The 141,637-nt window shown below is 51.9% G+C and overlaps 3 protein-coding genes across 13 annotated transcripts; 2 read left to right on the top strand and 1 right to left on the bottom strand.

The window, feature by feature from the left end:
• The first annotated feature begins 29,533 nt into the window (after positions 1–29,533).
• On the top strand, positions 29,534–56,831 carry IDH2 (isocitrate dehydrogenase (NADP(+)) 2). 9 transcript variants are annotated; one of them, XR_013959655.1, is made up of 14 exons: positions 29,534–29,755; positions 41,118–41,209; positions 42,833–42,998; positions 45,232–45,392; positions 45,476–45,619; positions 46,078–46,214; positions 46,384–46,535; positions 48,490–48,602; positions 48,738–48,835; positions 48,928–49,020; positions 49,676–49,819; positions 55,283–55,378; positions 55,859–55,908; positions 56,671–56,831. XR_013959655.1 is itself a non-coding variant. In XM_080651413.1 (11 exons), the coding sequence occupies exons 1-11, from the start codon at positions 29,641–29,643 to the stop codon at positions 49,761–49,763; spliced, it is 1,359 nt and encodes a 452-aa protein (XP_080507539.1). In that variant the 5' UTR covers positions 29,534–29,640; the 3' UTR covers positions 49,764–50,027. The 9 variants fall into 9 exon arrangements, 1 of the variants encoding a protein (XP_080507539.1); XR_013959656.1 differs by having other exon boundaries at positions 56,401–56,831; XR_013959653.1 differs by lacking the exon at positions 55,283–55,378.
• Positions 54,661–125,058, bottom strand: ZNF710 (zinc finger protein 710). Of its 3 annotated transcripts, XM_080651412.1 has the most exons (6): positions 124,920–125,058; positions 123,425–123,507; positions 60,327–61,813; positions 57,715–57,906; positions 57,069–57,243; positions 54,661–54,962 (listed from the first exon to the last, which is right to left on the bottom strand). In XM_080651412.1, the coding sequence occupies exons 3-6, from the start codon at positions 61,785–61,787 to the stop codon at positions 54,793–54,795; spliced, it is 1,998 nt and encodes a 665-aa protein (XP_080507538.1). In that variant the 5' UTR covers positions 61,788–61,813; positions 123,425–123,507; positions 124,920–125,058; the 3' UTR covers positions 54,661–54,792. The 3 variants fall into 3 exon arrangements, with proteins under 3 accessions (XP_080507538.1, XP_080507536.1, XP_080507537.1); XM_080651410.1 differs by lacking the exon at positions 54,661–54,962 and having other exon boundaries at positions 56,826–57,243; XM_080651411.1 differs by lacking the exons at positions 54,661–54,962; positions 123,425–123,507 and having other exon boundaries at positions 56,826–57,243.
• A 4,983-nt stretch (positions 125,059–130,041) lies between these two features.
• On the top strand, positions 130,042–132,820 carry LOC308239035 (large ribosomal subunit protein eL39-like; the record flags this gene model as incomplete). Its single annotated transcript, XM_080651585.1, has 2 exons — positions 130,042–130,088; positions 132,624–132,820. The coding sequence occupies exons 1-2, from the start codon at positions 130,049–130,051 to the stop codon at positions 132,818–132,820; spliced, it is 237 nt and encodes a 78-aa protein (XP_080507711.1). The 5' UTR covers positions 130,042–130,048.
• Between the last annotated feature and the right edge of the window lie 8,817 nt (positions 132,821–141,637).

Genomic DNA, 141,637 nt, shown 5'->3' with positions numbered 1-141,637 from the left:
GCGGGAACCAAGGTGACAGCCGCCGGCCCGGACACTGAGAGGTGGAGGAATCAGGAGGGCTGCGTCCTGTCGGTGGCTAATTTCATCCTAGTTCCCAACCCCAGGCTCCCTTTCCTGCTTCTTCCATAGATAGGAAGAGCTGCCCTAGCCATTTGGCTCAGTGGGTAGAGCATCAGCTTTCGGACTGAAGGGTCCTGGGATTGATTCTGGTCAAGGGCACGTACTTCGGTCGCAGGCTCCTTCCCAGCCCTGGACCCTAGTTGGGGCATGTGCAGGAGGCAACCAATCAATGTGTTTCAATCGATAGTCTCTCTGTCTTTCCCTCTCTCTTCCACTCTCTCTAAAAATCCATGGAAAAATATCCTCAGGTGAGGATTAAAAAAAAAAAAGAATTAGAGCTAAAAACTCACATTCCATCCGGCCAGTGTGACTCAGCGATTGAGTGTTGACCCATGAACCAGGAGGTCAGGGTTTGATTCCCGGTCAGGGCACATGCCCGGGTTATGGGCTCCATCCCCAGTAGGAGGTGAGCAGGAGGCAGCTGATGAATGATTCTCTTATCATTGATGTTTCTCCCTTTCTGTCTCTGAAATCAATAAAAATATATTTAAACAAACAAACAAAAAACACCTCACGTTCCTAATCTGCCTTACATCTTGGGGCGGCCACATGACACTGGGTTGCTCGGTCAGATGAAAGTGGAAGGGTGCTAGGGAATTTCTGGGAAACCTCTGGTTAGGAAAAGGACTGGGGTCACTGGCATAGCCCCTTTCCTCCTGCCTCACACTGGATGGAATGGCTGCCTTCTTGACACCATAAACGAAAGACAGAGAGAACCAAAGACATGTTGATCCTAATACCATTCCAGCCACCAAACCAAGGCCAGGAACTGCCTCCCTCCAGACTTGTGCACTGAGCTCATTAAATATCTTCACTCTTCAACCACCACTTGTGCCCTGGCTGGTTTGGCTCAGTGGATACAGGGTCGGCCTGGGGACTGAAGAGTCCCGGGTTTGATTCCGGTCGGGGGGCACATGCCTGGGTTGCGGGCTCGGTGCAGCCGATCAATGATTCTCTCTCATCATTGATGTTTCTATCTCTCTCTCCCTCTCCCTTCCTTTCTCTCTAAAAAATCAATAAAGGGAAAAAAATACATGAACAGACTACACCAGGGGTGGGCAAACTTTTTGACTCGAGGGCCACAATGGGTTCTTAAACTGGACCAGAGGGCCGGAACAAAAGCATGGATGGAGTGTTTGTGTGAACTAATATAAATTCAAAGTAAAGGAGCAGAGGGGAGAGCAAGAGAACCCTCTGCTCTTTTGGCTCCGCGGGCCGGATAGAACAGCCGAACGAGCCGGATCCGGCCCGCGGGCCGTAGTTTGCCCTCGGCTGGACTACACTCTCTTATACACTCCACAAAGGCAGGGGTATCCCTGATCCCCAGCAATTGATGAAAAACGTTGGCCAGGACAGAGCCCTTCAACGTCAACCGGAGGCCTGCCTGCACCTTGGCATGAATCCCCTGAGTTGGGGGCTGCCCTTGGACCTACTTGCACTGGTACCTGCTCTATATTTCCCCGTTGCGACCACAAGAAACCCGTGTCACCCTAACTGGTTTGGCTCAGCGTATAGAGCATTGGCCTGCAGAATGAAGGGTCCTGGGTTCGATTCCAGCCAAGGGCACATACCTGGGTTTTGGGCTTGATCCCCAGTAGGGGGCGTGCAGGAGGCAACTGATCAATGATTCTCTCTCATCATTGATGTTTCTCTCTCTCCCTCTCCTTTCTTCTCTGAAATCAATAAAAACATTTTTTTAAAAAATTAAAAAGACACCAGTGTTGCGAAGATCACGAGGTGGGCCCGGAGCTGGGCTGCTGAGCCCATTTGGGTTCCCAGGCATCATCCCTTCCTTTTCTGGGGCCGCCCACGTCACCCCTCTCCTCTGGCTCAGCCCTCTGGCCCAGCATCCGGAAGTCTCTCTGCTTTCTTCTCTTTCCAGAGCAGGAATGGCCTTTTCACCCTCTTCAACCTTCCCTCTCATTTTCCATTTGTAATTTTGCAAAGGCCGCTGGCAATGATTCAGCATCCTCCTCAGCAGCCAGGATATAATTAGTCCAGGCCAAGGGGCCTTACTTCACAGAGCCAGGAGCTCACTGGCAAACGCTCCAACCCACCCAGGACTCGGTAAGTGCTAGCTCCTTCCTGCTGATGCTCACTCGCCAGCCAGTCTCCTCCGCCAGGTCTGAACGGCAAAGCCCCATTGCCTTCGGGTTCCCATCTTCTGTGGCCTCCGCCCGTGTCCCCCCTCTCGGCTCCTAGCAACAGGCCTGCTCTGTCTTTCATCATCTCTCTCTGAACCGAACAAAGAGCTCCTTTCAGTGGTCCTCCATGGCAGTGTTCTATAACAGTTAGGTCTGCTTCCCCCATTATAACAAGTAATATACGCTCATTAAAGAAAATGTGGAAAAACCCAGTTAGGTAGGAAGATGGAATAAGGGAAAATAACTCCCTGCCCCATGACCTAAACCCAGCTTAGTTAACATCGCAGTGCCTTCTGGGAGGTGTTATGACTTGTTCATCTTTGAGTGCTTTCTTCTACTAGGTGTACCAGTTAATAATGCGGCTTTTTTTTCAATTGTTCGAGTTACACATATGTTGATATATATGCGATTTGATATGTATGCTATTTTGTTGTATTGACAGCAAGCTTCAAAACTTCATTTGTCAAATTTGCTGAAGGTGTTAACATCATAGATATTTTTACGCTTAAAAATGTCGAATTTCGGAGAAACCAAGATGGCGGCATAGGTAAGCACCTAAACTGCTGCCTCACACAACAATTTCAAAACTACAACTAAAAGACAGAACGGACACCATCCAGAACCACAGGAAAGCTGGCTGAATGAAAATTCTGCAACTAGAAGGAAAGAGAAAAGCTCACAGAGAATTGGAGGTACGGCAAAGGGTCTTTGTGCGCGCAGAGAGGAAGGGCGGCTGAGAGCCTGGCTGACTTTCTCTGGCGGAATGGGGAAGGAAGCCCCCAACCGCACTGAACCCCAGTCCTGACTGCACTGAACCCCAGTCCCGGGCGAAACTCCGTGGACCCAGGCTCATACAGGGGGAGTCTGGACTGTCAGGTAGAGAGAAAGGCACCCGGAGACTCAGAGACCCGGGGGAGACCCGGGGGAGTCCTGGCAGGCAGGGTTCTGGAGGGCGCGCGCCAGTGTGCACAAAGGCTGTGGAGGTTGCCACAGGCTTTCCCTAGCAGAAGGGAGTCCGAAGCTCCTGACTGCACTGAACCCCAATTCTGACTGCACTGAACCCCAGTTCCAGGCGAGCCCCTGGGGACCCACGCTCTTGTGGGGGGAATCTGGACTCTCTGGCGGAGACTCGGGAGCCGGGGAAGGTCTGCACGCACGCGCGCAAGGGCAAGGCTGACTGGAAGCCAAGACTGTCTGCTCCGCCCTGAGACTCCACCCCATCCAAGCTGAGCACAGAGGCTATTGCAATTTGGCAAGTCTAATCCTATAAGGCTGTCTCCAGCACCGAACTTCTCCCAGCGTAGACACAGCTGATCCTTACAGCCAACTGGCCTGGAGGTCAATTCCTCCCAGTGATACCAACAACAATCAAGACTTAACTACAACAAGGCTGTACACACAGTCCACAAAGGGGTGCACCAAGAGTGTCCACCTCAGGTTAACTGGGGAGGCCAACCCACTGGGCCATATAGGAAACCTAGCACACAAATCTACCCTACCAACTCAGGAAAGCAGTGAAAATGCGGCGTCAAAGAAACAGATCACAAATGAAAGAAATGAGGAAAACAAACGACTGGATATAGAATTCAAAACCACGATTATAAGGCTTTTCAAGAGTATCCTAGAAAAGGCCGATAAATATAACGAGACCCTCGAAGATATGAAAAAGGACCAACTAGAAATTAAACATACACTGACTGAAATAAAAAATATTATACAGAGACCCAACAACAGACTAGAGGAACACAAGAATCAAGTCAAAGAATTGAAATACAAAGAAGCAAAAAACACTCAACCGAAAAAGCAAAAAGAAAAAAAATCCAAAAAGTTGAAGATAGTGTAAGAAGACTCTGGGACAACTTCAAGCGTACCAACATCAGAATTATGGGGGTGCCAGAAGAAGAGAGAGAGCAAGATACTGAAAACCTATTGGAAGAAATAATGACAGAAAACTTCTCCCACCTGGTGAAAGAAATAGACTTACAAGTCCAGGAAGCACACAGAACCCCAAACAAAAGGAATCCAAAGAGGACCACACCAAGACACATCATAATTAAAATGCCAAGAGCAAAAGACAAAGAGAGAATATTAAAAGCAGCAAGAGAAAAACAGTTAGTTACCTACAAGGGAGCACCCATACGATTGTCAGCTGATTTCTCAACAGAAACTATGCAGGCCAGATGGGAGTGGCAAGAAATATTCAAAGTGATGAATAGCAAGAACCTGCAACCAAGATTACTCTACCCAGCAAAGCTATCATTCAGAATTGAAGGTCAGATAAAGAGCTTCACAGATAAGAAAAAGCTAAAGGAGTTCATCGCCACCAAACCAGTATTATATGAAATGCTGAAAGGTATTCTTAAAGAAGAGGAAGAAGAAAAAAGTAAAGATAAAAATTATGAACAACAAATACATATCTATCAACAAGTGAACCTAAAAATCAAGTGAATTAAAAACCTGAGGAACAGAATAATCTGGTGAATATAATAGAATCAGGGGCATAGAAAGGGAGTGGGCTGATAATTCTCAGGGGGAAAGGGGTATGGGGGGGGTTCAGGAAGAGACCGGACAAAAATCATACACCCATGGATGAGGACAGTGGAGGGGAGGTAAGGGAAGAAGGTGGGGTGGGAACCGGGTGGAGGGGAGCTATGGGGGGGAAAAGGAGAAACAATTGTAATAATCTGAATAAAGATTTATTAAAAAAAATGTCGAATTTCATGGCAAAAAAAGAGTATTTGCAGGAAGTTTTAATTCATTACTTTATTTTGAAGAAAAAGTTACCGTATATTTCAGGAAACTTATGGTGAACATGCTCCATCTCAAGATACTTGTGAACGCTGGTTTAAATGCTTTAAAAGTGATTATTTCGATGTGAAAGACAAAGAATGTCCAGGTCAAACGAAAAAGTTTGAAGACCAGCAATTACAAGCATTATTGGGTGAAGATGCATGTCAAACTCAAAAACAACTTGCAGAAAGACTAAACGTTGCTCAACAAACTATTTCCGATCGTTTACAAACAATGGAAAAGATGTTAAAGGAAGGAAAATGGGTGCCCCATCAACTGAACGAAAGACAAATGGAAAACCGGAAAGTCATCAGGAAAATGTTGCTTCAACGGCACGAAAGGAAGTCTTTTTTGCATCGAATTGTGACTGGTGATGACAAGTGGATTTATTTTGAGAATGCCAAACACACAAAACATGGGTTGATCCAGGTCAACCATCAACATTGACTGCAAGGCCAAATTGCTTCGGAAAGAAGACAATGCTCTGCGTTTGGTAGGATCAGGAAGGTGTGGTGCATTATGAGCTTCTAAAACCATGTGAAACCGTTAATACTGATCACTACCGACAACAAATAATCAATTTGAACCACACTTTGATTGCGAAATGACCAGAATGTGCCAGAAGACACGGCAAAGTAATTTTGCTTCATGATGACACACCATCACACACTTCAAAACCAGTTAAAGACACGTTAAAAGATCTTGCCTGGGAAGTATTAACCCACCCGCTGTATTCACCAGACCTTGCTCCTTCAGATGACCACTTGTTCCGATCAATGGCACACGCACTTTCTGAGCAGCACTTCAAAACATACGAAGAAGTGGAAAATTGGGTCTCTGAATGGTTTGCCTCAAAACAAGAAAAGTTCTATTGGGACGGTACCCACAAATTACCTGAAAGATGGAGGCAATGTGTAGCTAGTGATGGACATTACTTTGAATAAAGCACTTTTGATGTTTCTCTTAAAATTATTGTGTTTTCTTTGATTACAAAACCCACCATTATTAACCAGAACACCTGGTAAAAATTTCCTTCTAGCCCCACCCAGTTTGCCTCAGTGGATAAAGTGTTGCCTGTGGACTGAAGGGTCCTGAGTTCGATTCTGGTCAAGGGTACATGCCCGGGTTGTAGGTTCGATCCCCAGTGGGGGGGGGGGGTGGGCAGGAGGCAACCAATCCATGATTCTCTCTCATCACTGATGTTTCTATCTCTCTCTCCCTCCCGCTTCCTTTCTGAAATCAATAAAAATATATTTTTAAAAATTTCCTTCTAAATCTGAGCTCTCACTGCTAACCTTTGTAGACCCTTTGACAAAACAATCAATGCAATTTCTGCAGAGCTTCTAACCTTAGTGCCTTCATTTCTGAAGTTTCCAAATTTTCTATGGGGGACCTATGTTGCTTTGTTAATCACAAAAATGTAACCTCTGTGTTGTGGGCTGAATTGCATCCCCCCCAAATTCCCATGTGGAAATCCTAACCCCCAGCACCTCAGAATATGACTGTACTTGGAGGGAGATAGGGTCTTGAGACAGTTTGGGAGACCTGATTCTGGACCCACACTTACCTGAGTTTGGCGGTTCAGATCCCGGCTCAGCTGTTTTCTTCCTGTGTTTAACATTTCTCATCTGTAAAATGAGGATCACAAAAGCATGGGGATGGGGACTCAATGAATGAATGTAGCCAAAGTGATATGTTTGAATGAATGTATCTAAACTACTCTGTCCAGTAGAGTAGCCACCAGCTGCACACACCTGCTGAACATCTGAAATGCTCATTTTAAAAAATAATTTTTATTTTTACCACTGAGCCACACCAGTTGGGCCTATTTAATTAAAAAAAAAAAAAATTTAGCCCTAGCCAGTTTGGCTCAGTGGATAGAGCATTGGCCTGTGGACTGAAGGGTCCTGGGTTCAATTCCTGGTCAGGGCACAGGCCCGGGTTGCGGCTTGATCCCCAGTAGGGGGTATGCAGGAGGCAGCCAATCAATGATTCTTTCTGATTCTTTCTCTCCCTCTCTCTTCCTCTCTGAAATCAATAAAATTTAAAAATAACTAAATAATTTTTATTTTTTAGTTACAGTTGACGCACATTATATTAGTTTCATGTGTACAACTATGTGCTTAGACATTGATATAACTTACGAAGTGATCACCCCAATACATCTCGTACCCACCTGACACTATATAAGCTATTACAATATTGCTGACTATATTCCCTATGCAGTACTTTACATCCCCTTGGCTATCCTTGTTTCCTTTTTAAAAATGAAATAGCCCTAGTGGGTTTGGCTCAGTGGATAGAGCATCGGCCTGTGGACTGAAGGGTCCTGGGTTTGATTCCGGTCAAGGGCATGTACCTTGGTTGCAAGCTTGATCCCAGGCCCCAGTCAGGGCACATGCAGGAGGCAACCAATTGATGTGTCTCTCTCACATTGATGTTTTTCCCTCTTCATCTCTTCCCCTCCTTTTTTTTTAATTTTTTACATTTTATTTTTTATTGATTTCAGAGAGGAAGCGGGGGAGAGAGAGAGAAATAGAAACATCAATGATGAGAGAGAATCATTGATCGGCTGTCTCCTGCACGCCCCACAGTAGGGATCGAGCCCACAACCCGAGCATGTACCCTTGACCGGAAATCGAATCGTGACCTGGTTCATAGGTCGATGCTCAACCACTGAGCCACACCGGTTTGGGCTCCCACTCTTTTCCAGTCTCTAAGCATCAATGGGAAAATACCATTGGGTGAGGATTAACGGGAAAAGAAAATAACATGTAGCTAGTAGAATGCGTACAGTGGCCCGTGGTTTGCCTTGTATCACTGTGGGTCTATCAGACAGTGCTGGCTTGAAACGATGCCTGGCACGGAGCGATCGCCATTGTGGCTGCTGTCACTGTCCAGTGCCTGGCACACGGTCAGTGCTTTCCAAGTGGCAGTTTTTGTTCTGAAGACTCTCAGCGTGCCCTCTGCCCCCGTTTTGGAGATCTGTGCCTGGAACACATTGTCTGATTCCCTGCCCAGCTTGTCCTATCCACCCACCATAAGGGCTTTTGGTCTTTCCTTTCATCTTTCATTTTCATCCCCCTTTCCCCCCCCCCCCCCCGGACCTCTCCAGGGGCATCTACACACACACACACACACACACACACACACACACACACACACACACACACACACATCCCACTCTTGCCCATCATGGATCTGTTTCCTTCCCAGACCCCGCACATCCGAGGCCTGGTCTGTGATGCTCAGACAGATGGAGCGTTGCCAGCAGGGGCTGTTGGCAGGCTGCCAAGGGGCTGCCCAAAGCAGCCTTTCCCCTGACAGATCCACTCCCGGGGCTCCCAGGCCCACCCGCAGCCTGGCAGCTGGTGGAGCGGAGCGCGGAGGCTCCGCTGCGGACTTGGACGGCTGGCCTCTCGGGAGAGCAATGCGCACAGCAGATGGCAATCCTGGGCACAGCCCACAGGGTGAGAACAGTTTCATGTAAAAAGAAAATATCTCCATCAGCCACTTTGGTTGAGGAAGCGGAGGTGCCAGGCACATCGCTGAAGGGAGGTGGTTAGCCGCGAGGAAATAAACACCTTAACAGGGTTTGTTAACAGGGACTTGGAGAAAGGGACCCCCCAAAAAGAGAGAATACAAGGGAGACGTTGAAAGAAATGAAGGAGGGTGGAGTGGGACAAAAGGGCAGGAGTCGCAGCCTGGGAGAAATTCCAATGAGAAGTTCCCAGTGGCAGGGACACCTACATTTTACTGTGTGTTATGTATATACTAGAGGCCCGATGCACGAAATTCGTGCAAGAGTAGGCCTTCGCAGCCCCGGCTGCCTCGTGGCCCTGCCCCCGCCCACTGGTCATTCTGGAAAGTTGTTCCGCCCTCTGGTCTAATTAGCATATTAGCTCTTTATTATATAGGATGATGTCAGATGGGTACTAGGTTTATTGGGGTGATCACTTTGTAAGTTATATCAATGTCTAATCATGCGGTTGTACGTCTGAAATTAATATAATAGTGTACATCAACTGCAATTGAAAAATATATATATACTAGTGGCCTGGTGCAGGAAATTCATGCACGGGAGAGGCGGGGAAGGCTTGTCCCTCAGCCTGGCCTGTACCCTCTCCAATCTGGGACCCCTCAGGGGATGTCTGACTGCCACAGGGATCGGGCCTAAACCGGCAGTCAGACATCCCTTTTGCAATTGGGACTGCTGGCTCCTAACTGCTCACCTGCCTGCCTGCTTGATCACCCCTAACCACTCTGCCTCCTGGCCTGATCGCCCCCAACTGCCCCCCCTATTGGCCTGATTGCCCCTGACTGCCCCCCCCTGCCAGCCTGATTGCCCCCAACTGCCCTCCCCTGCCGGCCTGATCACCCCTAACCGCCTCTGCCTCAGCCCCGCCACCATGGCTTTGTCTGGAAGGATGTTGGGAAGGTCTCCTGGTCTAATTAGCATATTACCCTTTTATTAGTATAGATCTTTTTGTCAATCCTCACCTGAGGATATTTTTCCGTTTTTTTTTTTTTTTTTTTTTTTTTTTTTTTTTTAGAGACAGTGGAAGGGAGAGGGGAGAGACACAGAGAGAAAAACATCGATGTGAGAGAGACACATCGATTGGTTGCCTCCCTACAACCAAAGTACAACCCTTGACCGGAATAAAACTGGGACCCTTCAGCCCGTGGCCCAATGCTCTATCCACTGAGCCAAACTGGTTAGGGATAAAAAAATATTTTTAAAAAAATGACACAATTGTATTATGTGGTAAAATACACATAACACCACTGACCCTCTTTTTTAAAAAAAAATATTTTTATTGATTTCAAAGAGGAATGGAGAGGGAGAAAGATAGAAACATCAATGATGAGAGAGAATCACTGATCAGCTGCCTCCTGCACAACCCCTACTGGGGATTGAGCCTGCATCCGGGCATGTGCCCTTGACCGGAATTAAACCCAGGACTCTTCAGTCTGCAGGCTGATGCTCTAGCCACTGAGCCAAACTGGCTAGGGCACCAATGACCCTCTTAACCATTTCTAGGTGTGCAGTTCAGTGGTGTTCAGCACATTCACATTACTGTGCAGCCATCACCACCATCCACCTCTAGAGCTATTCCACCTTCCCACACAGGAGCTCTTGATCCATTAAAGACTAACTCTCCATTCTCCCCGCCCCTGGCAACCACCATTCTACTTTCTGTCTCTGAATCTGACTCCTCCAGGCGCCTCACAGAAGTAGAATCAGGCAGTATTGGTCCTCTGGAGCCTGGCTCACTTCACTTGGCATAATCTATGCTGCAGCCACAGTCTCCCACAGCGTCTGCACCATTTTTGTTCTCACCAACAATGTGCCCGAGTTCCAGCTTCACGTCCTCACCAACATTTGCTGTTTTACTTTCCTTTTTTTTTTGTTGTTTTGTTTTGTTAATCTTCACCCAAGGATATTTTTCCATTGCTTTTTAGAGTGGAAGGGAAGGGGAAAGACAGAGAGAAACATGGACTGGTTGCCTCCTACACCAGGCAGGGATTGAGCCTGCAACCGAGGTACATGCCCTTGACCAGAATCAAACCCAGGACCCTTCAGTCCACAGGCTGACACTCTATTCACTGAGCCAAACCGGCTAGGACTTCCTTCCTTCCTTCCTTCCTTTCTTTCTTTCTTTCTTTCTTTCTTTCTTTCTTTCTTTCTTTCTTTCTTTCATCTTTCTTTTTTTAACGTTTTTATTCATTTTAGCGAGAGAGGAGGGGAGAGGGAGAGAGAAACATTGATGGGAGAGAACCAGCAATTGGTTGCCTCCTGCACGCCCTCTACTGGGGATCGAGCCCGCAGCCCAGGCCTGGGCCCTGACCGGAATTGACACCCAACCAACTGAGCCACACCGCCAGGGTTATGTGTCTCTCTTTACAGCAGTAACACATTGCTTAGATTACTGTAAGCTTTGTACGAAGTGTGCGGGTTCCAACCTTGGCCTTCTTTTTCAAGATTGTTTTGGCTATGCAAAACCCCTTGAGATTCCATATGAATTGTAGGATGGATTTCTCTCTCTTTTTTAAAAATTTATTTTATTGATTTTTTACAGAGAGGAAGGGAGAGGGGTAGAGAGTAAGAAACATCGATCAGCTGTCTCCTGCACACTCCCCACTGGGTATGTGCCTGCAATCAAGGTACATGCCCTTGACCGGAACCGAACCTGGACCCTTGAGTTTGGCTCTATCCATTGAGCCAAACCGGTTAGGGCGGATTTTTCTCTTTCTGAAAAAAAGTCATTGGGGTTTTGATTCCATGGACTTTCATTTATTTATTTTTAAATATATTTTTATTGATTTCAGAGAGGAAGGGGAAGGGAGAGAGAGAGAAACATCAATGATGAGAGAGAATCATGGATTGGCTGCCTTCTGAAGGCCTCACACTGGGGATCAAGCCTGCAACCCAGGCATGTGCCCTTGACTGGAATCGAACCTGGAACCCTTCAGTCCTCAGGCTGACGCTCTATCCACTGAGCCACACCGGCTGGGCTCCATAGGACTTTTAAAGACGAGGACCAATAATACTCCAGTCTAAACTGTTTGTTTCCCCAAGCTGTATCTTCTGCAAGGAGAAGTCCTGGCTAAGAGACTGACTTTCAGTTCAGGCGCATGGCAGAGGGAAGAGACGGACCAGGCAGTGAAGAGGCAGGGGCTAGGTCAGCAGCACAGCACTCGGCTGGGGGACTAGGTAACAAGCCCTCTTTATTTATTTTTAAATATATATTTATTGATTTCAAAGAGGAAGGGAGAGGGAGAGAGAGAGAAACATCAATGATGAGAGGGAATCATTGATCAGCTGCCTCCTGCACGCCCCACACTGGGGATCGAGCCTGCAACCCAGGCATGTACCTGACCGGGAATCGAACTGTGACCTCTTGGTTTATAGGTCAACGCTCAACCACTGAGCCATGACGGCCAGGCAATAAGCCCTCTTGAACCCTGGAAACAGTGAGGAGGATGCTGGGGGTCCCATTGCCTGTGAGATGGGAGTGGGAGAGGATTCTATTTAAATCTCAGAGGCCAGGGCCTCCCCAGCTGTCATACAGGTCACCGACGAGGCACTTTGTCATGGGCCCACCAAGTCGGGGACCAGGCCATGGGAGAGAGGCCCGGCAGGCGTGGCGCATGGTGAGGGCCAATGGGGCTGCCCCTTCTGGTGACCAGCTGTGGTGGGTAAAGGACACTTCCTCAGCCAGGGGCCCTACCCTACGCCCCTCCCTGGGTAGACACTGCCACCTTCTGGCTCTTTGTTGACTGACTGCTCTACCCCATCTTTTTTTTTTAATTTAAAAAATATATTTTTTAATTGATTTCAGAGAGGAAGGGAGAGGGAGAGATAGATACAAACATCAATGATGAGAAAGAATCACTGATCAGCTGCCTCCTGCATGTCCCCAACCAGAGATCGAGCCCACAACGCAGGCATGTGCCCTCCGGGTTCATAGGTCGATGCTCAACCACTGAGCTATGCTGGCCAGGTTTAATTGATTTTTTTATAGAGAGAAAGGAAGGGGAGGGAGGGAGAGAGAGAGAGAGGAAGGGGAGAGAGAGAAAGAGAGAGAGAGAAAGAGAGAAACATTGACTTGTTGTTCCACTTATTTATGCACTCATTGGTTGATTCTTGGAGATCAAACTGGAAACCTTGGCGTATTGGGACGACACTAACCAACTGAGCTACCTGGCCTTGCCATGTCTCATCTTAAGAAGAGCTTTCTCCTGACCAGGAACTTTCTCCTTTACCTGCTTATACTCCTATCATCCTGGGGCCCCACCAAGTGGCCTTTGATAGTCCGCCTGATCCCAACCATTTCAATGTTTTGGTCTCCACCCACTGATGGTTTAACACTACTGTCACCCTAATCCAGGGGTGGGCAAACTTTTTGACTGGAGGGCCACAATGGGTTCTTAAACTGGACCGGAGGGCCGGAACAAAAGCATGGATGGAGTGTTTGTGTGAACTAATATAAATTCAAAGTAAAGGAATGGAGGGGAGAGCAAGAGAACCCTCCGCTCTTTTGGCTCCAAGGGCTGGATAGAGCAGCCCAACGGGCCGGATCCGGCCCGTGGGCTGTAGTTTGCCCACGGCGGCTCCCTCTCCCAAGATAGCTTTGTTTGCCTTCCTCTCCAGCTGGCTGGGGGCAGGGCCTCACTGTGGACAGCCACGGCCCTGGGATAATGACATGCAGGCCACAGGGCTGCTTCCAGTCCTTGTCCATTGTTTCTTTGTTTGATGGTTGGTTGGCTTTTTTTTTTCTTCTGGGAATCCTCTGCCCCTCCCAACTATTGTTCCCTCTTAAGCAAGCTTGCCCCGGACTGACGGACGGATGTCCAAAATATCACAGTGGTTTTCTCCCTTCCCTTCTGCAGGGTGTTACTTCTCTCTTTCTCTCTCTCATTACCTGAACGGTGAGCAACACCTTCCTGCCACCCTTCGGCCCCGCCCCTGAGAATCACTCTGACCTGGCCCAAGGCCCTTTGTTAGAGTCTCAGACTCAGTGCTGGAACCCACATTTCCTGCACCCGCCAGCAGGCACCCCCGGTGACCCAGCGCTTCAACGTGTGATCTTCCCGCACCCAAGGCCCAAGCACGGAAGTGAACTGGCGTCGATTGGTGTCTTGCCTTCGGCTCTAAAGATGCTGTCCTGGCCTTGTCCAGGGAGGCCCTTCGTCCTGGTGGGTTCACCTGGGGGGGTGGGGCTGGGAGAGAGGCTGGGCTCCTGGGTGCAGTCCATCCATGTCTGCTGCTTGTCCTCCCAGGCCCCCCTCCCTGGCTTGAAGGCCCTCTCAACCACTTTCCCCCTCTCCACAGGCAGACCCAGTCATTGGGCACCCCAGCAATGCAGTCCCTCCTTCCTTGTCTACGCTGACCTTGACCCCCAGTCCCTTGCTTCTTGCTTGGGTCGGAGCACCATAGAGGCTCCCGTAAGATCACTGCCTGCTGGGGGCCCAGGGCCACACAGCTGAGCCAGAGGATGGGTGGCAGGGCGCTCAGAGGGCTCACCTTCCTTTCCACCCAAACGTGGCCATCAGACAGTCTGGAAAGGGGTGCTCACCTCTGGACCCCTGGGGTTGCTAAGGGCCCCTGACACTGACCCAGGACTTCCGAAGCTGCCCATACCCACAAATCCCAGCGGCATGGGTAGGCAGGAGCTCTTTTGTTCTCAACGTGCTCTGGGGGGTGGGCGTGAGTAACGGGGAGGCCTAGCAGAGGGGGCCTCCATGGGAGTTGGGAGGAGCGACCCCTCTGTCGTGACTGTCCCCTGACTGTCAGACTTGCAAGGACCAGGTCCTGCCAATACCCCTTCCCCCGCAACTGCCTCCACTTGCCACCCTCTTTTTGGAATTGTGTGCGAGCCATTCTCCACACACCACTCTGTTACCCCTTTCACAGAGAGCCAGCCTCACTGAAAAGCCTGCGATGGTTTCCCACGGATCCCGGAATAATGGCGTCCTTGCCAGGCCTCCAAGACCCGGAAACCAGCCCTGCCTGCTCCTGAGCCCAGCACGTCTCCCTCTGCCCTGGCTCACCACACTCCAGGCACACGGATCTTGCCCTGGCTCACCACACTCCAGGCACACGGATCTTGCCCTGGCTCACCACACTCCAGGCACACGGATCTTCTCCGGCGTCTGGCATCAAGCCTGTTTCTGCCTCAGGCCCTTTGCACGTGCTGCTCCTTCTGCTCAGAAAGCTCTTCACGCAGATGTCCCCTCGGCCAGCTCCTTGTCATTTGGTTGGCAGCTCAGAAGTCAACCTCCCCGGTCTATTCCGATCTGGAGTAGCTTCCCCTGTCCTTGATGCTCTATCCATCTTTGCGCCATTTTATTTTCTTCTCCACACAGATCCCTTTCTGAGGCTTCAGGGCCCGTCCCTGGCATGGGCCCCTTCCAAGGCTCAGTACCTAATTCTGTATTCTTTTCTTTACATGGAACCCCCTGCCTGGCCAACCCAACTGTGTGAGCTACAGGCCCCACAGAATCGAAAACCATTTGTACCCAGAGCACAGGACCAGGCTGCCTCTGGTACGTCCTGTGCCCGCCTCTGGCAGGAAGACTCAGCGTTCCTCCCACCAGGCTATTTTGACAGGCCCCTGGCCTCCCCGTCGCTTCAGGTCTGGGTGCCAAGAGGCAGCCTTGGCCAGAAATCTTGGTAACTGCTCTGCTCGCTGTGCCCGGAATTCAACACGGGGCGGGGGATGTACGGACCCCGAGAGCCGCTGTTTGTCCTTCGCCCTTCCGCATGCCCCCTGCCTTGATTTCCCCAAATAGACATAAACATTCCCAGTCAACAGTTGTGGCACCTAAAACTACTCATTGAGGGACCTGGCCAGGTAGCTCAGTTGGTTAGAATGTCATCCCAATACACCAAAGTTTTGGGTTTGATCCCTGGTCAGGGCACATACAAGAATCCACCAGTGAGCCCTGAGCAGTGTGACTCAGTGGATTAGAGCATCAACCCATACACCAAAGGTCAGGGGTTCGATTCCCAGTCAGAGCACATGCCTGGGTTTCGGGTCCAATCCCCAGTAGGGGCACAAAGAAGAGGCAATCAATGTTTCTCTCTCTCTCTCTCTCTTCCTCTCTCTCTCTCTCTCCCCCCCACCCCCTCTCTCTTCCTCTCTCTCTGAAATCAATTAAAAAAACATACACACATATCCTTGGGTGATGATTATAAAAAAAAAAGGAATCAACCAGTGAATGCATGAATAAGTGAAACAACAAATAAATGTTTCTCTCTTTCTATCTCTCTAAAATCAATCAATAAATATTAGCCCGGCCAGTGTTGCTCAGTGGTTGAGCATCAACCTATGAACCAGGAGGTCATGGTTCGATTCCTGATCAGGGCACCTGCCCGGGTTGCCGGCTCGATGCCCAGTGTGGGGCATGCAGGAGGCAGCCGATCAAAGATTCTCTCTCATCATTGATGTTTCTATCTCTCTCTCTCTCCCTTCCTCTCTGAAATCAATAAAAATATATATTAAAATAAATAAATAAATAAATATTTTAATAAAAAGAAACTACTCGGTGAAGAAACTGAAAAACCAAGGTTTCTGTAGAATCTTCCATCTCTTCTCTTTCCCAGCTTTTCTACAAAGCTCCTCCTTATGCCTAGCACCTACCTTAGGCCTGACCAGCTTGGGCAAGTATTGAGCACCGAGGGTTAACTCTCGCACTGCCTTACCCTTGGCAGGCCTGGCTAAGTGGTCACAGAACTCTTTCTAGGCGGCTCCTGTGTAACCACTACCAGAGGTCAGAGAGGAAACCTGCTTGCCTCCTCGTGAGACTCGGGTCTAAATTATTGAAGAGCTAAATCAGGTTCCAAGGCAGAGGGCCAATGTTTGCAACGAATTCCTACAACTAGGCTGAGTCCAGGGAGGCCAATGCCAAAGCTGTATTTTCTGTTTGACCAAGTAAGGGGAGGCCTTAGGAGACCACGGCACCTTGTGGTGCAGCCCGTGACACAGCGGAAAAATCGCTGACCTGGCTCTGGAAGTCCGAGACGGAGGGCTGGCCGACGCCGTGTCTGGTGAGAGCCCTTTCCCAGGCTGCGGGCAACTGACATCTCTGTGTAACCTTCCAGGCTGGGAAGAAATCTAGTCACCTCCATGTAGCTTTTCTTGGGGGGCCATGGGGAGCTGTCCTTTGAAACTGGAACGAGTGTCCCCTCCTGGTGGCAAAAGCAATAAAGAAAGGAGAGGATGAGTGAGCTTAATGGCTAAAGGTATAACGAGCCAAAGACATCTAAGGATTTGGCTTCTGGGCAATGATACCAGAGAGGACTGTCGCACTCTCTTGTATTACTTCCTTCTTCAGCTGCTGGCTTGGCAACCTCCTTGTCCTGTTCTCCCAAACTGGGCGTTACAAACTCTGCCAAGCTACTCCATCCCGGCCACTCTCCGCCCCCAACTTATCAGAGGCCACAGAGGTCACCAGGCTGCCACCATCTCAGCCCCCTCAGCCCCGGAGAGGGGGTGAGTGTTCTCATCCTGCAGCTTGGACCCCTCAGCGTGTGGGCTCAGCCAGCTCCCTCCATCACCCTCCTCTCTCACTGGCACCTTCAGCCTCACCTCTGCCAGCTCCCTTTCCTCAGCATATCAATTTGCTAAGGGTATTCCCAGCTTATCAAAACGAAACAAGACAAAAACCCACCCTGGCCAGGTGGCTCAGGTCTCAGGTTGTTGGAGTGTCATCTTGTACGCCAAAAGGTTGTGGGTCTCTCTCTCTCTCTCTCTCCCCTAAATAAAAAAAATCAATAAAAGACCAGCCGGGTGTGGCTCAGTGGTTGAGTGTTGACCCAGGAACCCAGAGGTCACCAGTTGGACTCCCGGTCAGGGCACATGCCCAGGTTGGGGGCTTGAGCTCAGTAGGGGGCGTGCAGGAGGCAGCCAATGGATGTTTCTCTCTCATCGAAGTTTCTATCTCTCTCCCTCTCACTTCCTCTCTCTCTAAAATCAATAAAAACATTAAAAAAAAAATAGTACCTACTTTGCCCTGGCCAGGTAGCTCAGTTGGTTAGAGCATGGTCCTGCTACACCAGGGTTGTGGGTTTGATCCCTGGTCAGAACACATACAAGAATCAACCAATGCATAACTAAGTAGAACAATGAATCAATGTTTCTCTCTCTCAAAAAAGAAAAAAGAATAGTACATACTTCATAGGGCTGTTATGACACCGAAGTGGGTTAATTCTAGAGCAAGTACCCCGTGCATGTCACCCTCAACATTACCACTGTCTCTGTTTGCAAGGGTAGAGCAGCAATGGGAAGAAGTGAGGTTACACGGAGGAGCGGTCATTTGGATCCCGGTCTGAAACATGTGAGGGCAGAGGACTGTGGGGTCCCTCCTAACCCGAGACCACAGATGTCCTGGGGCTAAGAGCCCAGGAGCAGGCCACTCCTCCCTGGCGGCGGCCGCTCTCCTCTGGCCACACGGATGCCCTTGGGAGCACCTGACGTGGCCCAGCACTGGCTGCGCTGGCTGCTGTGGGTGCACGTCCTGGGCATTCCTGACATAGTCCGTCCTGAAGTGGGGGCAGGTGCCGGTGGCTCAGCATGAAAACAGCTTAGAGCCAGGGAGGGGAAAGGTCACCTTTTGGGCTGTGTCCAGAGGGAGGGGACACAGTTACCAAGGGAACAAGCGCTGGTCCTTACGAAGGACACTGAACCCGTCCTGAGCACCTGTCCAGTGGCCGGGCCCTAAACCAAACGTGAAGGCCGTTGGTGCGTCGGGACGGGCCCTGGGAGAGGACCGATAGGCTAACTCAGCGGCTTGTCCAGGTTCATGGAGCCAATTGTTGTTACACTGTCAGGAATTTTGCAAGCCAGCTGTTAGACACAGCCGTTATTCTAATTAAAAAAAACAAAACCCCACAAAAGTTATATAAACTTACAATTAAATACATTATATTAAAAGGCTCAAAAGTCATCATTTCCAGGTAAAAAAGGTGTTGGGATTAAGCAGAAAAAACAAACAAGCAAACTCATATGGTGATTACCAGAGGAGAATGGGGGGGCGGTGAATGTATTTGTGTATGTATTTGTGTGTGTGTGTGTGTGTGTGTGTGTGTGTATTATAATTCAGTAAAAGGTTAAAAAAAAAAAAGTGAAGGTAAAATTGAGCAATTTGAGACGGAGAAACTTGATTCCTCAGTCCTTTGTTGAAAGACCTGTTAGGCGATGCCCTGCAGTTATTAGGAAGTTGCACCCAGGAGGCGGGAGGGGAATGCGAGGCATGATGCTGAGCTAAGCAAGGGCGAGGGCGAACATCTTGATAAACAAATGAAGGGCCTCAGAAAATCCAGGGGAACTAAATCACTGTGGAATAACATGAAAGCTCAGAGAATAGAAATGGGAGAGAAGAAATGGGAGAGAAGTTATCTAAGTTTCATATATATATATATATATATATATATATATATACACACACACACACATATACACACTAGAGGCCCAGTGCATGAAATTTGTGCACTGGTAGGGTTCCTACCGGCTGCCGGCTGCCAGCTGGGTACTCCCTCCCTTCCCCTGGCCAGCCCCGCCCCCTGGTTGAACTCCCGGACAAGGGGACAATTTGCATACTACACTTTTATTATATAGGATTTTAAAATATATTTTTATTTATTTCAGAGAGGAAGGGAGAGGGGAGAGAGAGATAGAAACAGCAACGATACGAGAGAATCGTGGATCGGCTGCCTCCTGCACGCCCTCCACTGGGGATTGAACCCACAACCTGGGCATGTGCCCTTGACCAGAATTGAACCCAGGACTCTTCAGTCCGTGGGCTGACGCTCTAACCACTGAGAAAAACCAGCTAGGGCAAAGTTTCTCATATTTTTAAGAGCTTTTAACTTTGTAAAGTCAAGCTGAGAATGTCATTTCTAAACAAGCAGAAATAGAATGGATAATTTCCAGCTCACCCCCTCTCCCAGGAACAGGCCCCTGCCTTTCCCTTCTCCCTCTTCTTCGCTCTCAGGCGTGCATCCCCTAAACTCTAAGTGTCCCCACCAGACTTGCAATCACGGGAGCAATGGGCTAACCCCCAAACCTGTCTCCAAGGCCCCCTTTTCTCTGACGTCTCAGTGAGCCAAAGCAGCCCCACCTAGGCTCTCTCCTGTAGCTTCTTCTACCCTAAGCACTTCCTTGTTACACTGTCCCCAGCTTTAATAATAAATGTACTCTCAAAGAAAGAAAGAGAGAGAGAGAGAGAGAGAGAGAGAGAGAGAGAGAGAGAGAGAGAGAGAAAGAAAGAAAGAAAAGAAAGAAAGAAAAGAAAGAAAGAAAGAATAATTTCCAAATCACTAAACAGGGTGAGGGAGATTAAAGACATCTTAATTGCTCCAATACAAAACCAAAAAGGGGCCCTGGCCAGGTAGCTCAGCTGGTTAGAGCATCATCCTGATACACCACGGTTGCAGGTTCGATTCCAGACAGCGCATATACATTGACCCATGAATGCATGAATAGGTGGAACAACAAATCGATACTTCTCTCTCTCTCTTCCCCTCTCTCTAAAATCAAGAAACATATCCTTGAGTGAGGAATAAATAAAATAAACACAAATATTCTGATTTTAAAAATCTTGCAAAGAAAAGAAACCTAGCTTCAAGCCTACATTATAAAAGCAAAGAGACCCCTGACCGGTTTGGCTCAGTGGATAGAGCGTTGGCCTGAGAACTGAAAGGTCCCAGGTTCGATTCCTGTCAGGGGCACATGCCCGGGTGCAGGCTTGATCCCCAGTGGGGAGCATGCAGGAGTTAGCCAATCAGTGATTCTCTCTCATCACTGGTGTTTCTACTTCTCTCTCCCTCTCTCTCTCTGAAATCAATAAAATATATATATATATATATATATATATATATATATATATATATTTTTTTTTTTTTTTTTTAAAAAGCAAAGAGAAAATTGATTGGTTTTCTGCTCACTTATCATGTTTGGGATCATTACAAGAATGTGGCAGCCATCGGCCTGCAGACCAAAGGGTCCTGGGTTCGATTCTGGTCAAGGGCACGTACCTTGGTTTCAGGCTCCTCCCCGGCCTGGGCCCTGGTCAGGGCGCATGCAGGAGGCAACCAATCGATGTGTTTCTCTCACATCCAAGTTTCTCTGCCTCTCACTCTCTCTCCCACACTCTCTAAAAGCAATGGAAAAATGTCCTCGGGTGAGGATTAACAAAAAGAGTGTGTCAGCTCCCAGGAGCACAGCTATGCTCTCTCTCTGTGCCAAACATTTCACGCACTGTCCTTGTGGAAATAGCTGGCTGACTGTATGTGCCCCACTCAGGTTCTCCCACAAACAGCCACATGGCTGTCACCCTGTTCTTTCCTCCCGTGTGAAGCAGTGATGCATTTTTTAAAAATATATTTTATTGATTTTTTACAGAGAGGAAGGGAGAAGGATAGAGAGTTAGAAACATCGATGAGAGAGAAACATCGATCAGCTGCCTCCTGCACACCTCCTACTGGGGATGTGCCCGCAACCAAGGTACATGTCCTTGACCGAAATCGAACCTGGGACCCTTCAGTCCACAGGCCGACACTCTATCCACTGAGCCAAACCAGTTAGGGGAGTGATGCATTCTTGCAGGAAGTTACCATGTCTCCTTCCCTCACAGAGATCCGGACCCACTATTCCTCTTTATCTCTTACGTCGAAGCAGCCACTGCCACCCAAGACGCAGCAAATCTTACATCCACGGGTAAGTGCACCTCGCAAAACATCTTAATCTTATCTTTAGTTGGGCAGTTTATCTTTGCCCAAGGTTATTAGGTCCATTCAGGAGCAGTTTCTCTTTTTGGAACTTTTCTAATTCTGGATCATTCTCATGTTTGTCAGTTTCCAGGAAAGGACTCTGAGCCTGAGCAGCAGCTCCAGGTGGAGAGGGCAGTCAGCTCTGGGCCATGGGGCCACCTCAGGTCGTCCTGGGACTTGTCCACGTACCAGGCCTGCACCATGGCCCGGGCCAGCGGTGCATCTGGGCAAGGTGGGCACTGCAAGCTCAGGGGCACCTGATCTGCATGAGTGTGGGCCCAGATGGCCTTTTTATCCTGGGCCTCAAGGTGGCTCTGACCAGCACACCATTCCCTGGCCTCTGTTTCCTGGTTGCTGAGACTTAGGTGTGGTCCTATCCAGGCTATTATTTTTTAAAATATATTTTTATTGATTTCAGAGAGGAAGGGAGAGGGAGAGAGAGATAGAAACATCAATGATGAGAGAGAATCATTGATTGGAGGCCTCCTGCAATCCCCTACTGGCAATCGAGCCCACAACTGGGACATGAGCCCTGACCAGGAATCGAACTGTGACCTCCTGGTCCATGGGTCGACACTCACACCACCAAGCAACACGAGCCAAGGTGGGCTATTCTTTTAGTACTAGAGACCCGGTGCACGACATTCGTGCAAGGCTGGGGGGTGTCCCTCAGCCTGGCCTGCGCCCTTTCACAGTCCAGGAGCCCTCGAGGGATGTCTGACTGATGGCTTAGGCCCGCTGGAGTGGGCTTAAGCCCCAGTCAGACATCCTTAGTGCTGTCGCGGAGTCGGGCTGCTGCACTCACCAGCTGTCAGCCCGGCTTGTGCTGAGCAGTGTTCCTCCTGTGGGAGTGTACTGACCACCAGGGGACAGCTCCTGCATTGAGCATCTGCCCCCTGGTGGTCAGTGTGCAACACAGCGACCAGTCATTCCACTGTCCGGTCAATTTGCATATTACCCTTTTATAAGATAGGATAACAAAACGAACAAGTGATAGGTTCCCAAAGGTTAATTATGTTGTGGGATCTGAAACATCAATGTGCCTTTCCTACTCTGTTCCATTCAAATCTATTCTTTTTTAAAAAATGTTATTATCGCCAAAACCGGTTTGGCTCAGTGGAAGAGCGTCAGCCTGCGGACTGAAAGGTCCCAGGTTCGATTCCGGTCAAGGGCATGTAACTTGGTTGCGGGCACATCCGCAGTAGGAGGTGTGCAGGAGGCAGCTGATCGATGTTTCTCTCTCATCGATGTTTCTGACTATCTATCACTCTTCCTTCCTCTCTGTAAAAAATCAATAAAATATTTTAAAAAAATGTTATTATTGATTTTAGAAAGAGAAGAAGGGAGAAGGAGAGAGAGAAATACATAGAAACATCGATTGGCTGCCTCATACATGCACCCTGACCCGGGCTCCAAACCCACAACCTGAGTATGTGCCCTGACCGGGAATTGAACCAGTGACCTTTCGGTGCATGGGATGACGCTCAACCAACTGAGCCACACCGCCCATGTGTATGTCTGCAGAGTAAGATGGGATATTTCTCTGCAACTTTCCCTTTTCACTGACTATATCTCAGAATATTTTTCTTTCACCCATGCAAACATTTTAATGCCACGCATTGGTCATTTGAAAAATATTGGATTCACGGAGTTATCCACATTTCCTTATACAATGTGAGAAAACACACACCCGTGTTTGGTAATACCACTAATCTCATTAGAAACATCTTTAAGATTCAGAATGCTCTCACCCTAGCTGTTTTAGCTCAGTGGATAGAGTGTTAGCCTGCAGACTAAAGGGTCCCAGGTTCTATTCCGGTCAAGGGCACATACCTCAGTTGCAGGGTCCTTCCAGGCCTGGGCCCTGGTCAGGGCGCGTACAGGAGGCACAGGAGGCAATCAATAGATGTGTTATTCTCAAATCAGTGTTTCTTTCTGTCTTTCCCTCTCTCTTCCACTTTCTCTAAAAAAAGAAAAATCAATGGAAAAATATCCTCGGGTGAGGATTAAAACATGAATAGGGATGCTCTCAGACTCAGGGTAGTATACACAAGTTGTTTTAAATGTTAGTTTTCCCTTGAAAGCTTGAATTTTATCATTGGCAACAAATACTGTCAGTTATTTCCTTGAAGTGATTGGTTCATTTAAATCAGTTTTATTCCAGAAAAAAACAACACTACCTAATATTTAAGTCTGAGTAACTATGCGTTCTCTATAAGCTGTTCTTGCCATTTAAAATGTTCTTTCTAGGGTGACACCTGTAATACTTTCAACAATAAGATACCTTTTTAAAAATATATATTTTTATTGATTTTTTACAGAGAGGAAGCGAGAGGGATAGAGAGTTAGAAACATCAATGAGAGAGAAACATCGATCAGCTGCCTCCTGCACACCTCCTACTGGGGATGTGCCCGCAACCAAGGTACATGCCCTTGACCGGAATCGAACCTGGGACCCTTCGGTCCGCAGGCCGACGCTCTATCCACTGAGCCAAACCGGTTAGGGCAAAGATACATTTTTTAAAAAGTTCTTCCAGGAAAAAGCTTCTGCTCACAAAGTTAATAAGCCTCAGTGCTTTCCTAGGAGCTGACCATGGGACAAGGGCTTTATTCGCACTTCCCATTTTTATTACATAGGCTATTAGAGAGATATACGTATACCCAAGAGTTAAGATCTAACAACATTATCTATTTTCATGGCTTCGTTAAGGGTATCATACTAACAGACTTTTTGTTTTTTAAAAGCTGGGGAGTTGTTTTCACAAATGTTAACACAGTGAAAAAGGCTGGTGGCTTCTTAGCATTATCATGAAAATGGTTTTGACCTTGGAGATGCCCTCCCCTTTCCCACCTCCTCCAGGGTGCAGACCAGGCTTTGAGAACCATCCTGTCCTAATCTCCACCTACGTTTACATTATGTTTGGATCTTTCATCCTCCTGTGTCCCCAGGAACAGCCCAATGGTGGTGGCTGCTTCCAGCCAGTAGCAGGGGAGGGAGGGTACTGCAGCCAGGGCCCCTCACCCCTCTTTCCCTGACCTCACTTCCTCTTCCCGCCTTTTAACCCTTTGCTTCCCCCAACGATGAAAACAATGCCAGAGGAAAAGCCTCAATGTAAAGGAATTGTGCTGGGGACAGTCTGAACAGCACATAAGTTACTGCAGTGATTTGTTTAAAAAATTTAAAAATTATGTATCTTCATTGTTCTTTTTCTGGTTACAAAAATAACAGATGCTTGCTATGTAATATTCAAATCCCACAGAATTGTATAAAGTAGAAACTGAGAGTCGCCCATAATTCTATCTCCCCATACACTCCTTGGTTTATATGCCTTCAATTTTTCATGCATATATCTATATATATAAAAGCCTAAGCCACAAACGAACTACTGGACGACAGGTCACTATGACGTGCACTGACCACAGGGGGCAGGTGCTCAATGCAGGAGCTGCCCCCTGGTGGTCAGTGCACTCCCATAGCTAACCTCCTGCAGCTGGCCAACCTCCCATGGCCCCTCCCCCCAGCCGGCTAGCCCTGATCAGCCCAATCAGAACTGGGTGAGATGGCCCGATCTGCCCTGATTGGCCCTGATCACCAGCCAAGCCGAGGGACCCCACCTGTGCATGAATTCATGCACTGGGCCTCTAGTTTTCGTACATATGTATGCATAGTAAGATGGGATATTTCTCTGCAACTTTCCCTTTTCACTTACTATATCTCAGAATATTTTTCTATATCAGCAAATATCTACTTCATTCTCTTTTTAAAAATGTTTTTTAAAATTGATTTTTCTAGAGAGAGGAAGGGAGAGGGAGAAACATCAATGTGAAAGAGATAAATATCAATTGGTTGCCTCCCATACACATACCAACTGGGGATGGAACTCATAACCTGGGCATGTGCCCTGACTGGGAATCGAACCAGGGACCTTTTGGTGCATGGGACGAGGCCCAATCCACTGATCCACCAGGCCAGGGCTTGAGTGGGTAATTTTAACACCACCACCATGTGTCTCAATGTATGCCAGGTACCATTCTAAGCATTTTATCAGCATGAATCTATTCAAGCCTAATAATTAGTAGGAGTAGGTGTTACTACATCCATTTGCAGATGAAGAAATTGAGGTTCAGAGAAGTGAAATGATTTGCCAGGGCAATGAGACAATCATAACAAATGACTTCAGCATTGCAGAGCAACCTTTAAGCTCCTGAAAGGTGATGTTACCTTTCAATCATTTTCCTCTTGCTCCAACTTTGAATTTCTGGTTTCATTAGGAATTTTTAGGATTAACTTAAGCAACCTGTGAGGAAATTTCATAAAATTAAATCATATTTTATAACCTTCCAAATTTGTTTCTGGACCCTGCCTGTTATTGTCCATAGATTTATTTTACAAAGTTAAAATCAGAGTTGTTTTTTGTCTCTTTCACTAGGAGGAGGTCTGGGGGATTGTTTACCTTGTGTGATAACTTAGGTGTAAATGAATGCTGCTGCCCCCCATTTCTCCTCTCTACCTCCCCCCGACTCCCCCACCTCCAGTTAAAGGGTGAAGAAACTGGGCTTGGCCACCAAGGATGAGTTGGATTTGGCCACAGGGAATGGAAAAGGGTCCACTGGGTGAAAGGAAGGGACAGTGCAAAGACTCAGAGGCAGGGACGATTCCGGGCAATGGCTGAAGTTTGCATTCTTGGGGAGAGATGTAGATGAGAAGGATGGTGAGGAAGGTGAAAGCGAAGAAATGGTATAAGCTATTTAGATTTTATTGTATGAGGCCTCTGAGAACTACTGCAAATATTTGACTGTGAAGTAACTGCTCGGACCTGCAAGCAGAGCACAGATGGGGAGGCGGGAGGGAGCACAGACTGCTGGCAGAGAAATCGCTTTAGAGATGACCATAAATAGCTCTGCTTTCGGCACCTCCCCCACAGCCCTCCCCTTCCTCTATGTTCTGATTTCTAATAATGGCATCGCCATTCTTTCTGCTCCAGGGATGCCCATCTGAGTCACTCTGACTCCTCCACTGGCTGCAGGTCTAGGGGTTGCCCATTCTATCTCGATACCATCTCTGGAGTCTTGCCCTTCTCCGGGTCCTTCCAGGACCCTGCCCTGGTTCAGGCACCCTGGCCTTCCTTCCTTCCTTCCCCAGGCCTGATCCCCTATCATCCTCTTACTACTGCTGCCAGATGTCCCCTCTGCCTACAAACACACCACAAAACAAATGCCCTGGGTGAACTGCCTGTCCAGCTTCCCCTCAGATCTTAAATATCCTTGAGGAGCCAGCTTGATGGGTGACTTTCTCTCTGCCAGATGCCGCCTGTGTCATCTAAACTCCTCTTGGGGACGCTTCTCTCTGTGCCTGCTTTGGGGTGATTGCAGAGATGTGTGTCTTGCTCCCGAAGGATAGGGACTGAGTGACAGGCATTTTTGTGCCTCCGCAGGGAACTTGCACATGACCTAGATTCAATCATTAATTGGGATTTGATTACAGTGTGCAAGGGAGGAACTTTCCAGTTCTGCTGACCAAACTGGAGGATCTAAGCACCTTTTCTTGGAATTCCAAAGTCTATAATAAATAGCGGCTCTGCCTTTCCTATTTTTTTCCTCCTTAAAAGAGCAACGAACCCTAGCCATTTTGGCTCAGTGGATAGAGCCTTCGCCGGCGGAATGAAGGGCACGTACCTCGGTTGCAGGCTCCTCCCCGGCCCGGGCCCTGGTCTGGGCGCTGCAGGAGGCAACCAATCGATGTGTTTCTCTCACATTGATATTTCTTTGTCTTTCCCTCTCTCTTCCACTCTCTAAAAATCAATGAACTGGGGGGAAGGGGAGGCCGGGGGGGAGGTCAATGGGGGGGAAAAAAAAGGAGACATATGTACTACTATTTGTAATACTTCAAACAATTAAAAAAATAAATAAATAATGATTAAAAAAATCAATGGAAAAATATCCTTAGGTGAGATATCTGGCATATGGCATATGGATATGAACTAGAGATCTACTACTTCCCAGCTGTGTGACTTTGCGCAAGTGTCCAGACCTCTCTGAGCCAATGCAGCTGATAGCAGCTGCCTCTCAGGCACTGTCTAAGGAAGACTAGCTTGGATCTGGAGCCCTGGGAGGCAGGCAGTGAGAGGCAGTTTAACCTGAAGATCTTACCTCTATTGCCCTGGGCTTCTGCTGTGCTTGCAAGGGACACATGTGCCCCTCTCTGATCCCTCTGCAGGCAAAGGCCAGACTCTGGAACACACTTGAGGCTTCAGTACTGCCTTGTACCAGGCCTCTGACACACTGGTCCACCATGTAGACCAGTAGTTCCCAACGGGGGGCACACGCCCCACAGGGGGGCAATTTGATGCTGAAGGGGGGCAATTCGAGAATGAGTAATTAACCGTGAATCTTTTGCATGTCTTATGGTTCTAGGGGCCTCATGTACAGTCTATAAATATATATTGTGACACATTTATGCATTTCAGTTCTCTGTTTTATGTTTTGAAACTTTATGTGCTATTTTTTCATATCACTTCATATTATTATTATTTTCTTTTTAGCAATTTCCTAGTGATTTCTTCCTCAGAACTTCCATTGTCCTTTCGTTCTTTTATTTTTCTTTCATGGATGCCATGTTCTTTGGAAGCTTCTTTAGACCAAATTCATGGCCTTTGAGACTTCCTCCATGTGAATAGGAGCTCACAGTATGGCACACTGATAACTGAATCAGAATATCTGGGTCCCAAGGATCTCCGGGGTGGGGGTGGGGGGTGCATTCTCCCGGTTTACAGGTGTGGAGGCCCAGGTGCTGCAAGGTAATACCAGGATGGCATGAGAGCCACATACCAGAGGCTTCCACAGTCTCTGTTTGTGTGTTTTTATTGTTTTTATTTTTATTGATTTCAGAGAGAGGAAGGGAGCAGGAGAGAGAGATAGAAACATTCAATGATGAGAATCATTGATTAGCTGCCTCCTGCACGCCCCCTACTGGGGTGGGGCGAGTTGTGCCCTTGAGGGGAATCGAACCCAGGACCCTTCAGTCCGCAGGCCGAGGCTCTATCCACTGAGCCAAACTGGATAGGGCTCTGCTTGTGTTTTGAGCAAAAGAATTGGGAACAGAGTGAACGGGTTGTCATGGGTCATTCTGGGACATGCTGGCCCAAGAACAGGCATTTGACCGACGCCTCCGATTTTGGGGGGCCCAAAAACAGCCTACCCTGGGGCTCAGTCTGTGGACCTCAGGGCCAGAGCGTTATTAGCTCTGCCTGGCCGGGTCCGGGAGAAGGAAGTTGTGAAGTTAGTAATTCAAGGTCGCTTTCCTGGCCCGGCTCCATCTGGCAATGTCACTGGGAAGCGGGAACAGAGCAGAGAGACTGAGTGCATTTGGAGTGAGTTGTGACTGGAAAAGTGGGGGGTGAGGGTTAGATTTTTTTTTTTTCTACATAAAACCCCAGTCCTGTTGGTGACTCATTTCAAGAAAATGGGTGAAAAGAGAGGGGGGGAGGGGCGGGCAGTAAAAAGAGGGTGGGGAACCTTGGTTGTTTTTGACAGAACCAACCAGTATGGTCTTTTCTATGAAAACAGGCAAAAATGGGGCTATTTACCTGGGTAAACTCGAGTTTATTCGGCGCAGGCTGAGTGCTGGACACCCATCGGGAAGCGGCGGGGTGTCCTTGAGGACAGCGCGCGCCTGGGAGCAGGCCTGCTGCCTCGAGGACTCCCCTCTGCGGCCACGCTGAGTGCCTTCGGGGACCAGCAGCTTGACCTTCGGGTGAGACGCAGTGGGGGGCTCCAGTCAGTCCGCACCGCCCGTGGAGGGGGGACGAGGAGCTGAGCGCGACCCTGAGGAGACCTGAGGTGCCCGCGGTCTTAGTTCAAGAGCGCTCACCGCGCGCTGGGCTCACGCGCCTCAGGGCTTCAGCGCAGCGAACGCGAAGGACGCAGGTGTTTTCTCAGATTTGCCTTTTTGGGCTTAAGCTGTGTCGGCAGTTGACACCCTGCTTTTAACGAGGAGACCTGGAGAGAGGGGCGCCCCTCATCCTCCAGCGCCGACCCCCGCGCGCGTGTGCGGGGCGGTCTCACCCGCCTCTGGCGCGGGTCCAACTGGGCTTCCCGCGACGCTGGTGCAGCGCCGGCTGCGTGAGGGGGCGTGTCCCGCCGGCTGGCCCCGCCCCCTCCCGGCGCGGCCCAATGGGACGGCGCCCCCGGCAGCCCCGCCCCGGCCGTGCCCTCGCGCCGGGAGCCCAGGTCTGGGCAGCCCGCCGCAAGGCAGCGGAGCAGCGGCCGGCGCTCTGGTCTCGCCTGCGGGGTTGGTTTCCTCTGCTCGGCATGGCTGGCTACCTGCGGGTCGTGCGATCGCTTGGCAAGGCGTCGGGTTCCGGGCCGGCGTGGGCGCCAGCCTCCCTGACGGGCCCCAACTTGCAAGAGCAGCCGCGGCGCCACTGTGAGTGCCAGAGGGTTCGGGCGGGTGCGCTCCGGGCTCCGCGACGTGGCGGCCTCCGGGCGGGGGCCGGGGAGCGCGACCGGGCCGCTCGCAGGCCGGGGACCGCGGGTTTGGGCACACAAAGAGCGGGGGGGGGGGGGCGGCCTCGCTCCGCGGCCCCCTGCCCCGAGTTCCCAGGCCGCGCCAGGCGCAGTGGTGGGGACTTGAAGGACGGTGGCAACTGGTGGCCCGGGCGATGCCAGCCCTGCGGCCCTGCGCGTGGGGGTTGAGGGGGGGGAGCTCGGGGCTGCTTCGCACACCCGATATAACTGTACGGAGGCGCTGGGGGTGTCCCGGACCAGGAGGGGATCCCACCGCGCTGGCGGGAGACGAGCAACCGAGTGGGGGCCGGAGCACCCCGCGAGCTGTTTCTGCTCAGACAAAGGCGGGAGGGAGGAGGCATCCACTTCCCGTTCCTTTTCAGCCAAGCGCGCTGTAACCCCTCCTGGCTGCCAGGCCCTCGTCAGCTATTTTTGGAGCCTTTTATGCGACAGCTGGAGAAGCGTGCTTTGCATTTCCCCCTTTGTTTGGACTCCCCCCTTCTCCTTGTCGCTGCACTTGAGGCTCCATCCCAGGCCCTGTCCTTGGCTGGATTTGCCTTTTCTCGCGGGCCGGCTCCTGTCCTGCTCTCTGGCCCAGCCTGGGTCACCCATGCGGAGACTTTATTCACAGCTAATGTGGTGGTACCCTTAGCTCCCGGCTCAGCAGAGGAGACAGCGGTTGGGTCATGGGAAGCAGGACGTAGCCTGAACCTCCATGATCAATGTAGGCTGCCCCTGCTGGTATGTGGGCACTGCCTGCACCCTGGCTCTCCATCGCCCGCTACAAATGGCAGGGAACAATGTAGGTCCCTTGGCCCTGTCTGATGCCTGTTGTCACGGAAACCCCTATCCTCACCTGGCCAGGAGCCCCTTGGGGTGAGCCCGGAGAGTGAGGAAGAGGGGGTGGGGCTCAGGCAGCCTGGCTCTACTGCCAGTGCAGGTAATCTTTAACCCGGTGTGGGAGCAGCTGACTAGTGTTGAGGCCCCAGCACCCCCCCAACTTGCCAAGGAGAATGGGGCATTTTTGCTTTTGAACTTCTAGGATTTGTATCTAAAGGGTCAGCCCCCCAATCCCAAGGTTCCAGGTGCCCCCAAACCAAGTTTCCCATAGGCACCACCTTCAGCAAAAGATGGTGCAAGTTATATACCGACTCCAATTCTCCTTTTTATTCTGCATTGATGATAATTTTTTTTTTTTTTTTTTTTTTTTTTTTACTTTTTAAAAAGAAAGAAAGAAAGAAAAAAAGAAAAGCCTGGCCTGTGTGGCTCAGTTGGTTGGGCATGATCCATCTCGTCACCAAAAGGTTTGGGTTCGATTCCCCATCAGGCAGGGGTTTCAGGCTCAATTTGCCAGTAGGGGGCGTGCAGGAGGTAGCCAGCCGATGTTTCACTCTCACATCGATGTTTGCCTCTCTCTCCCTTCCTCTCTTTTTGAAAAATCAATACGATAAATATTTTTAAAAAGAACCCCACCCCCTCCGCACACAAACAAGAAAACAAAGCACCTTAGTGGCCTGAATTTTGGTTACACATCAAAAGAACAGGCAGTTGCAGGTCCTTCCGGAAGTTGGTTATTCATGGGAAGAATGCCTGGTATTTGAGTTGGACATGAGAGTATACGATTCTGACCTCTGCTAGCTTAGTAACTGGCAACGCTGGCAGAGACAAGATAGTTGGCATTCCCTTGATGACATAGAGTATTTTTGGGCTAAAACACCTGTGTCTTTGCTGCCTGGTGAGGGAAAAGGGGTGGGGCTCAGGCAGCCTGACTCTATGGCCACTGTAGGTAATCTGACAGATTCCCACACGTGTCTCTTTCTAGCTTTACAACTCATAGGCCTTCAGCGACTGCTCCTGTGTTTCTGATTAGAGTTTGGGGATGTGATGGTGGGCTGTTGGGGGAATTACTCATCTAGCCTTCCTCTGCTCCACTCCTAGTGGGGGAACTTCTTAATTTTCTCAGCTGCCTTTTAACACTTCAGATCTTGGTGACTTGCCTGTGCTCAGAGATTCGAGGGAAATTTATTTAATGACAGTTCAAGGTTTTGCAAACCTAGTAATGTTCTTTTTTTAAAAAAAAATACATTTTTATTGATTTCAGAGAGGAAGGGAGAGGGAGAAAGAGATAGAAAGAGATGAGAGAATCATTGATTGGCTGCCTCCTGCAGGCCCCCTCCTTGGGGTTGAGCCTGCAACCCTGGCATGTGCCCTGACCAGGAATCGAACCCTGACCTCCTGGTTCATAGGTCCATGCTTAACCATTGAGCCATGCCGGCCTGGCTCAGTGGAGTTCTTACGTGCTCTCCACTGAGCCATGTTTCAGCCACATCACGTAAGGTCACAGCTGTCCCTTCAGAACTGTTTTGGGTGATTGTGTTTAGGTCCAGTAGGTTTTGAAGAAAAGCCTCAGGAAAACCCGGGGCCTGTCTTCAAATCCTATCTGTGAGGCTGAGGCCTCGTGTGCTGATTCCATTTAGGGGATGAGCTGGAAACTCCTGCACCCCGATTCCTGGAAGTTGGACTGTGGCCTGCCCTGGACTTTCCTCTTCTGTAAACCCAGGTGGAAATGCCAGCCGGTTGCAAATATTAACACACTATGAATTGTGAGCTTCTCCATGGCTTGGCAGCATTTCCACTGTGTACATTTTTGATGGTCTGGTGCAGCCCGATGGTGAGAACTCGCCGGCCGCTGTGTGGCAATGCATCCCAGGAGGGGGGGCGGGGGAAGCACATTCTATCCAAACAGGGGGTGAGGGCAGGGCAGCAGACCGAACTGACGAGACCTTGACATTCATTCATGCCTTCAGCAAATACTGTGCTTCTACTGTGTGTGCCAGGGACTGTGCAAGGCTCTAGGGACAGAGCTGGGAATAAGAGGCCCAAATTCCTGCCCTTCATGGCGCTTAACTTCTAATGTGGAGACAGTAAACAAGATAGAAGTCGGCTACCGTGACATATGCTAACAGGAGAACAAGTACGCAAGGAAAGTGTGTGTGAAAGTTTGGGTAGAAGAAACGGTGTTTCGTTATCTAAGGAAGAGTGAACTGCAGTGGTCAAGGTCTCAGTGGATGGAGTTCTATACCATCGCCTGTGGGAGAAGCAGAGAGGAAAGCGTTTGTGCATGAGGGTGGCTCAGAGTCCATGATGGTGAGCAACAGATGGGCCAGGTGGTGGGGGCTAGGAGGGGCTTGCAGGCCATTTTTGAGGACCTCGGACTGAAAGGAGACACTTTGCAGGATTTTGAGAGGCGTGTCATGACCTGCTTTGTTTTTTTAAAAAAATATATATATTTTTATTGATTTCAGAAAGGGAGGGAGAGGGAGAGAGACAGAAACATCAATGATGAGAGAGAATCATTGATGGGCTTCCTCCTAGATACCCCTACTGGGGATCGAGCCCACAACCTGAGCATGTGCCCTTCACTGGAATCGAACCTGGGACGCTCCAGTCTGCAGGCCGACGCTCTATCCACTGAGCCAAACCAGCCAGGGCTCCTGCTTTGCATTTTAGCAGGAGCATTCTGGCCTCAGGGACCTGGTAGGAGATATAACCTGGCAAGAGAGGATGGTGGCTGGGAGCTGAGTGGTGGCTCTGGGGGGAGGTGAGAAGTAGTTGGATTCTGGAGGTATTTTTTTTTTTTAAATATATTTTATTGATATTTTACAGAGAGGAAGGGAGAGGGATAGAGAGCTAGAAACACCGATGAGAGAGAGACATTGATCAGCTGCCTCCTGCACACATCCCACTGGAGATGTGCCCGCAACCAAGGTACATGCCCTTGACCGGAATCGAACCCGGGACCCTTCAGTCCGCAGGCCGACGCTCTATCCACTGAGCCAAACCGGTTTCGGCTCTGGAGGTATTTTGAAGGAAGAGCCAGTAGGGCCTTTTGATGGTTTGACTGTGGGTGTGAGAGAAAGGGAGGAAAATACTAGAATGTCTTCCAAAATTGCTCCCGGAATTGGGGCTCCTTGTTCTGCTGGCCATGCTGGCTGAGCATGGGTAGGGATGCCATAGAAGCAGTTGTCTTGGGGGGTGGCTGTCATTCCGGGTACCTTGAGCCCTGAGCTTGCAGCAGCAGGCAGATCCTGAAAACAGGGGATGGGTTTGAAATCCTTACTTGGGCCCGGCGGGTGTGGGTCAGCTGCCGTTGAGTGTCAACCCAGGAACCAAGAGGTCGCAGGTTCGATCCTCAGTCAGGGCACATGCCTGAGCTGCAACTCGATCCCCAGTAGGGGGCGTGCAGGAGGCAGCCAATCAGTGATTCTCATCGTTGATGTTTCTATCTCTCCCTCTCCCTTCCTCTCTGAAATCAATAAAAATATATTAAAAAGAAATCCTTGCTTGTGTTGGGTGCTGGGAGCCCCACACGGGGAGGACAGTTGGCCTAATGGACCTCCTGGGACTGCTGTCATTCCATCCCCACACCCTGGCCAAGAGGACAATGTTTGTGCAACGTCTCAGCTGAAGATTTCATGGTGTCCCTTGGAGGCATTCAGGGAGGCCCAGCCTCTGTTCCTTGGATTTCAGGTTGCTTGTTGCCGCTTGTCTCCCATGGGGGCAGATGATGGGAGTGTCTCCATCATATTTGGCTGAACAACAGAAGAGGTCTTCAACTCCCATGCCTTGGGGCACTCTGAGGGACACGTGGTAGGCCTGGCGTGGAGAGAGAGGCCGCCTCAGCCCAGCCCAGCCCATCCGGGCCTTGAGCCAGCACGGGCTCAGCATGTGGAAGCAACTCATTCTTCAAGAGAGGTTGGATTTTTTTTCTATTCTTAATTTATTTTACTTTACTTTTTTAAATTAAAAACTTTATTATTATTATTTTTTTAAAATATATTTTATTGATATTTTACAGAGAGGAAGGGAGAGGGATAGAGAGTTAGAAACATCGATGAGAGAGAAACATCGATCAGCTGCCTCCTGCACACCTCCTACTGGGGATGTGCCTGCAACCAAGGTACGTGCCCTTGACCGGAATCGAACCCGGGACCTTTCAGTCCGCAGGCCGACGCTCTATCCACTGAGCCAAGCCGGTTTCGGCTATTTTCTTTTTTTTTAAATATTTTTTTATTGATTTCCAGAGAGGAACGGAGAGGGAGAGAGAGAGAGAAACATCAATGATGAGAGAGAGGCCCTAGCTGGTTTGGCTCAGTGGATAGAGCGTCGGCCTGCAGACTGGAAGGTCCCAGGTTCGATTCCCGTTGAGGGCACATGCCCGGGTTGCGGGTTTGATCCCCAGTAGGGGGTGTGGAGGAGGAAGCCGATCAATGATTCTCTCTCAACATTGATGTTTCTCTCTCTCTCTTTCTCTCTCTCTCCCTCTCCCTTCCTCTTTGAAATCAATAAAAATCTATATTTTAAAAAAATGATGAGAGAGAGAATCATTGACCGGCTGCCTCCTGCACGCCCCTTACCGGGGATCGGACCTGTAACATGGGCATGTGCCCTTGGCCGGAATTGAACCTGGGACCCTTCAGTCAGCAGGCCGACACTCTATCTCCTGAGCCAAACTAGCTAGGGCTAAAAACTTTATTTTCAAATTAGTTTGCATTCAATGTTATTTTGTATTTGTTTCAGGTGGACACAACATAGTTGTTAGACAATCATATACTTTACAAAGTGTGCCCCCTATTTCCAGTCCCCACCTGGCACCATACATAATTACAATATTATTGACTACATTCCCCAAGCTGTACTTTATTTTATATCCCTGTGGCTATTCTGTAACTACCAACCTGTACTTCTCAGTCCCGTCACCAGAGAGGCTGGATTTTTATGTAAAAACTTCTAAAGTGTTTATTTTTTATTTTTGGACTGGTTTAATTTTTTTAATTGAATCTTTATTTCTGATGTTTTACTAGAGGCCCGGTTCATGAAATTCATGAACAGGCAGGGTCCCTAGGCTTGGCCAGCAATCAGGTCAGGGCTGATCGGGGCCTTCCTTAGTTCCGTGCCGCCCCCTGGTGGTCAGCACACACCATAGGGAGTGATCGGTCTCCCGGTTGAACTCCCGTGCGGACAATTTGCATATTAGCCATATTATAGATTGTACAAATGCATAACAAAAATTTCCATTTTACACATTTTTAAGTCTGCAGTTCAGTAGTGTTCAGTATATTTACATTATTATACAACCAATATCCAGAGCTTTTTCATCTTGCAAAGCTAAAACTTTATACCCGTTAAACAATAACTCCCCATTCCCCTCACCCCAGCCCCTGGCAACCACCATTCTACTTTCTGTTTCTGTGACTTTGATTTCTTTAGGCACCTCATATGAGGCGAATCTGTCTTTCTGTGACTGGCTTGTTTCACTTACCATAATGTCCTTAAGGTTCATCTGTGTTGTGGCATGTGCGACAAGATTGTCTTCCTTTCCAAGGCTGAATAATATTCCATTGCATGTACGTTCTGACTTAAAAATATCATGTTAGCCCTAACCGGTTTGGCTCAGTGGATAGAGCATCGGCCTGCGGACTCAAGGGTCCCAGGTTCAATTCTGGTCAAGGGCGTGTACCTTGGTTGCGGGCACATCTCCAGTAGGGGGTGTGCAGGAGACAGCTGATTGATGTTTCTCTCTCATCGATGTTTCTAACTCTCTCTCCCTTCCTCTCTGTAAAAAAATCAATAAAAAAAAAAATATATATTTTAAAATATATTTTATTGATTTTTTACAGAGAGGAAGGAAGAGGGATAGATAGTCAGAAACATCGATGAGAGAGAAACATCGATCAGTTGCCTCTTGCACACCTCCTACTGTGGATGTGCCCGCAACCAAGTTACATGCCCTTGACCGGAATCGAACCCGGGACCCTTCAGTCCGCAGGCCGACGCTCTATCCACTGAGCCAAACCGGTTTTGGCTAAAATATATTTTTAAAAAATATCATGTTAAAGCTTATTGACCTTCTAAGGTACAGGAATTGTAAAAAGCTTAGTTATTAAATCCTTACATATTTAATACTGCTTCTAATTTATCATAGGAGTTGCTTCCCAAAAATGTTAAACGCAGCTGGATTGAAAGAGTGTTTGGGAAATAGGGCAATGTTTTTTTAGAGAGAAAGAAACATCGATTTGTTGTTCCACTTATTTATGCATTCATTGGTAGATTCTTGTATGTGCCCTGACTGGGGGTTGAACCTGAAACCTTGGAGTATCTGGATGACACTTTAACTAACTGAGCTACCTGGCCAGGCCTGCAATGGTAAGAGATACAAAGTGAATTTGCCTTTGTGCAATTTGAAACAAAAGAACAAGTAGCAAAAGCTGTGGGGGTAGGTCCCGGATCACTAACACGTGGAGTCACTTCCCTTTTTAGTTTTAAAGCAGGTCCATCCATGGTTAAGGGGTGAGGAGCCCAGTCTTAAAAACTTGGAATCATGAACATTGTTCAACCTTGAGGAGGAAAGTTTTGCTCAACTTTCCTGTATTAGCTTCCGAGTCCTGTTCTCCTTTTTTTTTTTTTTTTTTTAAATGTTTTTTATTGATTTTAGAGAGGGAGAGAGAGAGAAACATCAATGATGAGTGAGAATCATTAATTGGCTGCCTCCTGCATGCCCCCTACTGGGGATCGAGCCCGAGAAACCTGGACATGTGACCTGACAGGGAACTGTGACTTCCTGGTTCATAGGTCGACAGTCAACCACTGAGCCACACCAGCCGGGCCTGTTCTCCTCCTGAAGGTCCATGCCACATTTGGTTTGTTCATTCATCCCTTCATGGACACTTGAGTTGCTCCCCACTCTTGGCTATTGTGCGTAATGCTGCTATGAGTATGGGTGGGCAAGACCCCGCTTTCACTTCTTCCAGATATATATCCAGAAGTAGGACTGGTGGGCCACATGGTGATTCTAGATTTTGTTTTTAAATATATTTTTATTGATTTCAGAGAGGAAGGGAGAGGGAGAGAGAGAAACATCTCAGAGAGTCATTGACCCACTGCCTCCTGCATGCCCCACACTGGGGATTGAGCCCGCAACCCGGGCGTGTGCCCTGACCAGGAATCAAACCGTGACTCTTGGTTCACAGGTCAATGCTGAGCCTCTGAGCCACGCCAGCCAGGCTCTAGTTTTTAATTCGCAGATCAAATGGCACAGTATGGAATTGTTTTCTGTAGCAGCTGCACCAGTTCACATTCTCACCAGCAGTGCACAGGGTTCCAGTTTCTCCACATCCTGCTTTGGTTCTCATCACTGCTCCCAGCTCCTTGACCTTGATAAAGGTGCTGCTTGCTCTCTCCTCATGACCCGTAGGTCTTCCTTCCCATCCTCGCTCCGTGGGGGCGGGCACGGTTGTGTTTTAGGTGTTTCGGGAAGAGGCGCTTAGCATCTGGTTGTAAGTAAGTGGGCCCTGTGGTCTGTGAGGGTTGGACTCCCACGTGCACTGCTGTGACCTTGACATTCAACTCCCGCACGGAGGAAGCGTGGTGTCCACGGCTCACGAGCTGCCGGCATGAGCCCACCACGTGTTGACTTGTTTTCTGTTTGTGTGTTTGTTTTTTATAGTAGCCATTCTAAGGGGTGTCACGTGGTATCTCATTGTGGTTTTGATTTGAATTGCCTGAATAATTAGGGATGTTGAGCATGTTTTCACGAGCTTGTTGGCTTTTTATCTATCACTTTGGAGAACTATCTATTCAAGTCCTTTGCCCGCTGGTTTTTTGGGATCATTTTGTTGTTACAATCTCCTGGTGTTAAACTGTGGCCACCAATTAATACTTCAGAAAAACACGACGTGGGTCAAACAGAATGAGCCTGCTGCTTTGGCTCTCACCACTGTTCCCAGCCCCTTGACCTTGATAAAAGCGCTGCTTGCTCTCCCCTCATGACCCGTAGGTCTTCCTTCCCATCCTCGCTCCGTGGGGGCGGGCACGGTTGTGTTCAGGTGTTTCAGGAAGAGGCGCTTAGCATCTGGTTGTAAATAAGCGGACCCTGTGGTCTCTGAGGGTTTGACTCCCATGTGCACAGCTGAGCCCTTGACATTCAACTCCCTCACGAAGGAAGCGTGGTGGCCACAGCCCACGAGCTGCCAGCACGAAGCCCAAAACTTGAATGGAGCTCAAGTGTGCAACCTTTAGGACTGGCCCCTCCATGAAACTCTCCGTAGGGATCCTGATTAGGGTTCAATATATTCTTCAAACATTGGGTTGGCTCTCCTCAAATTAACTCATAGGAAGAGTTCCTAAAAATCAAGGTCGCCCTGTCACAGCGCAGTAGACTTTCTGCAGGTCCTAAAACCTGTTCCGTTCAAGCTTTAGACCAGAAAAGGTGAAGGAATGCTGTAGCCTGGGCCCCAAATCCCTTGTTCTCCTGAGAGTGAAGTATTTCTAGTCTGTGTTGCTTTCTGCTTTTTCATGTCTGACTCACAAGGGCATCCGAGGCTGCACTTGAGCAAGGGATCTGCATTCCCTCCTGTCTCTGAATAATCTCCACACTCTTTTTTTTTTGAGAAGGAGGGAGGGAGAGAGGGAAGAAACATCAATTTGTTGTTCCACTTATTTATGCTTTCATTGGTTGCTTCTCGTATGTGCCCTGACCAGGGATCGAACCCACAACCTTGGCGTATCAGGACCACACTCTAACCAGCTGAGCTCCCACCCGGCTGCAGGTTTTGCATGGATGTGATCGTCCTGCTGGGCAGTCACTGATTCCTCCAGGCTGCGGGCGGAGGGATGTTCTGGTGCTTGGGTGCCCCTCTCAGAGGGTCAGTAAGCCTTCTCCAAGGCAGCCTGCACTGATGAATTAGATGGGCCATTTTATTTTCTTTTTTTAAAAAATATGTTTTTATTTTTAAAATATATTTTATTGATTTTTTACAGAGAGGAGGGGAGAGGGATAGAGAGTTAGAAACATCGATGAGAGAGAAACATCAATCAGCCGCCTCCTGCACACCCCCTACTGGTGATGTGCCCGCAGCCAAGGTACATGCCCTTGTCCGGAATCGAACCTGGGACCCTTGAGTCTGCAGGCCGATGCTCTATCCACTGAGCCAAACCGGTTAGGGCAAAATATGTTTTTATTTATCTCAGAGAGGAAAGGAAAGGTAGAGAGAGAAACCTCAATGATAAGAGAATCATTGATCGGCTGCCTCCTGCACGCCCCCTACTTGGGGATCGAGCCCGCAACCCCGGGCATGTGCCCTTGACCGGAATCGAACCCGGGACCTGTCAGTCCGCAGGCCGACGCTCTCTATCCACTGAGCCAAACCAGCGGGGGCTGGGCCATTTTCTTGAGTTTTCCTTGGAATGCACTTCCCAGACTGTTGGTTTTTCTCAAGTCAGAATTTCCTTGAAGAGCTTCCCTGGCTCCGGTTCCCCCCCGCCCCCCGCCCGCCCCCCTCGTCCAGTCTTGTGATGCTTCTCTGGCAGGACTGGCCGACCTGAGCCACTCAGACCAGTTCTGAGTTCCCTTCCCAGGTGCCCTCAGCCCGTGTTTCCTCTCCTGCAAGGTGCGAATCCTCCTGTTTTCAAACTGTAAGCCGGGAGCCTCAGCCTCCCCACATTTAAAGTGGAGGTGATGATACTCCCTTGGGGAGGAGTGAATGGAATCGTGTAAACGGTGGGGGACACTGTCCGGCCCGGAGGAGGTGTTAATACAATCCCTCCTCATCAGGTTCTCAGGTTGCAAGCAACAGACCGAGTGAGTGACAGGCCGAGTGTGAGAGGATGTTATTAGAAGGACACAGGGAAGCCCTAGCTGGTTTGGCTCAGTGGATAGAGCGTCAGAACTGCGGACCGAAGGGTCCCGGGGTTTGATTCCGGTCAAGGGCACGTATCTCGGTTGCAGGCTCCTCCCTGTCCGGGCTCGTGCAGGAGGCAACCAATCGATGTGTTTGTCTCACATCGATATTTCTCTCTGTCTTTCCCTCTCTCTTTCACTCTCTCTAAGAGTCAATGAAAAAAATATCCTCGGGTGAGAATTAAAAAAAATAAAAGAAGGGCACAGGGTAGCTCGTAGAACTGCGTGGATTGGACTAGAGGGGATCCTGGGCCGCCCTGGGGAACCAGGTGGCAGCAGACCCCGGGCCAGCCTCTCCTGATGGGCTGCTGGACAGGGCGGCCCCGGCTGGCTCGGGTTCTCCGCCTTCAGATCCCCGGGGAGGAGATCTCACTGGCCAGGCTGGCCATGCTCAGTGGGGGTTCAGGTCCCCGAGCTGTCCGAGAGCTGTTCCTGGGTGTGAACGCTGGGCAGCTGGGCCTGGCTGACCACTGCTCTCCCCTTGGGGGGGCCCCCCTCACCTCCCTCCCCAGGGGCCTCATGCAGTGTCTGTGCCCCGTTCTAGATGCCGACAAGAGGATCAAGGTGGCCAAGCCGGTGGTGGAGATGGATGGCGATGAGATGACCCGTATTATCTGGCAATTCATCAAGGACAAGGTAGTTCCTGCCGGAGTGGGTGGCAGCTCTCCCCGTGGCGGGCCAGGCTCAGCGCTCCGCCCCAGCACAGGTCTCCTGCCCCGCTTCAGGCCCCCCCATCACCTGATGCCCCTGTCCCCTGGGGGGTGGCTGCAGTCCTGTTCCCCTCCTCCCAGCCATCCTTCCGCTGTGTCCAGACCACTCGTGTGTGGTTCTTGGGACGTCTGGCAGCGGCCTGGGCCTCCTGCTGGTGCCGAAGCCTGCGTGTCTCAATCTGTGTGCAGATTCAGGGCTGCCCCTGTATCCTGTCCATCTCACCCCCTCTGTCCCGACGTGCTGCCTCAAGGGGCTGAAGGAGCGCAGGGCTGGTGTGGGTGCAGCTGTGCCTGGAGTCACCTTTTCTTTTAATTTATTATTTATTTATTTTTTTATTGACTTCAGAGAGGAAGGGAGAGGGAGAGAGAAATAGAAACATCAATGATGAGAATTATTGATTGGCTGCCTCCTGCACGCCCCCTACTGGGGATCGAGCCCGCAACCTGGGCATGTGCCCTGACCAGAATCGAACTGAGATAGATCTCCTGGTTCATAGGTCAATGTTCAACCACTGAGCCACACCGGCCAGGCTGGAGGTCACCTTTTCTGCGTGGTTCGGGGATGTCATCCTGAGTGGTGGCTATGTGTGCTCTGTAGGGCAGGGACTTGTTTGAGCCGCCACTGCACGTGGTTCCCAGGGTGGCTTCTTGGCTTCTCCAAGTCACTGGGTTCTGCCTGGGAGAGTGTGTTGTCCACGTGAAGACCCTACAGTTTATCTGTGTTCCCAAGGAGAAGGTTGAGAAGCGCCATTTCTGATGGGGGAGACGAGGGAACCCACTGTTGTAGGGGTGGGGAACCTTTGTTCTGCCAAGGGCCATTTGGATGTTTATAACATCATTCATGGGCCATACAGAATTATCAACTTAAAAATTGTCCTGCTGTGTTTGGTCAAACATTTAATTAAATCACCCCTAATGTCTTGGCAGAGGCAGACCAAATGATTCTGTGGGCCTTTTACAGCCTGCAGGCCAGATGCTCCCCATCCCTTGTTTGTTGTTTATTTGTTTATTTATTTCAAATATATTTTGTTGATTTCAGAGAGGAAGGGGGAAGGGAGAGGGAGAGAGAGAAACATCAATGATGAGAGAGAATCACTGATCGGCTGCCTCCTGCACACCCCCTACTGGGAATGGAGCCCGCAACCCGGGCATGAGCCCTGACCGGGAATCGAACTGTGACCTCCTGGTTCATAGGTCAATGCTCAACTACTGAGCCACGCCAGCCGGGCCCCACCCCTGGTTTAGAGAATAGCGATGCACTTGGAGTTTGGGGTTTGGCTGAGTGGATGGGCCACAGCAGGGGCATATGGTCCATGCTAGGGGATGAGCCCTCTGAGGGGCTGCCAGCCTCTCTCCAGAGCCCCCGCCTCCAGCCAGCTTTATCCAGGCCCCACCCAGGAATGGCTGACTCTCGCCTTCTGCTGCACTGCCCCTCCATCTGCTGGCCTTTCCTCATCCCTGCCCCGACTGAGTGTCTCCTGCCGCAGCCTGCACATGCCCCTGAGTCATAGTATCTGGGCTGATGCCTTGTCCTGGCCTCTGTCTCTAGCTCATCCTGCCCCACGTGGATGTCCAGCTCAAGTATTTCGACCTGGGGCTCCCAAACCGTGACAAGACTGACGACCAGGTCACCATCGACTCTGCATTGGCCACCCAGAAGTACAGTGTGGCTGTCAAGTGCGCCACCATCACTCCTGATGAGGCCCGGGTGGAAGGTATGGGGGCATGAGGGGTGGGTGGGCTGGGACGTCACCCCAGTCTCCCTGGGAATGCCTGGGGGACAGTGGTCCCTGTAGATGGGGTTGGGGAGGGGCAGTTAAGGGGCTGGCTTCAGCTTCCACAGTCAGGGTGTGATAGAGCAGAGACCAGAATCCATTCCCTGCTCCCAGGCCAGTGGGGTTTCTGCTGTGATGTGTGGCTCTGGCCAGTGGAGGTGCCATTGGTGACAGGGAGTAGGAGGAGGAAGCTGATGCTGATGCTGTTACAGTGAGAATGGCTCTTGGGGTGGCTGTCCCTCTGGCCTCCTGGACTGTTTTGCAGGCAGGTGGACAGAGGCCTGGGCCACCTCCGTCCAGAGGAGGACTGTGTGCCAGGCCTGTATTCTTCAGAGCCTTGGGGGCTCCGGGGAACGTTACTAGCGTCCTGCCACAGTCTTGGCATTGCAGGTCTACCCCTGCCCCTGTGGCCATACAGGGGCCTCAGCAAGGTGCCCCCAGCCAGGCTTGACTGGCTGCTGTCCCTGGTCCTGACTGCCAGTCCCTGGTCCTGAGGGCTGCTCTTGAGGCTTCCATGAAATGACAATGGTATGTGGATAGAGGGGCCAGGTTTGGAAAGGCCAAGAAAGGGTGGTGTAGCCCTAACCGGTTTGGCTCAGTGCATAGAGCGTCGGCCTGTGGACTGAAGGGTCCCAGGTTCGATTCCGGTCAAGAGCATGTACCTTTGTTGCAGGCACATTCCCAGTAGGGGGTGTGCAGGAGGCAGCTGATCTATGTTTCTAACTCTCCCTCTCCTTTCCTCTCTGTAAAAAATCAATAAAAAATATATTAAAAAAAAAAAAAGGGGTGGTGTAGGAGTTTGCAGAGTTCTGTCCCCCTAATTCCGGCAGAATCAGGGACCTAGAAGGAAGCATTTGAGACACCCCCGGCCAGGCCTCCTCCTGTCTTTGGGATGTACTGACCTTAAGGTATTGGAATAATTTTATTTAGTTTTCAATTTTATTTTAATATATTTTTTATTTATTTTAGAGAGGAAGGAAGAGAGAGATAGAAACTTCAATGATGAGAGAGAATCATTGATTGGCTGCCTCCTGCATCCCTCACACTGGGAATCGAGCCTGCAACCTGGTCATGTGCCCTGACCGGGAATTGAAACGTGACCTCTTGGTTCATAGGTTGATGCTCAACCACTGAGCCATGCTGGCCAGGTGGAATCATTTTAGTGCTAAGCTCTTCTCACAAGTTTTTCTTTTTTTCCCTCCTGAACCCTGGGATGTATATATCCCCATTTTCTGGATAAGGATGTTGAAGGTCACAGTCTTGATAACTCAGGCCTGGCCCTGCGATTAGTGGCAGTCCTTGGGCCAGAACCAGAGCACCCGGGGTGAGGCCGTGTGCTGCCAGGGTTCATCCGACTAAGCTACACGTCCCAGTATTATGTGGGAGTAACAATAGTCAGACCACGTGTCAGGCACTGTTCTAGGCACTTCATGTATGAGTTCATTTAATCCTCACAGCGATCCAAAAGATTAGGCATTTTATCACTACTTTCTTTTCTTTTTGAAAATATTTTTTTATTTTAGAGAGGAAGGGAGAGGGAAATAAAAACATCAATGATGAGAGAGAATCATGAATCAGCTGCCTCCTGCACGCCCCCTACTGGGGATCGAGCCTGCAACCTGGGCATGTGCCCTTGACCAGAATCAAACCTGGGACCCTTCAGTCCACAGGCCAACGCTCTATCCACTGAGCCAGGCCAGCTAAGGCTTTATGACTACTTTCATTTTGTAGCTTGGGTTAGACCTCCTCACGAAACTCACAGCCAGAGGTGGTGGAGTGGACCCTGAAGCCAGGCACTGTGGTTCCAGGGCCCACACATTCACACTCTAGACCAGGGGTCCTCACACTTTTTAAACAGGGGGCCAGTTCACTGTCCCTCAGACAGTTGGAGGGCCGGACTATAGTTAAAAAAAAAAACTATGAACAAATTCCTATGCGCACTGCGGGCCCGGGACGAGTCGGCTGCTAAGCAGGACAGGCAGCAGCACCCAACGGACCGGATAAATGTCCTTGGCGGGCCGCCTGTGGCCCGCGGGCCGTAGTTTGTGGACCCCTGCGACTCTTCCCCGGAATCATTTGTAGGACCCTCCCCTGGCTGCACTCTTGCTCGGGTTTCAGATTCTGGCTGGAAGGTGGGGGCTATGGTGAAACCACTTCATCTCTGCTCTCCTAGAGTTCAAGCTGAAGAAAATGTGGAAGAGTCCCAACGGAACCATCCGGAACATCCTTGGTGGGACTGTCTTCCGGGAGCCCATTATCTGCAAGAACATCCCCCGCCTTGTCCCTGGCTGGACCATGCCCATCACCATTGGCAGGCACGCCCATGGCGACCAGGTGGGCCGAGGCGGGAGTTGGGCTCTGCTGGCCCGGACCCCCCATCTGGAGCCGCAGCCTGAGCCACCCTCTCGTCTCTGCAGTACAAGGCCACGGACTTTGTGGCTGACCGGGCCGGCACGTTCAAGATGGTGTTCACCCCAAAGGATGGCAGCAGTGCCAAGGAGTGGGAGGTGTTCAACTTCCCTGCTGGCGGCGTGGGCATGGGCATGTACAACACTGACGAGGTGAGGCCAGCATGAGGTGAGGCAGGCATGGAGCCTGAGCTCCTCTCCCCCAGCCTGGCCTCTCTGATCCAGGCTTACCTCTGCCAGCTTGACTGGTTCCCGCCAAAGTTCTAGCCCGAATCACATTATCACCTCTGAGCCAATCACAGAGGCCCCGAGAGAGAGGAGGCGCTCTGATTGGATAAGCCAGACACATGGAGTCTAGAGACAGATCCCATCCCAGCCATATGGTCTAAGAATTGCTGAGGGGGAGGTAGCTTTCCAAAGCAAAGCTGGAGGACTGTATCCTCCCAGAAGTTGGGAGGGGAAGGCTGGGCCAGCAGAAACAACAGATGCTTGCTGAAGGTGGCTGGATGAACCCAGATTGCACGAGAGGGTCATGTGGAGGGAAGGGGTGCCGTCCTGGGTGGGGCCTGGCCCTGGGGGACCATGCCAGAAACCCGTCTTTCTCCCTGCAGTCCATCTCAGGTTTTGCGCACAGCTGCTTCCAGTACGCCATCCAGAAGAAGTGGCCGCTGTACATGAGCACAAAGAACACCATTCTGAAAGCCTATGACGGGCGCTTCAAGGACATCTTCCAGGAGATCTATGAGAAGTAACAGCCGCTCCCTTTATAAGATGCCCCAGCCCTCTCTCCTGGTCCCCCGACCCCAGCCCTCATCCTACCTGGAAAGGGTGCTGTCCCCATGCATTTGGCTCAGGAAGGGATCCCCAATCTGTCAGCCTCCCGCCTTCCTCCCCACAACAGGCCCCTTTGCTTCCAGGCATTATAAGACCGAGTTCGAGAAGAATAAGATCTGGTACGAGCACCGGCTCATTGATGACATGGTGGCTCAGGTCCTCAAGTCTTCAGGCGGCTTTGTGTGGGCCTGCAAGAACTATGATGGAGACGTGCAATCGGACATCCTGGCCCAGGGTACGCTGGGAGCACCCTGGCTCCCTGTGGGGATGGGTCCTTCGGCCTCTCTGGCCGAGGTCATTTTTAGACCCTTTGGGTAGAAAAGGTCCTGCAGTGTGTAGCAGCAGCATCCAGGCTTGCCGGCTGGTTGCAAGGTCCCCTGTGGACAGCAGGGGGCAGGAGCTCCCTGGGAGCTGAGGGAGGAAGGATCGCAAATTTGGTTTGGACCCGTGTATTACTAAGGCTGTGGTTGAAGAGAAAGGAGGACATGGGACTTCAAGTTCTCAGGGGCTAGGCGTGTAGATCCTGAGGTTCCTGTCCAGGGAGGGGCCGAGTGACTAGGTTTGGCTCCAATGGAACCAAATGGGATTGAGCAAACTGGGTGCTCTTTATTATTATTTTAAAATATATTTTTATTGATTTCAGAGAAGGAGGGAGAGGGATAGATAGATAGATACATCAATGATGAGAGAGAATCATGGATCGGCTGCCTCCTGCATGCCCTCTACTGGGGATTGAGCCCGCAACCCGGGCATGTACCCTTGACCAGAATCGAACCCGGGACCCTTCAGTCCGCAGGCCGACACTTTATCCATTGAGCCAAACCGGCTAGGGCGGGTGCTCTTTAAATTGCAGAGAATTTGTTTTGCGCAGTAAACCTTTTATTTATTTATTTAATCCTCACTCGAGGATATTTTTACATTGATTTTTAGAGAGAGGGAAAGACAGAGAGAAATATCGATGTGAGAGAAACACATCGATTGGTTGCCTCCTGCACGAGCCCCGACCAGGGCCTGGGCCAGAGAGGAGCCTGCGACCATGGTATGTGCCCTTGACTGGAATTGAACCTGGGACCCTTCGGTCTGCAGGCTGACGCTCCATCCACTGAGCCAAACCGGCTAGGGCGTGCTCAGTAAACCTTTCAGATGTAGGAGGATATCAGGGAAGATGGAAAAACCCTCAGCCCTAGAGTGTAAATCAGATTCCAGCAGAGAGGAACCGTAAGAAATCGCCCAATGGGTTTACAAAGCTTTGAGACCTTCTGCCTTTTCATCGCAGCCTGGCCTTCGGCTTTATTTTGCAAAGTTCAGTGGTGATCCTCTCAGTAGAACGATTCCCACCTGGGCTGGAAGGATGAAAAGCCACAGCAGGCAAGAGAAAGGCATGGCAGTGACCCCTAAATAGATAAGGAATTGGTGAGTGGGAAGGTCCAGGTAACCGTGGAGAAGGGACCCCCTGCCCCTGCGTCAACAGCGAAACTTCGTAGACAGAGCATTTCCCTAGAGCAGTGGTCGGCAAACTCATTAGTCCACAGAGCGGCAAACCGCGGCTCGCGAGCCACATGCGGCTCTTTGGCCCCTTGAGTGTGGCTCTTCCACAAAATACCACGGCCTGGGAGAGTATTTTGAAGAAGTGGCGTTAGAAGAAGTTTAAGTTTAAAAAATTTGGATCTCAAAATAAATTTCGATCGTTGTACTGCTGATATTTGGCTCTGTTGACTAATGAGTTTGCCGACCACTGCCCTAGAGGACTTGCCCACTTTTCCTTCCTTGGGACTTGACAGTTCTTACTTGGGGCTGTGGGGACCTTGGCAACAGAAAAGCTTCACACGTGGACTTGGGAAGCATCGGAAACATCACAAAGCTTGCCAGTAGCCGGAAAGAGCAGCCGATAAAGCGGTCTCTGGGAAGTGCTGCCAGCAGGCTTTCTTCCTTCTGCTCCAATGTGCCTCCTGGCCATGGGCCAGGCTGGGTGCACAGAACTCTGTGGGCTCTTGGGCCCCGGGGGCCACGGGCTGTGGGACACCTGGAGGTGGAGTCCCACGACCAGGGTGGACAAACCAGAAACAGTGCCTGCCCTCCCAGGGTGGGCGGAGTCTTAAGTTGAGTGACAGCCAGAAGGCAGGGGGGCTGGATCCAGGTTACCTGAGGAGAGGCGCCCACACTCAGAGGAGGTTCTTCCCACCCTTCAGGCTTTGGCTCCCTGGGCCTGATGACGTCCGTGCTGGTCTGCCCCGACGGAAAGACCATCGAGGCTGAGGCTGCTCACGGGACAGTCACGCGCCACTATCGGGAGCACCAGAAGGTAAGCGTGGGGAGCGTGCCACACAGGTTGGGAGGATAGGCCTGGCCCTGTTGGTCTAGGGCTGGGAAGCTGTCTCCAGGTTGCCCCCTTTGTTGGCTTTTTGGCTCTTAATTCCCCTGTGCCCCCTGCCCCCAGGGCCGGCCTACCAGCACCAACCCCATCGCCAGCATCTTCGCCTGGACGCGAGGCCTGGAGCACCGGGGAAAGCTGGACGGGAACCAGGACCTCATCAGGTGAGCCCAGAAGAGGGGCTGCGCTGGCCCAGGGGCAGGTTCTGGGCCGGAAGCTGCCCGGCCAAGGTCTCACTCTGCCCCGCCCCCGGCAGGTTTTCCCAGACCCTGGAGAAGGTGTGCGTGCAGACAGTGGAGAGCGGAGCCATGACCAAGGACCTGGCGGGCTGCATCCACGGTCTCAGCAAGTGCGTGGCCGGGGTGGAGGGCAGGGCTGGCCTTCTGGGGCCTCGGGGGCCAGTGGGCAGAAGCTGAGGGACCCTTCTTAGAGGCCCCCGTCTTTTTTTAATTTTTATTGATTTCAGAGAGGAAGGGAGAGAGAGAAAGAGAGAAACATCAATGATGAGAGATAATCATTGATCGGCCTCCTGCACGCCCCCTACTGGGGATCGAGCCCGCAACCTGGGCATGTGCCCTTGACTGGAATTGAACCTGGGACCCTTCAGTCTGCAGGCTGACGCTCTATCCATTGAGCCACACCAGCTGGGGCGTGTCTTTGGTCAGCTTTGCCACCAGGAGCCTGGGGCAGGACAGGTCCACAGCCCTGAGGGATGGCTCTGGCCAAGCTTCCCAGACCAGGCCCACTGAGTTGGTCCCCATCCACCCACTCCGGTACCCATCTCCCAGCATCTCCCAGGAGACCTTGTACCCAGCGGCCCATTCACCTGCAAAAGAACAGGCAGACCTTCCCAGCCTCCCGCTGACTTTGCTGTGGCCCCTGGGCGGTGGGCTGCGGGGGCCCTGTGACCTGCAGGTGGCCTGGCCACGCCTCCCCACGGGGGCTGCCATCAAGATGCCCAGGCTCGGGCTCTGCCCCTCACGCGAGTGGTGTTCTCTCGGCAGCGTGAAGCTCAACGAACACTTCCTGAACACCTCGGACTTCCTGGACACCATCAAGAACAACCTGGACAAAGCCCTGGGCCAGAAGTAGGGGGCGGCGAGCGCGCCCGGCCGCGGCGGCGGGCCCCGGTCCCGGACTCACGGAGGGTGAGCCTCAGCCCTCTCAGGAGGCCTTTCTAGGGGACATTTTTTATAAGCGACATGTTTTTCCCAGTCTCTGCGTTGCCCCTGGCGGAGGCGACGTGAGGCAGAGCGGTGTGTTTTACCTCAGCCCGTCAGTATGTTCCGCATACTGTAATTTATATCACCTTGGAACACGTGGTGCCATATTTAGCTACTAAAACCTCTTCACAAAGCTGTCTGCTGTGTTTGTCCCTCGGGAGGAGGCAGCTGGGGCCCGGAGGCCTTGGCCATCAGCGGGCGGGGGCTCCCCAGGGACAGCCGGGAGCGGCTCAGGCCACAGGAGGTCTGTCCCAGGCTCCATCCAGTCGGGGGGGTCCCGTGGGGGGACGGGACCGAGCAGGATTCTACAAGGAGCTTCCCGAATAGCCGCTGTGACTCGGGTCGCAGGCCTGTGGGTTCCCTGGAATTCCCTAGCATGGTTCCTGTATCGCTTGGGGGTCATCACTTCTCCATAGATTCAGATTGTATTTTCCTTTTGCTGCCCGGTTTTCACCTTCTAGACATCTCCAGACCGCTTGCCCTTTTCTTGGTACTGAAAACAGGCCCCCCTTGGCAGCCGACTCTGGTTCTCCACTCACAGCGGCTGTGGGCTGGGTGCTGGGGGTATGAACAGGGCCCCCGTGGGGTCCAGGACACTGAGCCCCAGACTTGAGTTCATCTCCTCAATTCTTTTTCTTTTTTTCTGTTTTACATGTATGTTTTTATTGATTTCAGAAAGACAGAGAGGGAGAGATAGAGGCATCTATGATGAGAGAGAATCATTGATCACCTGCCTCCTGCACGCCCCCTACTGGGGATCGAGCCCACAATCCCGGCATGTGCCCTGACCTGGAATCCAGCCGTGACCTCCTGGTTCATGGGTCGATGCTTAAACACTGAGCCACGCCGGCCGGGTCACCTCCTCCCTTCTTTAGCAAAACTAGAAAAATAAAGTTAGCACCTTTCTATAAAGGGAAATAGATCCCACTTACAGGCTGTCCTTATAGTACACTTTCGGTGTTAAAATGTCTGGGGAAAAGTTGTACCATGTTCACTTGATAATCAAATACTTGGCAATCCTAAGTCCATTTCCCACGTGTTGGGGGGACTCTCAGAGCTCCTGAAACCCAACAGTTGGGGACCTTGGTAGCTTTGAGATGGGCTGTAGCCACACACACACATACACACACACACACACACACACACACACACACACACTGGCGCCCCCTTCTGTCCCAAGGACCATCTTCCTAGGTCAGTGGTCGGCAAACTGCGGCTGTTGACAAATGAGTTTGCCGACTACTGACCTAGACTCTCGATTCCAACAATTACAGGCTGTTGTTGTTCCTTGTGATTAAGCCCCTATCCCAGTGGTCGGCAAACTCATTAGTCAACAGAGCGGCAAACCGCGGCTCGCGAGCCGCAGTTTGCCGACCACTGTCCTAGGTCATCGCCCTGGGCTCTCAGGGCAGTGGGAAAAAAGGCTGGCATGCTCCCTCTGCTAGGCCCAGCTCCTGGGGGGAAGCTTGGGGTTTCCGGCCCCGTGTGCCCATCGGTAGCAAAGGGCTGGCAGCTCCCCAGAACGCAGAGCCTCGGAAGCCCAGCTTGGCATGGTGAGCTGGCTTCTGTCCTGGGCCCTGCTGGTGGGCAAGGAGGGGAAGCCGCTTCTCTGCAAGTGGTGGGAATTCTGGGGCCTTGGTCTGCCTCCTCCCCGCTCCCCCCTCCCCCGGCTTGGGCTTGGAGCGGCTCCCTGGGGGTGCCTGGCTCTGCCGGGGGTTCACTCTGGTAGGTGCGAAGGATGGTGTGGGTCTCCTCCGGCCCCCAGAGAGCAATGCCCTGCTGGGTAGGGCTGCAAAGCTTTTTTTTAAATAATATATATTTACTGATTTCAGGGAGGAAGGGAAAGGGAGAGATAGAAACATCATGAGAGAGAATCATTGATCGGCTGCCTCCTGCACGCCCCCTACTGGGGATGGAGCCCACAACCTGGGCATGTGCCTTGACTGGGAATCGAACCGTGACCTCCTGGTTTATAGGTCGACGCTCAACCGCTGAGTCACACCCACTGAGCAGGCTGCAAAGCTTTGTTCCGGGGGAGTGGGGAGGACCAGGTCCCCGAGAACCACGGGAAGAAGCACCCGCAGTCGCCTCACTAAAGAATATTCATTTATTTATAATTATTGCTAAGTAAACTTCTCTTTTAAACAGGAACATAAAAACACAGTAGGGCTTTGCACAAGTGGGATTTCTAAACAGTTGGTTTGTATACACGTCAAAATAAGTTAGAATGGACTTATCCAGGAGTTTCCACGTCCCCCGAGAGGCCTCACGCCTCCTTTGCAAAGGTTGGGGGCGAGGGGTGAGGACAGGAGCCTTGCCAAGACCACCCCCGCCCCCCGCCCCCCCAGCTCAGACCGTGAGTTGTGCTGTCCCCTTCTCTTAGCTTCACCCAGGTCCAAGGCACAGGGCCTGGGCGTTCAAGTATCGCACTCACAGAGGGCCGGCTGCCGGCGGGGCTGCGGGCGGGAAGGAGAGCCCCACCCCGGGGCCCAGCCCCTCTCCCTTGGGTTTCCAAGGCCACTGCGCTGGCAGAGGGAGGGGGAGGAGGAGGGAGGAGGTGGAGGAAGAGGGAGGAGGAGGGGGAGGAAGAGGAGGAGGGGGGAGGGAGGAATAGAGAGGGGGAGGAGGGAGGAGGAGGAAGAGGGAGGAGGAGGGGGAGGAGGAAGAGAAAGAAGGAGGGGGAGGAGGGAGGGAAGAGGAGGAGAAGGAGGAGGGGGAGGAGGAAGAGAAAGAAGGAGAAGAAGGAGGGGGAGGAGGGAGTGAGGAGGAGAAGAAGGAGGGGGAGGAGGGAGTGAGGAGGAGGAGAAGGAAGAGAAGGAGGAGGGGAGGAGGGGGAGGAGGGAGTGAGGAGGAGGAGGAGGAGGAGGGGGAGGAGGAGGAGGAGGAGGAGGAGGAGGAGGAGGTGGAGGTGGAGGTACAGGGTTCTTTTTGGTACCAGGGGAGAAAGACGTCATGGGAAGAGGTAGTTTGCAGGGATGATGCGTCTCAGCAGGAGAAAATGTCTTCTACAGTGATGGGGTCACTGCCACCTGAGGGTCATTGTGGCGGGCACCTGGGCGCCAGGGAGCGGGGTTCTGGAGAGCCACACTTGGGGAGAGGCCCCCATGGCCCCCAACTTCTCATCTGTTGCTTAGTGTGAGCTGCAGCAGAAGGAGGGGCCCCTGGCTGCCTGATCCGGAGGCTGCTGTGTGCTCCCCTCAGACCTGATCACAGCCACCCTGAGGCCGGGCTTGGCCCCTCCTCTAAGGTACAGCCTTGGAGGGGCTGCATTGCAAAGTGGCCCCCCACCCCCAGCTGTCCCCCCACCTATTTCCTGGGCTGAAGTTGGTGGCTTCACCTCCTCTGGGCCTTCGGGGACAGCCCTGCCCGCCCCTCCCCACGGAGGCCTCCGGAGGCCGTGGGCAGGGCTCTGGGTGTCCTGGTTCCTGAATGTGCTAGTTCCCTGCCTGGGGCCTGCAGCCCCCAGTTCCAGGGGCAGGAGCCGGCTGGGGACAGGGCTGGGGAGGGAGCCAGCTGCTGACCGAGCTCTGGCCTCTGGTGGGTGATGCAGAGCGAGTCACTGGCGAGGGGCTGGGTGGGGGTGGAGGGCCTGCCCCGTGCCTCCTCCTGCCTCCCACCCGCCTCCTGAGCCTCCCTGCCAGCAGCTGGGCCCCCAGGGCCGGAGCACAGCCCCCCGAGTTTCGCCAGGCCAGGCGGCTCTAGGGTGGGGGCACCGAGCGCACACAGCACACAAGAAAGCTTCCGTTGGGAAAAAGAAAACGGTCTCCATCAGAAAGGTTATAGGCGACACAGAGTTGAAAAGGAAAAGCATAAAATAAATTACCTTCCAAATACCCCATTTGCTCAAAAAAAAAAAAAAAAAATCTTTTTTCTCTCTATGGTCTTCATTTTCCTTTTTAAATGTTGCTGTTCCCGGGAGCCTGCAGACTCGGCTGTCCCCTCCTCAGCATGGATACTGTTACACCTTAAATAGACAAATGCTCCGGCCCCACCCGGACAGCTCCCGTGGGTCCCAGGGACCTTTCACGGGGCCCCGCCCCCTCGCTCCAGGGGCCTCGGCCTGTCCCTGTTAGTGTGGCCTGGCATGGCGTGGCCCGGCTCAGTTCGCATTGGGGACCCTGAGCTGGGACACTGTGTGGTGCCCCAGCTAAGACAACTGGGTGACTAAACCCACCTTAGGGCGGTAAGAGGGGGGCCTGCCGGGGGTTGACTCGAGAAGGCGTTCGCTGGGGGTGGGCTACACCCTGCTGTCCCGCCGGCCAAGTTGGGGCCGCATGTGCACCTGGCTCCAGGGAGAGCTGGGGAGGCACCGGGAGGTAGAAAGCGGGGCCCTGCCTGGCTGTCCGTGGGCAGGGTGGGGAAGACGGCTCTGGGCCTGGGCTGTTCCCAGCCCGGGGGCTCATGGGTAGGGGTGGGCAGTGCTGGCCAGCTGGGAGCCCCAACATCCCTAGAGGCAGGCAGGGCGGAAACCAGGCCTGGCTCCAGCGATCCCTTTTCCCAGTGTCAGGACCCCTGAGGAGCCGTCAGCTTGGCCCTGCACACCCTGGCTGCCCCAGCGCTGCTGGGCCTGGGGACACCTGAGAACCTGTGCCCTGTGACCTGTCCCTTTCCCCGACCCTCCCACGGCAGCAGGCCCAGGAGACGCAGACCTGGGTCCCTGTTACCCTTCCTTCCCTTCCCCGCGGGGCCTGGGGCCCGGGCCCGGTTCACAGCTGAGGCCAGTGGTACAGTCCATTTGGTCTACAAGTCCCTAGTGGTGCCAACGACTCCGTGTCGGGGGAGGGCTCCGGACAGTGGGGCAGTAGCTCGTTTCTCCGCTGCAGGAGCGCAGCCCGCAGCCCGCGGGTCTCACCCCCACGCCCAGGCCCTCCTCACCCGGTTCCGGGCGGCCCGGTTCGCTATAGCACGTTGTAGTAGGCCATCTCCTTCATGGCCTGCTCGGTGAGGACGCTGGCCTCGGCGCTGCCGTCCACGCCCGCGTACGCGTAGGCATTCTCCTCAAAGTCCTCCATCTCCTGCTGGCTGTCCAGCTCCGAGGGGTCGGTGCCCGCCAGCTCCATCATGGGGTCTGCAAGACAGGGGCATAGTTAGCCCCGATGCCACCTCTCCCGGGAGGAGCCTGTCGCCCCACGTAGGAAGCGCATGGCCTTTGTAAAGGAAGAACTTCCCAGGCACTGTTCCCACAGGATTCGGGGCTGCCCCAGCCTTGCCCCTCGGGGAGGCCCCAGGCACTGGTGGCTACTCTGATGGGTCATCAGATCGGAGCCCTGTGTGTGTGTGTGGCGGGGGGGTGGGAGGGGCGGCCGGGGCAGGGTGCAGGCCTGGCTTTGGCCTCTTGGTCCTGCCTCTACTGTCTCTCCTGTCACTAAACTTATTTCCTTTCTGCAGTGTTTCCCATCGGTCCCCTTTGCGGCACTGTGTCCCGTCTGGGCATCACCACTCATTTAGCGCCTTCTGATGCCAGGCACTGCACACACATCAGCCGTGAGTGCTCACAGCGACCCCAGTTAGGCGGCCAAAGGGCAGGTCAGAGGGGTGCATCAGCTTGTCAAGGGGACCCAGCAAGTGCTGCTGATTTCATCCACTGGGGGGTGGGGTGGGGGCATCCTCTCTGACCTCCTGTAGCATGGATGCTTTTTTTTTTTTTTAATTTTATTGATTTGAGAGGGAGAGAAACATCGATGTGTTGTTCCACTTATTCATGGGTTACTTCTTACATGTGCCCTGACTGGGGTTTGAACCCGCCACCTTGGGGTCGGGATGATGCTCTAAGCAGCTGAGCTGCCCGGCCAGGGCCAGCATTTGTGCCTGAAGCCAGCGCTACCCAGTGGTCTCCCCGGGCCTTGCTCTCCAAGGACAAACACACACCCAGGAGAGGTTAACACAGAGGAGGAGGCAAAAACTCCAAGAGGCCTCCTGTAATTTTATCCACCTGAAATCTTACTCTAATGCTCTTACTGTCAGAACAAGAGCCAGACAGAAAACTCCACAGAGGAGGCCCGGGCTGTCTTCCAGTGAGTCATGGAGGTGGGGTGGGGGAGGGGGAGAGAAGGGGGAAGTCCGGGGGATGATCTGGGGACCCTGGGAGGTGGCCCCCAGGGCTGGGGCTAAGCCTCAGTGTGCATTCTGCCCCTGCCCACCTCGGACATGTAAGTGTTTTGGGGAGACGTGGATCCCAGACTGGGGTACCCTGATAAGTCTAAGGCAGGGCTTTCAACCCTAGCTCCACTAACATTTGGGGCCCTAAATGTTTATTGGGGGGCCCGTCCTGTGCACTGTAGGGTGTTTAGCGGCATCCCCGGCCTCTGTCAGCTCCATGCCAGTAGCATCACCCCAGTTGTGACCAAACACGGGCCAAACATCCCTTGGGGGCTAACTCCCCGCTCTGTTGAGAACCTCAGGTCTAAGGGCAAACCCCACCCACCCTTGCCCAATGAGTGGCTCAGGGTGAAGCATGGGACCCTGCTGGCCTGAGAATTCTTAGAATGTTCTTGTTGGCTTCACAGAGCAAAGGCGAGCAGGCTCTTCCTCTCCCACTGGGTGTGAACGAGGAATCGCACTGCCCTGAAGGCCACGGGCAGCCATCCTGGGCCCGGGAGGACCATCACTTTTTGCCTTGGCTGCTGGGAAGCTCAGAGCTCCCTTCTGCATGCCCGTCAGGCTTCCCATGGTGGATGTGGAGCTGGGACCGCCCCTGGCTTTCCCTTCTCTCTCCAGTTGCCATTTTCCCATTTGATAATTCCTTCCCCATCTCTTTATTTTACGTCATCTCTCAGTAATGAGATCAAGTATCGTTCCTGTGTGTTGTGATTTGACACGAGTTACCTAACGTCTCTGTCCTTGAGTTTCCGCATCTGTAAAACGGCGATAACAGAGCCAACCTCACCTTCAGGGTCACGTGAGTTAATAAAGGCCTGGCACACAGGTAGCACTCAGTAAACGGTATTCTTTTTATTATATTTTTACGTGAGCCCACTTAGATCCTTGGAAGAATACATGAACATCCCGTCATCACCTCGCTGGCCCTCCAGGGGGCCCCCTCTCCAGACCTGAGCCCACCCCAGCGAGGTCTCAGGCCTGGCCAGCCTCCCGCCTCCCCTGACCGGACAGGAGGCTCCAGCGTGTGCCATGAGAGTACCGCTCCTGGTCCGTCCACTGCGCGTGGCCCACCCACCTTGGCTGTCCAGGCCGATGTCCATGACGCCGTGCTTGACCTTCATGTGCCGGCTCAGGTTGCCCTTGAGGTTAAACTTGCTGGAGCAGTAGGGGCACTTGAAGGGCTTGCTGCCCGCGTGCAGGTGCATGTGGCCCAGCAGGTTGTACATGCGGTTGAAGGACTTCCCGCACACCTGGAACACACCACGGGCACCGTCAGCCCACAGGGGTCCGCCCTCCAGAAGCCCCGCCCCTGCCCACCTCTGTGGCCAGGCTGTAGTCCCACCCACTACGGCCAGCCCTGGTTTCATTCTTTCCTATGTGACCCCAGAGGCCTGAGAGGCAGAGACCTAAGCCTCCTTGCCGGTCATTGCTCCTGAGCTGGGTGGTCAGACACCCAGAGTTTGGATCTCCTACTGCACCAAGTCCCCGGCCTGGGCTCTCTCCCTGTGGCTGCACCTTGACCTTCACCCCCCCACTCCCCAACTCTCAGAAAACATAACTTCAGCAGCTTGTAAGATCTGAACTGCACCACCCACTCCATCTCCCCAAAGCCCGGGCAGTTTCACCCAACCAGCGCCAACTGTACGCACTGCACACAGACGTGCCCGCCCTAGCCAGGCCACCCAGGGGACAGGCCCGCCTTGGGGCCTGCTGGCGGGTACCTTGCATTTGAATGGCTTCACCGGCGAGTGTACAATCATGTGGGTCTTGAGGGTCTGCTTCTGCACGAAGGTCTTGAAGCAGATGTGGCACTGGTAGGGCCGGACGCTGGTGTGGATCAGCATGTGCCGCTTCATGTTCGCCTGCAGCGTGAACTCCCGGCCACACACCTCGCACTTGAACTCCTTCACACCCTGTGAGGCGGGGGAGAGGAGGGCAATGGTCAGGGCCACATGATGGGCACAGCCTCTGTGTGGACCAGAGAGGGTCAGAGCATCTGTACAGCTTCTGGGAAATGGCTTCCTGGGGGTGTTCCAAACAGGCACACTTGTTTAGAATGCCGGGCAGGGCCACTGCCTCCAGGAAGCCTTCCAGTGTTAACTAGGCAGAGACCGGCTGGGCCTTATTATTATTTATTTTTTATTAGTCCTCACCCAAGAATTTTTTTAAACATATTTTTATTGATTTCAGAATATATTTTTATTGATTTCAGAGAGGAAGGGAGAGGGAGAGGGAGAGAGATAAAAACATCAATGATGAGAGAGAATCATTGATCGGCTGCCTCCTGCACACCCCACATTGGGGATCAAGCCCGAAACCTGGGCATGTGCCCCAACCAGGCATTGAACCGTGACCTCCTGGTCCAAAGGTTGACGCTCAACCACTGAGCCACGCCGGCTGGCCCCTAGGATATTTTTCAATTGATTTTTAGAGCAAGTGCAATGGAGGGGGAGAGACAGAGAGGAACATCGATGTGAGAGAGACACATCGATTGGTTGCCTCCTGCATGCGCCCCGACCAGGGCCGGGATCTAGCCTGCAACCGAGGTACATGCCCTTGACCGAAATCAAACCCGGCACCCTTCAGTCCACTGGCTGACGCTCTATCCACTGAGCCAACCAGCTAGGGCTGGCTGGGCCTTACTGTTCCTACGTGCACACCTGCTGTCTCCTGCTCTCCAGGCAGATGTTTTAGTTCATTCATTGATTCATTGATTCATTGAGCAGCCATTTACCAGGCACCTCCTACAAACCAGCATCACACCAGGCATCCGGGGCCTTTGGCCAAGAAGACACAGCCGTAGCCTGGTGGCCGTGGTCTATTTCCTCGGATCCAGGATGTGTAAATGTGTTTTTCTCCTAAATGCATCTCTCAGAGTGGTCTTTTGAGGCCACTTCACAGACCCCTTTGAGAATATGATTAAAGGTATGGACGCCTCAGGAAAAGTGACGCTTGGGTCTGTGTAGAATTTAGACCCTTCAAACTTTCACTGACCTCATCACTGACCCCGAGAGAGTTTCCCATTCAGTGGGAGTTTTAGTCCCAACAGGTTCCCAATGCAATTCTTACTGATGGCGTTTGGAACAAAGACTCCAGTGAACCCCTCTGGTTTGGGCTGCCACCTTGCTTTGCCAGGGTCTGGAAATGGCCCCAGAGCAGAACAGGGTGCTGAGGGCACGGGGGATCCACTTCACTGTCTAGGGAGAAATGTTGGGACAAAACTTGGGGGCCAATCTCTTTGCTAGAACCCCAGCAGGACAGACACGTTTCTGTGGTTACGGCTGCGATCCCAACGGCTGTTCCGTACGAAGTTTCCTACCATAATTGAATGGTTCCTGTGTATTTCTCTTAGCAGGCAGGGGCGTGTCTCCCGTCTTATAGGCTCGCTGGAGACTCAGACGATGTGTATGACCACCAGGGGGCCCTGCCCTTTGGGAACTCGGTCTGCAAGTGCTGTATACATTTAGGCTGATGGGAGGAACGTTTCCAATTGGATTTGCCTTTGATTTTTTGCTCTCAGCTCATCTTCGCTGTATTATTTATCTCTTAACACTCTGCAGACAGGTGGGGACTTTCGGGAGAAGAGAAAAATGGCAACTATATCATCCATGAACTTAACCACTCTTCACTCCCTCCCCCACGCCCCAGACACTAATAACCAGTCATCTGGTTTTCACGTGGGGCATATTCCCCGTTTATGGCCGATTCAGCTTCAGTATCCTTAACATTATGCTCTTGGCAGCTACACCAACCAACTGCAGGAGCACCTGCATTGAAACCTACAAGTCATTTTTGCTGTTGGAAAAGCTTCCCAGGGCTGGGGTGGGGGTGGGGGGGTAGGGGGCTGGGCTCCTGACCCGGCAAGCTGTTGCTCCCCCCTCACTGTCATGTCCACTGTGAGAACTCTAAGGCCACCATTATGAGGAGGGAAGCTCTATGCACAGCAGCTTCAATGTATGCAGTTGGCTAATTTGGGGTGGAAACCACGGCCGGCCCTGGCTGGTTTGGCTCAGTGGATGGAGCGTCAGCCTGCGGACTGAAGGGTCCAGGGTTCGATTCCGGTCAAGGGCACATGCCCAGGTTGTGGGCTCCATCCCCAGTGGGGGGGCATGCAAGAGGCAGCCGGTCCATGATTCTCTCATCATTGATGTTTCTCTCTCTCTCTCCCTCTTCCTTCCTCTATGAAATCAATAAAAATCTATATATTTAAAAAAATAAATAAGAACTGTTCATCTGTGAACCAACTCTATTACGACCTCAAGGAAGCCCTGGGTGAAGGACAGGAGAGGGCGGAGCCAGGGGGAGGCGGAGGGAGACACAGGGGGCGGCGTACCTTGTGGGTGAGGGAGTGCTGCTTGAGGTGGTGGACCTGGCTGAACTCCATGCCGCACTCGGTGCACACGAAGGGCCGCACGTTCTGGTGCTTGAGCATGTGGTTCTGCAGCTGGCTGCGGTAGTGGAAGGACTTGTCGCACTCGAGGCACTGGTAGAGGGTGGGGCCCTGGTGGGAGGCCAGGTGGCGCTTGAGCTGCGTCAGCGTGGAGAAGTCCAGGCCGCACTCCACGCACACGTGGCAGCGGCCGCTCTCGTGCTTTACCTCGTGGGCCTTGAGCTCGCTGGGGTAGGCGAAGCCGCGGCCGCAGAAGTGGCAGCTGTAGGGCTTGACCTCGGAGTGCAGCAGCATGTGGCGCTTGAGGTGGCTGGTCTGCGTGAAGGCCTTGTGGCACACTTGGCACTTGTGGGGCCGCGTGCCCTGGTGCGTGAGCAGGTGCGTCTGCAGGTGGCTGGGCTGCTTGAAGAGCTTGCTGCAGTGCGGGCAGGAGTGCGGCTTGATGCCGTTGTGGCCCAGGATGTGCGTCACCAGGTTGTACTTGGACGTGTAGGACTTCTCGCACATGCGGCACTGCCAGCGCTTCTGCCGGTCGCCCGCCTCCACCAGGTACGAGTCGTCGATCTGCACGTTGATGTCCAGCCGGTCCAGCTGCGCCTTCTTGTGCCGCTCGGCCGTGGAGCCGGCCGCGTCCGCCTCCAGCTCGCCCGCCTCCTGCCACACGAAGCCCTCCGGCTTCAGGGGCTCCGGGGACCCCACGGCGGGCGCCTCGGGGTCGCTCAGCGGGGCCAGGTGCGGCGGCTCGAAGCCACACTCCGCGGGCAAGGCCTCGGGCCCGGGCAGCGCCATGCTGGGCTCCGGGAAGACATCCCGGGCGGGATCGGGGAAGTGGGGGTCGTAGGGGGCCAGGTCCACCTCTGGCCGCGGGGCTCGGGGCAGGGGCCGCAGCGGCCGGGGCTTGCGGCTGAAGGCGCTGAGGTCAATCATCTTGACGGCGCTGCTCTGCACCAGGGACTCGCAGCCGCCGCCGCCGGCCACCTCGGCGGGGACCTCGGCGGGGCCCGCATCCTTGTCATCGCCGGGCACGGACACCTCATAGACTTCCTGCTCCTCCTCCTCCTCTATCTTCTCAAACTTGACCTTGGGCACCAGGCGCACCGGCGGCCGCGTCTTCCGCCGCGTGTGCTTCTCGAAGGCCGCCTCCACCTCCAGCACCTCCTCCTCCGCAGGCTCCTCCAGGGCGCGCCCGTTGCAGGCGAGCTGGTAGACATCGGGGTCCGGGGGGCCCGGCTCCCCCAGGGAAGCCGCGGACAGCTCGGGGCCCAGGTCCGGGTAGAAGGCCTCGGCGCTTATGGTGGCTCCAAAGAGCTCATTTTCCGAGACCAGGCCCAGCACGGCCGCCTGGGCCAAGGACAGCACCACCACCGCGTCCGTCTGTGTCCCTGAGTCCATAAAGCCCTCCATCCCTGGGCGGGGCTAGGAGGGCATCGCTGTGGGGGAGGGAGAAGGAGGCGTTAGTGCTGCGGGCTCACCGCGGCTCGGCTCGGAGGACAGACAGATACACAGCCAGCAAGGGATGGGCTAACTCGGGGTGTGTCGGTCTCTGACCTCTTTCTACTCCTGCCTTGGGAACAGGGCACATAATTATGGGGAGCACTGACACCCTCCGCGTATCCGCCCATCGCCACCTCCCCGTGGGATTCTGGGTAAGCCCCGCCCCCTGGCGGGCCTCAGTCTTCCCATCTGTAAAATAGGAAGGCTGGGTTTCCTCAGCGATTTTCAAAACTATGCTTTGCGTGTCCCTTTGGGAGCCCTGCAGAAAGCACACTCAAAACTCGCAGAAACTAAAGATTCTTCTGTTTTTAAAAGCCGATTTTAGAAAAAACCCACTGACTCAATGGTACACACAGTGGTACACCCCACTCCAACCCTCGGCGGCCCCACCGGCTTTGTTGCCAAGGCGATTCATTTCGCACGGACCTTGGGACTACAGTGAGGTGTTAAACCACTGTCACCGTTCGCAGCGGCTTGTCCATATGAATGAGGGGTTTTGGTTTGGCAGGGAATACATATTGGGCAAAAACAAGGCAACACACAAAAATAAATGAGGTGCCAAGGCCGACCGCCAATCACCCCTCAGGCTCAATGACGTGTCCCTCCCAGCAGTAGCTAAACGTTAACACATTTAAATATCTACATGTATACCGATGAAAACGATCGCTTTTTTCCTGATTTGCACACTGGAATTCCACGCAAGATCCGAGTTGAAAGAAGCACTCAGCAGAAGCTGAGTTACAAGCCCGTGAAGGGTAGTAACTCAGGCCAAGGGGCTCGGCTCCTTGCAAAGCCCTCCGCGGATATAAAGAATCCCTCTGAAATGAAGGCACCGGCTCCCAGCGTCACAGCCACACTCACGCATCTAACAGGTTCTTTAAAAAAATCAATGTGGCTCTAACCGGTTTGGCTCAGTGGATAGAGCCTCGGCCTGCAGACTCAAGGGTCCCAGGTTCGATTTCTGGTCAAGGGCATGTACCTTGGTTGCGGGCACATCCCCAGTGGGGGGTGTGCAGGAGGCAGCTGACTGATGTTTCTCAATCTCATCGATGTTTCTAACTCTCTCTCCCTCTCCCTTCCTCTCTGTAAAAAATCAATAAAATACATTAAAAAAAAAAAAATCAATGTGGCCCTAGCTGGTGTGGCTCAGTGGATAGAGCCTCAGCCTGCGGACTGAAGGGTCCCGGGTTCGATCCCGGTCAAGGGCACATGCCTGGGTTGTGAGCTTGATCTCCAGTAGGGGGTGTGCAGGAGGCAGCCGATCCATGATTCTCTCTCATCATTGATGTTTCTCTCTCTCCCTCTTCCTTCCTCTCTGAAATCAATAAAAATATAGTAAAAAAAAAAAAAAAAATGTGCCCCAAACCCCAGGTGCAGGGCGTCCTATCTTCCCATGGCCCTGCTCTGCATGCGGGCGGGGCGGGGCCTCCCACCCTTGGTGCCCTTCTCCCAAACCTGCTGAGCTCCTGGCTCCTCCCAGCCTCCCAGGCTTCTGTCAAATTCCACCTGTTCCTGGGTTTCCCTGCCCTCCCCGCCAGGCCAGTGCCCTCTCCCAGCCTCTCCAGTGGTGGGCGCGCGGGGAGCAGTGCCCAGATGTGGGAGGGCCTCCCCCGGGGCCTGAGCTTGATCCCCATGAATTAACCCCCCACCCGCAGCTCAGAGCCTGGTACACGGGAGGCACGCCATAGGAAGGAGAAAGACAATACTGGGGTGGCTCGTGCCCGCCTCGCCTGCTCCCCTCCCACCGCCACGGTTGGCGGGTTGGCGCCTGGCCCATCAGAGGCCCTTCCTCAGGAAACGGGCTCCGGCCGGGTGTCTCCCTCCCCCCACAGGCCAGCGGAGCCACCCCTTCCTGAATCGGCTAAAAATAAAACGCCCCAGACAGGAACGTAGCCTCCTTGAAATGGACACTAAAGACTAAACCATTAAGCGTGAAGTGGGGCTCTTGTGGAAGGGGGGCCCGAGGGAACAAAGCTCAGGCTCGGGGCTCAGGGTCCACCCCCCAGCCCCTGCTGGAAAGTCAGGCAGCTCAGCCTCAAGTCTAAGCTGCCACTTACAAGTGACTGGGCAGTGTCATTTCAGTCACTTCGGTGCCTCAGTCTCCCCATCTAAAAATGGGGATGAAAATCCTACCCACGAAGGGTTGTGACTCAGGTGAAGGGGCTCAGCTCTTGGCAAAGCCCTCAGCAGATATAAAGAATCCCTCTTGCCTGGCCAGCGTGGCTCAGTGGTTGAGCGTCAAACTATGAACCAGGAGGTTCGATTCCCAGTCAGGGCACATGCCTGGGTTGCGGGCACATCCCCCATAGGGAGGCAGCCAGTCAATGATTTTCTCTCATTATTGATGTTTCTCTCTCTCTCTCACTCTCCCTCTCTGAAACCAATAAAAACATTTAAGAAAAACCAACAACTATCACTCTTACTGTCTGCCTTTTGATGGAGCCTTTTCTTTTTTTCTTTTTTGTCAATCCTCACCTGAGGATATTTTTCCATTGATTTTTAGAGAGAGTGGAAGAGCGAGGGAAAGACAGAGAGGAAGATCGATGTGAGAGAAAGACATCGATTGGTTGCCTCCTACACGAGCCCCAACCAGGGCCCAGGCCAGGGAGAAGCCTGCAACGGAGTTCCATGCCCTTGACCGGAATCGAACCCGGGACCCTTTGGTCCGCAGGCCAACACTCTATCCACTGAGCCAAACCTGTTAGGGTTAGAAGGAGCCTTTTCTGATGAAGACCACAGAGCTGAGAAGACCACTTCTCCACTCTGGGGCCCCAAGTCCAGCAAAGGTTTGGGGGACTCTTCAGACAACCTCTAGAACAGAGAACCCACTCGTCCATTCGTGCAACAAATACCATTTGCTAAGTCCCTGCTCTGGGTCTGGCCCTGTGCCTGGAGATGCAGGCGGTGAGACCGGGGAGGGAGAGAGGGAAGGGGGCGTTCTCCCTGAGTCCACAGAGGAGACCCCGGTGCCACCACAGCCCCTCTGCGGGGCGCATCACTGCCTCCGGCCACAGCGACCCGTCTGACACAGCACCAGCTGCACCTGGACAGCACCCAGCTGCCCAAGCCTTCGTGTCTGCTGTGGGTTTGGACAGACCACGAGCTCAGCAGTTTTTCTAGACTTCCCCAATGCAAGGCCAGTGGGGGGAGGGGGAGGCGGCAAGGAAGGAACTGACCCTCCATAGCAGATCCCATGCTGGGGATTCGGCCCTGAGATCTGAGTTTGAATCCGGACTTTGCCCTTTTGTAGCCCGGACATGCCATTGCATCTCGAGCCTCAGTTTGCTCATCTCTATGGACCGGGGTCTCCGTTCTGTCTCTAAGGATGGAGGTCTCTATTCCGTCTCTATGGACCAAGGTCCCTATTCTGTCTCTATGGACTAAAGTCGCTATTCCGTCTCTATGGATCAAGGTCCCTATTCCGTCTCTATGGACTAAAGTCGCTATTCCGTCTCTACGAGATGCCTGACTTCTAGGGAAATGAGGAAATCAGAGTAAATATCAGTCCCCTTCCCTGTCCTTGCCTCCTGGGCCCCTCTCCTGGCAGCCACCTCAAGGCAATGGAAGCAGAGAAACTATTAACATCGCTCTATCGGCAGACGAGCCTGTGAAAAAGTCAGCCAGCACCTGCCCGTGGGCCCGGGAACCCATGTCTGGGACGGTCCCTCCAGGGAGGGTAGTAGTGTACTTTACTGTCCCTGTTAGGAGGGACCTTCTAAGAGTGAGAGGGGTCACTCCTAACGAGGACCCCAGGGCCCCAGGCACAAGCCAAGCCTCCTTCCCAGCACCCCCCGCCTCCGGCCGCCAACCAGGTATCCCCTTCCTATAGTAACTTTGGGGCTGAGGATCAGAGGTGTTTCTGTGTTAGGAGCCTGTACCTGGGTGTAAGGGGACCTGCCCAAGGCCTCGCTCTTGAGGGATTCATGTCCAAGTCAGTGGAGGGGGTGGGGGTGTGGGGTGAGACCCAGGTGCAGAAGAGCTGGCTTTGCATTACCGAGCGTTCACCCAGGTGAGCCATCCTATATAATAAAAGGCTAATATGCAAATTGGCCCGCCAGGAGTTCGACTGACCGGGAGTTGGACTGCTTGCTATGAGGTGTGCTGACCACTGGGGGTGGGGTGGGGCAGAACGAAGGAAGGCCCCAGCCGGCAGCCGGCGGAAGGAAGGCCCCAATCAGCCCTGATTGCAGGCCAGGCCTAGGGACCCTACCAGTGCACGAATTTCATGCACCAGGCCTCTAGTTTAATCATAAAACACCTGCATGGGTGGGGGTGAGGGTGGTGTGCACCTATTTCACAGCCCAGGGACCAGGGGTCTATTAATGCTCTCCAGGGGGCCCTGTCCCTGCAGGTGGAGTGGGCTCTGCACGGGGTGGGCCCCATCACTGTGCAAGCTGGGAGGTCAGGTCCGGTTCTGAGCCCAGCCTCAGCCCCAGGTCCCCCAGGTGCTGCCCTGCTCCCTGCAGGTGGGGAGAAGCCAGCGGGCCCACCCCGCATGCATGTCCATGCTACCCTGCTTGCTGGTGCAGCTGGCAGGCTGTGTGTGCGTGTGTGTGTGTGTGTGTGTGTGTGTGTGTGTGCGCACGCGTGTAGGAAGGGCTCTGTTTGTTGAGACAGAGGCCAAGAGAAAGAAGACTGGGGGAATCTAATTTGCCTGCATTCCGCATGCATGTTGTCTGTCGCACATGGAAATGAAGAGCGGGAAGCTGGGGGCTCTGCAGCCCTGATGTCCCTCTTTCCCCCCCTCCTGGGCCATCCTTTTGGTCCCCAAATCCCCCCGCATCTGGTTCCTTCTCACAGGCTACAACCCTCCTATTTTGGGCCCTGGTACAGGGCTGCCCAGGGCAGGAGGTGAGCCTGCCAGGCTCTCACCCACTGCGTGCCAGGGCAGGCCCGTTTGTCCCCCGCCCGGGGCCCCCTTGTGGCACCTCCCTTCTGGGGTGAGGCCTCTCCTCACCACTGGTGCTTGGGGCTCAGAGCAAAACTGGGCACGGTGTGCAAGGGGGAGAGGAGATCGGCCTGCCCTTGGCTTTGAGACCGGGTGTCCATCGGATGCAGAATGCAGTTCGGCTGCCTCCCCGGGCCCCAGGGCCCCAGGGCCCAGAAAAAGGAAATGGCAAAGGCAGGGAAATAGAGGAAATGGAATAGCTGCCTGATTATAGTTTAAAGACTTGCACAGGGAGTGGGGGAAGGGAGGCCACAGCAGAGGGAGAGGGAAGAGAGAGAGAGAGAGAGAATGAAGAGACAGGGGAGGGGGAGGGGGCAGCCTCAGTAAGAGGGGAGGCGGAAAGGAGGGAGGGAGGGAGGAAGGGAGGGAGAGAGGGAGGGAGGGAGAGAAAAAGAGAGAAAGGGGCTGTGGAGGCCAAGAAACAAAAGCAGAGGGGGCAGGGGAAGGAGGATGGAGAGGAAATGGCGGTGTGGTGACACCAGAGCCCAGGGCTGCCCCATTTCTCAGGGTTCAGCATCACCCCTTCTTGGGCCTGAGCGCCAGGCCAGCCCCAGGGGAGGGACCAGAGTCTCAGGGTTGAGGCCCAACAGAAAGCCTTCCCTCCCCCAGGCAGGCCCCAGAATCTCAGGGGCTGCTTCACCCACTGCTACAAACACCCACCCCCACTTCTCAAGTGAATGAATGACTGACCTGCTGGGTGACTCTGGACAAGCCCATTGGGGTCTTTTTAAAAAATATATATATTTCTTTATTGATTTCAGAGAGGAAGGGAGAGAGAGATAGAAACATCAATGATGAGAGAGAATCACTGATCAGCTGCCTCCTGCACGCGCCCCACTGGAGATCGAGCCCACAACCCAGGCATGTGCCCTTGACTGGAATCGAACCTGGGACCCTTCAGTCCGCAGGCCAACGCTCTATCCACTGAGCCAAGCCAGCCAGGGCCCCATCGGGGTCTTGATTTCCTCATCTGTAAAGTGAGCACAAGAAGCTTCTTGGACCCTTGAGGGAGGATTAATCCCTGGCCTTGTTGCCTGTCAGGGGTCCCCTCCCCAGGATGCCACTGCACCTCCTTGTCCCTTCATTGGGACCCCGCCAGGCACCCCTGCTCTGACAGCAGGGGAGGGTGGGGAACTCGGGCGGCCAGTGTCCCTGGACCACAGACACAGATGGTGGGGCAGAGCTCGGTGGACGGCACTCGGGGCCTGGTCTGGCTGGCGGGATGGGAGCTATTTTGAAGGAAGAACCTACAGGACCTGCCTATTCTCTTTGTTGTTGTTAATCCTCACCGAGGATATTTTCCCATTGATTTTTAAGGAGAGGGAAAAGAGAGCGGGAAAGACAGAGAGAAACATCGATGTGAGAGAAACACATCGATTGGTTGCCTCCCGCACGCGCCCCAACCAGGGCCCAGCCGGGGAGGAGCCTGCAACCGAGGTTTGTGCCCTTGACTGGACTTGAACCCGGGACCCATTGGTCCACAGGCCGACGCTCTATCCACTGAGCTACACCGGCCAGGGTGGGTAGGGCCTGCCTTTTCTTTGATTCACTTCCACCACCAACATCTCAAAAACCAACTGAAGGCATAGGAAGTCTTGGGGGGGCTCCTGCCAACCCAGGCTGGAGATGTCCCCAAGCACTGCCATTGATCGATGTACTTAGGTGGCTATTTTGGAGGTTCTAGCAGGTGCCAGCTGCTGCTGGGAGGAAGGGGTTGCCCCTGGGCCCCCCATCTGGGCTTTGAACCCCCAAGCAGCTCAGAGACTGTGATCTCGTTCTGCAACCGAATCACTGATTTAACCCACGATGGCTGGGTGCCTCCCAGGTGCTGGTCCTGGTCTGGGTCGTGAGGATACAGTGGGGGAAACAAAAGAAGTTTCCAAATTTAGGGAGCTACCTGGATTCATTGAAGCACAAGGATGGTTGGGAGGTGCAGGCGGGTGGGGTGGGCTGGGGCCTGGCCGAGGTGAGGGCCCAACAGGGCAACAGAGGGTCCGACTCCTTGGCCTGGCGCTCGGGGCCTCTGGGATCTGGCCAAGCTTCACTTCCTGCCCTGTCACCAGCTGTCCTGTTGGGGTGTGTGTGTGGCGGGGGGGGGGGGGGGTCCTTTGTCCCTCAGGAGCACCAGGCTCCCAGAGAAGGTGAAGGTGACGCTGCAGGGGGCAGGGCGGGGAGCTGGGCCCAGAGAGGGAAAGGGAAGCCCCAGGGATGGACATGGCTGTGAAGAACACTCGTGGGCTCCCACGTGTAGCTAAGCCACCCTGTCTCCTCTGCTGCCTGCCTCACCGTAGACCTGGCCGGCTTGGCTCAGTGGATAGAGCGGCGGCCTGTGGACTGAAGGGTCCCGGGTTCGATTCCGGTCAAAGCCACATGCCCGGGTTGCCAGCTCGATTCCCCAGTGTGGGGCGTGCAGGAGGCAGCCGATCCATGATTCTTTCTCATCATTGATATTTTTATCTCTTTCTCCCTCCCTTCCTCTCTGAAATCAATAAATATATACATATATATATGTGTGTGTGTTTTTTTTAAAGGTAAACTCTGCTCACATCCCCAGAAAGGAAGAGGAAGCAAAAGCAAAACCCGGAGGCTTGTGCAAACCTCAGGCTCCTGCACAGTCTCACTTCTGCAAGGGATGGGGCAGTCCCGGGGAGGGGGGGTGGGGTGGCCAGGGGAAGTGTGGGAATCCCTTTCTGAGAGGATTCTCTCTGCCTCAGCTTCCCCTTTTCTCCGTGGACAGATCTGCTGAGCCACCAGTGCAGGACCAACCCACAGGGAGCCAGCCTGATGTTCGCTGTGCCAGCCACTTCTTTTTATAGACAAGGACACTGCGGCGTAAGGGTAGGAAGGGCCAGGTCCAAGGCCACACAGGATAGAATCAGGTGGCTGGCCTACAAGCAGACCCTCAGCCACGTGTCCCGTAGGGCTAAGCTCCACCTCCTCTCTCCCCTCCCATGGCTGCTTCCTGCCTCAGGGCCTTTGCACAGGCTGATCCCTCTGCCAGGACTGCCCTTCCCTGCACTGGGTGAATATCGCCATCCTGTAGATTCGGTGTAGCCTCTCGGGCAGGGCGAGGGCCTCTTGCACAGCCTCAGAACGGCAGGTTCATTTTATGTGCGACTTGGCTGGGCCGTGGTACACAGCTATTTAGTCAAACACTAACATCGCTGTTGCTGTGAGCTGTTTGTAGATTATTACCCTTCTTCTTTGTTTTGTTTTTTTAATCCTCACTTGAGGATGTTTCTTCTATTGACTTTTAGAGAGAGTGGAAGGGACAGAGAAGGAGGGGGGAGAGAGAGAAACATTGATGTGAGAGACACACATCAATTGGTTGCCTCCCACATGCACCCTGACCCAGGCCAGGGATTAAGCTTGCAAGGGAGGTACGTGACCTTGACCGGGAGTCGAACCTGTGACCCTTGGGTCTGAGGGCCAACACTAACCACTGAGCCAAATGGGCTAAAGCTATTACCCTTCTTTTTTAAAAAAATACTTTTATTGATTTCAGAGAGAGGAAGGGAGAGGGAGAGAGATAGAAACTTTAATGATGCAAGAGAATCATCGATCGGCTGCCTCCCACACGCCCCCCACTGGGGGTTTCTAGCCCGCAACCGCAGAATGTGCCCAGGGACCTCTTGGTTCATGGGTTGACGCTCAACCACTGAGCCACACTGGCTGGGCTGTCCCTTCTTAGAGTGGGCAGGTCTCATCCAATCAGTTGCAGCCTTTGGAGGAAAGCTGAGGTTTGCCAGAGAAGGAGAGGTTCTGCCTCAAGACCGCATCTCAGAAGCTCCGCCTGAGTCGCCAGCCCGCCCTGCAGATTTCGGCCTCGCCAGCCCCCACAATCGCGTGAGCCAATTCCTTAAATAAATCTCCCTCTCTCTCTGTATGTACATATCCTACTGGTTCTATTTCTCTGGAGAACCCCGATACAATCACACGGATTCAAAATCGCATCTGTCTACAGGTCATAGGGGAGCAAAGTGGGCCCTAAGAGAAAGAAAGGGGTCTAGAATGAATGAATGAATGAATGAATGAATGAATGAAGGCGGGAAATCCTTGCAAATGTGCTCACCTCCCCCAGACCTGCCTCCTCCCCAGGGCGACCTCCAGGCTGCACGGGAGACCCTTCCAAGTCCGGTCCGGACAACTGGTCGACCAGAGCCATCAGGCAACCGCGCCTGGCAGAGGCCTCACGGCGGTTTTAGGAGTGCGGACTGCCCAAGGCTCGGCCTAGAGCTCCGGCTCTCCCCACCCCACACCCTCTGGGCAGCCTCGCCCTGAGCTTCAGGGCCAGCGCAGGTTCCCAGGGGCAGGGAGAGCGGGCCTTGTGTTTCAGGAAGGCTCCGCCTCTTCCCTCCAATTCTTCTTTTTTTTTTTTTTTAAATATATTTTATTGGTTTTTTACCGAGAGGAAGAGAGAGGGATAGAGAGCTAGAAACATCGATGAGAGAGAAACATCCATCAGCTGCCTCCTGCACACCTCCTACTGGGGATGTGCCCGCAACCAAGGTACATGCCCTTGACCGGAATCGAACCTGGGACCCTTCAGTCTGTAGGCCGACGCTCTACCACTGAGCCAAACCGGTTAGGGCTCTTGCCTCCAATTCTACGAGCAAAAACCCTGCATCTGGGTCCCATGCAGGTTGACTACGCTGAGCCCAAAGGTCACCAGCTCGCTCCAACAGGGAAAAACCAATCAAATGTGGGCTCCCAAGTTCACGGACACCAGTAAGCAGCGCAGTGAAGGGAGGAACACCAGGGCGTTTGTAGGGCTTGAAGTGACGGGGCCTGTGACGAGCACACACCATTTCTAGGGTTCCAGGCAGCCCTCTGGACTGGGGAGCACCTCTTCTAAGTTTCAGGCGTGGAAACTGAGGCTCGCAGAGAGGCGGGCCCTGCAGGCAGTGGAGCAGATCCCGGCTGGGTCAGCCCAGGGCCCGGGCCCACCTGCCTCCACCCTGCCAGGTCCGGGTGGGCACGAGCTTTGTGGGTCGTGTCTCTATCCCCTGCGGACCTCAGTTTCCCCACATTGGGCCTGATTCCGCCCTGGGAGCCGCTCATGGCTTCCCTTCCTGCTCAGCCTCCTCCATCCCGTCTTCCTCTCCCTCCATCTCTCCCCTCCTCCCGTTTCCGTGGCAACCCCATCCTCCGCTCTGCTGCTCAGTCCTGTGTCCCCATCTTTTCCCTCTTTCATCTATTCCCTCATCACAGTGTACGGTCCCAGGCCCCCTCTGTCCTTTGCTGCTGGTCTCTCGCTTCCTTTTACTCTCTTTTTATCTCCTTCAATGTTCTCTTGTCATCTCGGGGCGACATTTATTTATCTTTTGCTTAAAAAATAAAAGAAAGGAAGGAGGGAAAAGAAACCCCATTTTAGCAACCCTGCTTCTACAGCCTTCTTTCTCTTGGGGCATCTCCAAGGGTCAACTTGGAAATCCCAGAATGGACCCCCTGCCTGCCACCAGACAGGCCCTCTATTGATGTCACCTCCAGGGGCAGGGCTCACTGGAACGGGGGCACCCTGGGGGGCAGAGGACCCCCAGATGGAGACCCCTCAGGATGAAGCCAGGGCAGGACCTTGATGGTGGGTGAGCCGGGCCCGGACTCCTTCCTCAGTGAGGCCCCAGCAGGAATGCCCACAGTCCAGGGGCCACCCACCCACCCACCCACGGCCCTCCGGGGCCCACCCGCCTGGTGGAATGAAACATAGCGGCTGCTCAGTGTACCCAGCACCTCTCACTCCAATCAGGATGGTGAGATCCATCCACTCTTCAAAATTCACTCTTGCCCTAGCCAGTTTAGCTCAGTGGATAGAGCGTCGGCCTGCGGACTGAAGGGTCCCGGGTTCGATTCGGTCAAGGGCATGTACCTCGGTTGCGGGCTCCTTCCCAGCCTGGGCCCTGGTTGGAGTGTGTGCAGGGGGCAACCAATCGATGTGTTTCTCAACATCCCTCTGTCTCTCCCTCTCTCTTCCACTCTCTCTAAAAATCAATGGAAAAATATCCTCGGGTGAGGATTAAAAAAAATAATTCACTTTTTACCATGACCCTGAGTAAATTACTGAATTGCCTCTGAGTAAAGGAAGCACCCACGTCTACCCTGAAGTCCTGGGGCCCAAAGGACCCCCAGAACAGCTCCCACCTGCCAGCCAGATGCAGCGCGGCCAGGGTCCAGGCCCGCTGAGCCCAGAGGCACCAATGATTCAACAGTTCTGCTTCTCCCCTAAGGGGCTGGCTTAGCACCTCAGGGACCCCAGGAGCAGGACCCCAGGAGGTAGAGACGGGAGGCAGAGGAGGGGGAGGGGAGTGGGGAAGGACAGCCCCCCCCTTCAAGCCCCCACTGCCACTTTGACCTGAACGACCTTAGGCAAATCCCTCAACCTCCTCGGGACTCGGTTTCCTTGTCTGTGAGCTGGGGTGGGAGGGAGTGAGATGAAAAGGATCCGCCACGAACTGCGCTCATCCTTCAGGCCCGCTTGTATCCGACGAGACCACGGATATAAAGCATGGGACACGGGACACAAAACCCACTTTCCAGAGCAGGCAGGGAAAACGGGGCACAGAGGCGTGTGACCTGCCCGAGGCCACAGACACACCAGGGAACTGGTGGAGTTCTTGGCTCTAACTTCAATGCTTGGCTTTTAACACAAAGGCGATACGGGAAAAATCAAGGCTGGCCGGCTGGCGTGGCTCAGTGGTTGAGCATTGGCTTATGAACCAGGAGGTCACGGTTTGATTCCCGGTCAGGGCACAGGCCCGGGTTGTGGGCTCCATCCCCAGTGTGGGGCGTGCAGGAGGCAGCCGATCCATGATTCTCTCTCATCATTGATGTTTCTATCTCTCCCTCTTCTTCCTCTCTGAAATCAATAAAATATATATATTTTTTAAAAGGCTGGTGCCTAGTAAGGACTCTGTTACTGGGAGTTATTATTATTTTTTTGTTTTGGTTAATCCTCACCCCAGGATATTTCTCCATTGATTTTTAGGAAGAGTGCAAGAGAGAGGGAAAGATGAGAGAAACATCGATGTGAGAGAAACACATCGACTGGCTGCCTCCTGCACACCCCCGACCAGGGAGGAGCCTGCAACCAAGGAATTGAATTGGAATTGAACTGGAATTGAACCCGGGACCCATTGGTCCGCAGGCTGACACTCTATCCACTGAGCCAAACTAGGGCGGGAGTTGTTATTATTATTATTATTAATTATTATTAACTATTATTATTATTCCCATCACCACCCACTCCATGGGCCAGGCTGGTGCTGGCTGCTGGTGGGACGCCAAGACCCCCCATTCTCAGGGACCTCACTGTCTGGTTAGAGAGACAAGACCGAGAACCAAGGAACAGCAGCGCAAAGTCCAGACAGGAAGTCAGCACCAAACACGCGGGTAGCGCAGGAGGACAAGGGGGTCGGGAGCGTTCTTCCCCGTAAACTGGCACCTGGGAGCCAACAGAGGCTCAGCGCCTGGGCTGTCGCGTCTGGCCCCACCCCCGCCCATTGCTTTGTGCGTGCCTCAGTTTCCCCATCTGGGGTAAGGGACCATGGTTCCCACTTCCCAGAGTTGCTGGGAGGTTTAACTGAGCCCATGAGCCCAGGGAGTGTGATCCGTGGTGTTCAGTATCCCAAGGTCGGGGGGAGAGACAGGGAGGCCGAGCGATGGGAGAGCCTGGCTAGGACCCGCGCCCCCACCCATGCAGGGAGAGATGATGGGGGCCTGTCCCGGCTGGAGACACAGGAGGGAGGCGGGAACCCAGGAAAGCAGTGGGCAGAGGAGGTGCCGGGACAGCCGGCAAGGAGTGTGGCCTGGGCACAGAGCCCTCGCCCCTCTCGGCAGCCGGCGTGAATCCATCCCAGCCGAGCCCTGGCAGCCGCCACCTCCCGAAGCTGCCGCCGTGGCGATCAACATTTATTTTGCAGTCACCCACACACCCGTCTCGGGTACGGCCTGATGCCAGGAGAGGCGTCAGAATGCCTCTCTCATTCACGTTAAGGCCTCCCTGGCTCTCCTGCGGGGACGGACAGCTGGTGGGACGTTTGGGCTGACAGTGCACACACACACACATCACACCACACACACATACACATACACATCACACACACACACATCACGCCACACACACACACACACACACACACACACACACACACACACACTGCAACCAGCCACAAGCAGGAGCGACGCGATACTTCAGACAGCGAGTAGAGGGACGGGACCCACGTGAGGGGCAGGAGCTCTGTACGCATACCCGGGTGGCGGCAAGGGCTGGCGGCAGTGCCCTGGCCCAGGAGCACCCAGGGCCCGCATCCGGGTGCCCAAGTGCAGGATGAAACACAGTCCCTCTGGGACTCAGAGAGACGGGCCTGGCAGGGAAATGAAAATGAGTCCGCCCGCTCACCGGGGCACAGCCCCCTACAGCGTACAGAGCCCTTCCCCGCACGGTGCCACCAAGTGGGCAGTACTCATTCCCGCTCCACAGATCGCCAAATCCAAAGGCAGTGCCAGCCGGTGCCAACTCTACCTGCGCCGGGCAGGGTTGATAGAATATTGGTCTGCAAGGATTAGAAGTAATAATTTAAGCAACAGGATGAGCCCGGCCGGCGTGGCTCAGTGGTTGAGCATCAACCTAGGAACCAGGAGGTCACGGTTCGATTCCCGGTCAGGGCACATGCCCGGGTTGTTGGCTCGATCCCCAGAGTGGGGCGTGCAGGAGGCAGCCGTTCAATGATCCTCTCTCATCGTTGATATTTCCATCTCTCTCTCCCTCTCCCTTCCTCTATGAAATCAATAAAAATATATATATATTTAAAAATAAAATAAATTTGCCGAAACCGGTTTGGCTCAGTGGATAGAGCGTCGGCCTGCGGACTGAAGGGTCCCGGGTTCGATCCCGGTCAAGGGCATGTGCCTTGGTTGCGGGCACCTCCCCAGTGGGAGGTGTGCAGGAGGCAGCTGATCGATGTTTCTCTCTCATTGATGTTTCTAGCTCTCTATCCCTCTCCCTTCCTCTCTGTAAAATATCAATAAAATACATTAAAAAAAATTAAAATAAAATAAAATAAATTTAAAAAAGAGAGAAACAGGATGAGAAGCGCTGGTTGGGGGCCCCGACGCTGGAATCCGAAGGCCCGCAGTTCGAATCCCGCCTCTGCTGCTTTGCCACGGCGAGACTTTTCTCCTCACTCCGCGCGGGCGATGCCAAGTGCAGCTGGCAAGAGCCTTACTCACGAAACTATGCCAAGTGCTCACAGCAGAACCTGGCAGCATTCAGCGACGTGCCCGGGCCACACAGCTCGTTACTGGAGGAGCCAGGCTCCGGGATGCCCGTTCTTAAAGCGGGACTGACCCCCGGTCCTCTGCCGCCCAGGACCCCCAAAACACTCCTGCCTCCAAAGCCTGTTCCCAAAGGCAGCCGGCTCCCCATCCAGGAGGGAGCCGCCCTAAGGGAGGGGCCTCCCTTTCATCTAGGGGCCAGGGTGGCTGCGGGCGACTTAATGGGGTGGAAGGAGTTATTCTTGCCCAAACCGGAAAAACCTGCCGGGCAGCCGGGCCCAGGTCTGCGAGCAGGTGCCAGGGAGAGCCCGGTGGCCTTCCCACCTGGCCCAGGAGGGCTCTGCCAGGCGGCACCTGCTCCTGGCCGCCTCCGTCCCGTCCCTGGAGAACGGATCCCCTGGAAGCCAAGCACACGGCCTGCGGCCCTTCCCCACAGCTCACCTCGTCTCTGGCACCCGGACCAGAGGGCCCCACAGCCCCCTTCCAGCCCTTCCAGCCCCAGGCTGTCCTCTGAGGAGCGTGTCAGCCTCCAAACTGGCGCCCAGTAGGTGCTCAACAGGTGCCCCCGTCTACACCACTCCTCACGGGGCTTCAGATCCACTTCCCTGACAGTCTTCCTCCCCCCGGTCCCCAGCCTCCACCTGTGAGCCTGCACACCGTCCGCCTGTGGTGTCTGGCTCGGTCATGGCCCCTCTGAGCTTGTGCCCCCCCCCTTTTCCTTGGGGGGGGGGTATCGTCCCCCACCCTCTGTGCCCTGTGCTCTGAGGGGCAGGGAATGTCCCCCCAGTTCCCATGGGGCTTCCACCCCTTTGTACTGGGCTGGGTGCTGTGCTATCGGTACCTAAGGACAAATTCCACACCTGCTAAGGACACTCAGTTCACACTGGGACACTACTATGGCAGGGCTTGCCCCGGAGGCTCCCGCCAGCCCAGCCAGCCACTCACCCAGGCCACTCACCCCCAGCCCTCCTGCCCAGCGATGCCTGGGTCTTTCCCAGCGATGCCTGGCCCTCCCTGGGGCCCCTGGGCAATTCTGGGCTGGACAGGGGCCCCCGTGGCCGGGTGCCTGGACGTGCAGACCTGCCCTTGGTCCTGTGCTAGGAGAAGGTGCGGAGGGTCTTCCAGATCCGCAGCCTAAGGTCCCTCCCTTCCCCCCAGCCACCCCCCCAAGAGAGTAAATGGGCCCCCAGAACGGGACCCCTCTCCTCCAGGCCTGCCCTGCTCTGTTCCGCTCCCGCCCCAGGGGCGGCCCTGGCACTGCCGGAGTTCTTGCCTTCTCTCCATCCCCCTGAATAGGGGGTCCAGTGCCACGTCCATCGCCTCCTCGACCCCTGCTCCCCACCCCCCACTAAGCTCCACTGTCCTCTCTGAAGGTCACAGAGGCTCAGGCCCCAGCCTTCTCCTTGACCTGCCAGTAGCCCTGCCCCCTCCCTCAGCCCCGGCTCCCAGCTGCCTTCTCCCTGCCCCTCCTCTGCCTCCTTCATCCCACAGGCTGGAGGGGCGGGGGGGCGCGGGACTTGGCCCCTGTTTTCTTGTCCTGTGAGGGGGGTCCCTCGAAGGGCCCTCTCTCTTCCTGGGGCGTCCTCTCACCTCCGTACGGATGTCGCCAGACCCACGGCGCTACCCAGGCCCTGCCGATTCCTACATGCCAAACCTTCCATCCATCATCAATCATCATCCGTCTAAACTCCAAGCCCGGGCCTCCTTGGAGCCATCGCCACTCCTGCTTCCTCCCTCCTGCTGAGCCAGCACTCCAGTGTCATCCTGGGACTCAGGTCCAGCGAGTGTGGGGCCCGTCACCCCCACCTCCCCACCGTCACCCCACTGCAGGGGCCGTGCGGACCAGCCCAGCGCTGCGTGTGACCCCGGCCTTCTTCCTGGAGCTCAGCCCCTGTGCGATGTTCCCACGTCCTGAAGGGAGGGAGGTTTGGGGGACCCGCAACCCCTTCCAACCCTTGCCCTCACATTAAGGCCACCCTGAGCCCAGGCAGAAACGTCTGAATCCTGCGGGCGGCGGCCCAGGCCTTGCACCAGCTGTCCTGGTGACCCGTTTGGGATTTCTCCGCGAGAGCCACCGACTGGGGATGAACAAGCCCCTCTTTTTTTTTTTTTTTTAATATATTTTTATTGACTTCAGAGAGGAAGGGAGAGGGAGAGAGAGACAGAAACATCAACGATGAGAGAGAGTCACTGATTGGCTGCCTCCTGCACGCCCCACACTGGGGATCGAGCCCACAACCCAGGCATGTGCCCTGACCGGGAATCGAACCCTGACCTCCTGGTTCACAAGTTGATGCTCAACCCCTGCGCCACACCGGCCGGGCAGTTCCCTTCTCTCTCAACAGCCAGGGGCCCAAAGGAAGCCAGCATTCTGCGTGGTGATTTCTCTTCTTCTTAGCACATGGAGAGCAACGGAGAAAAATGCAAACATTCACATTCTCCCTTCCTCAAATAAACCAACTTCTCCACTCGCCCAGGCCCTTGAAAACAGAAGCACTATTCAAAACGGAAAAGAAAAAAGAAGTGGAAAAAAAAAAAAAGAGGCAAGAAGAAGAAGAAGAAGAAGAAGAAAAGGAACTGAATAGAAGAAGAAAGGGGGGGGGAGGAGAGAGGACAGGAGTAGTCCCCCAGGAGGAGAGGGTGAGAGCGGGGAATGAAAGGCAGGAGAGGGAAGGGACAGAAAGCACAGATACAAAGGGAGAGAAAGACAAGAGCCGGGAGAGGGAGCGCTCCGGAGGGACGCGGGGCAGGGGAGCGAGGGGAGAGGAGGGCTTGAAAGGGAGCAGCCGGCGCAGGGACCCCCCATTCACAGGAGGTGCCAATCACAGCAACAAAGCACACCCTCTCTCCTTTTCTCCTTCTCTCCTTTCCGGGGAGAGAGGGAGGGAGGGGCAGGCTGAGAATGGCGAGTTAATTCCGAAAAGTACAGAAAAGAAATTCGGTTCCACGGGAGAAGCATCAAAGAGCGGCTCTCAAGGCTCGCCCTGAAACCCACAGAAGGGCTCCCTCCGGGGGGCGGGGCCAGGGGGCATGGGCTGGCGGCCATCGGCTTCATGTCCGGGTCGGCGCCCCTGCCCTGGCTCCGGCCGCCTGCGGATGGCTGCCTGCCACGGGCCCTGGGTGAGCCCCGGTGGGGACGCTGTGGGGAAGGCCTGGTCCCCAGGCCTGTGCACAGCAGCTGTTCTGGCTGCAGGTGGCCTGGGCCATGTCACTCGGGGCCCGTGCAGGGGGCACTGGGTACACGTGGAATGGATGACACGGGCCTGGGGTGGGCTGCCCTGTCCAGTGACTGCTCCCAGGAAGCCTGGCTGCCGGCCCTCGGCCCAGGAGGGTGACAGGCTGGACGGGTCCTTTTCGCTGTGGACACGGAGGCTTGTTATCATCCCAGATCAGCATGTTCCCGAGTTAGCTGAGACCCAACGACGAGACACACGGTTTTCTCAGAGAAACCCCAAGCCCCTGTTGGAGAACAGGCCTGGCTTTACGTCCATCCCCACCTCCCTCCTTCAGACATCAGTCACTACTGGGTGCCCCCGGGGGCTGGGGCCGGAGCACAGGACAGCCCTGCCTACACGTGGCCCTCGGTCTAGTGACCGAATGGCTCCCAAGACATCCCTCTGAGATCCCAGGGGAACCACCCCTGGTCCCCTTTGACTTATTTATTTATTTTTTAAAAATATATTTTTAAAGGTTTCAGAGAGGAAGGGAGAGGGGGAGATAGAGAGAGAGAGAGAGAGAATCATTGACTGGCTGCCTCCTGCACGCCCCCTACTGGGTATCGAGCCTGCAACCTGGGCATGTGCCCTTGACCGGAATCGAACCCGGGATCCTTCAGTCCACAGGCCGACGCTCTATCCACTGAGCCACACCAGCTGGGGTCCCTTTGTCTTTCCTTCTCTTGCTCCTCCTGCCTTTCAATACTCAGCGAGTTGAGGTGAGCCCTAACGCGGGGTCACCTTTCCGCAGAGCTTTCTTCTTCCTTCTGATCGTCCGAGCGCTGGGTAATGAGAAGTGCCTGGGACCAGAGCGGCTGCGTGGAGGGAGGCTGACGGGCTCGTTGATTGATGACTGAATTGATGATTGATTGAGTGAACGAGCCTCAGCCTCACTCATCTATGGAGCAATCAGTCTGCGCCGAGCTCAGCGGCCTGGGCTGGGGTTATAAAGTGACAAGGAACCTTGGCCAGTGTTGCTCAGTGGGTAGAGCGCCGGCCTGCGGACTGAAGGGTCCCAGGTTCCATTCCGGTCAAGGGCACGTGCCCGGGTTGCGGGTTCAATCCCCAGATGTTTCTATCACTCTCCCTCTCCCTTCCTCTCTGAAAAAAAACAAAAAGTGACCAGGACCAGTCCAAAGCCCTGAGATGCTCTGGTGCAGGGTGCAGGGTGCAGGGGCCTCACAGATCCGGGGAAGGAACACCGCCTTCGCCGCCTCTGGGAAAGGCTGCTATGAAGTTGGAACAGGACCCAAAGGGCCTCCAAACGCAATCAGGAAGCCAGACAAGGGACACATGGAACATGCAAAACGTCTGAGCGGCCGGGAGCACAGCACTCCCGCATTTCCACACAGCGCATGCCAATGCCAGCCAACGTCCATGGGGCGCCTGCTCCGCGCATTTCCAGGCGCGCGCTGTGGGGGGAGCGACAGGCAAGCAAACAAGCGTGACAATTTAGTGCTCTCAGGGCTGTGTGAGGCGAGGGCGGGGGGCCGGGGCCCGGAGGAGGGGCCGTGGGGAGTCAGTGAAGCCTCTCCGAGGAGGCACATGGCGTTATTTTAACACAGTTGATCCTGAACATCACAGGGATTAGAGGCACCAAACCCCACCCCCCCATACAGTACAAACCCCACAGATAACTTTTGAATCTGCCAAAATGTAACTTCTAATCGCCTACTGTTGACCAGAAACCTTACCAATAACATAAATACTCAAGCCCTAGCAGCTAGGGCCTAGCTGGTGTGGCTCAGTAGATAGAGCGTCAGCCTGTGGACTGAAGGGTCCCGGGTTCGATTCCAGTCGAGGGCACATGCCCAGGTTGCAGGCTTGATCCCCAGTAGGGGGCGTGCAGGAGGCAGCTGATTGATGATTCTCTTTCATCATTGATGTTTCTATCTCTCTCACCCTCTCCCTTCCTCGCTGAAATCAATAAAAATATATTTTTTAAAAATAATAAATTTTAAAAAATAAAAAAGAATCGACCAGTGAACTGATAGATAAAATATCGGATAGATCTTTTCTTGATCTTTAGTAGTGTTGGGAAGAATCAGAGATAGACATTAAGCCAGTGAGAACCACAATGAACTCTTTTTTTTATTTTTATTTTTTAATATATCTTTTATTGATTTCAGAGAGGAAGGGAGAGGGAGAGAGAGAGAGAAACATCAATGATGAGAGAATCATTGATTGGCTGCCTCTTGCACATCCCCCACTGGGGATAAAGCCCACAACCCAGGCACATGCCCTTGGCTGGAACCGAACCTGGGACCCTTCAGTCCACAGGCTGACGCTCTATCCACTGAGCCAAACCAGCTAGGGCCACAATGAACTCTTTTTAAAGAAATAATAGTTCAGTGCTAGGCTCAGCAGCAAACAGTACTTAGAGTGTGGATTTAACCCCACGTCGTGATAGAACAATATTTGCAGGAAAGGCCGGAATACGGAGGCAATAGATAACATCCAAAACTTGGCAGATGGAGAAGTAATAGGATCAACATAGTCTTTCAAAGTATGGAGGCGAATGACAGACAAAAGGAGCTAAAAATCTGGAGGGCAGGAGTGGGGGGGATTGAGGTGGGCGGGCCTGCTTCTCTACCCTGACAACTCCTCCAGTATTTATTTTTTTTTTAACATTTTAATGATTTCAGAGAGGATGGGAGAGGGAGAGAGAGAGAAACATCAAAGAAGAGAGAGAATCATTGATCGGCTGCCTCCTGCACGCTCCACACTGGGGATCAAGCCCACAACCCGGGCATGTGCCCCGACCGAGAATCGAACCGTGACCTCCTGGTTCCTAGGCTGACACTCAACCACGGAGCCACACAGGCCGGGCAGCCCTCCAGTATTGTTTGAGGTAAAGAAAAGATACCTATTGGTTACTCTGATAAAAACAACAACAACAACACCAAAAGCAAAAAAGCAGAAAGGGCTTGGCACAGGGGTCACGGCAGGTCAGGCCGGGGTGGCTCTGACCCCGTGGAGCACTCAGCCAGCAGAGCAAGGGGCCACACGTGCACCTTTATGAGGACAGACGTTTCTCAGGGAAAGAAAGACCTGGCCAGGGACCACGACGACGGGGACAGAACGGAGGGAACGCACCTTGGGGAGAAGCCTGCAGAGTCTCCGCATGTGGCTTCCACCACCACATCGGAAGCACTAGGGACCTCTCCCCGGGGGGCCGGGGATGAGAGACGTCCAGAGCTCTCAGGCAAGGGCCCAGGCCCTCAGCAATCCTGGGCGGGGGGGTGGGGGGCTATTAATCCAGCCTCATCTATGCACAGCAAGGGGGGTGGTGGGAGTGCGCCGGCCTGAGCCCTGGGACCCCTCCCTCGACCCAGGCCCCAGCTCCAGTACCAGGCCCAGCCATAGCCCCAGCCCCAGCCCCAGCCCCAGCCCCAGCCATAGCCCCAACCCCAGCCCCAGTCTCAGCCCCAGCCCCAGCCATAGCCATAGCCCCAGCCCCAGCCATAGCCCCAACCCCAACCCCAGTCCCAGCCCCAGCCCCAGCCCCAGCCCCAGCCCCAGCCCCAGCCCCAGCCCTAGCCCCAGCCCAGCCTGCGGGGCCACTCAGCATGGTGGTCACGGGGCTCAGAGTGCCCTTGAGCTCTGGCACTCACATGCACACACATACGCTCCCACGGTGACTTCTCCTGGGCATTAAGATTTTTTCTAGCCCTAATTGGTTTGGCTCTGTGGATAGAGCATCGGCCTGCAGACTGAAGGGTCCCGGGTTCGATTCTGGTCAAGGGCACGTACCACGATTGCAGGCTCCTCCCCGGCCCAGGCCCTGGTCAGGGCGAGTGCAGGAGGCAACCAATCAATGTGTTTCTTTCTCATTGATGTTTCTTTCTGTCTTTCCCTCTCTCTAAAAATCAGTGGGCCCTAGCCGGTTTGGCTCTGTGGATAGAGCATTGGCCTGCAAACAGAAGGGTCCCGGATTCGATTCCAGCCAAGGGTACATGCCCAGGTTGTGATCTCAAACCCCAGTAGGGGGCGTGCAGGAGGCAGCTGATCCATGATTCTCTCTCATCATTGATGTTTCTATCTCTCTCTCCCTCTCCCTTCCTCTCTGAAATCAATAAAGAAATATATTTTTAAAAAATAAAGAAAAGTAGGAGAAACCAAGATGGCGGCATAGGTAAACACCTAAACTGCTGCCTCGCACAACAATTTCAAAACTACAACTAAAAGACAAAACGGACACCATCCAGAACCACAGGAAAGCTGGCTGAGTGGAAATTCTACAACTAGAAGAAAAGAGGAAAGCATATTGAGACTCGGAGGAGCTGCAAAAGGCTGAGGCACGGAGACTCGCACGCAGAGAGGATGGGCGGCTGAGTGCGCGGCTGGCTTTCTAAAGCAGGAGGGAGAAGGAAGCTCCTGACTGCACTGAACTCCAGTCCTGGGCGAGACGCTGGGAAACCAGACTCATTCGGGGGGAATCTGGACTGTCAGGAAAAGAGAAAGCACACTGAGACTCGGGAGCTGCGGAAGGCAGAGGTCCGGAGGTGCGCGCACAGAGAGGACTGACTGCTGAATGCATGGGAGGCTGAGTGCGCGGCTGGCTTTCTAAAGCAGGAGGGAGAAGGAAGCTCCCAATTGCACTGAACTCCAGTTCCGGGCAAGTTTCTGAGAACCCCGACTCATTCGGGGAGAAACTGGACTGTCTGACAGCGGGTGAAACTCAAGGGCGGCTTTTTCTCAGAGGTGCTTGCAGCGATTACCGAGGGACACTGAGACCCAGGGGCCTATTAGGGAAGGCTGACAGGAAACCAAGGCTGTCTGCTCCGCTCTGAAACTCTGCCCCATCCAAGCTGAGCACAGAGGCTTTTGCAAGTCTTATCTCATAAGGGTGTCTCCAGCACATAAGTTCTCCCAGGGTAGCCACAGCTGATCCTCACAGCCAATTGGCTGTGAGGAATTGACCTCCAGGCCACAGCTGATCCTCACAGCCAATTGGCCTGGAGGTCAATTCCTCCCAGTGATACCAACAACAATCAATACTTAACTACAACAAGGCTGTGCACACAGTCCACAAAGGGGTGCACCAAGAGTGTCCACCTCAGGTAACTGGGGAGGCTGAGCCACTGTGCCCTAGAGGACACCTACCACACAAAGCTACTCTACCAACTCAGGGAAGCAGTGAAAATGCAGAGACAAAGAAACAGATCACAAATGAAAGAAATGGAGGAAAACAAACGATTGGATATAGAGTTCAAAACCACAGTTATAAGGTTTTTCAAGAATTTCCTAGAAAAGGCCGATAAATTTAGCGAGACCCTCAAGGATATGAAAAAGGACCAACTAGAAATTAAACATACACTGACTGAAATAAAAAATATTATACAGAGACCTAACACACACTAAAGGACCGCAAGAATCAAGTCAAAGAGTTGAAATACAAAGAAGCAAAAAACACTCAGCCAGAAAAGCAAAAAGAAAAAAGAATCCAAAAACTTGAAGATAGTGTAAGGAGCATCTGGGACAACCTCAAGTGTACCAACATCCGAATTATGTTGGTACTGAAGAGAGAGAGCAAGATACTGAAAACCTATTTGAAGAAATAATGACCGAAAACTTCCCCCACCTGGTGAAAGAAATAGACTTACAAGTCCAGGAAGCTCACAGAACCCCAAACCAAAGGAATCCAAAGAGGACCACACCAAGACACATCATAATTAAAATGCTAAGAGCAAAAGACAAAGAGAGAATATTAAAAGCAGCAAGAGAAAAACAATTAGTTACCTACAAGGGAACACCCATACGACTGTCAGCTGATTTCTCAACAGACTATGCAGGCCAGACGGGAGTGGCAAGAAATATTCAAAGTGATGAATAGCAAGAACCTACAACCAAGATTACTCTACCCAGCAAAACTATCATTCAGAATTGAAGGGCAGATAAAGAGCTTCACAGACAAGAAAAAGCTAAAGGTGTTCATCACCACCAAACCAGTATTATATGAAATGCTGAAAGTTATTCTTTAAGAAGAGGAAGAAGAAGAAAAAGGTAAAGATAAAAATTATGAACAACATATACATATCTATCAACAAGTGAATCTAAAAATCAAGTGAATAAAAAATCTGATGAACAGAATAAACTGGTGAATATAATAGAATCAGGGGCATAGAAAGGGAGTGGACTGACAATTCTCAGGGGGAAAGGGGTGTGGGAGGTGCGGGAAGAGACTGGACAAAAAGCGTACACCTATGGATGAGGACAGTGGGGGGGAGGTAAGGGCAGAGGATGGGGTGGGAACCGGGTGGAGGGGAGCTATGGGGGGAAAAAGAGGAAAAATTGTAATAATTTGAACAATAAAGATTTATTAAATTAAAAAAAAAGGTATCCTCGGTGGGGATTAAAAAGAAAAAGATTTTTTTCTAGGAATTCTGAACTTGGAAAATGTCACAGCCACACCCCACTTGTGCAGCGGGGGCCTGGTGTCACCCTCACGCTCCCCTCCAGGGACAGAGCCCCTTGCTCTGAGCCTTCGGCCTCAGTTCTGACAAGCTTGCTTCTCCCCAGCCCACAGCAGATGCGAGATGCAAATTCAAAGGAGGCAGAGGGAGGTGGGAGGGTGCTGGAGGCGGTGACAGCTGACAGCGAGGGTGCAGGATGAAAAATGACCCAGGGGCGGCCTGGGAGCCTTCGGGGTGGGGCCAGCCATGCCGAAACCTCAGTCCACAGTTCAGTGACTAAACCCAGAACCGTGGCGCGGAGACATCAGGACGAGTTAGGTCACGTTCGAGAACATTCCACATCCCCAGCCCAGCACTCAGGGACGCAGGGCCACGGTGGCGGGTCCAGGGCTGATGTTCGGCGACACCACCCTGTAACTTAGCCTGTCCCAGTGCAAGCACAGCAAAGGCATCAATTCTGCCCCGTCTCCCAGCTGCCACTGCAGAGTGGTGGCTGCCGGGAGCCCCATCCAGGGTCAGAAGGGCCGGGCTCTGAGCTGCTTCTAATGCCACGGACCTGCCGGGCCAGCATGGCTCAGTGGTTGAGCATCGATCTATGAACAGTTCAATTCCTGGTCAGGGCATATGCTCGGGTTGTGAGCTCGATCCTCAGTGTGGGGCGTGCAGGAGGCAGCTGATCAATGATTCTCTCTCATCATGGATGTTTCTATCTCTCTCTCCCTCTCCCTTCCTCTCTGAAATCAATTAAAAAATATATATTAATGCCATGGACCTGGGCACAAGCTCAGCCTCCCAGAACCCCATCCACCCACCGAACAAAGAATACCCTACCCAAGCGGGCTAGGCTCGCTGCAGATCACGTGGAATATTTAGTGCCGAAACGTTTATAAATATAATGTTACTAGGCCCGGCTGGCGTGGCTCAGTGGTCCAGGAGATCACGGTTCGATTCCAGGTTGGGCCATATGCCCGGGTTGCAGGCTTGAGCAAGAAGCAGCCAAGCAATAATTCTCTCTCATCATTGATGTTTCTTCTATCTCTCTCTCCCTCTCCCTTCCTCTCACAAATCAATTATATATATATAATGTTACTAAAGCCACCTCTTTTTCTTGGTGGCTGGACAGGACATCCTATAACTCAGTCAGGGCTAGGGGACAAAGGAGATACCCGTATGTTCTGCCTTAGGATGTTTTTAAACATAATGAAGCAATTATCAGGGGAGTTTCACAACTATGCAAACTTGAAGGCACTCAGTCAAAGCCAGAGTCCATTCTAGAAGACAGCTGGCCAGCTCAACTCTTCAAAGCCAATGTCACACACACACACACACACGCATACACACACTCACTGCACACACACAGCAGGGGGACTGTTCTAGATCAGAAGAAGCTAGGAAACACAACAGCCAGATGCAAATGCATGAGCCTTTTTGCATCAGGCGAAGAGCTTGAAAAACATTTTTGGAAGGGAACTGGGGAGATTTGAATAGGACCATGTTTGGTTTACATGAGATTATTAAATAATGGTGGTATTTTAGGCGCCATGATAGAATTACAGCTCCGTAGGGGAAGTCCTTGCCCCAAGTATGTAGGGGGTGAACCATGATGCTGCCCCCAACTCACTTTCAAATGATTCAGCCAACCTGTTGGAAAGAGCGAGATCAAGCAAAGGCGGCAAAATGGTACCAGCTGTAGAACGTAGACGAAGGTTCCTGGCTTTGCTGTTACACCTGATGTTTTCTTTGCCTTTTTTAAAAAATTGATTCTAGAGATAGACGGGAGAGAGAAAGAGAGAAACATCGATCGGTTGCCCTCCACGGGGGTCAAACCCGCAACCTGAGCATGTCCCTTTGACCAGGAATCACAGGATGAAGCTCCAACCAACTGAGCCACAGCGGCCAGGGGTACACTTGACATTGTCGAAATAACAAGTTATGAGAAGACGGACCATGCAAACGGGCTGTGACTTGTTTTTGCACTGGGTGGGCCGGTGCTTGGTTTGTCAGCAGCCTGCCCAGTATGAGAAGTGACGTGCTCCCTGGAGATCGGGCCTCAGTTTCCTCTCTCTCTCTCTCTCTCTTTATTTTTAATAAATATATTTTATTGATTTTTTACAGAGAGGAAGGGAGAGGGAGAGAGAGTTAGAAACATTGATGAGAGAGAAACATCAATCAGCTGCCTCCTGCACACCTCCCACTGGGGATGAGCCTGCAACCGAGGTACATGCCCTTGACCGGAATCGAACCTGGGACCCTTGAGTCCGCAGGCCGACGCTCTATCCACTGAGCCAAACCGGTTCGGGCTCTCTTTTTCTTTTTTTAATAATTAATCGATTCATTCACATTGATAGATTTATTTATTTTCTTGTTAATCCTCACCCGAGAATAGTTTTCCATTGAAAATTAGGGAGAGTGGAAGGGAGAGGGAAAGACAGAGAGAACCATCCATGTGAGAGAAACACATTGATGGATTGCCTTGCCTCCAGCAGGAGCCCTGACCAGGGCCCAGGCTGGGGAGGAGCCTGCAACCAAGATACGAGCCCTTGACCAGAATCGAACCCGGGACCCTTTGGTCTACAGGCAGACGCTCTATCCACTGAGCAACACCGGCTGGGGCCAGTTTCCTCTTTTGAGCAGGTCCCTTCCAGCTCCCTCTCCAGGGGCCCTATCTCTGCTTCGTGCTCACTTAGCTCATCTGGGCCGGGGGCTCGGCGCTGACCCAGCAAGACAGCTGCCCGTCAACAGAGAAGAGTCGGAAAAGGACCAATAGCTAGTTTCTGCCCCAGGGGATCCCCCGTCTGGTGGCCCTGGGGGAACAGACGCAAACACTCATGACAGGCTCACCCCCAGAGGCTTTTAATATTTAAAAGCCCCTCGGGTGATCAGAAGGTGCATCAGGGATGAGTACCATCTCCCAGGGGCCGGGTCCTCCAGACGCTCCCGGGTCACGCTGCCCCTCCTCCCAGCCACTCCTGATGTCCACTGGGCCATCCCTTCGTCACGCTCCCCTCGCCTTCTCTCCACCTTCCAAACGGCTTGCATTCTTCAAGGTGGGACTCAAGGGTCTTTTCTTTTTTAAGTATTTTTATTGATTTCAGAGAGGAAGGGAGAGGGGGAGAGAGAGAGAAACACCAACGATGAGAGAGAATCATGGATTGGCTGCTGCCTCCTGCACGCCCCACATTGGGGATCGAGCCCGCAACCCGGGCGTGTGCGCTGACTGGGAATCAAACCGTGACTTCCTGGTTCATAGGTCAATGCGCAACCACTGAGCCACACTGGCTGGGCTCAAGGGTCTTTTCAGCAAGCCCACGCCAGCCTCTCCTCAGGAGGGCAGGGCCTTGAAGGCCACACCCAGGGTCTGGGTGCCATTGTCGGGCAGCAGGAAACCAGAGGAGGGTTTTACTAGCAGGCAAGGCGGAGGGTGGGGGTGGGTGGGGGGGTGGGAAGTGTCAGGATCCCATGACTGCTCTGAAAATCCTCGGGTGACAATGTGAAGAGAGTGAGGGAAGACAGGACAGTGCCCCACTGGGCTTATCTAGTTAACCCCTTCACCCCCCCAGCCCCAGCCCAGGCTTTTACAGAAGCCACTATCTTGAGAATGACAGCCAGGTCTGTCACCAGGGCTCAGGAGGTGTCACAGGGAAGAATGAAGCCGGCTTTCTTCCCACTGCGGCCAGTAGGGCTGACAGCTGAATGTGGGGAGGAGGTGGGGAGTGACGAACGCTAACAATGAGATTCATTCCAGGCTCCCGAAGGCCAGAGACCATCTGGACTGAGCCAGAGGCCGCCGAAGGGATGAAGGGACGTCCCTGGGTGGGGGAAGGCGCCGGCTCGAGCCACTCCAGGGAGAGGCCTTGGTATCCAAGGAGGGACGTGAAACTCAAACAGGACCAAATGGACGGCTGAGACACGTCACAACAGCAAACACGGGAAGGGCTTTCCTCCAATAAACGCAATGGCAAGAGGAAGAGAGGAATGGAGGTGGAGGGGGTGGGGAGGGCAGCAAGGATGGAGGGGAAGGAAGACAGAAGGAATGGGAGGGAGGGCCGGGTAGGAGGCTTCCTGAGTTTACAGAGAAAGGGAGAGACAGGGGCGAGAAGGGCGAAAGGAGAAGCTGCCGCAGAAGTCACTCCAACCCTCAACAAAAGTGCCGTGGGACAGGGTGGGGGGGACATATCTGGGGACTCAGTGGGTCTGGATGTAAAGTCCCTCTTCGACCAAAAAGAAGCCCAATTTTTTTTTTTAATTGACTTCAGAGAGGAAGGAAGAGGGAGAGAGAGATAGAAACATCAATGATGAGAATCATGGATCAGCTGTCTCCTGCAAGTCCCCCACTTGGGATCGAGCCCACAACCCAGGCATGTGCCCTTGACCGGAATCGAACCTGGGACCTTTGAGTTCCCAGGCCGATGCTCTATCCACTGACCCAAACTGGCTAGGGCGAAGCCCAATTTTTTAAAAAATGGTTTTTTTTATTGATTTCAGAGAAGGGAGAGGGAGAGATAGAAACATCATTGATCGGCTGCCTCCTACACGCCCCCTTCTGGGGAGCAAGCCCGCAACCCAGGCATGTGCCCTTGACCGGAATCCAATCCAGGACCCTTCAGTCTGCAGCCAATGCTCTATCCACTGAACCAAACCAGCTAGGGCTAATTTTTTTAAAAATAATTTTTAAAAATTCTCACCCAAGGATATTTTCCCATTGATTTCTAGAGAGAGTGGAAGAGAGAAGGAAAGACAGAGAGAAACATCGCTGTGAGAGAGACACATCGATTGGTTGCCTCCTGCACGTGCCCCGACCAGGGTCTGGGCCGGGGAGAAGCCTGCATCCGAGGTATGTGCCCTTGATCGGAATCGAACCCAGGACCCTTAGGTCTGCAGGCCGATGCTCTACCCACTGAGCCGAACCGGCTAGGGCCAGGGTGCCTGGGTCTCATGGCTGTGCCTTCGCCATCTTGAAATTCGTACTCCTTTTCCACCAGGGGCCTCATGTTCATTGCGCACCAGGCCCTGCACGCCAAGCAGCCGGTCCGGGCTGACCTTTCAGAGGACGTTTGCTAGAAGGAGAGCAGGAAGGCAGGGGCGGCTCTGTGGCTGCTCCCTGTTTGCTGACCAAACACAGGTCCCCGGCATTGTTGACTCAGCCATTAGGTCTGAGCAAGCACAGGGCTTCCCTCCCAGCCGAAGAGCCAGCCCGGCTCGGATGGAATGCGTGAGGAGCCCTGGCCGGTGTGGCTCACTGGATAGAGCATCAGCCTGGGGACTGAAGGGTCCCCGGTTCGATTCCGGTCAAGGGCACATGCCGGGGTTGCAGGCTCGATTCCCAGGAGGGGGCGTGCAGGAGGCAGCCGATCCATGATTCTCTCTCAACATGGATGTTTCTATCTTTCTCTCCCTTTCCCTTCCTCTCTGAAATCAATAAAAAATAAAAAATAAATACGTGAGGAGCTGTGTGGGGACTGTAATCGCTGGAGAAGCCGTGCGGGTACACACGTACACACACACACACACACACACACACACACACACACACACGGCACAATATGGCCCTGGCTCTGGCCCTGCATGCAAGAAGCATGGGTCGTGCTGAGGCCCGAGAGCCAGCACGCTGACACCTGCCCAGTTCTGGGAGACCTGGAGGCGCCAGGGTCCACGTCCCCGAGTGGCAGAGAGGAGATGCCACTTCTGTGGGAGCCGAGGGGTCCGAGCAGCCAGCCTCAGCTCATCACTGACACCCCGAAGTCAGAGTGGGTGTGACCAAGAACACAGCCTCATGGCCATGCCCAGCCCAGCCCCTCCCCTGAGCATGCACCCCTTCTCTGCTGGTCCTTCACTGCAGGGCCCAGGTGCAGGCCAGGGACCCCAAATCCCAACACCATACTGGGCTCTCCACCCACCAGAACCTTCCTTCTGAAGACCAAAGACAGGTCCTCAGACTCCCCACCACCAGCAGGGAGATCTTGGGGTGTGCGGGTCACAGGCATGAAGAAGGGAAGTGAGTGGGCCAGGCCACAGGCTGGAAGTGCCCAAATATTCACCTCTTTTTATTATTATTATTATTATTTCAGAGTGGAAAGAAGAGGGAGAGAGAGATAGAAACATCCATGATGAGAGAGAATCATTGATCGGCTGCCTCCTGCGCGCCTCCTACTGGGGTTCGAGCCCGCAACCGGGGCATGTGCCTTTGACCTGAATGGAACCGGTACCGTTCAGTCCCCAGGCCGATGCTCTATCCACTGAGCCAAATCAGCCAGGGGCTGAGGCCATCTCTTAAACCAGTGATCGGCAAACTGCGGCTCGCAAGCCACATGCGGCTCACGAGCCGCGGTTTGCCACTCTGTTGACTAATGAGTTTGCCGACCCGACCACTGTCTTAAACTATCTCGCTCCACCGTGGACCAACGATTTTCTCCTGCCTGCCACCAAGCCTCCTCTGAAGGGGCAGGGGACCTGACAGCATCATGTCCAAGGTCAGATGATCGAAACCTCTTAGGCCCAACCTGTGGGTGACTTGGAAGAGGCCCAAATCCTCACAGGTGCCAAGTGTGCAAAGGACACGCACCTGCAGGCAACACCCGAGGAAGGAACCGGGGGGGCCAGAACAAAGCCAGGCGCGGAGTCCTGCAAGGGTGTCCTGGCCCCTGGGCAGCGGGAGGGAGGGCAGGCCTCCGTGAAGGGCGCAGGCCTCCTCGCTGCTGGGGGGGACCCTGCAGGAACTGAGTGAATCAGCAGGAAACCAATGGCTGTTTCCTGACAACCCCACCGGCAGCGCGCGCGCACACACACACACACACACACACACACACATACACACACACAGGAATTCGGAAATGGGAGGGCAGCTGGCAATTTCCTGGAGACCCACAATGCAATCCACTCTTTCAAATAACATAGACAAAGCAACCCCAAGAAGCCTGCTTTCCCCGTGCACACGTGTGCGGGCCCTTAGGAGTGTTATTTCCCGCCCATCTCGCACGAGAGCCCTTCCAGGAGGGACCGCTGTTCCCTGTTGGCTAGATTCTGAGGCGTGAAGAAGGCAAGTGATGCTCGGCCAGTGTGGCTCAGTGGTTGAGCGTCGACCTATGAACCAGGAGGTCACAGTTCGATTCCTGTTCAGGGCACTTGCCCAGGTTGCAGGCTCAATCCCCAGTGTGGGGCGTGCAGGAGGCAGCCGATCCATGGTTCTCTCTCATCATTGATGTTTCTCTCTCTCCCTCCCTCACCCTTCCTCTCTAAAATCAATTAAAAATATTTATTAAAAGAAGAAGAAGAAGAAGAAGGAGAAGAAGAAGAAGGAGGAGGAGGAGGAAAGTGAGTGGACCAGGCTACATACAGGCTGGAAGTGTCTAAGTTTTCAAATCCAGGTCTGGCCAGACCCTGAGGCCACTTCTTAAACCATCTCGCTCTACCGTGGACCAACGAGTCCCTCCCACAGGCTGCACAACCAGTGTTCAGACGGGTCCTGTGGGACAAGCTGAGGGGCTCAAAACAGTGGCAGCTGGCGTGGCGGCCGGCCCCTTCTGCATGCACTGGCCTGTTGGGATTGAGGGTGAGGGTGCGAATTTTCCCACCTCTCCCCTCCCTCTTCCACCTCTCAAACTCTCACCGCTTGTAACATGCCCTGCGCTTCTCAAACTCCCTGGGGTGGAGGGTCAGGGTCATTCGAATCCCTCTACACAACCAACACTAACAGGCAGCTCCTGATCCTGGGACTGGCCACATGAGGTCCAGGACGCCCACGCTGGCCCATACCCTGTTTAAGATGCGGCTGCCAATCACCCACCGGGGTGTCGTCATGGCATCGTCACACTATAAAAGTCTCTAAGCATCACTCTCCATTTCCACACTTAGCTCCTCCTGGCCGGGCAACACCACAGAGCAGCTTCGGTCCATGACCTGTACTTTTGTGTGCTACTGGCCTAGGGTTGTATGGTAGTGTTTGTACATTTAAGAAGTTTAGTTGCAGCCCTAACCGGTTTGGCTCAGTGGACAGAGCGTCAGCCTGCGGACTGAAGGGTCCAGGGTTCGATTCCAGTCAAGGCCCTCCCTGGTCAGGGCACATGCGGGAGGCAACCAATCGATGTGTCTCTCTCACACATCGATGTTTCTCTCTGTCTCTCCCCCTCCTTTCCATTCTCTCTAAAAACCAATGGAAAAATACCCTCGGGCGAGGATTACTCAAAAATTTAAAAAATAATAATAAAGTAAAATCAATAAACATACCTTTATAAAAAGAATTTTAAATGCAGACATATATGTTTCCTCTTGGATGTAAATTCTACTCGTGGGTAAGAGAACCTCAAATTTGCCTATTCTTAATATTCCAAACATGCATTCTTCCTTAATTGCCACCTTTGGGGGGGGGGCGGGGGGGCGTTTAATTTTCCACAGGTCGTCTCGCCTGCTTCTCCTCTCTCGTAAAAACAGAAAATAATACATTTAAGTTTCTGGAGTGTTCTTGGAATTTACATTCAGCTACATGTGGCCTGCTGAGCTCCACGGAGCGGATGACGGTCTGCCAATGAGAAACTCCCAGGTGCTCAGGATAGAGTACAAAGCTTGCAATCCTCCTCCGCCTTCCTAACTCTGCTGGGTTCCCCCAGATGGAAACGGGCTTCCACGGATCCCAGCCCAGGCACTTGCAGGTTTAATCGGAAGAAAAAGGCCACGGCCACAGTTCCGGATCGGCCCAAGGTGGCCACTAAGACGCCGAGTCTTGGGCCCTTCCCAAATCCCGGGGAGTTGGGGCTGGACACAGGGAACTGCATTTGGACGATTTCTCCCCAGCAGGAAAGAACAAACGGCGTGGCCACTACAAAATGCCCCTGCTCACAGGAACCAGGAGTAATGGGGTTTGCCCAGGGGCTCCCAGTTTTGGTCTTGGAAAAGCAAAACGAAACCAACTGGGTTTCTTCCAGGCGGACAAGTGCTCTGCGAAGCCCTGGCATCGGAAGACTAAATCCAGTTTGCTTACTGGTTCCTCCACTCAGCACTCAGCTGGGCCTGGTCACAAACACTCGGCTAACGTCAACTGTCATTGTTCTAGAGGAGGAAGTGAAAGCCCAGAGGCGTGTGACTGGCCGAGTCAAATGCTTAGCGAAACCAAGACGTGCCCTGGAACGCATGCCTCCTGCCTCTGTGCCTGCCTCCTCGGTGGAGATCATAGTGGCTAATTCCTGTGGTTGCTGAGAAAATTGACTGAGGGGACGGTGTTGTAAAGGCACTTAGCCTGCGCTCTAGTAAGCACTCAATCAATAATAACTTCATATAACCACGATCAACTTTGAAAGTCTGACGAGGACATAAACCCATTTCCACATGAGCTGGAGTTTATCTACTCTGCGTGGTTCTTTTTTTTTTTTTTAAGTATATATATATTTTTTAAATATATTTTTATTTATTTCAGAGGAAGGGAGAGAGAGATAGAAACATCAATGATGACAGAATCATTGGTCAGCTGCTTCCTGCACACCCCTTACTGGGGACTGCCCAGGCATATGCCCTTGACCAGAATCGAACCCAGGACCCTTCAGTCTATAGGCTGATGCTCTATCCACTGAGCCAAACTGGCTAGGGTTTAAGTATACTTTTATTGATTTCAGAAAGGAAGGGAGAGAGAGAGAGAAACATCAATGATGAGAATCATGGATCGGCTGCCTCCTGCACGCCCCACACTGGGGATGGAGCCCGCAACTCAGGCATGTGCCCTGACCGGGAATGGAACCGTGACCTCCCGGCTCCTAGGTTGACGCTCAACCACTGAGCCACGCCAGTCGGGCTCCGTCATGGCTCTTATTAGCACTAAATGCCCTGGTGATGCTAAATGGTCAGAATGGCCCTTACACGTTGATGGGGCCGTTCAGGTTGGACCGGGAGAGCTGACAATCTTCCGGATACTCCACCCATGACACACACCTGGCCAGCTTTTGCTCGGGTGGCACAGCTGACGGAGGCTCTCCGCCAACACGCTCCTGGGCCAAGCCTCTCTGAGAGGTTCCCCGGTGGCACTTGTCCAGCACATTTATTATGTCCATTATATGCCAGGCCTGGGGCTGGGCAATGACAAATAGAAAGCCCTGGCTGGGTAGCTCAGTTGATTAGAGCATCATCCTCATATGCCAAGGTTGAGGGTTCAATCCCTGGCCAGGGCACATACAGGAAACAACCAATGAATGCATCAATAAGTGGAACAACAAATCGATGTCTGTCTGTCTCTCTCTCTCTCTAAAAATCAATCTATAAAAAAAGAAAAATGGAGCAGCAATAAACAGCGCAAAGCCTTTCCCCCACCACAAGCTTATAAAACTGAAAATTTGGTATAAAGTACTTTTCTTTTAAAAACCATATTGGTATTGATTTGAGAGAGAGAGGAAGGGAAAGGGATAGAGAGATAGAAACATCAATGAGAAGCATCGATCGGTTGCCTCATGCACGCCCCCTACCGGGGATCAAGCCCACAACCAGGGCATGTGCTCTGACTGGGAATCGAACCGGCGACCTGTTGGTTCATGGGTCAATGTTCAACTCCTGAGCCATGCGGGCCAGGCTAAAGTACTTTTCTTAATTAACAATTTCTATTACAAAGTAAGTAAAGCCACCCAGGGCAATGAGTTTGAAAAAAGATAAAAAGGGGGCGGGGTGCGGGGGGAAAAAATACTCCTTCTCACCCTAACCCAGTGGTCGGCAAACTGCGGCTCGCGAGCCACATGCGGCTCTTTGAATTTTTAGCAAAGGCCAGCTTAGGAGTACCCTAATTAAGTTAATAACATTGTACCTACCTATATAGTTTAAGTTTAAAAAATTTGGCTCTCCAAAGAAATTTCAATCATTGTACTGTTGATATTTGGCTCTGTTGACTAATGAGTTTGCCGACCACTGCCCTAACCCAACCAACTTCTTGTGAGTTTCTCCCTGGCGGTTTTGCGTGGTTTTGATCACGGTGTGTACAATCTGACGTCGCACCGGACGACACAAGCAACCTTCCGTGTTGCTGGTTCATAAGCAAGAATCCATGTTCTTAAACACAGAGGCTCCTGTGAGCGTACAGAGCACCATTTGCCTGCCCATCCTGGCGATGACGAACATTCCGATTGCTTCTAATGTGTCCACCCTTGCCCACGAAATGCCTTCATGCATTCATGCAGAGAGAAGATGAAGGGAAGAAACAAATCTTGTGTAATCCGATGGTGTCAGCTGGGTTGAACAATGCCATTGTGTGAACCTGGGCATGTTACTCAACCTCTTTGAACTTCAACTCCCCGCCAACATGGGCATACGGCTTCTTTCATTGCAGAAAGGGTTAAATAGGAGACCGTAGAAAAGCCACCCAACACAGGGCCTGATACGCCATAAATGCACACTTTCTTTTCTCTTACGTGACAGGCGGCCATGACTTTGACCCCTGAATGCCTTCTCCAGGGTGAAGACAATCTGCAGAGATACCCTTGGGGCCCAGGGCAGTGGCTTCCCAGACCCTCTGCACGGATTGCTAAATTCTGGGAGATTGAGGATTCTCAAGCTCAAGAATTCAGGGAAGAAGTGGTATGTGTTCTGCAACTTCAAAATGAGTCCGGACAACCCTAACCGGTTTGGCTCAGTGGATAGAGCGTCGGCCTGTGGACTGAAGGGTCCCAGGTTCGATTCCGGTCAAGGGCATGTACCTTGGTTGCGGGCACATCCCCAGTAGGGGGTGTGCAGGAGGCAGCTGATGGATGTTTCTCTCTCATCGATGTTTCTAACTCTCTATCCCTCTCCCTTCCTCTCTGTAAAAAATCAATAAAAATATATATTAAAAAAAATGAGTCCGGACAAAAATATATACATGGACAGATGAGACACTTACGGCAAATGCTAGTCTCTGCTATAGCTAGTCATGGGTGTGTGCGTATTTACGGTAGCGTTCTTTCAACTTTCTAACGTATTTGAAATTTTTCAGAATGAAACCTTGACAAAAACTTTTGCTAATTTAAAAGGTAAAAAAGAAAAGTGGCATCGTACTCTGAAAGCTTGCACTGCATTTACCCATGTGTTCAACAAATCTTAATTCTGAAAAGTGTCCATCATGCAGTGCGTTGAGCTGGTCTTGAACTTCATGGAACTCACTTTTACCTTCAAGTTTAAATCTTCTTTTAAAAATATATTTTTATTGATTTTAAAAGAGAGAGGAAGGGAGAGGGAGAAGGAGAAAGGGAGAGAGAGAGAGAGAGAAACATCAATTGGCCGCCTCCTGTACGCACCCCAACCGGGGATTGAACCTACAACCTGGGTATGTGCCCTGACCAGGAATCAAACGGGCGACCTTTGGTGCATGGGGTGACACTTGACCGACTGAGCCATACCAGCCAGGCCACAGATCTTACTTTTATCTTCAAGTTTCAATCTTGATTGTTCAAACCAATATATTTATAGGGTCTTGGTGGAATTAAAATATTAACCCTATAGGGGTCTTATAAGATCTTTCTCCCAGCCTCTCAATTGCTTTGTAGAATTCACACAGCACTTACAACGTAGTCAAAAATCTCGAATTTTTTTATGACTTTTCCTAATTTCTAAACTTTGGAAATCAACCCCTAGTTCAAGGGTTGGTATGCAGGCGTCCTCAAACTACGGGCCGCGGGCCACATGAGGCCCGCTGAGGACATTTATCCGGCCCTCCGGGTGCCGCTGCCTGTCCTGCTTAGCAGCCGACTCATCCCGCAGTGCGCATAGGAATTTGTTCATAGTTTTTTTTTAAAACTATAGTCCGGCCCTCCAACGGTCTGAGGGACAGTGAACTGGCCCCTTGTTTAAAAAGTTTGAGGACCCCTGGTAGAGTAAATTATACATATGGCTGCACTTACTCCTTCTTTATACTATATTTCTGTTTCAGTATTATCATGTTGACTAGTATTTAAAAAGCAATGTTAGCCCAGCCGGTGTGGCTCAATGGTTGAGCATCCACCTATGAACCAGGAGGTCACGGTTCAATTCCCAGTCAGGGCACATGCCCAGGTTGCAGGCTCCATCCCCAGTAGGGGGCGTGCAGGAGGCAGCCGATCCATGATTCTCTCTCATCATTGATGTTTCTGTCTCTCTCCCTCTCCCTTCTTCTCTGAAATCAATAAAAATATTTAAAACAATAATAATAAAAATAAAATAAATAAAAAGCAGTGTTAAATAGTGAAGGGGCTGGCAGGCCTTCTTATTTTGTTACTGGTTTCAACAAGAATGCTTCTACTGTTTCAGTTAATTATAACATTGGCTATTGGTTTGAAATAGATATTCTTTTTTTAAAATATTTTTTATTAATTTCAGAGAGGAAGGATAGGGAGAGATAGAAACATCAATGATGAGAATCATTAATTGGCTGCCTCCTGCACATCCCCATCCCCTACTGGGGATCGAGCCCGCAACCTGGGCATGTGCCCTTGTCTGGAATCGAACCTGGGACCCTTCAGTCCACAGGTCGACGCTCTATCCACTGAGCCAAACCAGCTAAGGCTGAAATAGATATTCTTAATCATGCTAAGAATGCACCCTTCTGTTCCTTTTCCTTATTCGATTTTAATCAATTTTCCCCTGCATACATTGGAATCAATCGGTTTTGCTTCTGTAACCCATTAGTAATGACGTAGTTACTATATTAAGCTTTCCTAACATCGACGCCCTCCCCCCCTTGCCCCACGGGGTTATGGTGGATGACTTGTTTAATATAGTATTGAATTCTGTTTCCGACATAGCATTTTCATTCTTTAATATGGTCTCTTTATCATGTTTTAATATCAGGCTTATTTTGCTTTGTAGGATGAATTGGTGAGCTCTCTGCCTTTTGCTAAGCCATGGAATAGCTCATCGTTATTAGTAGGATCAAAATGGACATAATTACCTGGCAAAACCACTTGGGACCAGTGTTTTTGGGTAGAGGCAGTAATGCTTTGATAATGTTCTCAACTTTTTTCTCCACTGGCAACATATGCATTTTCAGAAAAGTATTCATTTCATGGGGGTTTCCAAATTGGAGCATACTGTGCATACATTTTTATTTTTTAAAATCTCTGCAAACGGCGGGCTCGATCCCCAGTGTGGGGCATGCAGGAGGCAGCCGACCCATGATTCTCTCTCATCATAGATGTTTCTATCTCTCCCTCTCCCTTCCTCCCTGAAATCAATAAAAAATACATACATATTTAAAACCTCTTGCAATGTCTCATTCCTATTTTTTCCTTTCTCTCTTTTAATTCTCAGAAAGATTTGCCAGGTTAGTCTATTTTATTGCTGGTTTAAAAACACAGTCAGCTCTCGGATGTATTTGGGAATGTCACGGTGTTTCTGTTTCCTAATTCGCTTATTTCTGCTTTTATCTTTACTATTTTTTTTCTTCCTGTTTTCCTTAGGGGCTGTTTTTATTCTTTTTTGTTTTTTTTCTTCCCTAAGATCTCAGGCTAAATGCTTGATTTATTCTCTTTTTCTCTCTCTCCTTAATGATAAAAGCATTTAAGGCGATGAGAATAGTGCCAGATGTCTTCCATAGGTTTGGTTATATGGCATTCTGGTTTTCCATGCTTTCTATATATTCGTCCCTGTACACTTTATTTCTTCCAATAGCAATTTAGAAGAGTCTCTTAAACTTTTTCAAGTGCTTGGGGTTTTCTTTTTTTTTTTTAATTCTCACCTGAGGATATTTTTCCATTGATTTTTAGAGAGAGTGGGAGAGAGGGAAAGACAGAGAGAAACGTCGATGTGAGAGAAACACATTGATTGGTTGCCTCCTGCACGAGCCTCGACCAGGGCCCAGGCCAGGGAGGAGCCTGCAACTGAGGTACACGCCCTTGACCGGAATCGAACCCAGGACCCTTTGGTTCACAGGCTGATGTGCTATCCACTGAGCCAAATCGGCTATGGCGGGGGTTTTCTTTTAGTCTGTTTAAATGTACAATAGTTTGGTTTTCTGCTGGCGATCAGAGGACTCCTTGGTTGGCACCATTTCTGTTTGGGGTAGAATATACATTCTTGCACTTGCTTACTGGTGGCTGGCAGAAATGTTTGCAAAGCATAAGCTCACTTGCAAAACCCAAATGCTTTTTAAAAATGTTTGCTTGTACCCAGCCATCGTGGCTTAGTGGTTGAGCGCCAACCTATGAACCGGAGGTCACGGTTCAATTCCCGATCAGGCCACATGCCCGGGTTTCGGGCTCGATCCCCAGTGTGGGGTGTGAGGAGGTGAAAGAACTAAGATTCTCTTTCATCACTGATGTTTCTATCTTTACCGCCCTCTCCCTTCCTCTCTGAAATCAATAAAAATATATTTAAAATTAAAAGTAAAAGTGTTTGCTTGCCATAATGCTATGGCAATTGAAAAAGAAAAAAGATATAAAGTTCAATGTGCTTGTAACCAGGTTTAAAATACCAGGTCATATTTACATATGAGCATTCAAATAGACTGTTGAGGAGATACATAAAGGTACTAAGCAGTGTGGGTGAGCTTATGGGCACTTTTTACTTTCTTTACATTTCCCTGTATTTTCAAATTTTCCATAGAAGCCTAAGATTTACTACTTCAATAATAAGATTTCTTGAAATGTGTATTTACCTAGAGTTTGATAAGAGACATGCTCTGCTCCGAGCTTTGTCTTTGCAAAGATTCTCCCTGGCCAGAAAGTTAAGGGCGTCACCAAGAAGAACTTGAGAAATAACTAGATTTGGGCCCTAAACGCGTGGCCCTATTTCCCCAAAGCTGCCCGGTCAGCGTATGTGATGGAAAACTCCGGAGAGATCGACAAGCCTGGTCCCTGACTGCCCACCCTGAGAAGCAAGCAGGGATGTGGAAGGACAAGAGAGAGGGGAGGTGTGATGGGAAGCCGGGGGGCGGTGGGCGGGGGGGGCGGGGGTGAGGGTTTGGCTCCACGTGGTTCCTGGGAGACCCATCACTTCATTAGCTGTGACTGGCGGATGCACTGCGCAGGCGCGGCACTTAGTGGCCTCACTCCGCTCCGGCGTTTATGCCCATAATCAGGAGTCAGCTCGCCCGGGGCTCTGTCCTGTTTCCCTGCCCTCCATCCTCACTGACCCGCATCCTCTGTGCGGGGAGACAGAGGCAGAGAGGAGGGAGGAAGGGGCACAGGTGGGCCTTCAGATGTCTCCCCGCAGCCTGCTGGGGGGCCTGGGGCCGCTGAGTCCGAGGGAAGAAGAGACACTTAGGAAGTCTTGGAAGCCCTGGCGGGTAGCTCAGTTAGTTAGAGCGTCGTCCTGATACCCCAAGATTGCGGGTTCGCCAAGGTTGCAGATTTGCAAAGGTTGTGGGTTCGATCCCCAGTCAGGGCCCATACAAAAGGCAACAATGAACGCATAAATAAGTGGAACAACAGCCCCAGCCGGTTTGGCTCAGTGGATAGAGCGTCGACCTGCAGACTAAAGAGTCCAGGGTTCGATTCCAGTCAAGGGCACATGCCTGGGTTGCGGGCTTGATTCCCAGTAGGGGGCTTGCAGGAGGCAGTCGATCAGTGATTCTCTCTCATCATTGTTTCTATCTCTTCCTTCTCTCGAAAATCAATAAAAAAATATTTTTAAAAAATAAGTGGAGCCCTAACTGGTTTGGCTCAGTGGATAGAGCGTCCGCCTGCGGACTGAAGGGCCCCAGGTTCGATTCCGGTCAAGGGCATGTACCTTGGTTGCGGGCACATCCCCAGTGGGGAGTGTGCAGGAGGCAGCTGATCGATGTTTCTCTTTCATTGATGTTTCTAATTCTCTATCCCTCTCCCTTCCTCTCTGTAAAAAAATCAATAAAATATATTTAAAAAAAAAATAAGTGGAACAACAAATTGATGTCTCTCTCCTCTCTCTCAAATCCAGTAAGAAACAAAAAGCAGAAAACACATCCTGGTGGGAACATTTCAGTTGGGTTATTTCTTGGGGAGTTTGAGGAAACACAACCAAGCATAGAGGACGTGCCTTTGCAAATCATCTGCAAAAAGCTGGTGCAAAGCAGGCAGTTTAGTTGAAATGAGAAGGAATTCAAGCGAGTGTTACGCTTACTCCTCTAAAGCAGTGGTTCTCAACCTTCCTAATGCCGCGACCCTTTAATACAGTTCCTCATGTTGTGGTGACCCCCAACCATAACATTATTTTCGTTGCTACTTCATAACTGTCATTTTGCTACTGTTAATGAATCGTAATGTAAATATCTGTGTTTTCTGATGGTCTTAGGCTCTACAGCAGCGGTTCTCACAGGTTGAGAACCGCTAGCAGGGTCGCGACCCACAGGTTGAGAACCACTAGCAGGGTCGCCGAAGACCATCAGAAAACACAGATACTTACATTACGATTCATAACAGGTAGCAAAATTACAGTTATGAAGCAGCAATGAAAATAATTTTATGGTTGGGGGTCACCACAACATGAGGAACTGTATTAAAGGGTCGCGGCATTAGAAAGGTTGAGAACCACTGCTAGGGTTTCTCAACTCTCAGATCAACAATTCCAAGGGGATTTCCCCCAGTGGATTCGACAACAACCCGAGCCCCAAGGCCCCTGGTTTATGCCAGAGTGAGCTGTCACATCGCTTCTTTGCTCAGAACCCACTGGCGGCTCCCACAGGGGACTTCTGGATGGAGTCCAGGCCTTTGGACACATTCCCAGATCAGCCCCTACCGACCCCTCCAGCTTCGTCTTCTGCCATCCTCCCTACACATCCTATCAAACCACCACTGACTCTTCAAATGCATCTCTTCTTTCTGCCTTCGCTTCCTTTGTCGGCTGAGACTCAGCTAAACGCCACCTCCACCAGGCAGCCCTCCCTGCCTGCACGCCTCCCTGCCCTCACCATGTTCCGAGAGCTAACTTCCCGTGCTCTTGTTAACACATCCAATATCCCCCTCTGGGGACAGAGGCCACGTCGTTCCCCTTTATGTCACGGAGCTTAGCACATACTGGGTGCTTGAAAAATGTTTGCTGACTGAATAGAGGAATAAAGAAATGACTAAGGGAGACATGAGAAAAAGGAGGATGCAGGATGGCGTGGGCCTCTCCCCTGACTTCGCAGGCAATAATGAGAACCACGTATTACACAGCACAGAGCACAGCGACAGCAAATGGCTCATGAACCCATTTCACAGGCAGTGAAACCAAGGCTCGATGGGAGGGAGGGCTGTGGCTCGTTTGGGCTAGGAGACGGAAAGCCTCTGGGCCAGGGGTGGGCAAACTTTTTGACTCGAGGGCCACAATGGGTTCTTAAACTGGACCGGAGGGCCGGAACAAAAGCATGGATGGAGTGTTTGTGTGAACTAATATAAATTCAAAGTAAAGGAGCGGAGGGGAGAGCAAGAGAACCAGATAGAACAGCCGGATCCGGCCCGCGGGCCGTAGTTTGCCCAAGGCTGCTCTGGGCCCACTTCATGGGGAGCAATCTTCTCCATCCTCCTGCCTTTGGGGAGAAGGGGAGCTGTGTTTCTGGGTTTAGTGCACTTTTCACACTGCACAAGTGCCCACGGCCAGCTCCCCAGGTCAGAAGCTGGACACCCAGGGAGCCAACACTCAACTCCACCTCAGGGCACCCGGACCCGACGCCCTCACCCTGGGACCCAACGCTCCTCACACTGCTAGGAGCGGTGCCATGCCTCTCACGGGACACCAGGGTTTTCCACTATTTGTGCCCTCGTGGGTCCAACACCAGTAAAAGTGCACCCCGGCCTAACCTGTGTGGCTCAGTGGTTGAGCGTCAGCCTATGAACCAGGAGATCACGGTTCGATTCCTGGTCAGGGCACATGCCTGGGTTGTGGGCTCAATCCCTAGTGTGGGGCGTGCAGGAGGCAGCCGATCAATGATTCTCTCTCCTGATAGATGTTTCTCTCTCTCCCTCTCCCTTCCTCTCTGAAATCAATAAAATTATAACAACAACAATAATAAAGTGCACCCCCTCTTCCCCCAAATCTTAATGGCCCAGAAAGGGAAGTGACAAGTTTCACGGGAATCTAAGGTTGCAGGAGGGAATTGATAACATCGCTGTCCTAAATGGGGAGGCCTGGGATGGGGACGGGTCACCCAGGGAAGAGAGGCGGGACCGGGCAGATAAGGGATCTCACCCACCAGACAGATAACGGGGCTAAAATGACAAAGCAGCTAGAAGCCGGCGCTGTGTGTTGAGAGAAAGGAAGAGCATATTAAATTTTAAACAAACCCCACCCCAGGGGAGCCTCCAGCCTCCTCTGCTCCCCCCGCCCCCCCCCGTGCCTCTCGTTTCCAACACACAAGTCGTCTGGTTCATAGAAACCGAAACGACCCTCATCTCCAGGGGCTGGGTTCTGTGTTTTTGTTGTCTGTAACCCAACGGGCAGCAGCTGGCACGCCGTGTCTCTGGGGGCAGGCAGCCCGTGGCCTTCCCGCCAGGGCTGAGAAAGCCGCGAAGGCTGGGACCCGGCCCCTGGGACAGGAGGGGGTCGGGGGCTGGGAGCCAGAGCAGGGTGGGTGCAGGGAGAGTAGTGACACACTAGGATGTGCCAGGTCCGGAAGGTGGGCACCAGCCTGCGTGTCACCAGGAGCGAAGAGGAAAGACGGTGGCTAAGAAGTAGGGGAGGTCCCTAGCCAGTTTGGCTCAGTGGATAGAGCATCGGCCTGCAGACTGAAGGGTCCCGGGATCGATTCTGGTCAAGGGCACATGCCCAGGTTGCGGGCTCAATCCCCAATGGGAGGCGTGCAGAAGGCAGCTGATCAATGATTCTCTTTCATCTTTTTTTTTTTTTTAATATATTTTATTGATATTTTACAGAGAGGAAGGGAGAGGGATAGAGAGTTAGAAACATCGATGAGAGAGAAACATCCATCAGCTGCCTCCTGCACACCTCCTACTGGGGATGTGCCTGCAACCAAGGTACATGCCCTTGACTGGAATCGAACCCGGGACCCTTCAGTCTGCAGGCCGACGCTCTATCCACTGAGCCAAACCGGTTTCGGCTCTCTTTCATCACTGATGTTTCTATCTCTCCCTCTCCCTTCCTCTATGAAATCAATAAAAATATATATATACATATATATATATATATATATATATTTTTTTTTTAAAGAAAGAAATAGAAGAAGTCCTCGGAGGCCTCACCCACTACCACGGAGCACGTGCGGGGAGGAAGAACCATTCAGCCTAAGCAATGTGACTGCCCTGGTAATGCCATCAAACCGCCCTCCTGTCCCCCCACCTGCCCAAGGTGGCACCTGAGGAACTGGGCTGCAAGGGCTGAAGGCATGGGCAGAGGCACTGCCCTGGCCAGGACCTGGGGGACAGAGCTTGAGGTCTCCACAGGAAACCCTCCGTTCCCCCACCACCCCCTACAAATACCAGCACAGCCAGGGAGAACCAACTCTGGTGTCTAGAGTTGGGGCCACGTGCTTGTGTGTTTTTTTTTTATATTTTTATTCATTTCAGAGAGGAAGGGAGAGGGGGAGAGAGAGAGAGAGAAACATCAATGATGAAAGAGAATCATTGATCAGCTGCTTCCTGCACGTCCCACATTGGGGACCGAGCCTGCAACCCGGGCATGTGCCCTGACTGGGAATCAAACCGGTGACCTCTTGGTTCCTGGGTCAATGCTCAACCATTGAGCCACACCCGGCTGGGCCCCATCAGTTACTCTTTTAAAGTTATATGTATATATATGTATATATATATATGTATATGTGTATATATATGTGTATATATGTATATATATGTGTGTGTATATATATATGTACATATATATAAAATATTGATTTTTTACAGAGAGGACGGGAGAGGGATAGAGTTAGAAACATTGATGAGAAACATCGATCAGCTGCCTCCTGCACACCCGCTACTGGGGATGTGCCTGCAACCAAGGTATATGCCCTTGACCGGAATCGAACCTGGGACCCTTCAGTCCACAGGCTGACGCTCTATCCACTGAGGCACACCCGGCTGGGCCCCATCAGTTACTCTTAACTAACACAAGAGAAACATTTGGAAAGCGATGTCTTAAGAACGTACAACCAGGTTTTTTTAAAAGAATAAGACTTGGTAGTCACCCCAAGGGAAGCAAAAATATGAGACAATATTTCTGGAAGGCGATTTAACGCTCTATATCCAGAGCCTTTAGAATGTGTCCTTGGCCCAGGGATTCCCTTCTGGAAATGCATCAGGCTGTGGGCACAAATGGGCAAGGACGTCCCAAGACAAAGGACACAGCCTACATATGGGAGGCTGCTGAGATATATATGGTCCATCTGTTCAAAAGAACACCAAAGCGACCCTCTACAGGAACTTGCAGGAGAATGTTTAACCCAATGGAATATTTTCTTAGAATCCTCACCCAAGGATATTTTTTTCGATTGCTTTTCAAAGAGAGTGGAAGAGAGGAAGGAGAGAGGTAGCAGAGAGACAGAGAGAGAGAAACATTGATGTGAGAGAGACACATCAACCGGTTGCCTCCCGTACGAGCCGCCACTAGGGGCAGGGAAGCGAACCCATAACCCAGGTATGTCCCTCGACTGAGAATTGAACCGGCAACCCTTTGGTGTAAGGGCCAACGCTCTAACCACTGAACATGCTGGTCAGGGCCCAAAGGAATTTTTAATAACATATTTAAGTAAAAGCAAAAAAAGGTAACAAGATGGTACATTCATTATGATCTCATGTTTTAAAATTAAAAAAATATAGCCGGGCCGGTGTGGCTCAGTGGTTGAATAAAGTCACGGTTCGATTCCCGGTCAGGGCACATGCCCAGGTTGTGGGCTCGATCCCTAGGAGGGGCGTGCAGGAGGCAGCCGATTGATGATTCTCCCTCCTCATTGATGTTTCCATCCTCTTTCCCTCTCCTTTCCTCTCTGAAATCAATAAAAATATATTTTAAAAATTAAAAAAAATGTATCCTAGAAGTATATATATAGTATACTAAAATATTAATAATTATAGGTGGTTTTTATTTTCTCCTTTTTGCTTGTTTTCTAAATTTTCTGCAACCATCATAAATCTCTTTGTAACAAGAAAAAAAAATCAATAAAAGCTATTTTCTAAAAAACAAAAGGAAGAAGATTCGAGATCCAAGAGACTGTTCATTCCTTGGACATTCGGAGCTGAACTCGATCTGGAAAGAAACGGAACTGGACAGACACATCTTAAAACCACTGCAGACTACTTCAAGGACTAAGAGGTGGTTTCCAGGGATGAGGAAGTGAGATCTGGAAGAAGGCTCATGTCCGTGCAAAGAGGGTGACAGACCCAGGAGGGGGCCACGTCCCCAGGACACCCAGCACCCCACTTTCTGTCCCTGGGGAGGCGGCGGGGGAGATGGCAGCCAGCAGAGGGGTCCAGGTGTGAAAAGGCAAAACAAACGTTACATCTGTCCTGGATCAACAAGAGGACAATGGCCATCTCTTCCGACAATGAATTCAAAGGGGAGGGAAAAAAAGGGGGACCAGTTCCTGAGGCGAGATGGTTGATCTACCTGGAGAGAGGGAATACATTTTTACAACTAAGGCATAAAGGCCCCAAACTAGATGTTTGACAGAGAAATCCTGACGAGTTCTACAACTGAAGCCAAAGAACTCAGCTGAGCCCAGCGGCGTGGCTCAGGGGTTGGGCATCAACCCATGAAACAGGAGGTCAGGGTTCGATTCCCAGTCAGTGCTTATGCCCGCAGTGGGGGGCGTGCAGGAGGCAGCCAATCATGATTCTCTCTCATCAGTGATGTTTCTATCTCTCTCTCCCTGAAATCAATAAAAATATATTTTAAAAAAAAAAAACACACACACACACAAAACGCGGCGAATGTGACTGGGAAGTTTTTCCGGGTAACGAGCTAGAACACAAGTCAGTGATGGAGTGGAACGCACGGGAGAGCGTTAAGATCCTCAGAATGTGCCATTTACAGAAGCTGGGCTGTGCCGAGAGAGGGCCTGGAGCCCAAGGAAGGAAAAACTCCACGGGGCATGCCCTTAATTATTCAAGTGACGGGAAAGCCGAGGAGCAACGGGAGATGCCTGCATCTCTCCAGTCGTCTTTCTGATCGAAAGCCTTAAGGTCTGTCTCAAACACCAAAATTCCTCCACGTGGCAAACGGTTCCTGGGTGTCTCCTATCTACTCGCGCACTCAGCAAAGAGCTGGGTGCAAAGTCTGTGACGTGCAAGCATTTCCACTCCCATCGGCCAGACAATGCAAACGGACAGGGTGGGTCATTAGGGCACAGGAACCAGCGGTACAGGCGACAGGGTATTGGACGTGCCAGCTCCGGCCACAGATCCCAGGATCTTCCTACCCCACGAGCATTCCTGCCTCAGCCCCAAAGGTCGCTGCCTCTGTCTTTCTAATTCTTTTTTTTTTTTTTTTTAATCCTCACCCAAGGATACTTTTATTGATTTTAAGAAAGAGAGAGAGAGAGACATTGATGAGAGAGAGAAACATTGATGTGAGAGAAACATCAATTGGTTGCCTCTTGAACATGCCCTGACTGGGAATCGAACCCGCAACCTAGGAATGTGTCCTGAGCTGCAATCAAGCTCCCAACCTTTTGGTGTACAGGACAATACTCCAACCAACTGAACCACCCAGCCTTTTTGTTGTTGTTGTTAATCCTCAACCAAGGATATTTTTCCTTGAGAGTGGAAGAGAGAAGAAAAGACAGAGAGAAACATCGATGTGAGAGAAACACATCAATTGGTTGCCTCCTGCACCAGGCCCCAACCAGGGCCTGGGCCGGGGAGGAGCCCGCAACCAAGGTACATGCCCTTGACCGGAATTGAACCCGGGACCGTTGGGTCCCCAGGCCAATGCTCTATCCACTGAGCTAAACCAGCTAGGGCAACCCTGCCTTTCTTAAGAGATGACTCCAACTTAGAAACTAAGTATGACACTGCGCCATAACCGGTTTGGCTCAGTGGATAGAGCGTCGGCCTGCGGACTGAAGGGTCCCAGGTTCGATTCCGGTCAAGGGCATGTACCTTGGTTGCGGGCACATCCCCAGTAGGGGGTGTGCAGGAGGCAGCTGATCAATGTTTCTCTCTCATCGATGTTTCTAACTCCCTATCCCTCTCCCTTCCTCTCTGTGAAAAATCAATAAAATATGTCTTTAAAAAAATAAAAATAAATATGACACCGCACCTGAGGACAGGTGGTGCTGGGTGATTCTGTCTCTTAAAGACACCAGATTCTTCCCCCGGTGAAGCTATACCATGTAAATGCCGGCCTCGTGTTATGTATGCCAACACCTTCAGCTTTGTTCTCCATACCGCACTGCGCTTCAGCAAAGAGGAAGCAGTCAATATCCTACTTTGAAAACAGCACAGGTGTTTCTGTGAGACAAAAAAACACAACACACAAAAAACACATCTCCCTTCCTTTAATTAAAGAGATGCTATCTGATTGCAGCTGTGGGTAGAAAGAGAGAAGAAGTCACTGTGGCCCTAGCCAGTTTGGCTCAGTGGATAGAGCATCGGCCTGTGGACCGAAGGGTCCCGGGTTCAATTCCGGTCAAGGGCATGTACCTTGGTTGCAGGCTTCTCCCTGGCCCGGGACCTGGTTGGGGCTCGTGCAGGAGGCAACCAATGGATGTGCTTCCCTCACATCGATGTTTCTGTCTGTCTTTCCCTCTCTCTTCTACTCTCCCTAAAAATCAATGGAAAAATACCCTTGGATGAGGATTAACAAAAAAAAAAGAAGAAAAAGTGACTCTTCCACAATCTTCCAAGTACCAAGCGCCATGAGCCCCGAAAAGCCCTCCACCATAAAGCAAAGCGAAGGCACCAGAAGTGAAGGCTCCCTGTGCAGCGGGCAGCAGCTGCGACCTACCTGAGGCCAGTTCACAGGCAGCAATAAAAGCTCCCTTGAAATGATATTAAGGTTCAGACACTCCGATAAAAGCTGGGAACTTCAAATGTAGGACTCAAAGCCCATCCCTAATCCCCCTCATTGTGTCTGATGTGGCGGCCCGGGTTCTGGGCTGCTTCCCCGCCTGCTGCCTCGGCTTTGCCCTGTAGGCACCGTCCAGCCAGCAAGCCAGCTGGCGGAGCCAGATGAAACTCTACACTCACTTCCCGGAGGGGGACGGGCCTGGGCCACGCTGTACCGCCACCGGCCCTTAACCTCTGAGATGTCAGCCGAAAATGAGAGAAGGAAACGAGAAAATGCTGATGTCCAGTGGCAGCTTCCCGGGCTCTCCGCGTAAACCTGGGCAATCATTTCAGACCTCAGACCGTCGGTGTCTGGGTCTCCAGAAATGGTAAGCCCTCAAAGGGTTACAGAGGAGAACGCCCAAAATAGCCCGTGTGAAAACAGAGAGCCAAGGTGAGAGTCTTCTTCCCACCTTTCCGCCCTAACCTCCTTTCCTTCTTTAAGGACTTTTTTGGTCCTGGCCGGTGTGGCTCAGTGGACAGAGAGAGCGTCAGCCTGTGGACTGAAGGGTCCTGGGCTCAATTCTGGTCAAGGGCACATACCCAGGTTGCGGGCTCAGTCCCCAGTGGGGGGCGTGCAGGAGGCAGCCGATCAATGCTTCTCTCTGTCATCATTGATGTTTCTATCTCTCTCTTTCTCTCCCTTACTCTCTGAAATTAAAAAATATATATATTTTTTAAAAGAAAAACCTATTATTAAAATTAATTTTTTTAAAGAATTTTTTTGTACTAGATAATACATGCATAAAGTACAAAAAAAATGTAGAAAGAGATACCGGAATAGTCATTCCCGCTATGGGGAAACCCGTTACTAGTCTCCTAGGTATCTTGGCAGAGGTACTGGATAGCCAGGGGAACTTAATGTCCTTATTTTCTCACTAAAGGAAATAGCTCAGTGACCACATAGGTAGGTTCACATTCTGTTTTTGTTTTTTTTTAATATATTTTTATTAATTTCAGGGAGGAAGGGAGAGGGAGAGAGAGATATCAATGATGAGAATCATTGACTGGCTGCCTTCTGCACGCCGCCCACTGGGGATCAAGTCCACAACCCGGGCATGTGCCCTTGACTGGAATCGAACCCAGGACCCTTCAGTCTGCAGGCCGACGCTCTATCCACTGAGCCACACCAGCCAGGGCTCACATTCTGTTTTGCGACTGCACAGAATCATACTGTGTGGTCGCAGCACAATTCGTTTGCCGATTCTCCACCAATGGCCATTAAATCTGTTCCCTCTTTCCTTTTCCAAGCAATGACTTATCTTGAAAAATGCATCACGTCACACGTGTGCAACGTATCTGTGAGAGGAATTTCCAAAACGACTTAGGTGCTTTTAATTTTAATCAGTATTATCAAAATCCTCTGTGATTGACGCTCTATCAACAATCATGAGTATCTGTTCCTGTTGTCACTTCTTCATTGCAGAGTTAACTTGCATTTCTCTTATTACCAGTGGGCTGAGCACATTCTTATGTGATAAAAAAAAAATTTTATTTCCCTTTCTGTGAACTGTCCATGTTCGTACCCATTTTAAAAATGGAGTCGATGGTCTTTTTCTTATTGATTTGTAGAAACTCTTTACATATTAAGGAAATTAGCTCTATCTCTGCTATGGGCTGCAAAAATGTACTCCTAGTTTTAAAAGCTAGGAGACTCTCTGTTTATGATGAATTTTGACTTGTGTTGGGTCTATTATATTAATCTTCTCTTTTATGGCTTCTGGGATGTCAGTCAAACTTAGAATTTTCTCGAGGTCATTTTTTTATATTTGCCATCTTTAACCCATCTCAAATTTATTTTGTGATAACGTGTTCATTATTTTTTTGAGACAGTCAATCAAGTTGTCCCTTGTCACAAATTTTACTATTTTTCTTTTTTTTTTTTTTTCCAGAGAGGAAGGAAGAGGGAGAGACAGAAACATCAGTGATGAGAGAGGACCACTAACTGGCTGCCTCCTGCATGCCCCCAATGGGGACCGACCCCGCGACGCGGGCATGCACCCCTGACTGAAATCGAACCCAGGACCCTTCAGTCCACAGGCTGATGCTCTATCCACTGAGCCAAACCAGCCAGGACCAGGTCACAAATTTTAAGTGCCATCTTTATTTCATATTAATTTCCCTTTGAGTCCCTTCTCTTTCCTCTCTTCCCAATCATGCCCAGTTACTGCAGAATCATGCTCTCTCTCTCCACGGCCCCCTCAATCCTTCATTCCACTTGGGACTCAAGAGTTGATCCATGTTCTCATGACCGACAGTCACACAAGTTACACCGAATCTCCGTGTGTTAGAGCAAGTGTAGATCGCAGAAGCAGCCTGTCATTTTTCAGCGAAGGACGCTGAGATCCGAGAAGGTGAAGCGGGCTTGTCCCAAGTCATGGGGCGTGTTAGTGCTTGTGATTTTTAAAAAATGACTGTACGAGAAGAAGAGAGTATTGATTTTGGCATAGATTCTGTTCAATCGATAAATATCTATTAAGCAACTACTCTGCCCAGGCATTGGGGCTCCAGAAATAAATGACACAGCTTTGAGCTTTTAAGTCGCTCAGGGTCCAGTGTGGGGTCTGAACATGTACAGCTACAGACTAAGAGGTGAGGTGACAATGGCCGTGAATGTGGAAGGGAAGGCTAATTCTGCAAGGGGTGGGCTGGGGAAGGCTTGGGCCTGGCAGGACTAGGACTTTGTCCGAAGATGGACAGAAGGCATTTGGCAACAAGGAAACAATGGGCCAACGCAAGGTATCTGGTGGTATGGAGGCAGGAAGGAAGCAATCTGGGTTAGCTGGCCGTGGATGGAGTTGTTTTTTTTTTTTTTTAAATATATTTTATTGATTTTTTACAGAGAGGAAGGGAGAGGGATAGAGAGTTAGAGACATCGATGAGAGAGAAACATCAATCAGCTGCCTCCTGCATACCTCCTACTGGGGATGTGCCCGCAACCAAGGTACGTGCCCTTGACTGGAATCGAACCCGGGACCCTTCAGTCCGCAGGTCGATGCTCTATCCACTGAGCCAAACCAGTCAGGGCAGTTGTTTTTTTTAAAGTTCACCCTGGCCAGTGTGGCTCAATGGTTGGGCTTCGTCCTGAGCAGGGAAAGGTATGGGTTTCATTCTGGGTCAGGGCACATGCCCAGGTTGTGGGCTCGATCCCCAGTAGGGGGCGTTGCAGGAGGCAGCTGATGGATGCTTCTCACATTGATGTTTCTCTCTCTCTCCCTCTCCCTCTTTCTCTAAAATCAATAAAAGTATTTCAAAACAAGGCCTGATTTGTAGAGGTAAAGAGAGAAAGATGGTGTAGCTAACCCACTGTATGGGAACTGAACATGAGCAAGGACGACGGTGACTCTAAGTAAAGCATTCCGAGGTTCTCAAGTTATCTCAAAAAAGATATATAGCCCTAACCGGTTTGGCTCAGTGGATAGAGCGTCGGCCTGCGGACTCAGGGGTCCCAGGTTCGATTCCGGTCAAGGGCATGTACCTTGGTTGCGGGCACATCCCCAGTGGGAAGTGTGCAGGAGGCAGCTGATCGATGTTTCTCTCTCATCGATGTTTCTAGCTCTCTATCTCTCTCCCTTCCGCTCTGTAAAAAATCAATAAAATATATTTTTAAAAAAAGATATATAGACACCAACCGACTTTAAACCCTATGTATTCTGCATGCATGAAGAGAACAGAAATAGTGTGTAAGTTCCGAAGCAGTACAGAAAAAAAAAAAAAGAGCACAAAAAGAAGAAAGCATAAAATAAGACGGTAGAAAGAAACCCCAGGTGTAGCCAAAGCTGTAACAACTGTAATCCCAGCTCTAAGCTGCTTTCAGGGGACGTGAGGACAGGGATATAGGCCAGGAGTCCTGGCCGAGCAGGCTGCACCATAGTCACGGGAAGAGAGCGAGTTGCAGGGGGCCATGGCCCCGGCCCCCAAGTGCAACCAGGAGAGGAGGGGGTGGTAGAAAAAGCAGGACCAGAAAGATCTAAGGAGGACCCAGAACCCAGCGGGGGGAGACTCCCCACAACAGTACCTGCCATGGAAGAGTCAGGTAAGACCTAGCAGGTGTGGCTCAGTGGATAGAGCATCAGCCTGGGGACTGAAGGGTCCCGGGTTCGATTCTGGTCAAGGACACGTACCTCGGTTGCAGGCTCCTCCCCAGTCTGGGCCCTGGTCAGGGAGCGTGCAGGAGGCAACCAATCGATGTGTTTCTCTCACATCGATGTTTCTCTGTCTCTCCCTCTCCCTTCCGCACTCTCTAAAAATCCATGGAAGAATATCCTTGGGGGAGGATTAAAAACAAAATTTAGGTAAGAAAAGGCCACAAAACAGGCCACTGGGTGTGCTCAGGAGGTGGCCACAGACCTCTGGGGGTGCAGGTCAGGAGTGGGGGGTGGAATCCTCTCTGGAGAGGAGGGGAGGACAGGGCGTAGGGACAGGCAGGGGGACTCTTTGCTGTGAAGTCCTAGCATGCAGAGAAGTGACATGGGAGGGCTGGGGAGAAGCAGGGACAAAGGAGAAAGTGACAGGTGTGTTGCACCCGTGGTGGGGACCTGGGGTATAAGAGGACGTGGGGTGCTCAGTCCTAGGGAGGACTCTGGAAGGGGGGCTGGGGTTGATGGTGGGCACAAGGCCCAGGGGAGCAGGGACAGGCCTCCCAGGGCCGGGCAGCGGAGGGCACGGATACTTCAAGCGGGGCTGTGCAGTGGGGGGAGAATCCAGAATTATGGAGGGACCTGCTTCCGGGTCATGGCAAGTCCTCCATGGTCTTTGGTCTGCAGCTAGTGAATGGCTGCGAGGGAAGGCCGTGGGGCGGGGCTTCCAGGCTGGGACACCACAGGGTGGGGCTCACCAACCAGCACGCCAGCCCCAAAGGGCACCTGATGCTTCATGAGGGGCCGGCTAGGAGGGGGTCCTTGTGAGGACAGCTGGAGGGACACATGAAATCACCGTTAACATCTGGCGACTGTTTTGTGTGTGTTTTTAAATATATTTTTATTGATGTCAGAGAGCAAGGGAGAGGGAGAGAAAGGAACATCAATGATGAGAGAGAACCATGGATCGGCTGCCTCCTGCAGGCCCCGCACAGCGGGGTGGAGCCCACAACCCAGGCATGTGCCCCGACCAGGAATCGAACCTTGACCTCCCGGTACATAGGTCAACGCTCAACCACCAAACCACACTGGCCGGGCTGGCAACTGCTTTTTACCAAACACGTGCACCCAGAAGCCCGCTCCCTTGCTGCCCCCCCGGGAATGGGATGGGGTCTGGGGTGCATTCAGGCGCCGTCCACAAGACAAACCACAGGTAACCAAGCGTCATTAACGAAGCTCCAGTTTCCCGTGTACACCCCCAAGGTGGACATGCCTGCTTTCCGAAGTGATCATTCCTACCTGGCTTTGATTCCCTGTTTATCACCTACCCAGGATTTGGGGGTTGGGGCTGGGGGCGCGGGGGAGCGGAGAAGGGAAGGCAGTGGGTCTACAATGTGATCCTTTCTTCTCAGCTTCCGACTGCACTGAAAACCCTCACAGATCCTACAGCTCTCTGCAAACTCCCAAAATACACACACAATAGAGCATATATATTTAATATCAGAAACTCCTTTATGATGACGGTGACCGGAGACGGAGCCCAACCCCTTCCAGAGGTCACCCCACTTCTCATAGTCCTCTCGCTCCATTTACAAATACATAGATTTTACAGATAATGCCTACGGATAAAGATTCAAATAGCACACAAATGAATAAAAGAAAGACAAAAGGCCTCTGTACTTGGGGGAAGGCCCGGGCTGGGGGAAGGGTCAGGTCTGTGAGCTATACACATTCATTAGCGGGTAATAAAAACCTGTGTGATTTTACCATTTTTTTAAAAAAAATGAGATTTATTAATCTTTTTTTAAAAATATATTCTTATTGATTTCAGAGAGGAAGGAAGAGGGAGAGAGAGATAGAAACATCAATGATGAGAGAGAATCATTGATCAGCTGCCGCCTGCACGCCCCTCACTGGGGATCGAGCCCGCAACTTGGGCAGGTGCCGTGGATGGGAATCGAACCCGGGACCCTTCAGTCCGCAGGCCGATGCTCTATCCACTGAGCCAAACCGGCCAGGGCTGACTTGACGTTTTGAAGCTGCTGATCCGACATACATTTGGCCCTGCTTGGGCCTCTAACCTCCTTTAATCCCCTCTTTCAGAATCTACACAATTTCCTACTACCACCTCCCCTCCCCTTATTTGACAGTGCAATTCTTCCAGCCCCTTCTATCCGATTCTAGAATATTACGTGTAGCATGCAGCGCCGCACCAGGCTCATTTCCTCGTTGTTTTCCTTTGCAAGCATGAGTTGGGTCCGATCTGACACAGGCTCTCACGGGCTAGCCTGGAACCCGGTGCTACTCATAACACACGTTTCCCTGGCGAAGTCCTTCCTGTCCCCTGTGAAGCAGGGACCTTTGCAATCTCATTTCTTGTTCGACCAACCAGAGCTTCCCCCTCGCTGCCCCCGTCCCACCTGCCCAGTTACTAAGGTCAGCTCACGGGAGCCGGGACGCTGGGGCCCAACTGCCTGGGTACCATCATGGTCCTGACACTTTCTAGGTGTGTGACTTCTGGAAAGTTATTCAAGGCAAATGAGCGAATACATGGGAAGTGCTCAGAATGGTACCTGGCCCATAGTAAGTGCTGGGGGAGTTCAGCCAAGAAAGGCATTGGCCCCCAGTTCTTTTTTAAAAATATATTTTATTAATTTCAGAGAGGAAGGGAGAAGGAGACAGAGATAGAAACATCAATGATGAGAGAGAAGCATGGAGCGGCTGCCTCCTGCTCGCCCCTCACTGGGGACCGAGCCCAAAACTTGGGCAAGTGCCCTTGACGGGAATTGAACCCAGGACCCTGCAGTCCGCAGGGCAACGCTCTATCCACTGAGCCAAACCAGCTAGGATCCGTGGCAACTCGTGAAGTATCGTGTCCCCATGCACCACTGTTAAACAGCTTTCTCCCGCCCTCGTTTTGGGTTCCCCTTTGGGCAGAAATGTTATACTTTTCTTCAAGGCCCTGTGACCCCGGCTAGTTTCTCTCTCACCTCAGACCCAGTCCTCCCGAGTCGCCTTAAGACAACCTCCCTGTGTGCAAAAAAGCCCCACACGCTTTTTGTGAATTATTCTGTTCCTTCTTCTAAGCTCTGATGGCCTGGCCCAGTGGTTCCCAACCTTTTTGTGGCCACGCCCCACCCAAGCACCTCTAACATCCTGATTCTCCCCGCTCCCCGCCCCGTGACATACAATTCTTTTTTTTTTTTTTTAATATATTTTATTGATTTTTTACAGAGAGGAAGGGAGAAGGATAGAGAGTTAGAAACATCGATGAGAGAGAAACATCGATCAGCTGCCTCCTGCACACCTCCTACTGGGGATGTGCCCGCAACCAAGTTACGTGCCCTTGACCGGAATCGAACCTGGGACCCTTCAGTCCGCAGGCTGACGCTCTATCCACTGAGCCAAACCGGTTTCGGCCATACAATTCTTATTATTCAAAAAGTAAACTCCTATTCATGTGGAGGAAGCCTCAAAGGCCATGAACTTGGTCTAAACAAGCTTCCAAAGAACATGGCATCCATGAGAGAGGAAAATAAAAGAACGGAAGGACAGTTGAAGTACTGAGGAAGAAATCGCTAAGAAATGGTTAAAAAAAATAATACTAATATGAAGTGATAGGAAAAGATAGCACATAGCTCTAGCTGGTTTGGCTCAGTGGATAGAGCGTCGGCCTGGGGACTGAAGGGTCCTGGATTCGATTCCGGTCAAGGGCGCATGCTGGGTTGCAGGCTCCATCCCCAGTAGGGGGCGTGCAGGAGGCAGCCAATCAATGATTCTCTCATCATTGATATTTCTATCTCTCCCTCTCCATTCCTGTCTGAATTCAATAAAAAATATATTTTTAAAAAATAGCACAAAGTTTCAAAACATAGAATAGAGAACTGAAATGCATAAATATGGCACAATATGTATTTATAGACTGTATATGAGGCCCCTAGAACCAGAAGAAATGCAAAAATATCACTGTTAATAACTCATTCTCAAATTGACCCTCTTAAACATCAAACTGGCCTCCTGTGGGCGTGTGCCCCACGTGGGGAACCACTGCTCTAGCCTCTTCATTGCTTCCTGAAGTCAGACCAGAGCGTGGACGAGACTGCCGGGCCCCCACCAAAGGCAGCTCAGAGGTGGGTGCTGTGTAAACAGGGGACCTCAATACACTTGGAGGCAGCACCAGAGAAGCCCGGGGGGAACGTGTGAGTTGCTCTGATCCCCTCGTTACCCAGAGAAGTGACCTGCCCGAGGTCACCCAACTCCGTCGCAGCAAAGCCCAGAACCTCAATTCAGTGCTTCGATTCCATCAGCATTTCTCAGACTTTATCCTGCACTGGAATCTTGTTCAAATGCAGACTCAGCCCTAGCCGGTTTGGCTCAGTGGATAGAGCGCCGGCCCGGGGACCGAAGGGTCCCGGGTTCGATTCTGGTCAAGGGCACGTGCCTTGGTCGCAGGCTCCTCCCTGGCCCGGGCCCTGGTTGGGGCCGTGTGCAGGAGGCAACCAATCGATGTGTTTCTCTCACATCAATGTTTCTCTCGGTCTTTCCCTTTCTCTTCCAGTCTCTCTAGAAAGCAACGGAAAAATAGCCTAGGGTGAGGATTAAAAAAAAAAAAAGCAGACTCAGCATGTCTGCTCAGCAGCCTGAGATTCTGCATTTCCAACAAGCGTCCAGGAAATGGTGATGCTACTGGGGCACGGACCAGGAAGAGCAGCAAGGGTTTATGTCAAGGTCAATGGACTGTCCCACCCTGGGGAAGGCCTCCCCGCCCACCCTGCACGGGGCTGTTTAAAGGCTCTGTCTTCAGGACCGCCTCCCTTCCCCGGCCTCCCTGCCTGTCAGCCCTCATGCCCTCTGTACTTCTTCCTTTGAAGCATTTGTAACCACTGTAATTAAAGAGTATTTGGGTAATTATTAGTTTAATGTCTGTCTCCCAGGGAGACTGCAAGCTGCACGCGGACGGGACCAGCTCAGCAACTGGGAAATCTCACGCTGTCAGTCAAAGGGTAGCTGGTGGGGTCTGGAATAGCCTGGACCAGCGCCCTGGAGAGGAGGGAATGGCTCACACGCGTGGAAGACGCCTTCTATTGGCCTCAAGGACAAGAGCGACACATCTAGCTTTAACATTCCCACCAGTTTCAAATACGTGACAACCATTAATTTAAGTTGAAGTGCACATACCGCCCTAGCCGGTTTGGCTCAGTGGATAGAGCATCAGCCTACAGACTGAAGGGTCCCAGGTTCGATTCCCGTCAAGGGCACATGCCCAGGTTGTGGGCTCGATCCCCAGTGTGGGACGGGCAGGAGGCAGCCGATCCATGATTCTCTCTCATCACGGATATTTCTATTTCTCCCTCTCTCTTCCTCTCTGAAATCAACAAAAATATATCACAAAAAGTAAAATTCTGACTAGTTTCAAATACATGACAACCATAATTTAAGTTGAAAAGCATACCCTACCTCCCCCACCAGCCCCCCAAAAAAGTCTCCCAGATCTTTATCAAGTGGAAAATAGTCCCAACCTGGTACTAACCACTCAGCCTGGGGAATAGTTAAGCCCCCCCAAATCCCCATCCCCTCATAGCCTTCACTGGGTAGATACATGGTCTTCAGGCACTGTGAGGGGCCGGGCAAAGAAAAGAGGGGGCACATCCCCTGACCAGCCTCCCTCCCCACAGACCAACAATTTCCTTTTTTTTCTCCTATCATCCTTTTTTTTTTTTTTTTTAATATATATTTATATTGATTTCGGAGTGGAAGGAAGAGGGAGAGACAGAAACGTCAATGATGAGAGAGAATCATTGATCAGCTGTTGAGCCCGGAACCCGGGCATGTGCCCTTGACCGGAACCGAACCCGGGACCCTTCAGTCCGCAGGCCAACGCTCTATCCACTGAGCCAAACCGGCTAGGGCTCTACTGCCATCCTTTCGAGGAACGAGAATGCTCTGAATGCCAGCTCCTTGCTGTGGGCAGAGATGTCTGACCTCATTGCCATTCCAGGGAGGCAAAGTTTGACGTCAGTCTGCCTGGGTTCAGATGCCAGCTGTGTGCTCCTGGTTTCCCAACCTGTGCCCCCATTTCCCAACCTGCCAAGTGGGGTGACACTGGCGTAGCTAGCACCTTCGAAGACGAAGGCAGATGATATTCGTAAAGCACTTAGCCAAGCCTGGCCCGAGATATCTAATTATGATTATTCTCCCACATCCAGTCCAATCTGAGGCCTCACTATTGTTTTGTGCAAGTCTCCACCCAGCGGCCCCACCCCATTCAAGGTTCTCGCTTCCCAGCCCCTCCCGCATTACCTGCCCGGAGCGTGCACGAAGCAATGTGTCACTGCAAAACTCTGCAGTTCCCATCCATCACCGCCGGGCCCCGCCTCCTTGTATCATTCTCTGACTCCTTCTGCGAGGAAAATCTTTGGCCTAATGTCCAATACATTGATTCAACAAGCATTTATCGAGGGCTCTCTACGTGCCAGACCCTGTTTTAGGCACAGGGGCTTCGCCAGGAACAAAAGGACCTCGACCCTCATGAAATGATGTTGAACAAGGAGATCTATTCCACCAAGAGAGTTCGGGTCTCTGGCCCTTACGTCCCCATCTTCTCCCCAGACCAAACCTAAATAAATCGCAAGTACCAAAGCATGAAGAAAGCATCACAGATCAAAAAGTGCTAAGTGTGGCCCTAGCCAGTTTGGCTCAGTGGACAGAGCGTTGGCCTGTGGACTGAAGGGTCCCGGGTTTGGTTCCAGTCCAGGGCACGTGCCTGGGTTGCGGGCTTGATCCCCAGTAGGGGGCGTGCAGGAGGCAGCTGATCCATGATTCTCTCTCATCACTGATGTTTCTATCTCTCCCTCTCCCTTCCTCCCTGAAATCAATAAAAATATATATTTTTTAAAATAAAGTGCTAAGTGTGGCTTGGGAACAGCCCGCTGACCTGGTGGACTCTGAAGAAGTCCATGTGAAAACAGCCAGAAGCCCCCCGTCCCCTAGCAGTCACACGGGCCGGTCAAACCCTCAGGACAGTATGTGTGACACAGCGGGAAAATGAGGCTCCTTTACCCGTCTCATGCGCACAGCATACGCCCGTGGTCTCATGTTCTCAGAGCCATGATCTTCGGAACGCTCCCCAGCAGGAATAGAGGCGGCAGCCTTGTGGAAAGAGCACGCACGGGACATGAACTCTGAAAGCTCAGGGTCAAGGGCTGACCCTGCCACTCACTGTGGGGCCCCAGGTATGGAGCCTGTCTCACGCCTGGGTTCCTTTTACTGCTTTAATTTTTACTTATTTGCTTTTGTTAACCCTCACCCGAGGATATTTTTCCATGGATCTTTTAGAGAGAGTGGAAGAGAGAGGGAAAGACAGAGAGAAACATCGATGTGAGAGAAACACATCGATTGGTTGCCTCCTGCCCACACCCTGACCAGGGCCCCGGCCGGGGAAGAGCCTGCAACCAAGGTACATGCCCTTGACTGGAAGGAATCGAACGGGGGACCCTTTGGTCCGCAGGACAGCGCTCTATCCACAGAGCCAAAACGGCTGCAGCCGTGGGCAAACTACGGCCCGCGGGCCGGATCCGGCCCGTTCGGCTGTTCTATCCGGCCCGCAGAGCCAAAAGAGCGGAGGGTTCTCTTGCTCTCCCCTCCGCTCCTTTACTTTGAATTTATATTAGTTCACACAAACACTCCATCCATGCTTTTGTTCCGGCCCTCCGGTCCAGTTTAAGAACCCATTGTGGCCCTCGAGTCAAAAAGTTTGCCCACCCCTGGGCTAGAGCATGCCTGGGTTTCTTTCAGACAACCTCTCAGGTCCTCTCGGGCTTTGAAGTCCAAGGGCTGGGATCAACCACCATTCACATGAGATCCAGCAGATTCCCAGAACCTTTCATTCCACAAAATGAGCCCCTGCCCTGGGATTGGGAGGCGGGTCAGCAAGCCAGACGGGCATCCTCCCAGATGCACCGGACTCCAACTGTACTTCTGTCCCCCCCACTGACGTCAAACTCAAGCTTTCCAGGCGCAACTCCGACAGAAATATCTCTGGGCCAGGAGGCAAAGCTACAAGAGAAGTCGTTGCACAAAATCTCGGGGGGTCCCATTCGTTTCCCTTCCTCCGACTTGAAAACCATTCCAGATCTTTCCTGGCTCCTTGTCTCCAGAAAGGGAGCCTAAAAATAAACCTCACTGGTTGTGAGAAGTGACCCACGCACACAACCAAGTGACCTGCTGGCCACACACCACAGGACAAAGGCTCACCCAGGAAAAGAGCGAGACTTTCCCGTCAACTCACTGCATCCCTCCACCCGCACACAGAGGAGCCTGGCGGAAAGAAAATGTGGCCCAAATGTCCAACGCCCCCTTCCCCAAGGCAAAGCAGCTCCACGCCACTGCCCACAGGCAGGACAGCCAGGCCCTGCAGGTTACTGGAGCACGAATCCAGCTGGAACTACAGGTGACCAATTAAGAGGTCCTGTTCCAAGACGGGCAGGTGCCTGGCGCAGGGTGACACGTGGCCAGAGGGCCACCTGACGAAACCACCAGAAAACAACCTTCACTTGAAAACAAATGAGAAAGGGACAGCCACGCCGTGTCTCCCAAATCAAAACCAGACAGGCCCGCGGCTTTGATCACAGACACCAAGGATCCGTTTTCTACCGTCTAATGACAGTTGGGGGTGGTTTCTCTGGCCCTCCCCACCTGGCCCAGCAGGTCCTTTGAAGGCCTTCTTCTTGGCAGACATGAACTCTGATTTTACTTACATGTACTCAAAGGCAGGGTTGAAAAGAGTAGCTTCAAAGGTGGCTGGGTGACCCTCAAGGGTGCAAAGTCCTTCTCCGAACACCTGTGGGGAAATTTTGTACATTTCCCAGGCGCCCACTGGAACTGGTCATGCCCCCCTCACATCGACGCCGGCTGGGAGTCCCCATTTTGGCACAGTTAGGGCACTCAGCAGCAGCTCCAGGGAGGCCCAGGAGGATGGCCCCTCACTGGAAGGACCAGCACCCCATAGTGTCCTCGTGAAAACGCACTAAGGCTAAGGCTGCGCCTTCCCCGCACCATCGCGGAGCTTAGAGAGACATTAATGACCGTTTGGGGTTAGTTAAGCAAGCACCTCCCTGGCCTCTTAAATCTTCCCAAACTACTGCTCAGACTGGAGGCATGCAGTGGCAGCGACCATAAAAGTCATCTTAAAAGGCAAGTTGGAAAAAAAAAAAAAAACCGATACGCACGAGTTAGCAAGTCCGCGGTTTGGGGGTGCGGTGGCAGGGGGGCCAGATCTATGGGATCTCCGAGCCCGGCATGGAGAACAGGCTGCCCTAACGGTCCCCGGGCCCCCGCGCCCACCCGCAGCCTCGAGACCCCCCGATCTGACGCCGCCGATCACACCCACCAGCGCCGTCCAATTAGGAAAATGACCGCGAGGAGACGTGGAGAGTAGATGACGAGGAAGGGGGGACTGGGGCTCGGGAGACTCAGGACAGGCCATGGGGACCTGGCCAGCCGGCGAGCGTCTTCAACAGGTCCCGGCTGGGCGCCCCGACGCCGACCCGGCGGGGGTCCCGTGGCGCACGGCGGCCCTCGGGGACAGCCCACCCCCCAGAGGCGCGCTCCTCCCTCCCCCACCCCGAGTGGCGGGGACGCACGGCTGCCCCACCCGCTCGGAGAATAAAGTTTGTGGGCAGCCGAGGGGCGGGGCAGCGCGGCGAGGGGGCGAAACTTTGAGTCCCGGGCGGGCGGCGGGGGGAGCGCACCGGCGCCGGGACACCCACGTGCGGGCCCCCGAGCCGCCGCCGCCGCCGCCACCGCCCGGGCCTCCCGCGCCACCGCCACCGCGTTGCTTTCCTTTCATTTCTGCTTCTCTCTCTCTCTCTCTCTCTCTCTCTCTCTCTCTCTCTCTCTCTTCCCCTCTCTCCCTCTTCCTCTCAGTCTCTCATTCGCGCGCTCTCCTCCCTCCCTTCCCCCTCTCACCCCCGCCCCCCCCCCCCCCAGACGCCATCTCTCCGTCTTTCCCCGCTCTCCCTCTCTCCCTCCAGCTCGCCGGCATGCGGGAATGTGGAAGTGAAAGGGAAAGGCGACATGTTTGCAGCGCGGCGCGGGCCTGCGCGCGACCGTCCCCGGGGAGAGGCGGGGGGCGGGCCGGCCGCGGCCGCAGCGACCCACCCCCGCGCCCCCCGCGCCCCCGCCGCCGCCCGCCTGCCCGCCCGTCCGCCCGCCCGCCCGGGGCTGCGGGGCCGGGGCCGCGCGGACACTCACCCTGGTCCGGGCGCGGCTGCTGCGCTGGGGCCCTCGCGGGCCGGGGGCTCGGGTGCCCACCGCCGGCTGCTGCTGCGCGCCCGCCGCCTCCACGCGCGCCCGCCGCCTGCTCCGCGCCCGCCCTCCGCTCCTCTCTTTCTCTCTCTCCCTCTGCCTCTTGCTCCCTCTCTCTCCTCCTCTCTCCCTCTCTCCTCCTCTCTCTCCCTCTCTCCTCTCGCTCTCTCTCTCTCCCTCCCAGGAAGAAGGGAGTGAGGCAGGGCTGACGTGAAGGGATGCAAAACAGCTCCTCCTAAGCCAGCTCGCAGAGGAAGAGAGACAGAAAGCAGCCCTTTTATCTCTCTTTTGTTTTCTCACTTCCTTCCACCCCCCACCCCCTCCTGTCAGCCCAAGTTTTCTTTTCTCTTTCCACCGCAGACAGGATTTTTTTCTTCCTCTCTTTCTCTGCCTTTCGCTTCAACTCTCCCACTCAAATGGAAAGCCTGCCGGGTGTTCGCTCCCCCCCCCCTCCCCGCCCGGGTTTTTCTTTCTTCCCTCTTTTCTTCCTTCTTCCTCCTTTCTTATTTCTCTAAAGGGGTTTTGTTTGCTGTGGGAGTTTCGTTTGAAAATCAAGTCACGCCTTTTTTCCTCCTTTCTCTCTCTCTCTCTCTCTCTCTCTCTCTCTCTCTCTCTCTCTCTCTCTCCTGCTCTCAGAAAAGGGGAACAAAGATGAAGTGAAGCGGGGGAGAGGGGCAGCGGCAGCGCCTCACATGGAAATGGGGGGCCCGGCCCGGCACAAAGGGGCCCGGGGACTGCGCGCCCCCCGGCCCCGGGGGAGCCTGAGGCGCCCTGGAGAAGGGGAACCAGTGGGGTGGGAGGCGCGGCTCGGGGTGCCGCCCAGCCGCCCCTCCCCGGCCCGAGGTGGAAGCTGGGTGTGTTCTTTACTCCTGTATTTTTAAAGTAGGCAGATGGGCTCGGAACTGGCGTCCCTGCGCCGCGCTCAACTGCAAAAGAGCCTGGAAACAGCTGTTTGCAGCGCCCTGGACAGCCAGGCTCGAGGGCGCGGCGCGGGCTGCGAGCGCGCGCGGGCAGGGGCTGGAGGAGCGGGGGTCGGCCCCCGTGGGCCCTCCAATCCCAGGGCCCGGCCTCGGCTCCGCTGACACTGCTGGGGGCGTCGAGGCGTGGCCATTCGCCGCGCAGGGTCAGGCCCTGGCGCCTCCCTGCGGGGGGCTTGGCACGGCCTGGCTTCCCCCCAGCTCCGGGGCAGGCCGGACCCTGGGCCTCCAACCTCCTGGAAGCCGGCCACTCGGAGCCGCGTCTCCACTCCGACGCTGTCCCCGGGCAGAGCCGCCACGGAGGGTCAATTATTCATGGGGCGCCTGGGCGTGCTCCCAAGACCTGCTCTGCCCTCGGCTTCTCTGGCGAAGTGGGGAGAGGACAGGGGAAAAGTTCCCAGAGTAAAGTTGGCCACATTTCTCATTTCCCCAAGTAAGTATTGAGCACCTGCTGGATGCCTGGGACTTGGACCGGGGCTGCTGCCAGGGCCTGCAGGGAAACGTGAGGTCTCCGTGGGCCCCCAGAGTTTCCGCAGGAAACAATGCCTGAGGAGGCTGGCGCTCCAGACCAGGTCAGGGAGGAGAAGGAAAGCCTGCGCCTGCCGCCTCTCTTCCTTCCCCTTCTCTTCCTTCCTCCCGGCTGCATCTCCTTGGCTCCACCCCTTCTCATCAATTCCTCCCACACTTCCCTGCTTTCCCCGGCTTTTCAGTGGAGGGTCCCTTCTCCCAGCGAGGAGCAGATGTTGAGCCCCATTGTCTCTTCCCCCAAGTAACTGCAGCCTCCCCGGACCGACCTGCTACTCGGCACCCCTCCCCCCCCCCAGCCAGGAGGCCTGGGCCTTCAGAGACTGGAGCCCCAAGGCCACTGCCCCTCACCCCACCCTGAACCAGCTCCTGGTGATGTGAGCAATGACTGCAGTCACTCAGAACATGATTTGTTTCTGACTGGGAGTGAGAAAACAGTAGCCGTAGACTTGGCTTGGGCAAGGAGGACACCATCGTTTTAATACCAGCACACTGAGCCCCCGAAGACCCCAGAGCCTGCGACCACTATGCCCCCTTAATAGGATGACACATTTCTGTCATTTTCTTTCCTCCAGATTCATGCACCTGAGTCGTATCCTTCAAACAAAGCAAAGCACAGCTCGGATGGTGAAGCATTCATTGAACAAATGCTTACTGAGTACCAGAGTGCCTGCTATTGAGCTGGGTGCTAAGGTCCTCCTCAGTTAGGCCTTGCAGACCCGCAGGGAAATAAGCAAGAAGACAGCAGCAACCACAGTGCCAGGTGCTGCATGCAAAGAACGAGGAAGCACCTAAGAGGGGACTCTCAACGAAGGTGGTCAGGGAGGGCTTCCCGGAAGAGGCTGCATCTAGATGAGTAGGCCTGTGCCAGGCAAATGCATGGGAAGGCACAGCCTGTCCAAAGCCCCCAGGGCAAGAGAGCACATTCTTACAGATTCTTGGAACTGCCACAAGTATGTGCCGCCTGGTGGAGTGCACGCGGGGGAGTGGGGAACGGGTGCAGTGTCAGGGCACACGTGGGGGAGGCGAGAGCATGGAGTGTGACAGGGCGAAGGAGAGGAGGGCAGCGGGTATCAGGGAGATTGTCAGATTTTTAGCCCCCCCCCTTGCTAACTTCATGAACTTGGGTGAATAACAGCCTCAGGAAAGAACTTAGACTCAGTTTCCCCACTTATAAATGGGGGGGTAAGACGATCTGGGGGCTGCAGAGATAGCATCTTATGTTTAAGGGCCCAGGCTTACTTGCTGCAAATCTCTGGGCAAGTTGACGTCTCTGTCTTCCCATCTGTAAAATGGGGGTCAAAACACCTGTCTCACAGGCTTAAAACATGAGCCGGTGCAGAGCATGGTACACGGTAGCTTCTATTCATTAGTGTGTCTTTTTGGGTTTTGTTTGTTTGCTTCTTTGTTTAGTTAATCCTCACCCGAGGATATTTTTCCATCGATTTTTAGGGACAGTGGAAGAGACAGAGAGAAACATCGATGTTAGAGCAACACATTGATTGTTTGCTTCCTGCACAGGCCCCGACCAGGGCCCAGGCCAGGGAGGAACCTACAACCGAGGTACGAGCCTTTGACCAGAATCGAACTCAGGACTCTTTGGTCCCCAGGCCGACAGTCTATCCACTGAGCCAAACCAGCTAAGGCTATTCACTAGTTTTATAAAACAGGGAGGTGCCCTTAAATGAGATCCTGTTCCAAATGACTCACCAGAGCCAGAAACTCGATGAGCTAGCTGTGGAGGAACATTCATTGAAAGATGCCCTGTGTCCCAACAGGTGGCCTGGATCGGGGACACCTACGTCTCATCAAGGTGGCCAAGGCGTTCTCTCAGGAGCATGTCTGGCATGCGGAGACTGGCTACCAAGGCCAGGCCTCATCAGGGGAGGGTAGCCTGCCGAAGAGAGTGGGCCCGAGGAGCAGGTACCAGGCTGAGTTTGCTCAGTGGAGAGAGAAGCAGACAGAGACATTCACAGGGTGGAGGAGGGCGGGGCAGAGGGGATTATAGACTCCTTTGCAGTCTGCTTTAAATCTTAGTTCTTTGCTTGGGTTCCTCATTCTCTAAGCAACATGCAGATGAACTTGGCACCAGCAAAATGCCCCCGGGATCCAGGCGCACCAGTGTTCCAGTTTCTGCATTGTAAACATTTTACACTTCTATTATTTCTTTAGGACACAAGTTCATTGTGAAATAGTTTGAAAATCAGCTAAGCAAAACTGAAAAGGAAACTCCCGTGGAGCCATTATAGTTTGGTATACATCCTTGGACATTTTATATCCACATATTTACGTGGAAAGGCACATAATAATAAAACTATACAAAGTAAATATTGTTGCCCGGCCGACGTGGCTCAGTGGTTGAGCGTTGACCCATGACCCAGGAGGTCATGATTCGATTCCCGGTCAGGGCACATGCCCGGATTGCGAGCTCAGATCCCCACGGTGGGGCGTGCAGGAGGCAGCCGATCCGTGATTCTCTCTCATCATTGATGTTTCTACCTCTCTCTCCCTCTCCCTTCCTCTCTGAAATCAATAAAATAGATATTAGAAAAATGTTAAATTGTTCAACAAATGAGTGACTATACATGTTAATATGTTATTTTTACAAAATTAACAAAAATGACATAACCCTATACCTATTGAATTGCAACCACTTTCGCCCAGTGATAAGTCACAGATATCTTTCCCTCTCTGTAAACATCCACATTATCATTCTTTTTAAAATATATATATATTTCTTTTATTGATTTCAGAGAGGAAGGGAGAGGGAGAGATAGAAACATCAATGATGAGAGAGAATCATTGATTGGCTGCCTCCTGCACGCCCCCCACTGGGGATTGAGCCCGCAACCCGGGCATGTGCCCTTGGCCAGAATTGAACTTGGGAACCTTCAGTCCGCAGGCAGACGCTCTATCCACTGAGCCAAACCGGCCAGGGCCACATTATCATTCTTAACAGGTGATATTATTCCATGGCACACACATGTCGTAACTTATCTAAATAAATAGTTGTACTTGTGGGATGTTTTCAGTATTTTATTTTTATGGACCCACTGTGATAAACAGTCACCTTTGTGCCAGGTGGATGTCATATTCTAATTATCATTTTCCAGATGAGACTGAGGCACAGAAAACTAAAAAAACTTCCCAAGGTCACACCTATGGTGTCACCAAGCCAGAATTCATGGCCAGTTTCCAGATGGGAATTCCTTCAGCATCTCTGTTTTCTCTTTCCTTTAGAGGGATGGTCCTCTCTCCCTCCCCATTATCTTTTTTATTATAATTATTGATTTTAGAGAGGAAGGGGGAGAGAGAGAAACATCAATGATGAGAGAGAATCATTGATCGGCTGCCTCCTACACGCCCCCCTACTGGGGATCAAGCCTGCAACCCGGGCATGTACCCTGACCGGGAATCGAACCCGGGACCCTTGAGTTCGCAGGCCAACCCTCTATCCACTGAGCCAAACCAGCGAGGGCCCCATTATCTTTTTCTCTTACAGATGGCTGCCCTGGGACAACCTGTCTGGGCAGGTGACCCACTTCCTTCTCTGACACCTTTTTAACTTCGCTAATGTCCACTAACGTCCTGGGGTTCAGAGGAATAAAGGCAGGTAATATGACATGTATGAGGGCGTATTGCATACATTGTGAACCTGGTGCAAACGTTAGGCCTACAGTCACGATCAGGCACCACCAAGGTTTAGCCAAATCCCCAAGGTTTAGCTCAAACCCAGGAAGGGAGGCCCCAGATTCATACTAGAAAGAAATGGAGATCTTCCTGGGCATCTCAGAAGCCCCGACGTTGTCCCCCCGCCCTCCCCCGCCCCCAGAGCTGAAATGGGAAGGAAGGTTTGCTATTATAAGGTTTATTAATCCTCAGGATTTCCCCGGGAGAGGGGGGGATGCATTCATGCTGCAGACTTTCCAGAATGTTCATATCCATCTCTGAAAATCTGGGGAGTCTTGAAAGCTGAGAATAGGGATGAGACACAGCTCTTCAGCGTCTCAATTGATGTGTTCCCCCGAGTAACTGCTGGGAGATTAGCAGGTGATTATTAAGATCTGTTTCTCTCATTGACAGACCAGACAGACATTTTAAGAAGCACCAGTGGCTCCTGCAATATTTCATGTTCGATGTTTCGTGCTAAATCTCCCAACTGGAATCGGCCAATGGAAAGGGCAGGACCCCAGGGTTGAACTAAGAGGGACTGCAGAAAGCAGATATTTCACAGATGGCTTTCCCCCTCTAGAAACAGTCACATTATCCTTATTTTTTTTTTATTAATTAAGTGTTTTTTAAAAATATCTTTTTATTGATTTCAGAGAGGAAAGGAGAGGGAGAGAGAGGTAGAAACATCAATGATGAGAGAGAATCATTGATGGGCTGCCTCCTGCACGCCCCCTACTGGGGATCGAGCCCACAGCCCAGACATGGGCCCCGACCAGGAATTGAACCCCGACCACCTGGGTCATATGTTGACGCTCACCCACAGCCACACCAGCCGGGCCACATTATAATAAAAATATATTAAAAAGATAATATACTCACTATAGAAATTTGGCAAATATGCTAAGGAAGAAAGAAGAAAATAAAAATCACCTGTAATTCAAAAAAACAAATAGCTTTTAACTTGTTTGTATTTCCTTCTAAGTATTTTATATGTATTTTTCGGGATAAATATACAAACATATATATAATTGTGCAGAAACAGCCCTGACCACCCATGTAGCCCTGTTGAGGATTGTCCCATGCACCAAAAAGCCATAGGTTTGATTCCCACCCACAATGGGCTCGATCCCCACAGGGGGTTTAGGGCGGCAGCCAAACAATCAATCTCTCTCTCTCTCTCTCTCTCTCTCTCTCTCTCTCCCAATCAGTCAATAAAAATATATCCTGCCCTGGCCGGTGTGGTTCAGTGGGTTGAGCATGCATACTGTGTGCCAAAAGGTCGCCAGTTCGGTTCCCGGTCAGGGCACATACCCAGGTTGCAGGTTCAACCCCCAGTCAGGATGCTTGCAGGAGGCAGCCAATCATTGTTTATCTCTCTCCTTCTCCCTTCCTCTCTCTCTAAAAATATCAATAAAAACATTATTTTTAAAAATAAATAAAAACATATCCTTGGGTGAGGATTAAAAGAGAACTAAAAAATATAATTCTGATGCATATGCAATTTTGTATCTCAGTGTATTACAAACACTTCCCAATTCATTAAATATTCTTCAAAAACATGTTTTTTAAATAGCTATATAGTATTATATCAAATATGCACACCACTACTTCCTTAACCATTTCCTCTGGTTTTTTCTTCTTTCCTTCCTTTTCCTTTTTTTTATTTGTAATTTTGCCAACATAGAGGCACTGATGTGCCTTTGATAAACACCCTTCACACACATCTTTGTCCACATTACTGATTCTTTCAAATACGTTTCTAGAACTGAAGTTTCAGAACTAAAGGGTATACACTTTTAAGCTTTTTTTTAATATATAAAATAAGCAAAGACATAGCTTCATTTTGTTTCTATTGATTTCAGAGAGGAAGGGAGAGGGAGAGAGAGATAGAAACATCAATGATGAGAGAGAATCATCGATCAGCAACGTCAAGCCCGCCACCTGGGCATGTACCCTGACCGAGAATCGAACCTTGACCTCCTGGTTCATAGGTCGATGCTCAGCCACTGAGCCATGCTGGCCAGGCCTTTTAAGTGTTTCTTGATCGCTAACATGAAATTGTATTCCAGGCTTTTTACCAGTGAGCTCTTCCACAGCAATAGGGTCATAGTTGTGATAACCCCTAAATATTGCGTATTTGTTGGTTTTGAACTGGTGAAGCTGGCAGTTTCCTGTTTATGGTCCGTGGCCTAGGTTTCTTTTGGCATATTTTTAGTCTTATATTTATGCAAATAAGGCTGATTAAGTTACTAGGAATAAAGCAATGCAAATATCCACCCATGGTCACAGGCGGGGTCATTAGAGGGAGACAATTTGATGCACCTGTCATTACTCCTGGGAAAATAACTTGCAAATGTCAGATGTCGGCCACACACAGATTTTTGCTTTTCTTTGGGTTTCCCCCTAAATCCTGGATGATTCCTAAATTTTCCTTTTCTTTAAAATATATATATTTTTCTCTCTCTCCGCCATCGAGGTGCGTGCGTTCGCTTCTCCTTCCCCATGTCTTCCCACAAGACTTGCAGGATCAAGAGGTTCCTGGCCAAGAAACAAGAGCAGAATCGGCCCATTCCCCAATGGATTCGGAGGAAAACTGGTCATAAAATCAGGTACAACTCGAAGAGGAGACATTGGAGAAGAACCAAACTGGTTCCTATGAGAAGTCACACATGAGAGATGACTCACATATTTATGCTGTATCCGGGTTGCCTACACCTTTAAATGATTGAAAAGATGCTACTGTCTGGACAGTTGGGGCATTTTAATTGGAGAATTAATGGACTTGAGATTTTGCTCTGTTGATTTTTCCCCCCTGCAATAGTAGGATGGTTCAGTAATAAATGTGTGAGACCTTTAAAATAAATAAATAAATAAATAAATAAATAAATAAATAAATAAAATTTTTATTGATTTCAGAGAAGTGAGAGAGAGAGATAGAAACATCAATGATGAGAGAGGATCATTGGTCGGCTGTCTCCTGCATGCCCCACACTGGGGATGGATCCCTCAACCCGGCCATGTGTCCCTGACTGGAATCAAACCTGGGACCCTTCAATCCATAGGCCGATGTTCTATCCACTGAGCCAAACTGGCTAAGGCTGACCTGGATCTTTTTTACTGTGGAGTGAATGAAAAGCCTGTTCTCTAACTATATGTTATTGCTTAAAAATTATATACTAGCCCTAGCCGGCGTGGCTCAGTGGATAGAGTATCAGCCTGCAGACTGAAGGGTCCCCGGTTCGATTCTGGTCAAGGGCACATGCCTGGGTTGCAGTATCGATCCCTAGTGGGGAGCATGCAGGAAGCAGCCAATCAATGATTCTTTCTCATCATTGATGTTTCTATCTCTCCCTCTTTCTTCCCCTCTGAAATCAATACAAATTTTAAAAAAGAAAAGAAACTATCACTCTAGAGAAAAAAAAAAAAAAAAGATCCAAGTCAGGCCTTCAAGGTGCTTACAGTCCAAAATAGCCAGGCAAACCGGAAGTTATGTGGCAGAATGCAGTTATTTCTCCTGCCCTGGAGATGCTTGAAGATCTAGGAGGAAAGAGGAAGCAGTGTTCTGGTTGCTGACGATTTGGGCTCTGGGGTGAATAGACTATTGTGAAAGTGTATTGTGCAAAAAGAGAATGGGGCTTTTTGTGAAGGGAGATAAAGGGTTGTGGGGTGAGAACTGGGAGGGCAGGGGAGGGGGAGGCAGGCCTGGGTGCCGTGGGTGGACTGTGGGCAGGGCCGCCCTGAAGGTCTCCTACAGTGTCCCCCAAGCCTGCACCTAGGTTGCTGTGTCCAGGGCCAGCCCAATACGGAGGGAGGGGGGCGGTGCTCAGTAAGTGTGGAGGGAGGGGGGCGGTGCTCAGTAAATGTGGAGTGGGGGAGGCGGTGCTCAGTAAATGTGTATTGTTCCTAAGAACAGATGAATGAATCAGCATGTAACCTTAGGGATCACTCTCATGAATTTCCTTTAAGGCATTAATTAAGCACGCTGTCTGGGGGAAAAAGACACCATTGCGAAGCCATGATGATGAGCAAGACCAGAGGAGCGAGGTAGGTGTGTGTCTGCGTGTATCTGCTTTAACCACAGGAGGGACCTGGGTTCAAGTTTCAATGTGGCAATGTCTGGAGTCTAAGGAGCTCTTGGCTGTGTCGACTCACCAGCCGTGTGACCTTGGCCACACTCAGTCTCAGCGCTTCCCTCCCTAGAGCCGTGGTCGGCAAACTGCGGCTCGCGAGCCACATGCGGCTCTTTGGCCCCTGGAGTGTGGCTCTTCCGCAAAATACCACGGCCTGGGCGAGTCTATTTTGAAGAAGTGGCGTTAGAAGAAGTTTAAGTTTAAAAAATGTGGCTCTCCAAAGGAATTTCCATCGTTGTCCTGTTGATATTTGGCTCTGTGGACTAATGAGTTTGCCGACCACTGCCCTAGAGCAAGCATGTCAAACTCGCAGTTGGCGGGCCGGCCTTGAGTTTGACATGCTTGTTGGACTCTGGAGACTGGGCTCAGGGCCACCTGTGTTGTTGAGGAGATCAGATGAGATAATACATTGCTGCCCTGGCCGGTTTGGCCCAGTGGATAGAGCATCGCCTGTGGACCGAAGGGTCCCGGGTTCGATTCCGTTCAAGGACAGGTACCTCCGTTGCAGGCTCCTCCCCAGCCCAGGCCCTGGTCTGGGCGCGTGCAGGAGGCAATCACATCGGTATTTCTCCCTGTCTTTCCCTCTCTCTCTTCCACTCTCCCTAAAAGTCAATGGAAAAATATCCTTGGGTGAGGATTAACAAAAATCAAAATAATAAAAATAAAATGGGTCTTGAGCACTGCTGGCGTAGCTCAGTGGTTGAGCGTCGACCTATGAACCAGGAGGTCACAGGTTCAATTCCCGGTCAGGGCACATGCCCTGGTTGCGGGCTCCATCCCCAGTGTGGGGCGTGCAGGAGGCAGCCGATCCATGATTCTCTCTCATCATTGATGTTTCTCTCTCTCTCCCTCTCCCTTCCTCTCTGAAATCAATTTAAAAAATATATTTTTTTAAATGGCTCTCAAAAGCAAAGTGGGAACCTGCTCAGCAAAGCAAGGGGGCCAGGGCTTTGCGCAGGGCACAGAGTGTAGGGCGCTCCCTGACCCCTCGGAGCCTTGGTTTCCTGCTCTGAAGAAGCCTCTCTGACCGCCGAGTGAGGTAACACATGCCCAGAGCCCAGGGAGGTGCCCGGCCTGGAGTGGGTGCTGACAGAAGCCAGTTCTTCGTCCCTCTCTCAAAATCACTTCCTCTTTGAGGCTTCCTTCCTGTTCACTTTCGTCCCGTCCCCCAGCTCCTGGGGACACAGCGGCTGCTGCTTGGGCTGTGAGTTACTCAGCCTACTTTCCAGGATCCGCAAAATCATTTGAAAAAGCGGGTCATATTTTCCGCCGTACAGAAAGCCCCAATACACGTGAAATGCAGATGTCATAGGGCCCACATTCTTTGTTCACGATATGCTAAAATTAGAAATTCACATTAGAGCAGTGGCTCTCAACCTTTCTGATGCCGCGACCCTTTAGTACAGTTCCTCATGTTGCGATGACCCTGCTAGTGGTTCTCAACCTGTGGGTCGCGACCCTGCTAGCAGTTCTCATCCTGTGGGTCGAGAACCGCTGCGGTAGAGCCTAAGACCATCGGAAAACACAGATATTTACATTACGATTCATAACAGTAGTAAAATTACAGTTATGAAGTAGCAACGAAAATAATTTTATGGTTGGGAGTCACCACAACATGAGGAACTGTATTAAAGGGTCGCGGCATTAGAAAGGTTGAGAACCACTGTATTAGAGATTGACAAGTGAAAAAAATCATTCTCCGAAACAGGCCGTGGCCGAGTGGCTCAGTCGGCTAGAACGTCTTCCCAATACACCAAGGTTGCAGGTTCGGCCTGGTAAGGGCACATACAAGAATCAAAACAATGGATGCAGTCCTAGCCGGTGTGGCTCAGTGGATAGAGCGTAGGCCTGTGGACCAAAGGGTCCCAGGTTTGATTGCGGTCAAGGGCACGTACTTCGTTTGCAGGCTCCTCCCTGGCCCAGGCCCTGATCAGGGCCCTTGCAGGAGGCAACCAATCGATGTGTCTCTCTCACATCGATGTTTCTCTCTGTCTTTCCCTCTCCCTTCCACTGTCCCTAAAAATCAATGGAAAAATATCCTCGGGTGAGGATTAAAAACAAACAAACAAACAAACAAAAGAGAAACAATGAATGCATAAATAAGTGGAACAACAAATTGATGTTTCTTTCTTTCCCCCTTCCTCTCTCTCTAAAATCAATAAATAAAAATAATTTTTAAAATTCTCCAAAATAGCTTTTGAGTAAAGGAGGAAATCAAGAATCAGGTGTTAATTAAGAAAATAACACAGCCCTAGCCAATTTGGCTCAGTGGATAGAGCGTCGGCCTGCAAACTGAAGGGTCGCTGGTTCAATTCCGGTCAAGGACACATATCCAGGTTGTGGACTCGATCCCCAGTAGGGGGCGTGCAGGAGGCAGCCGATCAATGATTCTCTCACCATTGTTATTTCTCTCTCCCTCTCCTTTCCCCTCTGAAATGAATAAAAATATAAATATTTTTAAAAAGAAAATAACACAAAGAATTGTACTTATGAAAACCAGCAGGACACATGCAAAACTTTACCCAAAAAGTTTTGTTGCTTTTATAATGGTGTTATTATTCAACCCATGAAAAGTTAAAATATTCATAAAATCATTTAGAAATATTAAAAACAACACCCCAAATAAAGATGAAGAAGGAAGGAATCAGTAAAAAAAAAAAAACAGAAAAGAATAAATTAGAAATGAGAAAAACAGTCAAAGATCCTTGAACTGGTTCCTTTAGTTAAAACAGAGACTAAGTCATCCTATATAATAAAGAGCTAATATGCTAATTAGAGTGAACAGCAGAACATCTGGACTGACCTTCCAGATGAAGCCGGGGCAGAGAGGGCCGAGCCCCTTGCACGAATTTCGTGCACCGGGCCTCTAATACAATATAATAAAGAAAGAAAGAAAACAGAAATGAACCCAACTTAAAGCGAAGTGAATGGTGGCAATCACAAGAGAACTAAGCTAAAAATATGAAAGGATATTATGTGAAATTGCTGACAAATTTGAAAACGAGTGAAATAGTTTTCTGGGGTTAAAAAAAACAACAAACACCCAGAAATTTCCTCTATGTGAGAAAATCAGAAGTAGAAAATGCAGACTACCTCTTTGGGTTTCTGCTCAAATGTTCTCTGGACAGAAACTCTCCTGATCAACTTTTTGCTTTTTTTTTTTAAATTCATCTGAGAGAGAGAGAAACATCAATTTGTCATTCCACTCATTGATGCACTCATTGGTTGATTCTTGTATGTGGCCTGACCTGGGATGGAACTTGCAACCTTGTTGTATCAGGACAATGCTCTAACCCACTGTACTACCCGGCCAGGGCTACATTACATATTTTAAAAGCCATTCTTTTATGACCTAAAGAGCTCATATAAATGTGGTTTTTTTTTTCTACTGTAAAATCCCAATAAGTAAATGGTCAAAAGACACTGAGTCGGGTCACTGAAGAGAAAATGCCAGAACACAAAACTACAAGAAAATGTTCGCGGTCACAGCCATTTAAATAAACCCAAAGTTGCCCTCGCTGCTTTGGCCCAGTGGTAGCGCATCAGCCTGCAGATTGAAGGTTCGATTCCGGTCAAGGGCACATGCCTGAGTTGCAGGCATGAGCTGCAGTAGGGGGTGTGCAGGAGGTAGCCAATCAATGATTCTCTCTCATCATTGATGTTTCTCTCTCTCTTTCCCTCTCCCTTCCTCCCTGAAATCAATACAAATATATTTAAAACCAAAACAAAAACAAAGTGGAAGGTAGCCCTGGGGATTAGGATCCAACTTCCCTTCTGGGCCTCAGCACCAACTCAGTCTTGGGAAAAGAGTGCCTTGGGGAACCTGCAGCAGAGGGAAGGTCAGTATGGGAAGTGCAGAAGGAGGCCCATGGCCCAATCCTCTGAGATCTGGGGACCTGGGCTGCCTCCCCCGTCCTGTGGGGTCAGTGGTCCTCTCCTGTACCTACACTGAGTGGCCAGATTATTATGATCTCTGAACGCATAATAATCTGGCCACTCAGTGTATATCCTATATAATAAAAGGCTAATATGCAAATTGTCCCCTCAACCAGGAGTTCGACCAGCAGGCAGGCCAGCCAACTGCCCATGTCGCCTCCCCCTGGTCAGGCTGGCCAGACCCCACCCATGCACGAGTTCATGCACCGGGCCTCTAAAATACACACACACACACACACACACACACACACACACACACACACACTGAGTGGCCAGATTATTATGCGTTCAGAGATCATCATAATCTGGCCACTCAGTGTACTTCACATCCCTGCCCCGTTCTGCAGTGATTCCTAAAGTGTGTTTGTTAACTGAATGCATAAGAAAGATTTCTATGTCAAGTGAAGTTAAGAATTAACGGTGTAGCTGGGCCAGCGTGGCTCAGTGATTGAGTATAGACCAGTGGTCGGCAAACTGCGGCTCGCGAGCCACATGCGGCTCTTTGGCCCCTTGAGTGTGGCTCTTCCACAAAATACCACGTGTGGGCGGGCACGTACAGTGCAACTGAAACTTCGTGGCCCATGCGCAGAAGTCGGTTTTCGGCTCTCCAAAGAAATTTCAATCGTTGTACTGTTGATATTTGGCTCTGTTGACTAATGAGTTTGCCGACCACTGGTATAGACCTATGATTCCTGGTCAGGGCACATGCCAGGGTTTTGGGCTCGATCCTCAGTGTGGGGCGTGCAGGAGGCAGCTGATCGGTGATTCTCTCTCATCATTGATGTTTCTATCTCCCCCTCTCCTTTCCTTTCTGAAATCAATAACAATATATTAAAAACAAAACCATGATCTAAGCATATATTTACAAAAAGAAATAACAGAGTAAAAGAGTGAAATAGGTCCTTTACTGAAAGACGCCTTGGAGCCCTTAATTTGTCATTTTGTGTTGGGGTTCTCATTTTGTGTTGAGAATGAGTGTAGTAGAGTCTTTCTTAAACGTTTTAAACTACAGAACAGGGTTCGAAGGAATATACTTGGAGAAATGCTGTGTAGGCACTGGGCAACCCCAAGAGGTTTTAAGGGGGGTGCAGAGTGATGGGATCAGATTCATGTTTCTGGCAAAGACAGTTTGTGATGCAGTTGCCAGTCTGGAAGAGGCACAGGAAAAAGGAGAGGGAAGCATCTATACTAATAAAAGGGTAATATGCTAATTATACCGGGAGACCTTCCGGAAGTCCTTCCGGACACAGCCATGGTGGCGGGGCCGAGGCAGAGGCGGTTAGGTTAGGGACGAGCAGGCTGGCGGGGGGGGGGGGGGTAGTTGGGGGTGAGCAGTTCTGCAGGGAGGGCAGTTCGCGGGGTGAGCAGGCCAGCGGGGGAGCAGTTGGGGGGACGAGCAGGCAGGCAGGCAGAGTGGTTAGGAGCCAGTAGGCCCGGATTGTGAGAGAGATGTCCGACTGCTGGTTTAGGCCTGATCCCACTAAACCGGCAGTCGGACATCCCCCGAGGGTCCCAGATTGGAGAGGGAGCAGGCGGGGGTGTGCACCGGGCCACTAGTGTGTATTTAGTAGACTTGGCTGAGGGAGAGGGAAGCACCCACCTGTGTCAGAGCATTGCCCTCCACGCCAGCAGGGGGAGCCTCAGCCTCCGCTCAGCTCGGTTGCTGTCCCCACACAGAACTTGTATGGTCCGAGAGGGAGCTGAATGCTCCCTGGGGGTGATAAATTAGGGGAGAATGGTGGTAGCTCTCTCACCCACTCCCTCCCGCAGGTGATTTCCTCTCACCTTCGCTTTAGGCAGCTTTTCCCCACCCCCGCCTCAATCCTGCCCCTCTGCTTCCCTTGTGGGTCCAAAATGACTGGAATGATGGTGGAGATGCAAAGACTCACATCTTCCTTGTCCACTTGTCAAAGGAGGTGTAAGTGGGGTGCTCTTTTTTTTTTTTTTTAAATATATTTTTTTTATTGATTTTTTACAGAGAGGAAGGAAGGAGGATAGATAGTCAGAAACATCGATCAGCTGCCTCTTGCACACCTCCTACTGGGGATGTGCCTGCAACCAAGTTACATGCCCTTGACCGGAATCGAACCCGGGACCTTTCAGTCCGCAGGCTGACGCTCTATCCACTGAGCCAAACCGGTTTTGGCGGATGCTCTTTTTAATATATATATATCTATCTATCTATATAGATAGATAGATAGATATTTTTAATTGATTCCAGAGAGGAAGGGAGAGGGAGAGAAACATCAATGATGAGAATCACCTATCAGCTGCCTCCTGCACGCCCCCTACTGGAGATCAAGCATGTAACCCAGGGAATGTGCCCTGACTGGGAATCACACTGTGATCTCCTGGTTCCTAGGGCTAAGAGGGATGTTCTCGACACACTTATATCACCAAAGAGGAAAACCTGCCCTAGCCGGTTTGGCTCAGTGGATAGAGCGTCAGCCTGCGGACTGGAGGGTCCCGGAATCGATTCCAGTCAAGGGCACCTGCCCGAGTTGCAGGCTCAGTCCCCAGTGGGGGTCGTGCAGGAGGCAGCCGATCTATGATTCTCTCTCATCATTGATGTTTCTCTCTCTCTCTCCCTCTCCCTTCCTCTCTGAAATCAATAAAAATATAGATTAAAAAAAGAGGAAAACCATAGCATGTAACAGGAAATTCATATAACAGAGAGCCCCTCTGTCAACCTCCTGAGATGCCCAGGCGCCCCCTCCGATCTCCACTGGCACCTCCATCTGGTTGTCAGTAATGAAACCTGTGTCTTCTCCAAACATTCAGCCCTCACAACAACTACGGACAAAGGCTTCAGATTCAAAATCTTTTTTATTTATCACCCACGGTTGTACGTTGTGGTTTCTTTTTCATGGCAAACATCCAAGCATTTCCACTCTATCATGGATTAAATGAAAATTCTCAGCTAGTTTTGGAACTTAACAACGAAAAACTGCCCACTTCTTTTCCCCCTTCCCCCTCTCCCTACACGGAACCCTGCGCTCTGCAGCTGCCTCAGTGCCACGAAGGCCCAGTAGGACGGGTCCCAAGGGTTTGCTGCTCAAAGAGGTTTGCAAACGCCAAAGCTCAATGCATGAATCCATAATGGCATTCCTGGTGTGAGTGAGGCTGAGGCCCTACTTGGAAGAATCCTGTAACAGTAGACTCCACTACGTTTCTTTTTTTTTTTTTTTTTAATATATTTTTATTGATTTTTTACAGAGAGGAAGGGAGAGGGATAGAGAGTTAGAAACATCGATGAGAGAGAAACATCGAGCAGCTGCCTCCTGCACACCCCCCACTGGGGATGTGCCCGCAACCAAGGTACATGCCCTTGACCGGAATCGAACCCGGGACCCTTCAGTCCGCAGGCCAACGCTCCATCCACTGAGCCAAACCGGCTAGGGCCCCACTACGTTTCTTTATTGGA

Source organism: Plecotus auritus, assembly GCF_963455305.1.
Source record: "Plecotus auritus genome assembly, chromosome: 15".
NCBI classification, from domain to species: Eukaryota; Metazoa; Chordata; class Mammalia; order Chiroptera; family Vespertilionidae; genus Plecotus; species Plecotus auritus.
This window is presented reverse-complemented; position numbering and strand designations above follow the sequence as displayed.

Excerpts from the sequence above, each read along its gene's own strand:
- IDH2 (XM_080651413.1), top strand. The coding sequence starts at position 29,641 with ATGGCTGGCTACCTGCGGGTCGTGCGATCGCTTGGCAAGGCGTCGGGT. Across the intron at positions 42,999-45,231 it reads TGATGAGGCCCGGGTGGAAG|AGTTCAAGCTGAAGAAAATG; the intron begins GTATGGGGGCAT and ends CTGCTCTCCTAG. Across the intron at positions 49,021-49,675 it reads TGCATCCACGGTCTCAGCAA|CGTGAAGCTCAACGAACACT; the intron begins GTGCGTGGCCGG and ends TTCTCTCGGCAG.
- ZNF710 (XM_080651410.1), bottom strand. The coding sequence starts at position 61,787 with ATGGAGGGCTTTATGGACTCAGGGACACAGACGGACGCGGTGGTGGTG. Across the intron at positions 57,907-60,326 it reads AGCACTCCCTCACCCACAAG|GGTGTGAAGGAGTTCAAGTG; the intron begins GTACGCCGCCCC and ends CCCGCCTCACAG. Across the intron at positions 57,244-57,714 it reads TGAAGCCATTCAAATGCAAG|GTGTGCGGGAAGTCCTTCAA; the intron begins GTACCCGCCAGC and ends GGTGTGTTCCAG.